This window comes from Myodes glareolus, chromosome 5 (assembly GCF_982192425.1).
Source record: "Myodes glareolus chromosome 5, mMyoGla1.1, whole genome shotgun sequence".
Classification (NCBI taxonomy): domain Eukaryota; kingdom Metazoa; phylum Chordata; class Mammalia; order Rodentia; family Cricetidae; genus Myodes; species Myodes glareolus.
Window position 1 is genome coordinate 71334221 of NC_142030.1, and position 144179 is coordinate 71478399.

Below are 144179 nucleotides of genomic sequence, written 5' to 3' on the forward strand. Positions count from 1 at the left end.
GGGTTGGAGAAGTAGCTCAACAGTGAAAAGCACTTACTGCTTTGCAGAGGAGCTGGGCTCGATTCCCGGCGCCCGCATCTCACAGCCACCTGTAAGTGTGACTCCAGGAGAGTCAACACCTTTCTGACCTCCATAGACTCCTGCACACACACTGTATGTATACACACACTCAGGCACACATACACAGAATTTTTAAAAGATTTCAGCACAGGAAATTTGGAGTCACACATCCATACCACAGCAGTAAGCTTTAGTGATTTATTTATTTATTATGATGGAAAAATTCTGGCAGATAGTTTTTTTTAAAAAAAAAATCAGCATAGTCAATCTCAGAATATCTCAATTACACAGTCTTGTCTGTGGACGCTGGTTTCCATAGTACCAAAGTAGATGCAGAATTGGGTCAGGGTCAAGATGGTTCACCTGACTTTACTGTGTAGGCTCTAAATTCTCCAACACAGCTATCTGAGCCTGTGTTTTGAGCTTGTCATTCATCAAAAAACAAACATGTCTAAAAATGCGGCTGTTTGAAATATATGGCAGACATGGACCTTCCCAGCAGTCCCAGCATTAGCCACACCTCTGACTTCAGTAGTGGTCCATACGGTGACAGCCCAGGCAGTAGTGAGAGTCAGCTGTGAGTTATGATGGGCTCACTGTCAGCTCTTCGCTTTCTCACCGGCACTCCATTCTAAGTTAAGGTAGCCAAGGTTGCCCTCTCCCTAGAAAATGCTTTGTAGTTCTATCTGGCTGAACTCTTTCTTGCTAAGTGGCTTTTGTAAAGCTACGGTGATGTCGTCTTTGCTTATCATTTATGCTTCTACCTTCTTCCAACCCATCATTCTTCTCCAGACCATCTGTTTCTCTTCGCTGTGAAATCACAGCACTAAATTTGTGACAGCACAATCATTGCCATGGCAACAGGACATGGTCCTCACCATTGGATGCTGATTGCACTCTGACCAAAACCAAGCAACAACAGTATGAGTTACTTTTCTCATTGTTGTGACCAAACACATGACAAGCAGCAACTAAAGGGAAGAATTACTGGTTCAGCCTGTAGTCTGAGGGGGATACAGTTCACTGTGGTGGGAGAAGGTGTGGTTCTGGCTGCTCCATGGTGGCAGGACCATGATGTGGGTGACACTGGCTCCCAATTCAAGAAGCAAAGATGGGGCATACGACAAGACTGAGCTGTAAAACCTCCAAGTACACCCCAGTTGCCCACGTCCCCCATCAAAGTTACACCTCCTAAAGTGTAAAGGGGTTCTCAACCTTCCTAATGCTGCAACCCTTTAATTCAGTTGTGGTGACCCTCAACTGTAAAATTTCCCTTGCTACTTCATAACTGTAATTTTGCTACGGTTATGAATCGTAATGTAAATATCTGTGTTTTCTGATGGTCTTAGGCGACCCCTGTGAAAGGGCTGTTTGACCTCCCAAAGGGGTCACGACCCACAGGTCGAGAACCATTGTCCTAAAAGTTCCCCAACTCTAAAACAGCGTAAGCAGCTGAAGACCAAGGGTTCAAATACTTGAGCTGGCGGGGCATATCTCACACTCAGATCACAGCTGAAACTATTATTTTCCAAGGGTCTCTTTTCTAAGTCTGTTTTTTCTTTGCTATTGCTATTGTTCTGGGTTTTGTTTTTGAGGCAGGGTCTCAGGTAGCTGAGGTTGGTCTTGAACCCCTGGTCCTCTTGTGTCAGTCTCACACATACTGGGACTATAGGTGTGTACCATTAGCCTCATTCCTTGTTTTCTTTTCGAAAATTCTCCGACCATTGACTCTGTAATCTTGGACTCAGCCTGAATATATGTTTGAATAATTTAAATGTGAAGTATTTGTTCAGCAAACAATTAGATATGCAGGTCAAAAATAATCACAATTTGGAAAGATCATAGAAAGCTACCCCTTCCCCACTGAGCTATAAAACATGATTGAATGTGCATGACTAGCTCACAGCCTTCTGGCTTGGAGAGAAGACAATGAAGAGTCCATTTAATAGACATGAAACTTCTAAGGCTAAGAAGCAGGCTTTGATGACTGATAAGCAGCGGAAGGCAGCTGACCTAGTTCCTGCTCAATGGTTCTCTTATCATGCTCAGCACAAGAAAGACACAAAGGGCCTTTTCATCTGAGTTCAGACTATCTAACCAGAGGAAGATAGATGGGAAGCTTTGTTCACTTAATTGACCAATACCTGGATATTTTGTTCATTTGCTTTAATCATATATGACTTAATTGCTATTTTGTGGGAAACTCTGAATCCATTTGCTATGCTGTGATATTAAATAGTGGTATGAATTTTTAAAATGAACTGGTTGCAGGAGCGTCAATAAAAATGTCTTATTGCTTCACTAATTTGTCAGTCTTTTAAACGGTGAAAAGAACTGTATAGTAGCGCTCTGCTGAACTTACAACATAACATACAGGTAGTATGTACAGAAGGTAACGTTTTGTATAGGATACATACATACATACATGTATATATTGTATAGCAGTTGTAGGTCAGAGACAAGTGTCCTTATAAGAATTGGCCATCTTCACCCTTCCATTTCTCTCCAGCTTTGTTGAGAATGGAGCACATGGAGCTACGCTCACGAAGGGGGAACGATGGTGCAGCAACAGAAGAGAAGCAAAAGGAGTTTCTGTTACCGAAGAAAAAAGAAAAGGAGGAGGAGGAAGGGCAGGAAGAAGAGAAGGAAGCAGAGGAGGAGGAAGCTAGGCGGGTGACCACACCTGTTATCCCAGCACTGGGGAGGTCGGAAGTTCAGGGGCATCCTCTGCAACCCTTTCTCAAATAAAAAAGAGAGGGGGAAATTACAGTGGAAAAGATCTGAAGAAAGAAGAAAGGGATGGAAAAGGTCAGGAAGTGTGAGGGGAACACAATGACTACAAAGCGGAGCCAGGGTGGGAGGCAGCTCTGCACTGTGGAGCTTCAGGGGAACAAATGGGAAAGAAAGGCTTTAACCGAGTCCTCTTGTTTGTGTCTATGCGCTGTGATTCAGCATCTTATGACTCTTTCCAGAGACAGAAGAAAACAAATTATTTTTCAAACTCTTTACAGACAACTTTGTAATTTTTTTTTAATGAGACAAAATAGTCAGATGAACACTAAGGCTGGAGAAAGCCTAAATTCATATATTCTGCCCACTACACACACACATCCACGCACACATGCATGCACGCACACGCATGCATGAATGCATGTGAACACACAAATATAAGTGCACGCCCTCTTCCTGGTGCAGGTTTTTTGGTTTTTTTTTTTGTCAGTTTGATACAAGCTAAAATTATTTAGTGAGGCACTTCGATTGAGAAAATACCTCTATCAGGCCGGGCAGTGGTGGCGCACGCCTTTAATCCCAGCACTCGGGAGGCAGAGGCAGGTGGATCTCTGTGAGTTCGAGGCCAGCCTGGTCTACAAGAGCTAGTTCCAGGACAGGCACCAAAACCTACAGAGAAACCCTGTCTCAAAAAAAAAAAAAAAAGAAAAAAAAGAAAATACCTCTATCAGGCTGGCTGGCAGGCAAGTCCGTGGGAGTATTGTCTTGGTTAATGGTTGGTGTGGGAGGGCCCAGGTCACAGTGAGTGGTGTCACCCTGGGCAAGTGGTCCTAGGTTGTATAAGAAAGCATTCTGAGCAAACCATGAGTAGCAAACCAGTAGGCAGTATTCCTCCATGGCCTCTACCTCAGTTTCAGTTTCTGGATTCTTGCCTTGAGTTCCCCCTGACTTCCCTTCATGATTGTGGTGGTGGCCCCCATAGATTCATGTGTTTGAATTCTTAGCCCATAGGGAGTTGCACTATGATGAGGTGTGGCTTTATTGGAGTGGGTGTGGCCTTGGTGGAGAAAGTATATCACTGTGGAGGAGGGCTTGAGGTCTTTATGTGACAGTCTCCTTTTGCTGCCTGCGGAAGAAGATGTGGAGCCCTCAGCTCCTTCTCCAGCATCAAGTCTGCCTGCACGCAGCCATTCCCACCATGATGGTAATGGACTAAGCCTCTGAACTGTAAGCCAGCCCCAATTAAATGTTTTCATTTGTAAGAGTTGCTGTGGTTGGTCACGGGGTTCTCTTCACAGTGATAAAAACCTAAGTCAATGATGAATTATAAAGCTATGAGATGAAATGAACCTTCTCTTCCCCAAGTTGTTTCTGGCCATCATACTTTATCATAGCAATAGATAGCAAACTGAGACAACCCCCAGCCTACCCCCACAGACACACGATCAACTTCCATCTCTCACCATTAGAGACTGTTGGTCAGGACTCTCAAATCAGTGTTTGTCTAGAACCTCTAACTCTAGTTAGTTAAATTAATTTAACTAACTAGAAATTTAATTTTAACCGCACCAGAATTTAAAAATTTTAGGTGAATCAAAGAAAATGAGTGAGAAAAAAAACAATATAATTTCCTCAGGGAACCCTAAGGCCAAAATTCATTTCTTAGATCAAAGAAGGGCAAGATATTATTCCAGAGAGCACCGTGGTACCTGAAGGACAGGCTTCCCTGAGCTGCAACATGCAAATCTACTCTCATTTGACACTATTCTGACTCTTGTCATACATTGTAATTGCTTCAGAAGACACAGGACTTAACCAGGTCCAGGTCAGCCTGGACGTACCATGAGATTCTATTCCCTAAATCCTCAGACCACAAGGGAGAGCCTCCTGTTTGAGCCCATGCACTGAGGTGTAGTTAGTGTTAAAAGTGACCTGGTGTGGCAGTTTCCCCGTCATTTCGCATCATCAGTATCTTCCAGCTTGAACCATCCTACAGGGTATGTAGTCATTCGGGGAGAGTAAGGCCAAACAAGGTAAAAGTGATGCTCCAGGGAGAAATGGGAGGTGAGGCCAGAGCAGGAACAGCAGTAAATCCAGGGTCCCCAACTGCAGTCTGAGCTATGTTGTCATGAAACAGAGTTCTGTGGGAAGATACTTTTGGGTACACTGCATATTTTCCCCTGGGGAAGGTCACACTTCTGTGTGGGAGCCCCTGATATGCCACCAAGAGGAGGAAAGCCTACTTGAATCCTAGAACTAACTTACCCGCTCCTGGGAACACACATCATGGCAGCAGCATTGCTCATCCAATATGACACCAGTATTTTGAGATTATACATTGACATATATTTGGAGTAGATGATGTATATAAAAGTTTTATAATTGGCATGCTATTATGACAGCTCCCCATCCCCACACACATCTGAAATACCCAGGAACCTAGGATTCAATCACTGTTAGTTTTGATATTTCTAAGGTTTCAGTGTAGAGCTTCACTTGGCTGTGAGTCTGGGTGTGCTTCATAAATCTGCATATCTGACACCCGGTTTAAATTGTATCCTTTCTTTAATTTCTCCTAAATGTTTAGTGTCCCCATAGTGACCCTTACTACCCAGGAAGTCCTGTGACAGGTATCTAAATATCAACTTCTTTGTAGGGCTACATGAGAGTTTTTCATCTTCCTTCCAACATCCTAACTTTCGCGTACTTCAGAGAACCTGAAAACCTACCCTAATGTTATGAAAGGAGCCATGTTGAATATCTGCAGCAGAACACAGGCTAATGGAATGCTTTTATAATAAAATGAAATGAAATGAAATGAAATGAAATGAAATAAAGCAAGAGCTTCTAGGATTGGTGCAAACAGGAGGAAATATTTTGGGTTAGGTGGTTCCTTGGTAATCCATGAATGGTAACACCTGAAAAATAGCCTTAGTTGATTAATTGGTTGGTTGGTTGATTGGAGATTAGTTTAGTTTTAGCTTTCTGAGACAGGGTCTTGTGTAGCTCAGACTGGCCTTGAATTCTTAATCCTTCCTACCTCCTGCTTATAAGTACTGTGCACAGGACAGGCATGTCTGGCAAGCCTCTTCTCTTCAGATGAAGGAAATTTAGCCTACAGGATAATGTTCTCTTTGAAGGTCTATGCTTGGCTGTGTGGTATATTTCTTCAACTGTCAAAGAATTGCTGTTTCAAAACGAATTTAAGTACTCATGTTTTGGGGAATATTATTTTAAGGTGTGTTATTTTTGTTATGCTGCATTTGTTTAATTTTGTGAAGCTGTGATTCTTTGCCTGTCTAAAACACCTGATGGTCTAATAAAGAGCTGAATGGCCAGCCAAAAGCGAGACAGGGGCAAGGATAGGCGGGGCTGGCAGACAGAGAGGATAAACAGAAAGGGAAAGGAAGAAGGGGAGGAGCAAGAGAACAAGGTGAGGAAGACTTCGGTGTCAGCCACCCAGTTACACAGCAAGCCACGGAGAAAGAAGGAAATTAAGATACCCAGAAATAAGAAAGATAAAAGCCCAGAGGGAAAAGTAAGCAGGATAACTTAAGTAAAGCTGATAAGAAGCAAGCCAAGCTAAGGTCGGGCATTTATAACTAAGAATAAGCCTCCAAGTGTGATTTATTTAGGAGCTGGGTGGTGGGCCTCCCCTAAAACACCAAAGGAATAAAAGAGAAAAAAAACAACAACAACACTCATGTGTGGGCAGGAAATCTATTTGAATTAAATGAATAAGCAAATGGCTATCTCTGACTCCAAGCAGATTTTGCTTTTGAATACATACAAGTCATACACAAACCAAAGGCAGGAAAAAGCACATTAGGAAATGTATTTTTTCTCCCTACTCTGTCCCTCGGCAATTCTTTTTTTCCTCCCCACGTGTAACCTTACTATTACCAGTTCCTCGAGTTTCCCTTTAGCAGAGTTCTAGGTGTTCACAAACATGCATGCCTCCTTTTCCTCTCACAGATAACACAGGGACACACTGCATTGCTGATTTTTCACGTCTTAGATGTCCTCTGCACTAGTAGAGTGCATGCAGAGTGAGGGCTTGGCTGCTTTATCAGCTGCCTGATTCTTACTGAATGCCTGTGGTGTTGTAGTTCACAATTCCATGGGAGGGTACTGCTGCTGTGATATCATATTATTAGCAATAGTTTTGCCAATAAACTCTCACTGGTAGAATTTATGTCCATAGGCACATGTACTTTTAATTTGAAAGATAGTTTCAAATCTTTGTTCATTACCTAGCCATCAACTATATATGGCCATTTCCCTAAACCTGTTATCAAACCGGCATTTTACAAAGAAGTTGACTGTATGAGAATAAGCACGCACACACACACACACACACACAGAGAGAGAGAGAGAGAGAGAGAGAGAGAGACAGAGACAGAGACAGAGACAGAGAGAGAGATAGAGGAGGGGGGAACTGTCTTGGTTAGAATATTAACTATCCCCCACAGGTTCACAAGGGAAACACTTTGTCCCTAGTTGAAGATATTTTAGTAGGTGGTGGGAATTTTAGAAGGCGCCACCTAGCTATAGGAAGTAGGTCCCCAAGGATGTGCTTTTAAAGGCACATGTAGTCCTTAGTCCCCTCCTCTCTCTCTCTGTTCCTTGTGCTCCACGAGGCAAGTTTCTTTCTTCACTCATTTCTAGACACCATGGTGTGCAGTCTTACCTCAAGCCCAAAGTAGCGGAGGCAGTCAATCACAGACAGAAACCTCTGAAAGTATGAGCCAGCCCAAGTGTTCTTCCCTAAGAAGTCCTCTCAGATCTATCGGTCACCACTGAGAAAGCTAACAGGAGCCAAGAATGTGGGACTTTATAATCCAACCGTTAACTATCTTTTCCATTGATATTGAGGGGCAGACTTTGTCATCTGCTGAACTCAAGAGCCTGTACTTGAGGAGAGAATCAGAATTTTAAAAAATTATCAAGGGATTAAAATTAGATGACTTTGAAAAGTTACACTTTCTACATCAAGAGCCCTTGCATACACTCGCTTCTAAGTTTGGCAGTTTGGAAGGGGTGGGGGAGACCATAATTCCATGGGGGTTTTCTAACCTACAGTAAGCAGGACACTTCCATTATCAGTGCACCCATGAGTATAGTGTTCGTAAAATAAACAAAAGCATTTAAAAATTACGAAATATAAATAAGGAAAAAAGATCTCTCCAGAGGAAATCTAGTTTAGTTGTCTTCTCCTCTGGTTCTCTCCAGCCTCCTGCCCTGGGCCATCCTTGGGACTTGATATGAGCTGGAAGCATTGTGTAGCACAGGTTTCATTTTGTTTTTCTCCTCTCTCTTTCCCCTTCCCTCCCCTTTTCCACCTCCCTTTTCTCCCTTCATTTGTTCCTTCTGTTTCTATTATGTGGAATAATTTGAGGAGTATTGGTATTAGTTCTTCTTTGAAGATCTTGTAGAATTCTGAGCTAAAACCATCTGGTCCTAGGCTTTTTTTTTTTTTTGGTTGGGAGATTTTTCATGACTGTTTCTATTTCTTCCGCAGTTATAGTGCTAACTTTTTCTTTAAGTTGCTTTTGGTCATAATATTTTATCACAGTAAATAGAGAAATTGAATTATCAGAGGAATGAGGTTATTGCTGGGAAAAAACTGACTGTGTTATACTTTGGAGGAATATGGACACCTTTGGAAGTCTGGGATAGAAAAAGCATTGAATACTATAGGCAGAACTTAATGAATCATTCTGATAGGATTCTGGGAGACAATAGTGCTGAGAAAAGTGTGGAAAGTAGAGACTAGAGGCTCAGCTCATAATGTTTCATTGAGGAACAAGGACTCTATTAGCAACAGAGTTAGAGGCCATTCACGTGGTAGTTGACTGCTTTCTGTCCATATTCTAAGCACTTACCTGAAGCTAAATTAAAATAGAATGGACTAATTTTTTTGACACAAGAAGTTTCAAGGTAACATAAAATTGAGGCTGTGACATGGTTATTTCTAACTCTCTCTATATATATACATATACATATATATACATATATATATATATATATATATATATATATATATATATATTACAAAGAGTCACAGTTAAAGAGATTGCCTTGAGTCGTCACAGAAGAGACTTTGGAACTTTGAACAATGTGGAGACTTGAATATTATCAGGACTTTTTAATTCAGACTAAATGCATCCTGCATCATGAGATGGCCCTGAAGCTAGAAGGGGCAAAGGTGAAGGTTTGAATGAGAACTATCCACTATGGGAGTGTGTATTTGAACACTAAGTTCCCAGTTAGGGGAGATTATGGAACTTTGAGGAGGTGCAGCCTTGTTGGACAAAGTAGATCATGGGAGTGGGGGGCAGCTTTGAGTGTTTATGGCCTTGCCCCACTTCCTGAACTTTCTGTATATTTCCTGTATACAGATGTAATGTAATCAGCCAGCTTCTTATTCATGCCATGCCTTCTTGGCTATTACAGACACGCTGTGCCTATGGAACCAAAAGCCAAAGTAAACTCTTTCTTCCCTAGGATGATGTTGGTCATGGCGTTTACCACAGCAGCAGAGAAATACTTAATACAACATGTGTGCTAGAATCAACCCCTCTCAGATTGTGGCTTTAATTTTAGACTGATTTTTGAGGTGTTTGGTCAAACAGAAGTACTAAACTTAGGGTGTTCAAACTTTTTTGCCATTCCTTTACAATTTGTGCTATTGATGTCAATTTAGGGGGTCCTTACTTTTCCTAAGGTCATACTGTGTTCTCTTACAATTTATTCTAGTAGTTAACAAAGCTTTGAATTTCTTTCAGGTTTAGACATCTATTTAGCTTTGAATTTGTAGAAGTTGTTTGTTTTTAAAATTGTAATATGGAGAAATTTGGAGTCCCCAAACATTTTTTGCATGGCCAAAGGCATTTTTATGTTACTAAAATACTGTCCCTTCCATTCTGATTTCTTCATGAGCAGTGGAGTCTTTCAGAGGCTGAACAACATGTATGACGTCATCATTCTGATGACTAATGAAGTGTGTTATCTCATCATATGACTTATAAATTTGTTTTCATTTCTAATGTAATAAAGATCAGTGGATATGATTTACATAAGCAAATAGATGTGGGAATTTCAGTTAATTTTTAGTAAAAAAGTATCCTGAAACAGTTTGAAAACTTCTAGATATGAAAACCCAAGTCTCATAAGATTATGAGATATCAATGTAGTTTTTTCTTTTTCCTTTTCTTTTTAGGACAGAAATTTTCTTTTTCCTTTTCTTTTTAGGACAGAAAGTTAATATGCCCTGAACCCACCAGGTTTATGATATACACTTTATCAATTATCCTGTGTCCTACTGTGTTGCTCTTTTTTAATATTGATGCATGGTATCTAATTACCATGATTCTACAATGAACATTCTTCCTCGGGAAAAGGGAGTAAACTGCACTTCATTCTCTTAGACCATTTCTGTAGGTCATGCCTTTAGTGTCAGCTTGTCAAGTCCCACAAAAAAACAAAAACAAACAAACAAAAAACCTTGTTGGAATTTTGAAAACACAGTAAATTATGCAGAATTATAATTCTTACACTATTGATTTTCTAGTCTGACATTAATATTATGTACATTTTATTCTAGTTCCTTTTTTACCTTTTGGAAATCAAAATATTCTTCATGAAGGTTTTGCACATTCTTGGTTAGGTTGCTAAGCATCTAAGATTGTTTCTGTTGTGTCTGTAAAGCTCTTTGGTGCAGAGGTATATGAGTTTCCTGTTACTAGGGAATGAAGAACTGCTATTGATTTTTCATATCGATTCCACATTTAACAATAACGCTAAGATAGTTATCTTATTTTTTCTTGTTGAACCTCTTGTAAGGAATGATATTATCTACATATATTTTCATGTTTCTTTGTTTTTCCTTCAATAGTTTTTTCTCTTACTTACAGAGAGTAGAACTTGAGTTATAATGTTTACACAGCCCACAGCAAGCCTGTGTTCTTGATTCTAGCAGGAATGATTCTATAATCAATTTATGCTTATTTTTAAACTCTTCATACATTGCTATACCAAGTCAGTCAAGAGATTTTATGCTTAATTACGATTCTTAAATCTTTAATGTTTTACTGCTTTAAAAATTTTCTACATGTTTATATTTGATGAAGATGAGGCATGTGTGCCCCAGTGCACAGGTGGGAGCCAGAGGACAACTAAAGGGGACTGATTCTTTTCTTCTGCATGTGGATCCCGTGCAGGGACTGAACTCATGTCATCAGGATTGAAGGCAGGTTTCTTACCCACTGGACAATCCCACCAGCCCATAATTCTTTATTTCTATCCATTGAGAGGAGCTATGGGTCTCTCTTATTTAGACAGTTCTTAAGAATTATAGTCCCATCTTTACATTTGTGGCAAACTATTTGTACTTAATAGATTATTTTATAATCTTCACTGGATATCATAGTTATTTTGTGGCTTTTGTGTTGGGTCTAGGAATGAGCTTAAGAAAGCCTTTTTTTCTTAAACACCAAAACTAGAATGTAGTCTTATATTGGAAAAGAAAGACCAAAGCCCTAGGCACAATTCCTAGCACTAAATATGTTGTGGTGTGGATCTGAGGTCTTAGCACTCACAAGGTGGGGACAGGAGGATCAGCATCATCTTCAGCTGCAGTAATAAGACACTTTCTCAAGGGGGGGTGCACAAGGGGGTGGGGAAGATGTTCACAAGTGAGATTCATTTTTTAAATTGTAGTGTGTGTGTGTGTGTGTGTGTGTGCGCGCGCGCGCGGTGCGCCTTTTTATGGTATTCCTTTTTTTTCTTTTGAGCAAAGATTTCATGCAGCTCAGAGCCTAGGCTGGCCTTGAATTTGCATTTGGTGGCCAACGCCTGTAATCTCAACACTTGGGAAGCTGAGGCAGGAGAACTACCAAAGTCTGAGGCCAGCCTAGGCTACACAGTAAATTCTAGGCCAGCCTAGGCTAGAGTGAGAACCTGACTCAAAAAAAAAAGAGAGTAATAATTGGGGTAGTCATGGTGATTCACACCTTGAATCCCAGTATACTTGGGAGATAGAAGCAAGCCCGATCTACAGAGCAAGCTGCAGGCCAGCCAGGACTACATAGTGGGATCCTATCTTAAGAAAAAGAAAAAGAAAAAAAAAAAGCCAGAATCCCCCATTAAAGACAAGACATAATTTTAAATCATGTCCACAAATTTTCCATCACTATTTCGCTCATAAGTGGCTTTTAGACATAAAGCAAAGAAAACCAGCCTACAATTCACAATCCCAGAGAATCTAGACAACAGTGAGGACCCTAAGAGAAACATACATAGATCTAAACTACATGGGAAGTAGAAAAAGACAATATATTCTGAGTAAATTGGAAACATGAGGACCATGGGAGAGGGTAGAAGGGGAGCAGAAGTGGAGAAAATATATAGCTCAATAAAAAATGTGAAATAAATTTATTGTTTATAATAGTAAAAAAAATTAATACATCAAGCAGCTAAAACATACCTTTTGGAGGTGGGAGGATAGCTGTATTATTTTTTAATTTTTGAAACTGAGGAAAAGAAATAATTAGGTATTTTTATCAGAAATTTGGGGGTATCTTTTAAAACTATAGTCAAAACTTAATCTTCAGGGTCAGTCAGATGACGTGTTGAGTAAAGGGCTGTGTCCTTTTTAACTGAGTTTGATCTGTGATGAAAGGAGAGAATGGGCTTCCATAGGTTGTCCTCTGACCTATGTGGTTTCTCTGCCCACAATAATAAATAAAAATTCAATAAAAAATAGAATCTACAAAGTCCAAATTATCAGAAGAAAGTAAAATGGAATTTTCTAGTTATTAGGCAAAACAGAATTACAAATAAAAAAATAAAAACACACAAAAGGACCAGGCACAGTGGTGCAAATACTTAATTCTATCGCTTAGGAGAGAGAGGCAGGAGAATCTCGTGAGTCTGTGGCCAGCCTGGTCTACACAAAGAATTCCAGGCCAGCCAGGGATGCATAGTAGGTCCCTGTCTCAAGCCAAACAAACAAATAAAAAGTGAATAAACGAATAAACCTAAGTACATGATGGAGAAAACTAGAGACCACCTCAAATTGATTATACTCCTGGGAATTCCAGGTATAAACAGAAGGTGTCAGGATTTAAGTAAAATAAAACCCTAGCTATCTGCTGTTTATAAAAGAGGAGTAAATAAAGAAAATAAAGGGAATAGTTCTAAAAGATCATTCTAAAGGAAAGTGTTGGGAGCACAGCAGAAGGTTCTGGAGCCCACACAGCTCTAGAGAAAGTAGGGATGCTCAGCCTGCAGGGTTGTCTTTCTAAATGAAAAGATGTAGGACCTGTTCTTCCATCCAGAAAGCTGGGAATTAGCTTTTATGTAGGTTCTGGGACTTGAATTCAGGGCCCATTTCATTTTTAAAACTTCAGTCCAGGCTAGAACTTGTACCTTTTCCTAAGTCCCAGCTATACACTTCTGATGATTCAAACTCAGCTCATTTCTACTTCATTCCAAACCCAGGAGACTATCAGAACCTGACTGTAACCCACTAATCCAGGCATGTTGATTGTTTTGTTGTTGTTGTTTTATTTTGTTTTGTTTCTTGGCAGAGTCTCATAGATAAGGTCAACCAGCCTGGAACTCACTACTAGCCAAGTATGATCTTGAACTCCTGGTCCTGCAGTCCCCGCCTCCCACAGACTGGGATTACAGGTGTATGCTGGCCATTACATTGAGTAATTTTTAATTTCTGAAGTTTAGAAATAGAATACCATATTAACGAGTCCAGTGATATTTCTTGACCTTTCACTATTGAAAACCGAGTATTTGGAAACCGAGTGTGGTGGTTCAATCCTGTAGTCCTAGAATCTGCAAGGCTGAAGCAGAAAGACGGCCCTGAGTTCGAGGCAAGCCTAGGCTACAAGCTGAGACCTGGTCTCTGGATGGAAAGAAGGAAGGAAGGGAGACTGGGGGAGAGAGATGAACTGTGGAGAGGGGGGTAGCAATTCCAAGAGCTCACAGCAGTAGCGTTTCTACTGTTTCTTCCTTGCTGCTGTGGATGTAGGAATCTCTGGCTTTACTCAGCATCAAATTCCTTCTACTTTCAGAAGCCAGAAACCTATCAAGAATCTTTGTAAATTTCTCCAGAACATTTCTGGTTTGAGATGGGAGGCAAAATATAAAGCTTTTTGCTGTATGTTTATGTTTTTTCTCTCTGACTTTCTGTATATACCAATCAGAGGAATTTTTAAAAAATGTATTTTGATGCTAAATTGCTTTTATCATTTTTGATCCTAAATTTCTTTAGTACATAAAGTTTTGTAACCATAAAGTTTAAAATCATTCACAAAGAATGCAGGCTCAATAACATTCCAGTAGAATACAACTACAGTTTTATCTATTATCTGTAACATGATGGGCCAGCTTGTTGGGGTTTCTGCCCACCCGGTACCCCACAGCCGGCATACCCCAAAGGAAATCACACAGAGTCTACATTAGGTTATAAACTGATTGGCCCATTAGCTCAGTCTTCTTATTAACTAATTCTTACATCTTATGGTAACCCTAATTCTTGTCTGTGTTAGCCATGTGGCTCAGTACCTTTTCCAGCGGGGCAGGTTACATCTTGCTTCTCTGTGGTCTGGGCAGGAATGGAGGAATGGGCTTCCTCCTTCCTAGCTTTCTCCTGTTCTCATTGTCCCGCCTCTACTTCCTGTCTGGTTGACCCGCCTATACTTCCTGCCTGGCCAATTCAGTGTTTTATTAAAATACATTATTGACAGAATACAGATAATTCTCCCGCACCAATTATCCCACCAGAGATTGCCTTTCTGCACCTGCTGTGTGGCACCCATCTCCCTCATTTTCCTCAGAGGCCTCATTCTTGTCTATGAGTGTCTCCTGTCTCTATTTTTCTGTGTTGGATTGTTTCCTTTGCCTTTTAATAAGACAAAGTCCCTCTTCTCTTTCATTCATTATGTAGACTTTCTCTGGGAAAGTCATTCAAATAATCCTCAATTACAATCTTACATGCTCATGACAATTCCTCTTAAATTTCTCTAGATTCATAAACTCTCTTAATCCAGACAAATGCAGTGAGTGTGATCGAGACAGACAGCTCAGCGGGAAAAGGGTCTTACTGTCTAAGCCTGACATCCGACTTCATCCCAGAACTGACATAAAGGCTAAAGGAGAGAACTGTCTCGGCAGAGTTATCCTCTGACCTTCACGAGTCCCCCACTGAACAACACACACACACACACACACACACACACACACACAAACACACACACATTTTTTTAAAGTTTTAAACACATCCAAAGTGAATTCATCATCTCTAATATTGAATGCCTCCAAATCTTCCTTCTCTTTGCCTCTCAACTTTTATTCAGTTTTCCAAGTAGAAGCCTGGGAATTTATTAAATTTCTTTCCTTCTTTCTCCACAACCAGCAGGTTATTAGTTATTATATTTCATATGACAAATATTTATAATCACAAATTTCGTAAGTACTGTTACACTAAACTAAATTTGGCCTGTGAGAGACTCCATACAGGAGCCCTGACTTATGAGCTTCAACCTTAGCCTATGCTTAACCCAAAGCTAAGCTTTGTATACATTTGCAACAAGTAGCTGAATCTTAGCCAATCACAGTTGCCAAATGCAGTGGCTCACTGCTTAAAACATGCTCAAATAAGGCAAAGGCTGACCTTCAACCCATCCACCTGTCTCTGTACCTCACTTCCACCTTCAGTCCACAAATACTGATGGATTACATTACAGCTCCAGAGTTCTTAAAAGCTGTTCTAGATTAGAGGGTGCCTGTTTCTAGAACCATGAATAAGAGCCAATTAAGATCTTTAACTTCATCATAACTTCCAATAGTACATATTGCACATTCCACATCAGATCTGTAATTCCATTACTCCCGAGGAAGAAGCAGGATTGCTATGAATTCAAGGCCAGCCTGGGCTATTTTGCTTGGGAGAATATCAGTCTTTGTTAGTTTTTCCAGACAGGGTTTCTTTGTGTAATGGTCCTGTCTGTCCTGGAACTCGCTCTGTAGACCATGTTGGGAGAATATTGGTCTTTTAAATGGTGATGCCAACAGCAGTAGGAGAGGGGTAGGGGACACAGCTTCACGCTGCCACCGGTAGCAGCCTGATGTGTTCTGTTCAGAGAAGCCAGGCTGGTGACTTTTCGGTGGAAGAGAACCTCAGGCTGAGTCAGTATGAAGCAGACTTGGTGTTTATTAGAGGAATGTGAATGGAGATTAAATCAGGGGTTGGTAAAATGGGAGGCACCGAGGGAAAGGACAGTACACACCAAGTGTGGACATAGGCTCCTCAAGAGAATCACCCTTAAGTGACCTTACAGTAGCCATTTTTATGATTCTGGTGGCTTCTGAAGTCACACCTCTAAGGGTTCCTGAAGGTGGTTCTTGAGGAACCTTGGGCAAGGTTATGGGATAAGAACAAACCAAGGTCACAAGGATAACACAAGGACATTAAGATACAGTTTTACTGCAAATGAAATTTATAATCTTGTAAAATATCCAGAACACTCCTTTCCTAGATGTGGGCCTGCAGAAAATTATATACAATAAGTACAATAACTATATACAATATATACAGGCAATAAATACATCAACAATGCCTAGTCCATTTGCATTTGACAAATTCAGAGAAAATACTCCATTATCTGTCCTATCTTGGTGAGTTCAAAGTCTTATACCTCATTTACTTTTAGGTAAGACTTCTCTAGAGGCTTAGCTGCTTTGCTTTTCTGGTTTTCAGGTTGAATCCCAATTTCTGTCTCTGGGTTTTTATTACTTGCACTATATGTATATGTGTCTTATTGATCAAAGAATTGGATGACTTGGAAGATCATGACAGAAACACCTCAACCAAAAGTTCAGAGAGCACATGAGAGGAAATGAACAAGGCAGTGGGAGAGCTGGGATGCCTGTGCTAGCCAGGGCCAGCTGGGTTAGCTCCGGGCAAGTTTCCTTGTACTCTTTAGCTTTCGGACAGTTCTTCCTCTCATCTCATCACACAAACAACTAATGAACTGAGACTTCCCCGTCAGTGGATGAAAGCTGGTTTCTGTCTTGGCAGTTTATACTTGGCGATATTACGTAACTGATCTGGGGACAGCGCACTCTACCTCCTCCTTGGATACAGTTCTACATTGTTTCCTGTTTGTTCTTTGTGAAAACAAGAGTATGTCAGCTCTTTTTTTTATTCTGTGTATACACTAAGAGTAGAAGCATCTGTTGAGCTTCTATCAAGTTCTGGTGATGTTCAGATATTACATATGATTGGACAGTTTGCTTCCAGAAATTTAACTATTCCATTTGCTTTGAAATCTGAAGTGATTTTTTAAGAATCTTACATCAATTTATTAACTCTATCCCGTTACAGTAGAAAAATAACGCTAGAAGTTATTAACATTTTCCTGGTGAAAAACAGAGATTCTTGAACTTTTTATCTTAGGCCCTGAGTAACTTTATTTGTGATTACATATATTATTAAAACATTATTGCTGTGTATGTGAATGCATACTGTGTGTGGGTGAACAGGAGGTCAGAGAACAACTTTGCAGAATTGGTTTTCTCTTTCTCTCTTTATGTAGGCTCCAGGGATTAAACTCAAGCCATCAGGCTAGTGTGGCAGGTGCTTTAATCCACTGAGCTATTTTCTTGGCCCTTTGTTTTGATTTCTTTTTTTTTGTTTTTTGTTTCATTTTTATTGAGACATGGTCTTGGTCCATAGCCCAGGCTGACTTGGAGCATATGGTGGCCCTCCTACTTCAGTGCAGTACTGGGATTACATACAAGAGCCACCACTACAGTTCTTTACATCTTAAACCTCAATTTTCTGTACTATTTTTCTCCCATGCTGAGGGCCTTTCCTCTTGCTTTCTAGAAGAAAGTGTGCATCTTTTTCCTGCTATTTAATGAACTGTTTGGACAATTCCAAATTAGAAATAAAGTTAAATTTAAAAATCAAAATTTCAATACTTTTTGTCTATACAGAATGATGGAATTTTGCTGTGAAATAACCTGAATTTTATATGAGTTCTCTTTACTCACTGCCTAAGTAAATTTCATTTAATTAAAATTTTCACTTTGTTAAGTATAAGAGTGGGTTTCGATTATCCACAAGGATTGAGGGCCCAGTAGAGTTCTTTTCTAATTGTTTAGGGATTTCCTCTAGAAATATACCCAATAAAGTGATGAGGACATTTAAGCATGTACTTAAAAGTCATGGTTCAAATTTCTACAAGTTTCTTTTAAGTTAACTGACTTAAGAAGCACTTGTTGAACATGGGTACACCAGTTCAACTGCAGAATGACTGCAATCAGTACAAGAGGAACAGAATCTAGTGATATGTCTTTACAGTCCAAGGTGACCAACCTGAACACAGTGCCAACCAGATGGTCACGAAGGACAGAGCTCTGTGGAGACCCACAATAAACAGTGTAGCTGCTTCCTTGATGCTGCGGGGTGGGAGGCAGTTAAGGCTCCTCCAGGAGAGTTCATCTTGAAGTTTGCTGTGCAAGAAAAGAAGTCTGAAGAGAAATGGTATCGAAATAGAAGACATAATTTGTGTCAAAGACTCTGAAATGAAAAGAGCTCTTATCTTTTCAAAGGATCTAAGAGGTCAAGGTCATGATAGCCAATGTGGTCAGGATCAGATTGGACTGGGATTGTCTAGAGGACAGGTGCTAACAAACAACTGGAGACCAAGAAAGACAGAAGAGCACACCACAGAAAAGAAAAAGAAACAACTTTATACGTTCAGGATTGGTGAAGCCCACGGCTGAAATCTATTAAACAGATGCTGGCTTAGGTATCTTACAGAACCCCAGGGACTGTCCTTTCCCACTATTGGTCCTAGAAACCTACTTTTGAGCCTTCCTCTTCTTTCTCCCCTCTGTGTCTTCTGGGGGCAAGAAACAGCCATCTCAGAGAGCCTACTTTGGGTTTCCTTGTTTGCCAACGTCCCCCATAATTCTGCTTCAAAAATGAGTAGTAGGTAGGGGAGTTAGAGGAAAGGGCCAGAACAGTGGTCACCTAAAGACTGGAAACCTTGCTGTAAGGGTAACAAAAAGAAAGCCAATGGAGATGTTAAGCCATGCAAAAAAATGTTCTCTAAATGCTTCATATGGAGACAATGTGTTTTGAAATGAGCTCATGTCTTATTCCAATAACAATGAGAGTCTTTCACAAGTATGGGACAACCTATCCAAGTTTCTATACCTGGAAGTTTTCTGAGCAAGACTCTGGGGAAATAGGTCAAGTAGGAGAGTGTTTGGGTCCATAACCTTGGTTATGTTTCAAAGTGATTTTTACCACATTTTAACACAAATGGAAATGCTGAATGAAGTACTGATGACAGGAACAGGGGAAAGACACATGTCTGTACGTGTGCATCTACGCATGCTTCCCCATGATTTTAAAGAACAAATGTATGACAATGAGCACCAGTATAATAGTCTTTGTGTTGGGAATAGTATCTACCTTACACTAAGAAAACAGAAAATATTGGTTATGTTCTCATGGTTAGTTAGATGACAGAGGGGAAAGCAACAGTTTTGGTAGTACAGCAGACTAGAATCTAATTCTTTTCAGGTTTGGTATCAGAAGATGCCTTTGGACACCTTCACGTACTTTGTATACTGAAGGGTTTCATGAACCTTAAGGCTCTCTGCCAATAGGGTATGAGAGACTAAGATTTTGCTCTATTCTTCAATACTCTTCCACCTTCTCTGTGAGCATTTATTTATTCCTTTTGGTCTTCTTTATGCTGTCTCTACACTTTTTTTTTGAGACAGGGTCTATCTCTATAGTCCTGCTGTCCTGGAACTCACCATGTAGACCAGGATGGCGTCTTGAACTAACAGATCTGCCTGCCACTGCTTCCCTAAGCTGGAATTAAAGTCATGTGTCACCATGCCTGGCTCTGTTTCTATACTTTAAATTGGTAGATGTTCTAGTATTGTAATTTCTTAGAGGTATTTGCATATTGGTACTTACAAAAAAATTCTTGGAGATTAAAGTTTTCTCCAGCAAACAATAAAATGGTGGACGTGTGCAGGTGCTTGTGTATGCATGTGTGTGTGCACATGTGTGGAGGACAGAGTTTGATGTCTGCCAGCTTCTAAAAAGCATATATTATTATTATCATTATATTAGTGTCAGGGATACAAACTCTGGCCCTCATACTTGTTCAGCAAATGCTTTATCCACTGAGCCATCTCCCCAGGCTCCAAATCCAAAGGATTTCGACATGGACTTTGGACTATAAAGCTTTGCAACTCTTTTTCAGGCTAAATGACGATTGGGAATGAATGGATAGATGCATGCTTGCTAAATCCTTTGAAGAAGGCTGCTGATCCTGATCTAAGTAGGCCTGAGTTTAAATGTCAACTTGTCTCCGACTCACTATTTGAAGAGCATGAATCACTTATTTGACCGAATCAGCTTCATGTGTATTGTAAAGGTGGAAGTGCAATCGATAAACTCAACTCATCAAAGTAAAAATGCATATATCGGTGCCCAATTGTGTGTATATGATTTGGAAGCATTCAGAATATGTAGGCTAAATATTTGAATACATTAGTACTTGTTAAAGTCTCATGCAATGTGTGTGATGTCTATCATTAAAAACAGGGAGGAGGCTTACTATGTGTTAATTGTTGGGTTTTGGAAGCTCTGGATTTTTCCTATGAAACAGGAATACTAAGGGTAGCTTCTTAAGTTCTTAGTGTTTGGTGGAAAAGTCACTTCTGTGTGTGTATAGGTAAATGGTACTCGGCTGTTTGGTAGTAATAAAGGTTTTTGAGGTTTCAAATATCTAAAGAGGGACTCACAGTGCCTTGGTGCCACGTTCTTTTCAGCAATCAGAAGCACGGATAACAAAAATCTATATTCTAGCATTGGATAACAATAGATTTGACAGTGTACTCAGCTCTCTGATTATTACAGACTAAAACTAGGGCAGCGTTTTTAAATTACAAGTAATTTTTATGTTGCAGTGTCTCTAAGTTACTCATATTATCTTGTTATAAAGAAAATGAACATTTCTTAAGGGCCGGTATTGTATATCAGACACTCAGAAAATCACATGTATCATCATTAAAATTTACAGGAAGTCTGTAATGGGCAAAGTCTTCAGCAAAATGAAGTTCAGAGACTGAGACAGCAGAGCCATAGGCACACTTGGGTCTGTTATCTTATAAATTTTCCAAGAGATCACTTTTGGCCAAAAGACAAATGGAATAGCTGTAAGATCAGGTAGGGTCGATGGAATGAGGCAGCTGCTCTTAAACGTTTATTTAGGTTAATGTAATTTATATCTACTAGGGGTCTAAGCAAAAATTCTGCAGAATTGTTCTACAATTCTCTGATTCTTTGAGAATGATTATCAAGGCTATTGATTAAAACAGTAGGAAGAGAAGAAAAAGTGCGCATTATCAATATGTAAATTCAAAGTAGTGTTTTTTTCTGAATCTGCTGGTTTTTGTTTCTGTTGTTCATTTGTATAATTTTTAGACGGGGTCCCCTTATATAGCCCTGCCTTCCCTGGAACTCGTGTAGATAATGTGCTCGCTAGTTTTACGTCAACACGACACAAGCTAGTTACCTGAAAGGAAAGAATTTCAATTGAGAAAAAGCCTCCAAAAGATCCAGCTGTAAGATATTTTGTTAATTAGTGGTTGATGGGAAAGGGTCTAGCCTATTTTTGGTGGTACTATCCCTGAACTGGCGGTCCTAGGCTCTATAAGAAAGCAGGCTGAGCAAGTCATGTGAGCAAGCCAGTAAGCAGCACCCCTCCATGGCCACTGCATCAGCTCCTGCCTCTAGGTTCCAGCCCTGCTTGAGTTTCTGTCCTGACTTTGTTCAGTGGTGGACTATGATGTGGAAGTGTAAGCCAAATAAACCTTTTTCTCCTCAACGTGGTCACGGTTTTTCATTCCAGCAATAGAAAGATCTATCTAAGGCAGCCAGGCTGGCTTCAGATTTGTAATAATCTTCCTTTCAATTTTATCGATTTTTGAAGATAATTTTAAAGATAGAATCAATGTTTTATATTCTGTGAGACATAAATATTACCATTATTTTTATCTACTTAATAGGCATATTGTAAATGGTATTGACGATGGTTATAAAATCCTTAGGAAAGCTGACATAAACACAGAGTTTGTTTCTGACCACATCTCTTTCCATTTTGTCCATATCTCAATGACCACATCCAGCATTTACATTCTTCTCACTTCTTGTACTGCAGTGCCTCTACCAGAAGGTGAGTTATTCTAAGACAAGTACCATCCTTTTTCACTGTGGTAGCCATGGTAACCTGGACAGTTCCTGCAATATAATAATCCTCAGTAAATGTTTATTGAAAATATCAGTCAGCAGTAATAAAGAATTCATCTTTCTTATCTCATTTTCTGTTTCCAAAATGAGAAGATATGAACATTTTTATAGAGTTAGCATCAGAAGTATATGACATGCTTATTATTTACTGGAGATACATGCCGTGGATCTTAAAAGGTTGTTATGGTGAATATTTTATTTAGTATGAAATTGCATTTTTGTTAAAATCTTGAAAGTATCTAACCACTACATTTCAGGAAATAAACAGAATATTTAGCATAGTCTTGAAAATACAGATAGAGCAATAAGACAAGAGAAAGTTGAAAAGTTATGTATAAACAGAAAGAAAAAAATCAATACATTTCCAGCAAAATATTAGGGTACAAAATCTTCACACAATCATCAGTACTACTTATAATGAACTTGCTTATAAAAATTACATTCACAAAAGCTTTAAAAATGTCTTGGAAAAACTCAAGAACTGCAAGACCTCTACAATGAAAACTTTGAGACACTAAAGAAAAACTTCCCCTGATCATGGATTGACCGAATTAAGAGTGTGAAAATGGACATATTACTAAAAGCAATCTACAGAGTCAACACAATCCCAATAAATTCCAATGACTCTCTTCACAAAACACCACCACCAAAACAACAATTTTAAAGTGCATATGGACGCACAAAGGACCTCAAATAGTAAAACCAGCCCTGAGCAGAAAGAATAATGCTGGAGGTATCACAGTACTTGATCCTCAGATTACACCGAAGAGCCATAGTGAGAAAAATTATGTGGTGCTGGCAGAAAAAAAAAATACATAAGCCAATGGAACAGAATAAGGGATCTATAAGCAAACCTACACACCAACAAAACTATCAAAATTATACTCAGGAAAAAGGCTGCTGGAACCATCGATAGAAGAATGAAACTAGAAATGTATTTCTCTACTGTGCAAAAAAAAAAAAAAATGGATCTAAGACCTAAAACTTCAAACAACTAGAGGAAAACATGGAAAACACCTGAAGCTAAAGGCATGGATAAGGGACTTCTGAAAAGGGCTCTGATGACAAAAGGTATAATCCCAAGGTTAACAAATGGGCTTATGTGAAATTTAAAAAGCTTCCCAATAGCAAAGAAAATAGCCACTAGAGTGAAGAGACCGCCTGCAGATGGGGATTTTGCTAACTACACATAAAAGGGATCACTATCTAGCACTGGTTCTCAACCTTCCTAATGCTGCAGCCCTTAATATAGTTCCCCAGGTTGTGACCCCAACCATAAAATTATTTCATTGTTGCTTCATAACTGCAAGTTTGATACTGTTGTGAATTGTAATGTAAATATTTGATATGTGACCCCTGTGAAAGGGTTGTTCACCCCCAAAAGGGGTTGTGACCCATAGGTTGAGAACCCCCAATCTAAATGATTTAAAGAAATACAAAAGGTAAACACCAAAGTACAAATCTTTAGTAAATGGGCCGAGAATAAAGGTTTTCAAAATAAGAAATATTAATATTTGAGAGAATATTCAACATTTTCAGCCATCAGGGAAATTCAAATTAAAACTGCCTTGAGATTCTATCTCACCATTAAGAATGGTTGTCATTAAGAAAACCAATCACCACAAATGCTGGTGAGGATGTGGCAGGGAAAGGAATTCTTATAAACAATAGTGGTAATGTAAGATAGGCCAGCCTCTGTGGAAGTTCCCCAAGAAGCTAAAAATAGAACTACCATGTGATAGCTCCTCCACTCGTGGGTATAGACCCTAAGAACTCTTAAGTCAATATACCACAATGATACTAGCACATCCATGCTTATGGCTGCACTATCCCCTACAGTTAAAAAATGGAACCAGCTTATATATTCATAACAGATGAAAAAATTGTTACATATATACACAATGGGTTTTTCAGCCATAAAAAATGAAATTACTGTATTAAAACTTTTTTTGGAAAAGGCAAGGAACTGGAGATCAAACATTACAGAAAATAAGACTATAAAAAAAACACTACATTTTCTATCATACACAGCATCTAGATTTAAATTGTGCATGTGTCATGAAAGTTCAAAGAGGACCATGAGAGGGGAAGAAAGGTCTTGAGGGAGGGAAGTCGGGGGAGAGGATGGAATTCAAACCACAAGGAAGGCAGAAGGGAGGACTAAGTGGGGGAGGGCATCAGTAAGAGGGAGAGGAAAGGAATGTGGAGAAAGTCACTGGGGTGGGGGTGAATAAAAATATGACATATTCGTAAAAAAGGCCATAATGGAACCCATCACAATGGAACCCATCACTCTGTATACTAACTTAAACAAAAATGACTATTTGAGTGTATATAGTAATAACTTCCATTCGTTGACACTCAAGAGTTAAGAAAAGTAGAATTCTACGCACCGGAGATGTGAACAGTTTCTCACTAGGTGGCTCTCTTTCCCGTGAGTGGGCGGCGCGTTGGTGCTGGTGGAAGATTGGGTCCATTGTGCTTCTGCACTCACCGCACGTCACAGCGCCACAGCGCATCACACTTGGCGCTTGCTTACAGCATGAGGGGGCATAGTTCACTTTCTATTTCGTTAATGACAATCTGTCCTTGAGATTTATTTCCAAGTGGGCTGTACTTTCGTTTCCTGAGAACTCAAACATGTTCCATCCTAGTTTCTAATAGGCATTGGATTCAGGGAAGGATCTGGAAAGCCTTTGTTTAGGTAGCATGAAAAACCAGAAGAAATCAGAGACCCAAACCAAAACCAAGATCCCGTTGAAATACTGATTTGAACTATACAGTGAAGACTATATTCCTGGGGGATTTTATGGCCTTACATAACTCTAAAACATTTTGGGATAGCTGCTTACATAACTTTTCAATATGAATTGAAAATAAAATCTGTAAAATGCCAATAATTACTTCACTTAATCAAAATGACTTCCTCCGTGATAGACTCAACGTCATTGGGAGTCATTGTTTTACCCCTAAACTTGACACAAAAATACATATACGCAAAATTTTTTTTCTCAAAATGGAAAATTATTTTCATAGACTTCCTCATGCTGATAAATTCAGGTACTTCTTTTTATACAATTTTTTTTACTAATTAAAAAAGTGGCAAGTTCGAAAACACTGCAGATTTTTGAGGAGGGACGATTTTGGGGATGAGTCTTCGATGATGAGGTGTGATCCCCACTGGGTGCTTCTGGAATCCTTCCGGATCACCCTTGATTCTAAATGCCTAAGAGCAGCATGTTAGCCTCAGGTCCCAGCTCTCAGCCAGCCTCTGCCGGGAGGGCTCGCAGGTGACACGGAGTAGCAACTAGAGAAGGGGTTGACCTATTAGGAAAAGTCGAACTTTCCCCACTGCCTGTCAGAGCGGCATCACGGTTGCAGTGTGCAGTTCTCCCTTAGGGACCCCCGTCGGGGTATGGGGGGGGGGGTTGCCGCCCGCCGGCCTCAGGCAGTTGTGGGGGAAACTCCTTCCAGGTCCTCGCAGCCTGGCGCTGCAATATCACCGTGGCTTTCCCGCTCCAACCCATCACCCGCCACCTTCAGACCCAGCGTTTTCTTCTCAGGCCCGGCTGTCTCCCCACCGGGCTCTAAGAGGAAACTATGGAGGTGGATTCCACCCGCGGAAGAGTGGAAATACCCTCGGCGAATGCCTTGGAAGGGGTATCCCCGCAATTTTTGCTGGGGGCGGGGGGAGGAGGGAGGAGGAAATGGACTTCACTGTCTGGCGACTATATCTCGATTCCCAGCTTTTAGAGGGCAGGGAATCCAAGCGGGGAATCCTGGGCGGTTTCCCCGGAACCCGTTCCTCTAGGGGAGGGTCACCCTGTCTACACACACCGGTTACTATGACAGTACAACCACAGCCTCCAGTTTCCATGGCAGCGGCCAGCGCAAAGCGATTGGTCTCCTTTCTATTTCTCCCTGGGCTCCGCCCTATCACCCCCCACCCACCCACCCACCACTCTCCAAGCGTGCATGGGGAGGGGCAGCTGAGAAGGAGGCCTTTGCGTCACTCTTGGGCGCGCGAGGGAAGACAAGAGTCGAGGAATTGGCGGGCGGAACTGTAGGAGGAAGGGGTGGCGTTTCCGGTGGGGAAAAGTGGAGGAGTGGAAAAAGGAAGCGAGGAGTGGGCGGGCTGAGGGGAGGAAGGCTTTGAGTGTAACTCTCGGCTGCTTCGGTCTCGATGTTCGCGGGGAGCGTGGGGTGGCCCCCTCGCACGGGGGGAGAGGCGCGGACCATTAGGAAGCCGCCGAGCGCCACCACCAACCCCCTCAGTCAGCGCGCAGGCGCCATACAACTTGCTAATCCCAAAAGGGCGCGGTATAGAGAGGCGGAAATCACCCAGAAGGACCGGCACTGCTAAAGTCTCGCGAGAGCGAATCCGACTTCCTTCCTCTGGTTCTCCCTCCTCTTCCCCCGCCCCCTTCCCTTCTCCCTCCTCTTCCCCCTCCCGAGCCGGAGCGTCCCTGTGTCCCACAGGCCGGAGCCGCAGCTAGAGCAGCTTTCCCTACTCCCTCCCCCCTCGCCTCACTCACTCCCCCCCACCCCGCGCCGAGTGAGGAGGAGTCGGAGGAGAGGAAGATGGCGGCGGCCGCCAGCACCCGCGGGGCTGCGGGGCCGCTCCGAGGAGCCTGAGAGACCCACGAAGGCTTCGCGGAGAGACGCGGCGGCGGAGGATGAGCCTGCAGAGCGCGCAGTATCTCCGGTGAGTGCCGAAGCCCAGCCGAGGCGTTGTGGGGACAGGAGGAGTCTTGGGGGCCAGGCACAGCGGACTCCGAGGTGGTGGGGGAGTTGCAGCGTCCTCCTGTCCCCGGGCCCGGGGGCGCGGACAGCTCCGGGAGGGGGCGGGCACACACTTGGCTACCTGACCCCCCGGGCCGCGGAGCTGAGGTCCCGCGAAGCCAGGCGGTGAGCGGAGGGAGGTTGAGAAGCGTGAAAGAGAACGTGTGTGCGCGCGCGCCTGTGGTCTCAGCCTGCGGGCCAGGGCGGGGAGAGGCACCTTGGGAGCGGGCAGCGACCCGGACTGAAGGTGGGTGTGGAGGGGTCGGCTCCCCACACCAGGGAAAGCGTGGAGTGTAGGCTGGAGCGATGCGTGCCGAAAGTAGAGGCTGGAAGTCAGCGCACCTGGGGGGTTGGGAGGGCACGGACTGGAGGGCAAATTAGAGAAAGGGGAGGAACCGCAGGGAACCGGAGCTTGTTCTTTTTATCGTGGGTTGGGAGTATGAGAAATAATGCCCTCTGTGGTTAGGTGGAGGGGTAGGGGGAGCCCGAAAAGGGAAGAATGGATGGGGGAAATGAGGGAAGAGGGAGGTGCTATGAACAAGGTTATGTTCTCAGAAGAAACTGTAGTTGGAAGATACCATTCTGTGAGTCGTGTGCATCATTAAGTGCGATGTAGGGAACTTGTATGTTGGAGATAGACTGACGCATGGGTATTGGTGTGCTTGTGTGTCGGTGTCTGGGGTGAGGAATTGATTGATGCACGCTTACAGAAGTCACACATGCATGCATTGACACTACCTGACGTCGAGAACATTTTGAATGGAAAGACAGCAGCTGTTACACAGTCTGAATGGTTTCGTGGATTCTGAGTAAAAGCTTGGAGAAAGCTAGAGGGTAAAATGAAGCCTTGCTGGCACAGGAAAATAAGGTTAGTTGCGGACTTGTGAAGACTTAGAAACCTAAAAACTGGTCTTTCAGGAACAACTTTTAAAAAGGCATGTCTTATGGGAAGATGCTTTTTAAAGAGTGATTTCATACCTTGTGGAGAAGGGAGTCGAATGGGTAAATAACTGGGCGATGAACTTACTTTAACTGTTTAGAGATTAGCGAAATGAAAGATCGATGTGTGAGGGTGGACCCACATAGACTTATATTGCAAGAGAAGGTATGTTGTTAGATGATACACGAGGTGACTGTCCTGTCCTTGAAAGTAGTTATTCATTATACTGGAGAGGAGAGGAGAGTGGCACCCATGAAGCTTTGATGCATGAATTCCAGAGTATATGCATGATGCTGTAAGTTAACATTCTTTTTTCTTCTCTGCACCCTTATTATTTACTGTATTAAGGAAACTTTAAATTACGGCTATAGGTGCCGTAGTCAGAAATAGAAACTACCAGGGCAGTTCTTAATCTGAAGGAATTTGCAGCCTAATATCTAGGAGGCGAATAAGTGCACAGCACAGACTAATGTGTCATCACTACAGAGGGTGCCATGATGAGTCCCAAGGCAGAAGATGACCCGAGCAACTGGGGGAATCAGGAAAGGCTTCCTTTGTTCATTTGCTCATTTGTGTGCTTATGATTCATCAGTTGTTTGGTTGATCACCTGTATGGAAGGCATTGTACCAACTGCTAAGAATAGAAAGTAAGAACTCCACCCTCTTACAGAGCCTATGAGTTTGCTGAGCTTTAAAAGAAAAGAGCACTTAAACTCTAAGGACTGGAAGTGAGTCCACAGGAGTTAAGATATTGAGGATCATATATCTGTTGTGTGACAACATTCACATGCTCTTCATCAGCTTCGGGTCAGCTTTCTGTGCTGCTTGTCTGTGCTCATTCTTTCCCCAAGTATGTATTGGTGGCTTTCTACAGTGTGGGAGCTGAGGCTCCACTGGTGAACATGGACACATTTATCTTGATAGAAAATCAGTAAACATGAACAAATAAGCACACTAACGGGTCCTTTCAAGTGGTAGAAAGGAAAATAAAATAAGACCATGAATTTTATATAAACACAGTAGTTAAGGAAAACCTATTCTGTAACCTGATGCTAAAAGGGCTTTGAATTTTATGATCTTTATAGATAAAATGGGTAAACATTAGAAAATTTGTGATGAGGGGTTTGGGATATAGCTTCATTTGTAGAATACTCAGTTAACATGCACTACATAAAACTGGGTGTGATGTTGCCAGTCTGTAATCCTGGCATTCTTTAAGTAGAAGTAGGGCGATCAAAAGTTCAAGGTCATCCACTGTTTGGCAAGGTCAAGACCATCCTGCATTTCGTGAGCCCCTGTGTCAAAGAAAGAAATCTGAGATAACTTGTTTAGAGGCAATCTGTATGTTCATAGCTATGCTTTTGGAAAATTACTGTGTCATAAAATAGTGGATGTTTAAGGGTTAAAATAAGGTCTTGGCAGTCAGGGTGTGATGGCAGATAGATTGGGAAAATGCTGATACTTTTAACGCAAAGAAAGCTGACTTTGAGAAGCTTCTGTAGTTATGTTTCTTCTATTTTATAAATCAGCACGGAGGGAAGGATTATCTTTAGGAATGGAACCAGTGACAGCTCGGTGTGAATTTAGCTCGAGAATAGAGAAAACAGAATGAACAGAATCATTTTAAATGACTGATACTTTTCCAGCCGCAATTGACAGACAAAAGGAGGGCGGCCTGGGTCCTAGAATCCATTCCAATTTCTCAGAGCCAGTTTTAACTTTTGTGGATCTGTCCTACATAAAGAAATCAAGTCACAAGTCTGATACTTAGCAGTACACATAGGAGGAAGCTGGCTAGTAATAAAGATTTGTATTAGCTTCAGTTACCCTCTGAATTTCATTTAAAGACTGCTGAGGGTCTGGGTGGTGGTGGCACATGCTTTTTAATCCTAGCAGTCAGGGGATAGAAGCAGGTGGGTCTCTGTGAGTTCAAGGGCAGCCTGGTCTACAAAGCTAGTTCTAGGACAGCCAGGGCTGTTATACAGAGAAACCCTATGTTGAAGGGAAAAAAAGAAAAGAAAAAGACTGTGAAGGGGAGACTGGAGGGTATCTCCAAGGAAGCATTATGTTGAGTTCCTTTGAAAGTGTTTTGCCTGCATTAATATGCAGTGCCTGTGAAGCCCAGAAGAGGGTGTCAGATTCTTTGGAACTGGGGTTACAAATGGTTGTGAATAGCCGTGTAGATGCTGGGAATCTGAATTGGGACCACTGGAAGAAAAGCCAGTGCTCTTAACTGCTGAGCCATCTCTCAGCCCTCAGAACAGCTGCTTTATTGTAATTTAGGGGAAGCAGCTTCTGACCTGTACTTTAGGAAGAGTTTTGTTGCCTGCCTTTGTCAGTGGGAGAAGACCGTGACTGAACAGTTTTTAGACTGCATAGCTGCAGATTTTCCCTTGTGTAGAATGGAAATTTGTTTCCACTTAGTGGAATTTTAATTTGTTAGAGTAAGTGAGCTGGGGTGTCTAGCATTGAAATGGTGGGGAAGTGGAAATGTAGGGCATAAGGTGGCCGTTTCAAAGGGTGAGAAATAAGATGATGAAGTAAGATGTCTTGGTAAGAACAAGAAAGAGTGAACTTAGCATTAAGGGAACTGAATTCATCTCAAGTTAAAGAAAGAGCAGAGATGAAAAGAAAACCTGTGTAGAGGAAAGAGATGGTACTGTGAACAAGAAAAGACTGCACATTTCTCTCGGCAATATCCTTTCCTCCCCAGAGTAGGCTGGCCTGACTCCTGCTCAAATGGGTGTTGAAAAGACTTAATTTTTGTAAATTAAGAAATGTCCTTAAAATGAATATTCTAGGTAGGAAACATTGGGAGTATATTACCCAAATCAAAGTCGAATCGGTTGTTTTGATTTTTGGCAAAATGAAAGATTTTTAAAAAGACTTTGACACTTCTGTTGTGTAAAAGAGTGGGTTGAATATAGTTTTTCTGTTGGGGGCAGGAGGGTGAGGATAGACCATAGATGAGATTTAAGTAAGGTATAATATACATTAAAAGAATGACTTTTTTTGAAAGAATAGAAATTAATATACCAAACTTGACTTGGGTTTCTATTTCTGTGATAAAAGCCATGATGAAAAAGCAGGTTGGGGAGAAAAGGGTTTGTTTCATCTTACACTTTATAGTCCGCCATCATTCAGGGAAATCAAGGCAGGAACTTTCGAAGAAGTGATGGAGAGGAGTGCTGTTTATTGGCTTGCTCAGCCTGCTTTCTAAACCATGAGGACCGTCTGTCCAGGAGTGACATCATCCCCAATTTGCTGAGCCCTCCCACATCAATTGGTCCAGAAAATGCCCCCACAGACTGTCCTACAGGCAATCTGACGGAGACACTTTCCCACTTGAGGGCCTCTTCCCCGGCGACTTTAATGTGGATCAAGTTAACAAACTAGCCAGGACACACAGAAAAATGGGGATGAAGGAAGCAGGCATTAAAATATAAGACAGAGAAGACACTGAAGTTCTGAAATATGAGAAAGAGGAATAATCATAGCCATAGACAGTACTAGTCAAACAGGTCAAATCTTATTATAAAAGGTGTCAAGAGGTGTTACCAAATAACATCTGCTGCCATTGAGAGAAGTACTATTTCTATTTTGTATAACTTCCTACTTTGCTTTCTTCATTCTTTGTCTTAAATGTTCTATGCTGTGGGTGTTTCAGTGAAAATCAACTTGAAGTTGATTCTCTGGTGTTAGACTCCTTTACAGAAATGGTCCATAAATGCCTGCTTTGTTAGGATTTTCCCCTTGATACCCTCTATTGAAAGGACATTCTAGTGTCATATTCCATGTTAGAAACTTTGGAGCCAGAAATGAAGCAGCAGCCAAAGAATTAATTGTTTTTTGAGGCAACAGCAAAATGATTGTCATTTGAATTGGAAGGAAAATATTTCTTTATTGTTGTAAGGTAAAATGCCTTATGCTAAATCTTGGCTGAGGCTAGATAAAGTAGCAAACATAATCTTAGCTTGGTGAGAGGAGCAGAGAGGATAGAGTATTAGGAGAAATAGATAATTAAGTGGAGTGGGCTCTTCTTTCTAGAACAGTCTGGCAGTGCTGAGTCTGGTGGGACATTAATTTTAATCCTTCTGGTCTATTGTTTCCTCACCCCTTCCCACCTTTTAGCCTTTCTAGGATGTGAAGTAGCCTCAATTCCAGAAAATCAGTCAAACATGGCTGGTTGACTAAATATGGCATTTTTTTCCTAATTAGAGGCTTAGAAGTTTTTCTTATAATAATGTTAACAGTATATTGCCAGCTTCAGTATTGACTAGCTGAATTATCTTGGTTAATTTCTGCTTCCTTTGTGGTTTCAGTTAAATTAAAAATGTATGCATCCTGTCTTAGCTGTGCTTCCTTCTTTGCTTTCTCACAGCTGCTGTCATCTGTCTTTATGGTAGAGGAAGCAATCACTGACTGAGCTTTTTGTTGATGTTTTTATGGATAGGTTAGAGTAAGATCTGAACCCACTCGTATAGCCAGTTTCTCGTGAGGCACTTGGGGTGGGGAATGGTTCACATTGTAAAAGGACTAGTTTGTGCTTCACTATCTTAAGTTGTTTGAGTCTTCAGCTACATCTCTAACCCTGACTAGACTTTTAGATTTTTATTAGTTGTGAGAATTCATGCCTGAAAGTCTAGATGGGTTAGTTTAATTGATCGTCTTGTTTAAAGATGAGCAGATAGATGTCTTGCAGAAAGAGAGTTGTTCATTTGTATGCACGTTACTAGTGGGTGGGTATCACAACTGTCATTGAAGTTTGCCATAAAGGTATATTTCATTGCTGTAGCTAGACTTAGCAAAGGGCCTAGGAGATCAGAATTAAGAAAAACTAATCATCGGTTACAGGGAAATAAGTGATTTGGCAAACATGTCACATAGTGAGAACTTGTAACCAACTTCTTGCTGGTTAAAATGCAATGAATCTGCTCAGGGAAGTTGCTTGCAGCCCAGTTTTTAGGCAGAAGGAAGAAGAGGTGACTCTGAAGAAAGCTTTAGAGATCTCAAGACACACTAAGCAACAATTCTGCTTGTCTGGTTTTTCTTGTTTACTTCATCTTCGAAAGGGATTTTTGCAAAGCTTGGCACTTGGTTGACATAACGGGCTAAATATTCTTAGACATGGTTTGTCTTTTGCACTTTGGGCCGTTAGCAGCCTAGCCTCCCTAGTCTCTATCCATCAGATGCCAATATCATTCTCCTCCAATTTCTTTTCTTATGACAACCAAAAATGTCACCATGTATTGTAAGCTGTTGCCTGGAGTGTAATGGACTGTAAATTCTCTGCCAGTTGAAAATGCTGATTTAAAGACTATATATACATAGTATGTTAGTCAGTTTTACATCATTATAACATACCGACATAATCACTTTACTGAAAGAACAAACTTAGCTGAGTTTCTGGAGGTTTCTGCCCATGGCCAGTTAGCCCTGTTGAGTTTTGGCCTGTGGTGAGGCAGCAGGTATGTCGTGAGTGTGTATTCATGTTATAGTGACTGGGAAACAGAACAAGGGACTCATGCCCCGTCTCCATTGAGGGTACTCATGTGCTCAGTGACCTCAGGCCTCTTCTGAGACCCCTACCTCCTGAGAATTCCATAATCTCCCAATAGTACCAATTCAGGCAGGAACAAAGCATTTAGCTCTTGTACCTTTGGAAGATGCTGTAGTTCCAAATTGTAGACATAGCATGGGTTCCTTCCTCTAAGCTATGTATTATTTCTTAAGCTTTGTCATCAGTTTTCCCTTAGGTAGTACTAAACTAGCTACTGTGTTCCTACTTGTAGACACATGTAAATATTTAAGTTTGGTTTTTTTAAAATTTGAGTTTTGCTCTACTGGTAGTTACTGAATATTATATGAGAACACTGTCACAGCTTTTTTCTGGCAAGTTTAAAGTTACTGGAGGTACATGAGTGCTTCATTTCTGTTTTTTTTTTAATCAGTGAACTAGAAGTAATAATTTTTCTGATGTAGAGTATTAAAGCATAAGGTGCTTAGAATGGTTCTAGTCCATAGTAAGTCCTAGATGTTTTAGGTATATATACAATCTGAAAGTTAGCTTGTAGTACTGACTAAACATCTTGTGCCTCTGCCTTCTGGGCATTTGTCTTTGAGAAATCTTACTGTCTGTTTTTAGTTCATTTCTATTGCTGTAATACAATACCCTGTAAAAGGCAACTTAGGGGGAAAGGGATTTATTTTAGCTCACAGTTCTATACTATAGTCTGTTATTTGTGGGGAAGTCAAGGCAGCAGGAACTTGAAACAACTAGTCACATCATATCCACAGAGAAATGAATGCATAAATGCATGCTTGCTTGTGCTCAACTCATTTTTTCCACTCTTACATAGTTCAGGAACCCCTACCTAGAGAACGGTGCTGTCGGTGATGGACTGGGTCTTTCCACATGAGTTAATGTAGTTGAAAAATCACCTACAGGCCAGCTCTCTTCCCACGTGATTTGTATAGGTTGTGTCAGATTGACAGTTAAAGCGCTCCATCAACTGTCATATTAAACTCAACACGTAAGAGTAAACTCTTTCCACAGTAGTGTGAGTTTGAAACCAGCTTGGGATACATGAGACCTTGTCTTATAAGTAAATAAATAAGCTTTATATAATTCCCTTCTTCCCATACAATTCTTTAAGCTTTCTCATTTTCCTCATTGGAGTTGCTCCTTGTGATTCTGTCCTTCCTTCCACCCACCCAGGTTCAAACTTGCAGTCATCTTTGAGTCGTAGTTTCTTTACCCTCTTGAGTATTTATAGCACTCTGGAAATGTTGCTTTCCTCTTGTCTTTCCTTTTTCCTTACTTGTTCTGTCAATGTTTTACTCCTACTGTGCAAATGGCCTTCCAACTGGTACCTTGTCTGCGGTTCTTCCTGGATCACAAGAAGTGCTGACTGGGCTTTAAATACTGCTCATTACTGTGTTGTTGGGAAAATGGAATGTGAATAGGAAGAGTTGACTTAGTGTAACAAATTCTGGTTCTCCTTCACACTGAATTCTGTGTTTTTTCTTCAGACTCCACACCATCTGTCCCACCACAAATACATATTTTGCATTTATTCCAAATTAATATTCTTGAAAAAGTACTTTATATGGCTTTCCCTTAATTCTACTCCTTAATCTGACATTGTTGACCTCATAAAATAACTCATCTACTTCCGTCAGTGACTTTATAAACAAAAGGATTCAAATGATTTGCTCCTTGTCTCTGAACATGCCATATTTATTTCAGATTAAAACTACAGGAAGTTCTGTCCTCCACTGGCCTAGTTATACTTGACTTTTTAAATGACTTCCTTTTTTATTCTGTTGATTTCTGCTTTCTTTGGATCCAAACTATTTCTTCTTTTTTTGGTACTTGTAGTTCCTTTTTTTTCTTTTTTCCTATTTTCACTTTAATGTTAATCATTCTAGCTAGATTGTGATAGAGAATATGTCTTAACTTTTTAATCTGTCATCCATCCCATTCATGCATCCGTCAACCCACTGCACTCCTGCCTCAGCCTCTTGAGTTCTGGGGTTGCAGGCTAGGGTCTCCACATCTGGTCACATGTATTCACAGACAAGTAGGACCATTTACCCCTTCAGAATGCAGTGAAAGCTTTCCAGCACCAATTTAGGGATCTGTGTCTTGAGTTCTGGGGTTGTGGGTTAGGGTCTCCACACCTGGTCATACGTATTTTACAGTAGGCATGAGTATTCACGGACAAGTAGAACCTTTTACCCCTTCAGGTTGCAGTGAAAGCTTCCCAGCACCATTTTGGGAATCTGTGTATCACATGTATGCAGTGCTTCTTACACAGACCAGAATAAGGCACTGGATCCTCTGAACTGTAATTATATATGGTTGTGAGAACACATAGGTGCTGGGAATTAAACTCAGGTCCTCCGGAAGAGCAGTCAATGCTCTTAACTACTGAGCTGCCTCTTTAGCCTCTGGTGGTAGCATTCTTGAAACAGGGTTGTGATGTGTTGCTTAGACTGATCGCCAACTCTGAGCTCACGTGATCCTTCTGCTTCAGAGGTCTTGTGTACTAGAGGCGTGTGCCATTGTGCAGCCTGAGCATAGTTTTAAAGCAGTAGCAGAAGTAACCAAGTTAAAAGTTAAAAGGAAAGGAATTGAAGAGAATTCAGTTCTTATGCAGTAGTTCTTTGGGACATATGAGACTTGAGTTTTCTCTTCCTTTTAGTAAGCAGTCTCTTCTTAACTATGCTTTACTAGTTATTTGGAACACTTAAATTATTAATAATAATTATTAAATTATACCAAAAGTTTTAGCAAGTTTGTCTAATTCTGAAAGCAAATTTGTATTGTAGGATTTATCTTATTCCTGTGATAAGTAGATAGGGAACAGCAGGAATTATGTATCATTTGGGAAAAGATGATATGCCTTGGTTCTTTAGTTACTGACATTAAGTTAAGCCTCATTGGCTTTAATGCAGATATGCTATAAGAAAAAAAATACTTTGCAGAATCTTTGATAATGGACTTCTGAGTTTTGTTCTCATCAGTGCCTATTCCCCACCCCTTGCTGGGGATGGAACCCTAGAGATTCATGAATTCTGGGCAAGTGCTCAACCACCGAACTACATCTTACCTCCTTATTACAGTTCCCATGGCATTTTGTTTTGTTGTTATCTACCTTATGAGAGTTTTGTTTTGTTTTTGTTTTTCAAGACAGGGTTTCTCTGTAGCTTTGGTGCGTGTCTTTGGTGCTCGGTGGACTAGGCTGGCTTCAAACTCCCAGAGATCCACTTGCCTCTGCCTCCCAAGTGCTAGGATTAAAGGCGTACACCACCACCACCCAGCCTAAAAGTCTGTTGTATTTAAATAGCTGTGATATATATATATATATATATATATATATATATATATATATGAATAATTTGCATTGGTATGGATCCTGGTTTGTTGATACAAATTTAAGGTCAGTTTTGTTATGCTGTGTATATGTATTTCTGATCTTGATTAAGGTGTTGTGTTTGTCCAGCTCATTAAAAAATGTAATGTATAATTAAGAAATAGAGGTTAATAGATAGTCATCTATAATAGTCAAACTTGTAGTCATGTTAGTTAGGTTTTCTAGATATATAGAGATAGGTAGGAATTCTTCAAATCTTTCAGAGACCTTCAGAATATGGCATTAAGATGTTTAAGAACTTAGATCTTTACAGGACAGTGAGACACATCTGTTCCTGGCAGCACCAAGCTACGTCAAAAGGATGATGGGCATTGAACAGGCTCTTTATGGAGTTTGTTAATCATTTAGACAAGAAACTGATCTTCCCTGGACTGCTTGATGCTATGCTGTGTGAACTGGACATGCAGGACCCACAGAGAAATGACTGCTGAACTTGCTTCAAGATGAGATGATCCTTTGAGGTTCCTGCTTCATGAAAGAGACTGCCAGACATTCTGCAGGACACAGAAGAAGGTGACTGACAGACTGACAAACTGCCAAAATAGGTGGAACTGTCTTTGAAATTTCCTGGTTTGGCCTGGTGGTGGTGGTGGTGGTGGTGCACGCCTTTAATCCCTGTGAGTTCAAGGCCAGCCTGGTCTACAACAGCTAGTTCCAGTACAGCTAGGGCTGTTACACAGGGAAACCCTGTCTCAAAAAAACCAAAAAGAAATTTCCTGCTTTATGGAAAAGTCTGCTGGATACTATGGGCCTGTAGGCTGAAGATAGATGCTCCAAAGATACAGAAGAACTTTGGGTGACTGTCCAGGCAGTAAGATGTCTCTGTCAATTCTAGAGTTTTGAAAGTTGCCTACCATGCACTTGCTGTTTACTGAGGTAATATATCCTTCTGGAGTCTTTGATGGAGTTGAAGAATAAATAGTTACAGTTTTCCTTAGATATAATAAAAGATAAAATAGATATAAATATTATAAATGTAATTCTTACTTGATACCTGTTTTGTTCTATGTAATTTTTCTATGTTAAAGTTAAAAACCTTCCTTCTTATTTAAACAAAAAGGGGGAAGTGATGTGGGATTCCCCTCTGTATACTGTGAATACCATTGGTTAATAAAGAAACTGTCTTGGGCCTGTGATAGGGTAGAGTAGAGCTAGGTAGGGAAAACTAAACTAAATGCTGGAAGAATGAAGGCGGGGTCAGGGAAAAGCCATGTAGTCCCTGCCAGGACAGAAAACAGAATTTTACCCCGTAAGCCACAGCCTTGTGGCGATAAATAGATTAATGGAGATGGGTTAGTTTAGGATATAAGAGTTAGCCAGAAATACACATAAGCTATTGGCCAAACAGTATTGCAAATAATATAGTTACTGTGTGATTATTTTGGGAGTCTGGGCGGCCAGGAAATGAACAAGTGGTCTCCTACTACATAGCTGCCATATTAGTGCATCAGTTTCCCCAAGCCCAATGTTTACAGACTACAGAAGTTGTAGTCTCTCTCTCTCTCTCTCTCTCTCTCTCTCTTTCTTCCTCAAGACATAGTGTTTCAGGGCTATCATCAGTCATAATGCTGTATATTAGATTCTACTAATACTTCTTAGGTCATAAATGATTTCATTTCTTATTAGGCTATCACCTAGCTGCATTTTCTTTGATATACTGTACAGCAATGATATATATATAGTGAAATTAAATGAAAAAGTTTGGTCTTTTTTTCCATTCTTTCTTTTTTGGTTTTTTGAGACAGAATTTCTCTGTGTAAAAGTGCTGGTTGTCCTGGAACTTGCTTTGTAGACCAGGATGGCCTCAATCACAGAGCTCCATCCACCTGTCTCTGCCTCCGAGTACTGGGATTAAATGTATGTGCATCACCGCCTGGCTTAATATATAATTCTATGAGATTACATTTCTCAAATTTAAATAACTGTAACAAAAATGTCATTCGTTTTTCTGAACCAGTTCTTTAATGAAAAAAAACAGCATCTTGTGAAACAGTTCAAATGATGAGGCATATTCGTTGTAAATCCTGACTTATAAATGGATAGGAAAAGAAACCAACATATTTATTTTCTAATTTAAAAATAATTTGACTGACTAAATTTGTACACAGGAGTTTTGTTTTGCTTTTTTTTTTTTTTTTTTTTTTTTTTTTTTTTGCTCCTTAGAACAGGAACATGATTTACAAAAATGTCTAAAAAGGTGTTTGAATTAAGACCGCCTTAATTTGTATTTGGGTTGTTCTGAGTTCAGGTCCCTGACCTTATATACTAATGGTGTAACTGTAAGTCTCCCTGTCTCCCTAGCTTTAATTTTGCTGCTAGTAAATGGTAGGTTACTAGAAGAATTTAAAGAGAAGCTGGACTTCCTCATGTAAAGTCCAGTAAGTTTTAGATGGACAAAGAGCCTATTTTCTGTGTCGACTTAATTTTCTGTATTTTTATTATAATCTTTGTTTGTTTTTCAAGACAGGGTTTCTCTGTAGCTTTTGAGCCTGTCCTGAAACTAGCTCTTATAAACCAGGCTGGCCTCAAACTCACAGAGATCCGCCTGTCTCTGGGCTGGGATCAAATGCGTGCGCCACCACTGCCCAGTTTGTCTTCTAATCTTTAAAACCTGTGACTATTCAAGGCCAGCCTGGTCTACAAGAGCTAGTTCCAGGACAGGACAGGCTCCAAAGCCACAGAGAAACCTAATCAATGCTGTAGCATATATTAGAATGTGTTCTGCTGGTCAGCATTCTCTGTTATAGATAGACACGAGGATTATCATTACTACAAGACAAAATAAGTTTAAGAGCACCTGATTAAACGATCTTTTGAGGAGCATACAGGATCTTGGTACATAGCCTTGGTTGACCTGATTCTCACTCTAGCCCATGCTATCCTTAAATTTGTGGCATTCCTTCTATCTCAGCCTTGTCTGTAGGGTTGCAGATAAGCACCACCCCACCTGACTGTAAAACTGGATTCTTACAACTTTTAATGTGCTAATATGTGTTGTAAGCATCCAGGAAGGAAGTGTAGTTGTTTCTCAAGAGTTTCCTATGACTGATGTTTCCTTAGGGAAGAAAATGATGTGATACTATTCTTTAAGGTTTTTGTTTCTTCCTCTCACTTTATATTGCTCTTGCCATGCCACAGCATACATTGCCATTCTTAGAACTCTGCCTCTAAAGTTTTAGATTTGTCTATACCAACCACAACACTCCCCTCCCCCCATTAATCTGCTTCTAGTTTAGACTTCTTATATACTGATTTTTCTTCCTTCCACCTTTATTAGTCTTTTTTCTATTCATCCTCACCCTATCTTGTCTTTTCTTGTCCTTCTTCTGACATTGGTTTACTATCTTAACAGTACCTTCTTTGCCTCATCCCATTGCCCTTGCTTACTTGTCTAAAAACATTCCACACTGAATGATTCTGACAGACAGTCTGCTTCTTCGGGTATCCTGTCATTTAAAAAGTCTTCTTAACTAGCTACTTAGTGCAGTCTTCAATGTGTATTTTCCCTTTCTGGCTTGCCTAACTCTTTATAGTAATTATTTTGCATTTTTACTATTTCTTGAAGCTTTACTGATGGGGAAAAATAGATGATTTTTGAGGTTTAATAATACTGCTATATTGCTGTGTTTTATCAAGCTACACAGAGAAGTTTGAATTCATTTAAACTAAAAAAAAGTTAAAATTCAGTTTCTCTGTCTCATTACTACATCAATCTTTTTTTCTCTTTTTCTCTAGTACTTTGGCATTTCACATATGTTAAAATTTTTCCCTGACAAAACAAGTCATGCAAAATGGACTTTATTAATCTTCACTTTTTGGAGGTAAGGCTAGAATCTCATGTAGCATAGGCTGGCCTCGTACTTACTATGTAGTTTTGTAGCTGAGGATAATTTTGAATTTCCAGTTTTGCCTTTAATCTCTTAAATGGGGAGATTAACAGGCTTAAGACAAACCACACTTGGTTTATTGGTGGGGAGGGGCTTGTGAGTGGGAACATGACTGGGATCAGACTCAGGGTTTTATACATGCTAGGCCAACTATATCTTATGAACTATGTACCTTGGTCCCTGGAACTTAAATTTGTTTAATTTGAACTTGATAAAGATGTGTGCTTAGGTCTCTCAAGCGCTAAGTATGTTAAACAATTTGGGTGTAAAAATCTACTTTTGGGAGGCTGGAGAGATGGATCAGCAGTTGAGAGCACTAGCGGCTCTTCCAGAGGACTCTGGTTTGGTTCCCACAAGACAGCTCACAACAATCTGTAACTCAGATCCCAGGGGATCCAGTATCCACTCTGATTTTTTCAGACACTGCACATATAGAGTGAACAGAAGATGTTCATGCAGACAAAACACTTGTGCACCTAAAAAAGGGGAAAAAAGTTAAATCTTTCAGTAGTATATTTTATGAAATCTAAAAATCAGTCATTGAAAATTAAGGTATTGAATTTAGACAGGGTATATAATTGTGAAATATTAATCAAATTTTGACAGTTTTAAAGCAAAAAGAATTTAAAATCTTTAATTGACTTTATGTTGAGTATATGTTGAAATATTTTGGGCATGTGAGGTTAGACAATAGTATTAAAACCAGTTTCATTGTTTCTTTTCGATTTTCAACATCACTAGAGAACTTGATTATATATTTCTTTCTATTGGGCAGTAGTAATATAGATCATGAAGAGTTTCCAACAAAGGATTTTTATTAAGTGTTTAAAAAGAGCGTTTTGTGTGAAATTACATTTATTACCTTGATATTTAAATGACAATTGTTTGTTTGTTTAGATAGGATTTCTCTTTGTAGCTCTGGTTGTCCTGAACTCTGTATACCAGGCTGGCCTCAAACTCTGAGATCGACCTGCCTCTGCCTCCTAAGGACTGGGATCAAAGGTGTGCACATCCATGCTGGCCATCCAATTGCTATCTTTCATTATAGTTTGTCTTATTTTGCTTTATATCGCTTCGATAACCAACATGACCAAAACCAACATGACCAAAAGCAATGAAGGAAAAGCTTTATTTAGCTTACCTATTATGAGAAGCCAAGGCAGAAACCTGGAAACAGAAACTAAATCTGGTACCATGGCGGAATGTTGCTTACTGGCTTGCTTTACCTGCCCACAATGGGCTGGGCCCTCACTACATCAATCATAATCAAGAAAATGCTCCACAGGCCTACAGACTAACCTAATGCAGGCATATTCTCAATTGAAATTTCTTCCTCCCGGATGACCCTGATTTGTCAAGTTGACAAAAATCTAATCAGGACAGTAGTCATCTAACATCTAACATTTATTCACGAACTATATTAAAAAAAACACACCCTAAAGGAGGAATTTGAGTATGAATTATTCTTTTGACTTGCAAAGAGTCAGAGCATGGAGTTTATGAAGGTAGAAACAGAATTGGAAGGTAAGTTGTTGACATATTGAATGAAAGACTTTATATACTTTAGGTTGTAAATTGATGTGTTTTGAATTGGCCTGGTAAGTTTTGGGAACTCTGCAAATGAAGTTATGACAGAGATGAGAGCCTGTATTAGGATTATTGGGATAATGGGATACATTACTGAGAGATTTTGCAAGGATACAGTCAATGGCTTTTAATAACTGGTTAGATACGAAGAATGAAGGAGAGGAAAAGAGGTAGAAGATAGTAAAGTTGGTTAGGGAAAAAGGACATAGGGAATAAAAGTATGGCTATTGAGTAGATTCAGTTATGGTGAGATACCAAATAGGCAATTCAAAGCGCTGACTGCTCTTCCAGAGGACAGGTTCAACCGCAAAACTCACATGGTGATTCACAGCTGTCTGTAATGTCAGCTCCCGATCACCCTACATTCTGACAACTCAACATTCTCGTCTGACTTCTATGAGCACCAGGAATGCACGTAGTTAGTACACAGATATATATGTAGACAAAACACCCATCCGAGTCACATAAATAAAATATGTAAAATGGGATGATAGCATGGGCTGATTGCAAATAATTTTTGGTTATGTTGTAAGATCTTAGTATACAACAACTGGAAGGAATCACAACCTCTGCCAGCTCCACATCTATGGATTGAGTCAACCCTGCATTGAATATATCCAGGAACAACAAATCAAAACAAAACAAAAGCCCAAAAAACCCTTTGTGCCTTGATAGGGTTCACATACATGAAGCCCACAATTCCCAGTAATAATAGTAAAACTGTACCTGTACTCAATATGCATGGGTTTTTTTTCTCTTGTTGCCATTCTCAAACTATATAGTATCGACTTTTGTTCACTAAGAATCTACATTGTATGAGGTATTAGAAATAATTCAGAGATGATTTATAGTATAAAGATGTGTATAAGTTACATAAATTGTAGCATATTTTTGGTGAGAGGTGAAGCGTCTGTGTATAGGAACTGATCCCTATGAATACCAAGGGATAGCTGTGTAAAGGTATCAGGGCCAGAATGGGCACTAAATATAAAAAGGTTAACTTCAGGTCCCCCCCCCCCTTTTTTTAAGCCAAGTGGGCTGTCTTCAAGCTATGTAACTGAGGTTAACCTTGAATTTTAGATCTTTGCCTTCTGATAGCTGGGGTTGCAGAGAACTGGGATTACAGGCCTCCACTACCTCACCTGGTTTTAGAATTTCTAGGAATTGAACTGAAAGGTTTGTGTATGCTAGACAAGCACCATGCCAACTGAGGAGCATCTCCAGCAACTCCAGCTCAACTTCTATTCTTAGTGACTTTTAGTAATCTATTGTTGCAAGTGTACATGAATTAAATAAAAGTAGAACATCTGGGGGTGGGAACGGTAATAATATGTTGCTACCTCCCAGTCATTTATATAATTTAAGAATTTGCATTTATGAATGTAGTTTGATTCAAATAAGCATTGTTTAGAAACAACACAGACTACTTACTTTCACATTGCAAGATGCCAGCCACTTTGTGTCTTTCAGTTTAATCATTTATAAACAACAGAGGTTTCCTGCTTTGGAGTGTGAAGGCCATTCTGGATGTTGGCATGGGGTCTGAGAGCATGATCACAAAGAGCCCTAGCTAGTTTTCTTTAGCCCCTTTATAAGGCAATAGTCCCTAAGGGAGTAGCCATCATATGGCATTCATGTCCAAGAGTCAGCACCTATTAATATTGTTGCATTGGAGTTTAACTTTCAGCATGCATTTGGGAGGAGACAACATTTAAACCAAAGCTAGTACTTAAAAGTTACTTCTAAATTTTACTTCTAAATTTTTTTTTCATTCTATAGGTTAGGTCTGCCGTCTATTTTGGTTTTGGATCAGTTTTGTGTATGTGGTGATATATTACTTGAGGTCTTCTCTCTCTCTCTCTCTCTCTCTCTCTCTCTCTCTCTCTCTCTCTCTCTTTTCTTGGTTTTTCAAGACAGAGTTTCTCTGTAGCTTTAGAACCTGTCCTGGAACTAGCTCTTGTTGGCTGGGCCCGAACTCACAGAGATCCACCTACCTCTGCCTTCTGAGTGCTGAGATTAAAGGTGTGCACCACTACCAACCGACCAGGTTGTCATCTAGTTAATTTTTTTTAATCCAGTTGTTATAGCATTGCTATAATGTTATAGCATTATTTTTTTCTTCTTCAAGTTCCTTAGTACTTTTGTCAAAATTTGGCTATTTACAAAAACACATACTCACATAGGCGTGTCTGTTGCTGTGAAGAGGCACCATGACCAAAGCAACTCTTAGGCAAAGAATGCACTAATTGGGGCTTGCTTGCAGTTTCAGAGATTAGTCTGTTGTCAGGGTGAGAAACATGGTGGCACACAGACAGCACGCTGGAGAGGTAACTGAGAGTTCTACATCTCATCCGCAGGCAACAGAAAGAGAGAGAGCCACTGGGCCTGACTTGGGCTTCTGAAACCTCAAAGCCCACCCCAAGTGACAAACTAACTCCAATAGCTACCCCACCACGGTCACTCATAACTAATCCTTCTAAGTAGTACCACTCCTGGATGACTAAGCATTCAAATATATAAGCCCCTGGGGCTATTCTTATTCAAACCACCACAGTAAATACACCAGTAGATGTTTATTTTTGGCTCTTGTTCTACAGAATCTCCTCTTACATTCCCTTGCTTACTATAGCTCTTTACTGGGTTTTGGTTTTTTTGTTGTTTGGTTTTTTTGTTTGTTTGTTTATTTATTTCTGAGACAGTGTTTTTCTGTGTAGCCCTAGCAAACCTAGAACTCCATAGACTAGTCTGACCTTAAACTCAGAGATCTGAATGCCTCTGCCTTCTGAGCATGGGATTAAAGTCATGCACCACCACTGTCTGGCTTTAGTAAGTTTTGAAGTCAGATAACATGCACATTCTCAAACTTTATTCATTTGGAAAATTGTTAGTTATAAATACTTGTGTTGCCAGCTAAACATGAAAATGTCTACCAATTCCCATCAAAAACAATATGCTCGGGCTTTTATTGAAATTGTATTATAACTATAGATCATTTGGGGGGTACTTGCAAGTGTTTCCAAAGAAATGACTTTTGGTTCTCACTTTCTGTTTATTTTTACATTGTTTTCTTCATTCCATTTGATTTGAATGGAGTGGGCCCCTTTTTACAGCTTCTTATGATCAGTGCTTTTAGAGCTTTCTCTTCTATATAAACACTCAAAGCTCTGGATGCCTCCCTGCTGCCTTTGCTGCATACTATACATTATGCACATTTCTAGTTTCATTTGCTTTAAAACACTTTCAAATTTCTCTTGGCATTGCTCCTTTGATTTTTGGTTCTTTAGAAATAAATTCTTTGATTTTTTTTTTTAAAGTTATTTGAAGAATTTGGCAAACATTTCTTGATGTGAACACTTAGGTGACTTTCTAAGTTGATTTGTGTTTATATGATTTAGTTCTTTTAAATTTATTAAGACTTGTTTTGTGGTTCAGTTTATTGTCTATCTCATTGACTTCATCTGCACTTGGGAAAAAAGTGTTGTGTTGGGCAAAATTTCTATAGATATTTAGAAATTTAGTAGGTTGGTTGGTAGTGCTGATCTAACCTTACTAGTTTTCTGCCTTGCTTATCCTGTTATTTACAAATAGATGAATTTTGAAGTATTAAATAGTTGTAGATTTTTCTATTTTTCCTTTTTTGTTTTATTTTTACTTGTGTCAAATGCTATAACAATATGCTTTCACTTAGTCCTCCTCCCCCCCCTCTGTGTGTGTGTGTGTGTGTGTGTGTGTGTGTTTGGAGACAGTAGCTCATGTTGCCCATGCTGTCCTCAACGTGCTTCAGCCTCCAAGGTCCCAAGATTAAAACATACACTACCATGTCTGGCCTCATTACACTCCCTTTCTTTTTGGCTTGTACTGTTGTTAAACATCTATATTTGTTTTCATCTCTATGATCTAGTAATTTTTTTGCTTAAAGTAGACCATAAGTTTTAAAAAATTTAAAGCAAAAAGTAAAATGCTACTTTATATTTACTCACAGGTCTATTTTCTGAAATTGTCCCCTTTGCTTATTGTCAACTTTCCATTTGGTATGTTCTTTCATCTTTAAAAACTTGTTTTTTAATACTCTTTGTGTATATCAGTCTGTTGACATGAAAGTCTTTAGTTCTTGAACCTCTGAAAATATTAATTTTTCCTTTGATTTTGAGAGATTTCTTGCTGAATATAAAATGATGGTTGAAGTTTTCTTCTTTTTTCTGTACTTTGAAAATAATGCTTCTCGCTTGCCTTTTTTTCTGTAGGGATCCAACCATGGTTCTTACCTTTATTATTCCTTACAAAATATGGGTTTTTTTTGTTTGCTTTTAAGACTTTCTTCTATTAAAATGATTCCATAGGTTTTCTTCTGTGGTTAAACATTTGCAGTTTATTGAGTATTTTAATCTGTGGGTATCCAGACTCTAGCAAATAACATTTGTCAGCAGACTGATGCTGGAATATGGGAGGTGGACCAAGATGGTTCCATAGATTTCAGTAGGAAAAAACTGGGAGAATTTACCATTTACTGATGGAGAAAACAATAGAAGTAGGTGTTAGAAGGAAAGAGCTCACTGGGGTTCACAATACTTGGCAGGTGATGCTATAGAAAAGCATTTGCTTTTACTTTTGATAATGATAAAATCTGAGATTATTAGATGTGCAGGGGAGTGTTAGTGCCTCTTTTAGGAATCTGGTGCTTGCATACTGTATACTGGTGTGTCAGCAATATACTAATGTGATTTATTTAAAGCCCAGGACAGCACTGCCAGAAGAGTATTAAAAGTTCAGAAGCCTGCGACATTTAGAAACTACACTGAATATAGAAAACTGATAAAATTGTTAAACATGGTTATCCTAGAAGCCAAATAAGGAAAAAAATAAACAGTATCAAGAAGGCAGAATCTCTTTTTAAGTGCTGCTGACAGGTTGAAAAGTAAGATGAGGTCTACAAACTGAGCACTGGATTTAGGTATGTGAAAGTCATTGAGGATCTATCTTATCAAAACAAGCTTTTCTTTGGAAAAGTGGAGCATAATAAGACTGAATTGTCTTCAGCTGTGTCTGAATGGAGACAGGGTCTTGCCCTGTAACTCAGACTGGTTCTGAACTTACGGCAGTCCTCCTGTCTCAGCTACTTCTCCCAGTTTATGAAAGTTTTTTTTAAGATGGACACATAACATTTTTTTATAAGATAGGATAAGATAAAAAACAATAGAAGAAAAGTCCAACAGAGAGGAGGAAAATGGTTAAAAATTATTTCCTGGTAGCCACAGGTTCTTGCCTGCATATTCTGTATGCCTGGGAATGATGGTACAGCAGCAACCTGGGAAGGAACTGGTACAGAAGAGCCAAAAGCTTGAGAGCAGTCTGGACTACAATGCAAGTTCAAGACCAGTTTGTTTAAAATGAAATTATTGAAAAAGGGGTTGGTGATATAGAAATGTATAGTTTAATAACCGAGCATTTGCCTAGTATAAAGAACCTGGGTTCAGTTCCCAGTATCACCAGACATACATAAAATAAGTGTAAAAGGAAAAAAGTTTCTGAACTAAATAAAATTAATGGTGAATTTAGAGAGAATGAATAACTACTACTAATTCCTGGGAGCCTACTATACATCCAGTAAAATACAAAAATAATGCAAGTTAGGAAGTTGGACTTTGTACTTCCCTAATCTAAAGGTACTCGGTACTTTATATTAAATAAAAGGCTATGATTACTTTTTCCAGTGTCAAGGATAGAATCAAAACTCCTGTTCTCATTTTGTTCTCTGTTCCTTTCCTTTATAAATTTAAAAACATTTTTTCAGAGCACTTTTAGGCCTTTGCTAAAGTTATTTCTTTCTCCATAGTTTTCTTTTCAAGTTTGTTTTGCAGTTAAAAACATTTAGCTGTTTCAGATTCACTTCTCTCCCTTAACAATATGTGTTAAGGTTTCTTTTTCCTTTTTCATATACTAAGTGGTTGTTTCCAGGATTTGATAATAATAAATAAAATTGCAGTAAACATCTGTGTGCAGATTTTGTGTAGACGTAAGTTTTCATTTTGTTTGTGTAGGTGCCGGAAGCACAATTTCTGCATTGTGTGGTGAGTATACAGTGAGAGACTTGGACTGTTCCTTTGGCTGCACTAGTTTGTGCTCCTCTAGCAGTCAGGGAGAGTGCCTACGGAGCCACCCACATACTCACCAGTAATTTGGTTTTGTCAGTGTTCTAGATTTGGCCATTTTACTAATACAGAGTGGTCTCATTTTTCTTTTGATTTGCATTAACCATAGTTTCAGTTCTATTTTCTACTCTTTCAAATTTGTACCGTGATTTGATATTCTGTTAATCCTACGCCTGCTATTCACATATACAGATACCCGATTACTTCACTTTTTTAAGGTGCTCTTTTCTGACCATTTTTCTATCATGCTAATTTAATTGAAATTGCTTTCTTTTTAATTTTTCCTCTGTTGTAGGACGTGTTTATTCATTTTAAATGTTTTTTTTTAGCTTGCTTTGTTTGCCTACTTCAAGAAGGTATAGGTGTTATTACAAAGAATCATGTTTTTTAAAAAGCTAACTGAAAACTTGCTCTGGTATATCTCATCCAATATAAACATTGGGATCAGAAGAAACAACTTTCTCATTGTTGATGACCTAATCTAAATTTCTTGTTTAATTATGTACAATATTGAACTGTTTTATTATGGATATCAGATGTTTTAATTTCTGTACAATTATTTACTGTTTGATACATAGTACATAGATTGCACTTAATAAAAGCAGAGTCTGGATTTTAGAAAGACAAGTAAACGCGCATGTGTTTCTTTATATAAAGTGGTATATTTCCTGTATTTAAAAAAAAAAGTCTTCTAGCTTCTCATATTTCTTGTTTGTATTCTTTTTTCTAAAATACCTGGAAACTAGTATTAAATGTTAGGATCCTGGCATTAAATTGAGACATTGTCCACATTGATTTGTATTTATTTGGGTGAATGTCATAGTAAGTACCATGCTAGATGTATATATATACACATAGCTGAATAGATCAGACCTTATTTAGTGGAAAAATATGTAAACAAATGATTTATTTGTATAGTGCTGTAGCAAAACTGCACACACACATACTGGAATAATTGGCCAAACCACAGCTTTCTTACAGGCATTACCTCAGCTTTTACTCGAGCCAGGAATGAGCTGGTCAGATGAGGGAAAAGGGAGTACATTCCAGGTTGAGTGAAAGTGCCAATAAAGAAGTTGAGAGGCAGAATAGCAAGAAACTAAGAGTAACAGAGGCTCTCTGTATCAGAGTCAGAGCATTGCCATCTGATTTACTATATCAAGGAGTTGGAATTGCTTTCTCTCATTTTTTTCCATGAATATATGCTTTGAAAGTATAGCAACAAAGCTCATTTCTGTCATTTTAGTGCTAAAAATTATGAAAAACCTTGTATTTGGTTCTAAAACTGATTGTTATGCAGTTCTAAGTTCAGTTTCCTAATTTGTAGAAGAAAATAGTAGTTACATTTTTTTGACTGGTTGGGGGGTTATAGTTGACTGTAAACGGTAAAGACAAATGCAGTAATGGGTGACTTTTTCAGTGCTTATAGTAATAATAGCTTCTGTTACTCTTCTTCATCCTCAGAACATCTCAGTGAGGTGGTTTATTTAATTATCTCTATCTTGTAACTAAACTGGTACACTTTAGGTTTCATTAATCTGTTTGACTTTAGGTTATAGCTAGCAAATAGCTTCATTTGTTTAAGAAGACACATAGCAGTGTCTCTTATGCTCCCATTTTGTGAGATCACATACATAGAATACTTCAGTATAATGTCTAGCACATAAGAATTATAAATAACGCCAGGTGGTGGTGGTGCATATCTTTAATCCCAGGCAGAGGCAGTCAGATCTCTGTGAGTTCAAGGCCAGCCTGGTCTACAGAGTGAGTTCCAGGACAGCAAGGGCTGTTACACAGAGAAACCCTGTTTTGGAAAACAACAGCAGGACAAAGGGAGTCCATGTGGTTCGATGTTGTTCCAGGGCAGTCTCGCTCTGCAGATCCCCTCTAGGACACTGGTATCACACTGCCCTATAGAGAACATTCAGCTTGTAAGCAGTGAAGCACACATGAGGGCGTCGTTTAGGGTCTACAACCAGAATCTGTTAGAGATATATACGGAATAACATTTAAAGGGGCTTTAAGAAACTAATATAAAAAGAAAAGAAACTTTGTTATTTTTCCTTTGCTTTTTGCATTAAGTCATTTAAAATAAAATTTTAAAAGTTTTTCCCTAGGGGCATTCTCTGTTTTTTGTGTTAACTCATGTTTTCCTCCTCTCCTCTATCTAGAGTGTCTTAAACCATTCTACCTTGTGAGAAATTGGATGCTCTTGCAGATAGTCATTGTGGGAGAAAACGTTTCATTTAAGTCCCAGATGAGGACCGAAAACTTGAAATCAGAGGAGCATCTGAAATCAAGTAATATTAGGTAGGATAAAAATTACAAGGGATTTCTTCATTGTTATTCATTTCCAAGGTGTATATTAAATTTTTCATATTCTGTGGACTTTGTGAAAAGAATTTGAGACTTCCTGAAGGATTGGGAAAGGATATGCTAAAAGTTCTATTTTTACTTATGTGGCTTTGTGAGAAATTAAAGCTAGGTTTACTTTGACATTAACATTGATATCTTGTGGTCCAAGGAAACTTTTTTAAATGTACTGAAATACATTTGTATGTTTAGATACAAAGTTTTCCGAGTATTTATAAGCCTAGGTACATGCAATTCATCTTTTTCATATAAAATTTTTTCTTTATTATGTTTATGGGTGTTTTGCCTGCGTGTATGTGTGCATACCACAAGCGTACAGTATGTGAGCCCAGAAGAGAATATTGGATACCCAGGGACTGGAGTTAGAAATGATTGTGAGCCCATGTCGGTGCTGGGCAATGAACCTGAGTCCACTGGAAGAATAGCCAGCACTTCTGACTACTTCCTGAGATTCATCTTATAAATTTTTCTTCAGAGTTAAAGAAACTGTCTTTTACATATTTGGTGATTTTATTTGACCCCAGGAAACATCAGTTCTGGATTTTACTTGTCAGCATGGATTCAATTAAATGCCACAAAGACCTTGAGAGTTTGGTGGTAATACATTACAGAAGACCTCTTCTGCATGACCAGTTAGTAACTCTTGCTGTAGCATCTTAATGACATAGCATGTCTGATTTGTATCAGAGGTGTGGTTTTACACTTAAAGTTTTATACTCTGTAAATTGATACCACCGTGATTGATGGTGACATATGTAACTACTTCATTTCAGAAAACCCGCTTCATTTTTATAATGCTTATGAGCTCTGGTTCTGGAATTGCATTGCAAGGTAGAATCAGAGCTCTGCTACTTCCTAATCCTGTGACAGTAGAAAAATTATTTCATCCCTCCGTCCATTTTCCTCATCAACAAAATGTCACATTCCTACTTACCTGATAGAAAGACTGAAATTTAAAGTTGTTTGCTTGTTTTTCAGCATTGTGGGTCAAGCATGGGCATGGCTCAGCAAGCATACTACATCTGAACTACATCCCTGTCTACCCCTGTTGTTTGTTGTTTTAAAGTAGAGTCTTCTTATGCAGGCAGGGCTAGCTTTGAACTTACTGTGTTGCCCAGGGGTGACCCAACACTTTCAATCCTATTGCCTCCATCTCAGGACTGCTTGTGTGTTACAGGCATGTACCTCTGTGCTGAGTGGAATGTAAAGATTTTATAATAGGTGAAAGCATGGCAAGAAGACCTAGCAGATAATACATTATTAATTATATTATCAGGCTATTAATTTTTTATTTTATTTATTTTTTTGGTTTTCCGAGACAGGGTTTCTCTCTGTAACAGTCCTAGCTGCCCTGGAACTAGCGCTTGTAGACCAGACTGGCCTTGAACTCATGGAGATTCTCCTGCCTCTGCCTTCCGAGTGCTAGGTTAAAGACATGCACCACCACCACCTTGGCAGGCTATTAATTTCAACTGATGATTTGGACTCTGTTGTCAGCGTGGCATTTCAGTCATTTATTATTTGCTTCATATGTTATCACGTCTCAGGTTTTTAAATGTTACTTTGAAATAATCAGATATAATCATAACTGATATTATAGAGAAAGGACAGAGTTTAAAGAAAAATGGCAAAACATCCTAATTTGGTTCTTTTGTATTCTCTGTGTCTGCCACCGATATTATTTTCTATTCATAAAGAGAATAAACCAAAAAATATATTGGTTTTATCATCTGTTCACATGAGAACATAGTTTTATGGTATCTAAATAACTTATCTTTCTGTCCTTAAACGTTATGTAGAGGTAAGGAACTAGAGTCCTTAAACTGTTGTCTTTATTCCATTATGTTCTTCCAGAAGAGATCCCAGGAAGCAGTAGGGGAAGGGATACCTGACTGCAGTTAGAATTCAGACTAGCAGGTAGTTTGGTCCCAGATTTTCCTTCTTTGAGATGTCATTTAACGTGCTTTGTCTTACGTAGTCTTCATAGCAACCGTCATCTCCGAATGCCTGCCTCTTCACTTATTTCAGCTTTCTCAAGTACCTATACTGTCCAAGTTGCCTGAACTGATGTTGGATTCTTTGCTCTATATTGTCTCCTCTTTCCTAATTTAACTTTGGAGATTTCTTGGAAAGGAGTTTTTCTAGTTAGTATTATCACTATCTCATTTCCAGTTAGATTTTTAATCTATGCTTCATACATCTAGTGTCATTTCCCCTGTGTGTATGTTCCCTATGTGCATGCAGTGCCCACAGATGTAAAGGAACCTAATAGTGTTTCTATACTCTTACTTTGAGTGTACTCTTACTCTGTTTCTTAAATACAGCATGCAAGTCTTATCATACATAATCTGCTGCCTTCCTTGGTTCTCCAACCTCATATGTAGCTTTTGACTTTGCACTTTATCTGTTACTGTCTCAGTTTTGTCTTTGACTCTCATTCTTGAGATTCCTAGATCAGAATGGAATATATACATATACTCACAGACTGTAGGTAGGTCATGTAGTGCATGTATGGTATAGAGCAGTGGTTCTCAACTTCCTAATGTTGCAACCCTTTAATACAGTTCCTCATGTTACCGTCACCCCACATAACATTATTTTATTACTACTTTATAACTGTACTTCTCCTACTGTTATGAATTGTAAGTCTCTGATGTGCAGGATAGCTGATATTTGACCCCTGTGAAAGGTCGTTCATCCCAAAAGGGGTCATGACCCTCACGTTGAGAAATGCTGGTGTAGAGCATTGGCATGTACGAAGCTTTTATACACTGACAGAAAGCAAATCCATATTTTTGTTAACCTTAACTGAGGAAAGCTCTGAGTAACAGCACCTTCCCTAGAGTTCCTTCTAAATGACAGTAGTACAGCATTTTTATTTTTCTATAGTTAAAACTATAGTTCTAAGTTAGAAAACTTGCTATCTAGAGAACTACATATTTTTGTTTCTCTGTGTTCATAGGATATTCACCTTACAGTATTTGGCTTACTATTTGGCATAATTAGGTTGTCATTTGATTCTTATGTTTATGACTATAATGGGTGAATATTGTAGTTATCTCAAATTGTTCCTTAGAACTATATGTTGAACAAGTGAACAAAGTAAGTTAAAAACCCACCTTGGCTCTTCCTACAAGGGAAGAAAAAAGAAAACCAACTACCCTAGCCACTTATCCCAAAATAAGTGGGCTTAGCATTTGTGTGTTTTATTTTGATAGCTGTGAGTTTAGAATGGTTTCTGATTTTTTTTTAAACAGGGAAAATAGATCTGAACTTCAAGAAGAAAAATCTTTTATGTGTCCCAATGCTATGGACTATTACTACTATTTGTTTGAGTTTTATTTTCTTAGACTGAGACGTGCTTAGCTGTAGTGATTAGGAACTAAACTTTGAAGCCAAAGTACTATTTCCAAGTCTGTGACCATGGGCTTGTTACTTAGGCCCTCTCTATATGCTTATGTTTTCTTGAGGTATAAAATGGAGACAGTAATAGTTTACATTAAATGATTTACTTTCACAAGGCCCTTAGAACAGTGTTACAGTGCTAGCTTTTGTAGTAGCTAGTGCTTGGAATGCATTAAATATATTTATAGATCTTGATTATGTTATCTCCGTGTGAATTGTTTCAGATTATAGTTTCCAATGTATTATCACTGAACCAGCCTTTTTTCAGCTCTTTATTTTACTTTTTTCTTTTTTATTGTTTGACAGGCGTAGTTTATTTCTCCTAATGTGTAACTAAGAGCTCTGAGTGTAGTAGCACACCTGTAGTTCCAGCCCTTGGGGAGACTAAGGGATGGTCATGGAAGTTCAAGGCTGGCTGGTACTGTATAGCAAAAGAAAACAAACAAAAATCCCAAAGACAATGTATATAATATTTTGAAAGCTTATATTTTTAACTAACTGTGCTGTTTTATTACGAAGAGTATGGTGGTTTAATTTTGGGATTCTTGGTATTTTTCCTTTCTTTCAGTATTCCTTTAGTTTAAAATAAGAACAGACACACCTCACCATTGCTCATATTCTTCTGAGAAGGACATCTTGACTTGTATCCAGACAGGTGGGACTGTAGGGGCAGGTATCCTGTAAATGTAAAGACAGCCTGTTCCACAGCAAATTCCAGCCCTGCCAAGGCTATGTTTATAGCTAGGTCCTGGGCTTTTGTTGTTTTTGTTTTAAGATGCTTGTATCTATATGAGCACTGACTAACTAAACTAATGTTAATTTGTTGAAGTTCTTTATCAAGAATTGCTGAAATATAGTTTGGTTTTTTTTGTTTGTTTGTTTTTTCTTTACACAAGAGAGTATTCCATTTTGTGGAAAAAAGACAGGAAAGCTGTGACTGGTAGGGGAGGGTATGTGTTTTCTCAGGTTGTGTGACCTTGGATTTTTAAGATCATATGCTGGCAGCCTTGTAAAGATTTTTTTCAGTGGTGAAAGTTAAGACCTAAAGTGATGAGGAAGATGGACTATATATGGATGATGAATTTGGTATATAATGTTCAGTACTTAGCACAATTATCTGGTGAGCATTGTGCATTTGTATTGATAGGTTTTTTTATGTTAAACCCCATTGTAATTCTCTTCAAAAGATATATAGATATATATATAGATCTATATATATATATATACACACACACATACACGTATATGTAAGCAGTGGATATCTTTAAAGACTACAAGAAACAAAAGTATTTGTTTTATATTTTACTGAAGTTAAAATTTACAATCATGGGTGCTGGAGTGGTAAGAACACTGGCTTCTCTTCTCTTTAGTTCAGAGGATGCTTGTTTCATTCCCACCTATGTGACAGCTCATGACCCTCTGTAGCTGAGTTCTCGGAATCTTCTGGTCTCTGCTGGTGCCAGGCATACAAGTAATGCACAGATGTCCACACAAACTGTCTTAAGTTAGGGTTTCTGTTACTGAGATAAACACCATGACCAAAAGCAACTACGGAAGGAAGTTTATTTCACTTGGACTTCCAGGAATAGTCCATCAAGAAGGGCATTGTCTTGCTTTCTTAGTCAGCTCACTTTCTTCTACAACTCAGGACCACTGGCTGTGCTGGGACACCTCCCCCAGAGAGCCAGGCCCTCCCACAGAATTAATCAGTCAAGAAATTGCCCTGCAGGCTTGTCCACAGGCTAGTCTGGTGAGGTCATTTTCTCAGTTGTGGTTCCTTCTCAAATGACTCCAACTTGTGTCAAGTTGACAAAAACCAGGACACAGGCAAAACACCGATTTACATGAAATAACAGTTTTAAAAATTTAGTTACTATAAAATATGTAAAATAGTGCTTTCCCTAAAATGTTTAGTACCTTTATATTCTTCTAGTTTTTGTTCCAGTTTAGTTCTTTTGAAATGGAAATCTCATGGTGTAATAACTTTTTTTTGTTAGTTGACATGTGGTCACACATATACAGAGGGTACAGTGTAATGTTTGAGTGCTTGTATTCATAATGATCCAGCCTCAGGATGTTTGGCATATCCTTCACCCGGTGTATTTATCACTTTGTGGAGATAACATTCAAAATCTACTTCTCTGGTTGTTAAGATTAGATGATCAGCATGTGTTGTTAGCTATAATCATTCTTCTATGCAAGAGAATACCAGAACCTGTGGGAGAGCATGTTTCAGAGTTCCTGATAAGCAGAATGCTAGTCAAAAGGGATTCTGATGTTACGTATTTTTAAAAGCTGTATTGCTATAAAGCAACTTTGGTAGACAAAGAATTTCCTTACCCCAGATGTGTTTCACAAAGAAATGTAGTGCTCTGACTCCTACACAAAGCAGGAGTGATGATTGTTAGCCAGTAAATGGGGGTGGTGTTCTTAGCCCAGGGACAGATCGACCGCTAGATTAAGACTTCAGAGACTTTGTCACTAAAGACTTTGTAGTGGAAAACACTAAGTTCAGGTGGTTTGTTGGCAAGATCAAGTGTGCTTTCAAAAATACCTTTTGCAGTAGTTCAGATAAGGAATGGGTATAATGCAGTGAAGGTATAATTGCTATTTAGAGGATAGCATTTCTCAGGAATTGCTAGATAGTACAACTTTGGAAGAAGGCGGGCATAAAGAACTTTTTGGGTTGCCTTCCACAGCTCGAAAGCTTTGATAAAACTACCACAAAAAAAGATTGCTAAGAGAATGAAATAATGAAGTTAAGGTTAGACCATGAGGTCAGTTTAGAGCCTTTCCTATACAGACTGTTCTTGACTTTCAGAGGGGGAAATACTTGGGTTTTTTTTTCTTTTTTTTTTTTTTTTAAAAAAAAGAAGAATGTATGGGGAACTTGAACATGTTTTTATGCCAAAGAGATGGAATTCTCAAGATTGTCAAAAAGGAAAGAACAATCAAGTCCTAATGAAATGCTAGAAAGAGCATTCCATTGAAATGAACTTTGATCTCATAAGGAGAGGATTCTGAATGCCAGAGCAGAGCTATGCAGCTGTCATTGCCAGTGGGGAAGGGACAGGAACAGGCAGCTTGAGAAGAGGAGAAACTTGTAATGTTTATGGTAACCAGCAAGGTGTTGGGGGAAACCTAGTAATACCTTTATAGTCAGATTTGAGGAAGTTACCAGTAATTTGTAAGTTATGACATCAATTTCCCCAGACCCAGTGTTATACTGCATGTTAAACGAAGGTTTAGACTTCCCAGCCATCTAGCCTTATTATAATGCATTGTTTTACTTGATAATTAAATATAATTATATTAATTTGACTTGGTTTGTTTTTAACTAATGTTCTTTTTTCTTCTCTAGGCAGGCAGAAGTCCTGAAGGCTGAAATGACAGGTATTGACTATCTTAATTCTTTATTAGTACCTATTTTGTTCTATTAAGTTAATGGAAGAAAATTCCCTTTTGGGGGGTATAGTACCAAATCCTGTGCTAGTTGCCAAGAACAATAATAACTTTGCTTTAAATGTTTATTAGTCTTGTATTTTGGGTTCTCTCTTCAATACTTCTCAGGCGATTACTGTAGTATATGCTACATTTGAATTGCTCTTAATTGCATGATGGTTTAATTTTATGAATCTTTTATTAATAATATATAAATTAATCACACTCCACTGTAGCTATATAAAGCTTTGTTTGATTAATATTTTCCCAGGAAATGCTCTTTTCAGTTTGTAGTGACTCAAACCTGAGCAGTAAGTAAGCCTTCAGGAAAATTGCTTATATAGAAACTGCACTGAAAGTCTGAAATTCAATGAGCTGCCTTTTCTCATACATCTTTTCTGCTCGGAATAATAGCTCAAGTCCATTGGGAAGAATTTTGGACTTAACTGCTGAAATAAAAAGATAATTCAAAGCTAGTGATCAGCATTTCATTGATAATAGCATGTGCTATCCTAACCTATCAAAGAGAGACGTGATAATAGATAGTATTCTAGTCTGGGAAGAATTTAGTTGTGTGGTTAACACATGAACAATTCAGCTAATGTTGATTGATAACCAGCATTCTGACCAAGATTTATAATTGAAAAGGGACTATACTAACTACTAGGGAGATAGTGTTTCTTCAGCTTTGACAGGGTATACTGTTTATGAGGAGCCTGATTATTGTATCATAAAGAATAAGACAAAAGAGGAACAAGGGTTGTTCACTGCTATTCTTCCTATTAGCACATTTGTGGTCATCATCCACATTGTGTGATGCCAGTGTTAGAATTAGAGCGTGGATTAGCCTTAGAAATACTATCTGCATCATGTGTATGGAACAGCATCAAGCTGCACGTACAATACGCTTTTTCCCAAAGCATCAAACATTTGTTTAAATTTACTCATTTGAATGACTTCTGCAAGCCCCTAAAGCCCATTGTAGTGGCACACACCTGTAATCCCAGCACACATGGAGAGTGAAGGTGGGAGGAGCACAAGCTCAAGGCTAGCCTGCTCTGGGCAGTGAGATCCTGTCTCCAAACAAATGAACAGAAAACACTTTATAAGACTCAATTCTTACTAGCCAGCAAACCTGTGTATTAACTCAAATATCCAGGGCACTCCTTGCCGAATAGGATTATAGTGAATTATAGATACTAATGGCCAACCTAAAAAGGAGTGGAAATTGTGACAATGTATAGCAGCAAACTCCTAGAAGAAATTAAATTGCTTAACTAGATATTGGAAATTTATAATTGAAAAGTTTGTTAAGTAGTTCTGCTGAGGAAGCTTACTATCAGCATTCAAACTATTCAACCCCCTACAGGACTTTGGCAGAAAATGTGACTCCATTTCTTAAATACATAATCAGAGCCTGACTTCCTAATTTTCCTAGTTACTCTTCTGACCTTTTGAGCAGTTAAATACCAGGCCTAGGCCTTGGTTCACATTTAAGTTATAATATGGACTGATCACAGAAGTGCCTTGGATGGCCATGTCCCGTTCATTAAAATAATTTTCATTGTTATACTAGGATAGTATAATAGAGTAGTAATAATTCAGGCATCTGCTGGTTAGTGAACTTATAGAAAAATTTTGTGAGGATCCTTGTAGGAATGATTCAAAATCAAAGGGAACCATGGCTTGAATGAAGATACAGTTACGGGGGTAAACAATTTGATAGACATCATTATTTCAAATGGAGTGACTTATGAGATATATGGCCTGCTGTGACATGAACAGGCAGAAATCCAAACCAGCAGCAAAGAATGAATCGTTTTTCAATTCACTCTTTTAATTTTAATTTCATAATATTATTTTAAAGCTGAAAGATGGGTGGAGCAAATGGCTCAGCACACAGGAGTTTTTGCAGTGTACAAGCATGGAAACTGGAGTTCAGATTCCAGCAACCATGTAAAGTCATGCTGGGCATACCTGCAACCCCAGCGCTAAGGAGTAAGGAAAGTAGAGACAGGAAAGATCCCTGGGACTGTGTGGCTGACACCCTCACTGAAAAACTTGTAGCTGCAGACTCACAAGAACAGGTAAAGAGTGATAGAAGGGTGCCTGATGCTCTCTTTTGCTCTACTCACACACACTCACATAAACTCCATACACTTACACTTTGTACACATGCACATGGTTTTAAAAAATAGCTAGAACAACAAACAAAAACTTTTTAAATCAAATTTAGCTATTAGCCGAAAGGCAGAAGGTGAGAGTCCTTTGAAATACAGTAACATGGAACTTGTGCGGCAGTGAATGGGGAGAGAAGGAGTCATTGGTGTGACTCATGGATTAAGTGACTTAACAATATGGTGGTGTTTTGTTTGCTTTGTTACACAGATTCTAAGCTGGGTCCAGCTGAGGTCTGGACATCCAGGCAAGCTCTGCAGGACTTGTACCAGAAAATGCTAGTTACTGATCTGGAGTATGCTTTAGACAAGAAAGTAGAACAGGATCTGTAAGTATTGTCATTTGAGATGTTCCTGTGCAGTCAGGAATCTTCAAGACTTTGAAACATTAATGCTTAATTGGTAATTTTTCAACCTGCCCTAGTGTAAACTTTTTAAAAGAAATTCTACTACTTGTGATTTAAAAAAAAAATTTAACAATTAGTGTTTTTTTCAGGTGCAGTCTTAGAGTGTGAGAGAAGGACTGTTTAGGTTTGAATTTTACCAAAGACAGTTCTTAGAGCATACTGGAGTGGACAAATTTAAACATATGTATGATACTTCAAATTTTAAGTGTATCTGTATTGAGTCTTAGAAAAGTCTGTCTTTACTATCATGGTTTAGATAGTAAAGATAGACTTTTCTTTGATAGTGGGATTTTACATTTGGTCTTAGCCCAAAAGCCAAGAAACTATGGTCAATATCATACTGTTTGTTCAACAGGAAAGTGTATTTGATTGTAAGTAAGGTTCATTTAATCAAATCCATGGCTATATCTTCCTGCTCACCAGAAAACTAAAGAAAGATTTTGTGTGTTTAGGCAATTCCACTTGTTCTTTCTAGGAAGGATGAAATGACAGATAATCAGTGAGTGAATAAAGGTCTTTGGTAGAAGATCTTGTCTTATAAATTGAAACAGGGACAGTAAATTTGATGGAAAATTAAGCAGCAGTTAAGAACATTCTGTCTTTAATCCCAGCTCTCAGGAGGCAGAGGCAGGCAGGTCTCTGAGTTTGAGGTCGGCCAGGGCTACATAGTGAAGCACTGTCCTGAAAAAACTAAAAAGAAAACATTCTGTCTAGTAAGGCCTAATAGCCCAAGTTGTGATGATGTTGGTTTTTCCTTTTTTCTCTGCTTTTTGTGCCCTGTGTTTTTAGAAAGTCTAGTTGTTTAACTTAATAACTAATCAGAACTCATGTCTGTAATATTTGAGTTCATGATGAGAAAGCATCACTAATATTAAAGGAGTATTGATGTCCTAAACTATTTTTTTAAAACCCTAAAGTTCTAGAGCCTCAAAAATAAGAGATTGACATTACTTTAGTTCACTAATATTGAATTTAAGCTGATAATGTAATGATTAATGTCATTTTGGTATACTAAATTTTAGCGTTGTGTTGTTTAAATAAAAATTTGAAATGTGGCTTCTAATCATATTGTAAAGAAAGTATTAAGCCTTAAACTGTAAGATAAATAAACAAAATCATTAAATAGAAGTAAATGTTATGTATAATTAGCTGGGAAAAGTAAAGAATAGAATTTGATATGTACAAACCCCCCCCCAAGTGTGTCACTTTGAGTAGCATATAATTATTTTTGGCCCAGTGTGTTAAAAGTGTTAATAGCTTATTTTACTTTGATCTTGCCACTCTGGTTTTGGTTTTTATCCTGGGATTCTTAATTAGTTCTTACTGTAATAGCTCTAAAGGGTCATAGTAGAAGCCACAATCTGCTTACTGGAGCATTTGGTAAGTATCCACTAAAGTCAGTTGTATTCTACTGCATGTATAGTCTTGTTCAAAGACAAGCATGAAGTTATTTAATTAAATAACTTTGATGCTGGTTTGCTGTTTGGTGTGCTGTATAACAAACAGTTCTTTCTTGTTCTCAGGGGGACCAGTGTCTGCCCAGTGAGTTACTACTATACCAAATAGAATTATGTTTTGTTTTCAGCTGGAATCATGCCTTTAAGAATCAGATCACAACACTACAAGGCCAAGCAAAGAATCGAGCAAACCCAAATCGGAGTGAAGTTCAGGCAAACCTTTCTCTGTTCCTAGAGGCAGCTAGTGGCTTCTATACTCAGGTGAGTTCTGCCTTGTGTATGAATTCTCATAGCTTTAGTGGTACTCTGTTCTTTGTACATTATTTTTGTATATGTGAGTACTATTAACTACCTTATAAGATATCGAAAAGTTGATCACATACAGTTTCACATCATCTAGATGTCTGAAATTATTCGTACTACCTATTTTAAAGATACAGACTTAAGTTTAGGAATGTAGTAGTATGAGGTCTTGGGTCAAATCCCAGTATTGCCTTAGAGAGGGAGAAAGATATGTGCTTAGGATGGAGGTTTAATTATATGAATAAAAAGAGGTTTAATGAGAGCCAAGCATGGCAGTAGTCATATAATCAAACCAAGTGTAGTCATTATGAAAGTAGTGGCTACTTTGTGCCAGGTAAGCTGTTGCAGTGTTGGGCTAGAGAGATGGCACAGCCATTAAGAGCACTGGCCGCTCTTCCAGAGGTATTGAGTTCAGTTCCCAACAACCACATGGTGGCTCACAACCATCGATAATAGGACTTGTGATGCCCTCTTTGGCATGCAGTTATAAGTGCGGTGCACTCATATAAAATACAAATTTAAAAATCTTTTCAAAAAGTTGCGATGTCAGGTGAATTTTTGTACTATGATATACATAGTAGAATTTATGTGGATCATAAAATGATTTTAAATTACCTAGAAAATTGAGTAATCTTTATTACTCAGATTGAAAACTAAGCTATATTATTTTCACATATTTCCTTTTTACTTAGTCACATCCTGATGCAATTTACAAAGAAATAAATGTTCATGGACTTTTCTTTAAGCGTAATGATTTGGAAAAACTGCTATTTTGGGCTGGACAGATGGCTCGGTAGTTGAGAGCACTTGACTCTTACACAGAACTGGAGTGCTCACTCACATAACAGCTCTCAACTCTCTGCAATTCGAGTCCCAGAGGACCTTCTCATATCCATGGACTTTTAACACACGTGGTATATATACGAATACTTGCACATTGAGTAAATAAATAGACATTCTTTCTCTTTTTCTTCATTCAATGAAATGGTTAAACCAAAATAAAGCCAGTATATAGGTGTAGACAAGCAGCACAGGAAGAACTGGCCAAAGATTTTTTTTCAGTGCATAGTCTTTAAAATCCTACCATTACAAGGGCTGATGACCTGAGTTTGATCCCTGGAGCCCATGAGATAGAATGAACTGACTCCTGCAAATTGTCCTGGCTTCTGCCCATGTGCCGTGTAACAACGTGGCACACCCCCCCCCCCACACACACACACAAAATCAATTTTAAAATATTTTATTATCCATTTAATTACAAATAGATGAAATAGCAATGTACACACAAGTGGTACATATACAAATACTTGAACATTGAGTAAGTAAATATTTTTAATTTTATCTATTTGTAATTAAATGGATAATAAAATACTTTTAACTTGATTTGTTTTGTGTGTTGGTTTTTTAAAAATGCTTTACCTGAAAATTTGAGAATCAACCAATCAAAGATTTAAATTTAACCCGCATACAATTTGTATGATAGTCTCAGCAGTATGTGATACCTAGATGCATATGTTCTATGTAAACTTTACTGTTAGAATATTCTGACTTTACTAAATTTTGCTTGTGTTTTTTTTCTTCAGTTATTACAGGAACTGTGTACGGTGTTTAATGTAGATTTGCCATGCCGTGTGAAGTCTTCCCAGTTGGGAATTATTAGCAATAAACAGACGCACACCAGCGCCATAGTGAAGCCACAGTCCAGCTCCTGTTCCTATATTTGCCAGCACTGCCTCGTCCACCTTGGAGACATTGGTGAGCCTTTGAAAATGTTAACTAATATACATTAATAACACATTCATCCTTTTCTTTGGAATAGTCAGAGGAAGAAGCCTGTTATATACATGTGTGGTTTAGATTGATATACGAAGAAATTATAAAATCCCCTTTAAGAATTTACATTTTTCTACGTTTTGAGATTGGAGAAGAATTTTGAAAAAATCTCACTAAAATTTAAATTCTTTTCAGATTTGATCCAGGTATAGGCAAATAGTAAACACTAAAAATGTAGTCAAAGGTAAATCATCAAAGTGATGCTGTATTTTCTAAATTAGAAACTTGAACTCCTTTGGAATAAAGTTTGTAAATTAACCTCTTTGAGAACTAGATTGTCTGTTACTTCTTCCTGCTGATGCACTGAAAACTCATTTCATGTTGCTTCCTTTCAAAGGTCGAATTTGTATTTCCGTTATACATATATTTTATCTGGGTTATTATTATATAACTTATCTTTCTGTTCATTGCTTTAAGGTGACCTAAAAAGGTTATAAAATAAATTAACTATAGGATTATGTTTTGTCCTGAAATAACAAGGAATGGAAACATTAGTGTGTTTAAATTAGTAGATTTTAGATTTCTTCATGCCATAAATGAGTGACATTATGAGAGGTCACATCAGAGATAATCTGAGCTCTGCAAGGAGGTGCAGCGACAGTGTGTTTAGGATGGTTTTGCTTTAAATGTCTTCTTTGAACACACCTTCTTAATATTGCAGTAGATGCGAGGCATTTTTCAAAAATCACTTTATAAGATATTGAAGAAATATTTAATTTTCAGATCATATTGTATAGTGTTTTTTTTGTTTTGTTTTGTTTTTAAGTGCCATATAACTCACCCCTTCTTGTGGGCCGGCTCCAGGTCACCAGCATAGTCCATAGTGGGAGCTGGTGATGCATGACACTGGAGGACCTGAAAATGGGGGCTAGGTAAGCTTTAAAATTGGTTACATGCTGAATGTCTCAAATAGAGAAGGCTGGATGGACACGTCACACATAATCCTATAGTTAATTTGTTTTAAATTTTTCTATCTGTCAATGGCCTTTAAAGTAATTTTATTGTCTTTGTTGTCTTTAGAATTTAAAGCTCTAGCTGTTTTGGACATGGCCTCCTGGTAGTTTTTGTGTATATTTGTGTATATCTATCTGGTTTTAAACTGAGTTTTCTTTTTCTTCTTAGCTCGATACAGAAACCAGACCAGCCAGGCAGAGTCCTACTATAGGCATGCAGCTCAGCTTGTCCCCTCCAATGGTGAGTGGGCCTGCCACCTTAAGGGTGACAATGTCACTTTGTTCATTATAGCACTATAGCAGATAGACTCTACTTTTGAAGTGTCTTGAAGCAGTAGATGTTGAATTTCAAGATCGAGTTTCATGGCTTCCATTTTCACTTTTATACTCGTAAAATGAATTTCTCTTTAAGTTACTTTGTTAGAAAGCCAGTATAAGTGGAATTAATGTGATCTGATAATGTTTCTACAACTCTAGCATTCTTAATTGTCCAATAGAGTAATGATCTTTCAGGATAACCATTTCCCCTTAGAAAACCTATCAGTCACCTAAAAGATAATATTTTTGATGATCCCAAAATTGGCATTCTTGAATTAAAGAGCTTAACAGCAGATATATAATGTCACAAATCATTCATGCAAAACTGTTAGAATTTCTTTAAATTCTAGAAAATATCTCAAGTAGAGCAGAGCTGAGTGGTTGTGATGAGTCCTCATCACCCACAGAGCCAAGGAGATTTACTAGCTAACCCTTTAGAATCCATGAGTGCTTATTGTATTGATCCTATTGTACAGGATTTGAAAGTTTTGTTTTAAAAGTTTAGTTTTGTAGCCCAATATGCCTTTGAACTCTGATCCTCCTATCTGAGCATGAGTGTTTGGATTACAGTGTATGCTACCATACTCAATATTTGTGTGACTTTTTCACCTGCCCTTGATAGGATGTGCCATCACTAATGTATACAGTTTCACATTATACCCAACTGTAATTGATAGTCATGAGATTCGCCTTAAACAGTACTTTGTATTAGTCATTCAAGGATTTAACTGAGCATTTCTATCTTGATGGCAGGATTGGTTCTTGGAGACTTTATAATCTTAACTTTCTCCTTTAGGTCAGCCTTACAATCAATTGGCTATCTTAGCTTCTTCCAAAGGAGACCACCTGACCACCATTTTCTACTACTGCAGAAGCATTGCTGTGAAGTTCCCTTTCCCAGCTGCCTCCACTAATCTACAGAAAGCACTTTCTAAAGCACTGGAAAGGTAGGGCTGACTTTTTCTCCAAGAGAATTTTGTAACCTGGAATCTTAATCTCTCAAATTTTAGTGTCCAGGAAATACTGGCCAGTGATGTATTTATCTTTCATCTCTAAACCTATAATCAAATACCAAAATTATTTTGTGTGCTGTTACTGAATTGTACCCAGCATGTGATTTATTGCAGTCAAGTGCTGACTCATCTAAGTTGTAAGCTATGAAGCTAGACTTAGGACCCTTTTCCTGTCTATTGGGTGCTCAGGTAACTTGCAAGCTAAATCCAGTTGTCGGGGTTTTGCTAATTGTGCTGATTAAGATTCATGCAGGTTTTTCTTTCATTTCAGCCGGGATGAGTTGAAAACCAAGTGGGGTGTTTCCGACTTCATCAAGGCGTTTATTAAATTCCACGGCCATGTATACCTGAGTAAGAGTTTGGAAAAGTTGAGCCCTCTTCGAGAGAAGTTGGAAGAACAGTTTAAGGTTGGAGTTAAAAACAAAAAAATGTTTGTCTTCTCTAAATCAGAAACCTTTAGATTTGGAGAGAATTAACTTAGACTTTTTGTATTTTTGTGGTATTGAGGATGGAACTGAGGGCCTAGCATAAGCTTCTTAACAAATGCTTTCCCACTAAAATACACCCAGAGGACCAGACTCCTAGTTCCTGTGTAGTTACTTAATTGTGAACTTGTAATAAAAGTTAAATCTGGACTATATGAAATCCATGCATCTGGCTTCCCTCTTTTTAGCTGAGCTGTGCTATCCAGACATGCTGTAGCAACCTTCTCATTGACCCCCCATTCCAACCCCCGCCAGCTGACAAAATAGGTCAAAGTGGAATGTATTACTATACATTATTTTAAATGTATTGAAATATTTGACTATTCGGTATTAATGTTTAGGGCACTGGAATCAGCAGTGAACCAGATACTCTGAATCTTGTATTTCTGGGCTATTCCTTTGTATAGGAAAGCTGTCTATAACTAAATGTTGAGAAGTCTTGCGTTTAAGGGGTTTGAATACTTGGGTAGACTGCATGGTACATACTTTTAATGTAATCCCAGGACTTGGGAGGCAGAGGCAGGTAGATCTTTATGAGTTTGAGGACAGCCTGATCTTCATGGCATCCAAACCAGCCAGGGCTACATAGTGATAAACTGTCCAAAACAAACAGTAACACAAAACTTGGACAGTGAAAGCATAAATTAGACAAATATAGTCAAAGTAAAGTAATTACAGATAACCATTTGAGTTGATCATTTATAAGATATATTATATTTGCAATATAAATAGTGTATTGCAAAATAATCTTTCCTGGTCTTCTTCTGTTTCCTTCCTTCCTGTTTGAACTTATGCCATGGTATTTATAGGATTGAGTGTGTAAAAGAAACCCTGACTTGAGTGTTCTCAACTACTTAGACTAGAAAAGAATATTGGAATCTGAATAGACGTGTTGGATTAAAAGTATAACCAACATAAGTGGTTAGCTTGTTTAGAAGGGTAGGTGTATAAATTGAAGGAGACATTTTATTGGAAAATTCTATCAGAGATTAAGGAATTAAGTAATGTTTGTCTTTGGAAAGGGACTTAACATTATCAACAAATACAGTGGCATGGCATATCACATGGAGATTGAGTTATCAAAAACAAATCCGAATTTTTCTCCAAAGTAATATAGAAGACTTTGCTTATATAACTCACAGTGGCTATTTTAGACTCTGCCTCTCTCGATAGATAGGTAGATAGGTAGGTAGATATATATAAATGGAAATCTCAGAATGCAGTAAAGGCGACTGACATGTTGGATGCAGCAGGAACCCCAGGCACTGGTCCTCAACTGCAGGAAAGATCTTGTCTGGACCGTCAGTTCTGGTTTTATTATTTGAGGTTTTTGTTTTGTTTAGATATGGTCTCACTCTAGCCTTTGTTGACCTCAAAATTGCTGTAGTCATTACAATCATGCCAAACTCTCTGTCTCAACTTACCAAGTACTGAGATTATAGGTATAAGCTACTACATCTGGTGTATTGTCAGTTCTTACCAGAAGACTAGTAACACTTGAGTCTGCTATCTTCCAGAATGTTCCCCTGGGAGAAATGCAGAAAGGCTGGCTACAGCTAAAAATATCCATCCTAGTAGCTGTCAACTTTATTAGGAACTTAGGTTTGCATCACAGATGTTAAAACAGAAGTATAACTACATTGAGACCACCAGCTTTTCGAATTTGCATGGTAACGTTCTATACTGCTTAGCAGGTTACATAGTTGTTACTAGGTAAATAAAACTTGGTAAAAATCATATGAGTGAAAAGTTCAGGACAAATCTTGTCACACTTCGTGTATCAAGGGTTCAAAAGAATACTTGAATCTTATTTTTGGAATTCTTTCACTGCATAGATCTGCTTTCAATCATTTGTCCTTTTAAAGCTTGTTTTGTTATGGTTTTTTTAGACAAGGTTTCTCTGTATAGCTTTGGAGCCTATCTGGGAACTCACTTTCTAGATGAAGCTGGCCTTAAACTCAAAGATCCGCCTGCCTCTGTCTCCCAGTGCTGGGTTTACAGTCATGCGCTACCACTGCCCAACTAAAACATTTTATTCAATATGTATGTCTCTTACAAGGCAACCTCTAATGGATTAAAATATCTAAATATATGTATAACTCCAAGTATTATCATTATCTATTAGATCATATTAAAAGTATATATTGTTTCTGGAGCTAGAGAGATTACTCAGGAGTTAGGATTGCTGGTTGCTCTTCCAGAAAACCCAAGTTCTATCCCTGGTACCCACATGGGAGCTCACACTTATCCATAACTCCACTTCCAAGGAATCCAACACCATCTTTTTGGTCTCTTCAGATACCAGGCATGCATATGGTGCACAGGCTAATACTAATATTGGTGTTTATGAAAAAAACAGTATTCATAAAATAAAAGTAGATAAATCTTTTTCAATACGTGGACAGTTTCTTAGGGCAAAAATGTTTGTTCGGTAGTGCCTAAATTTTTTTAGAGAAGAGTTTTCTGAGTAGACATTAGATACATATAAAATACTGGAATTAGGAGTGGAATAGTTTACTCATCCCGTAATCTTATTACACTACTCTGTGATTCTAAATCTATTTAATTACTAATTCTTGTGTGTAAAACACATCCTGCTCTTGATAATATATGCAGTATTTTTGTCTCCTGTTACAGAAGCTGCTGTTCCAAAAAGCTTTCAACTCTCAGCAGTTAGTTCATGTCACTGTCATTAACCTGTTTCAACTTCATCATCTTCGTGACTTTAGCAATGAAACAGAGCAGCATAGTTATAGCCAAGATGAACAGCTGTGCTGGACCCAGTTGCTGTCCCTCTTTAGTGAGTATTATATCATTTAACTTTGAAAGATGAAGTTTGTATAATTAGACATTGTTATAGATATAACCAAATGAGTCCTGTATTCTCTTTTTGGGTTTTTTGTTGTTTAGTTGGTTTGTTTGTTTGTTTGGTTACTTGGATATTTTTTTGTTTTTATGTTTGCTTTTGAGACAGGATTTCTCTGTGTAACAGGCCTGGCTGTCTTAGAACTCACTCTGTAGACCAGGCTGGCCTTGAACTCTTAGTGATTTGCCTGAATCTGCCTCCAAAGTACTGGGGTTAAAGGCATGCACCACCACCACCTGTCAAAGTCCTGTATTTCTTGCTGTTGGATCAGGAGACTTAAACATCAAATTCTATCCTTTTGTCTGCTTATATAATATTAACACTCATTTGCTTTATATAATATTTGAACACAGAAAAGAAAATGTTTCCTCTCTGCTTTTCTAGTTTTTGATATAATCTTACTATGTATTCCCAGGCTGATCTTAAACTCATGGTCCTCCTATTTTTAGCCTCAAGTATTGGGAGTATAACTGTGGGCTACCATGCCTAGCTGAAAATTTATTTAGAAAGAAACTAAGATGCATGAGTGTTTAATATAGCAGAAAGCTCGTAGTTGATATTTTGAACTGGTGTGCTGTTTAAAATCTGAACCTTTTTCTCTACCCTGCTCCCCAAGTGTCTTTTCTTGGCATCCTGTGCAAATGTCCTCTCCAGAACGATTCTCAGGAGTCCTGCAATGCCTATCCCCTTCCTGCAGTCAAGGTCTCCATGGACTGGCTAAGACTTCGACCTCGAATCTTTCAGGAAGCAGTGGTGGATGAAAGGCAGTAGTAAGTGTTATGAAGTTTTAAGGTAGTTTCATTTGATGTTCATAGACATAGGAGAACTGCATTCTGAAACAATATTGAACAAATGAAGAGTGTGTTTTCTGCCTACTCTAAGGAAATTGAAATGAAAACTTCTAAGCATGCTTTCATTTATTTTTGAATTCTTCATGTGAGACACACAAATCTTAGATAGAAATTTGTGACTCCTATATTCCCCTGTTGCTATATTATGAAGAGATATATTTTACATTTTAGAATGAACTTGGCATAAAAATCTTTTGGGTATTTTTTGAGACAGGGTTTCTCTATGTTGCTTTGGAGCCTGTCTTGAAACCCACTCTGTATACCAGGCTGGCCTCAAACTCACAGAGATCTGCCTGCCTTTACCTCCCGAGTGCTGGGATTAAAGATCTGTGCCACCGCTACCCGGCAACATTTGATACAGTTCTTAAAAACTTTTTATTTTAGTGATGAATGACATTTTCAGTGTACTTTTGATTGTAGAAATAATGTTTCAAAAAGATTTTGCAGTGGTAATGTTGGACCCTAGAGTCCAGTCACTGAGGAGGAATCGCCCCAAGAGACCATCTCTCACACCACAGCTGATGTAAAAGCATGAGGATTTTATTAATTCTGTCATGACAGGGTCCCTCAGCGGTCGGGAAGCTGAAAGACCCCAAATGGCTGGTACAGGCTATTTTTAAAGGAAAAAGCCACAGAAGAAAGGGGGTGTCTGGGGATTGTTCTTTAACTGTTATGATTGGCTTATTCAAAAGGGCTATTACCAATAATTGGCTGGAGAGTAGTTGCCAGATCAGATGAAGTAAGGGGGAAACATCTGAGGGTCACTTTGCCCCTTTCCCAGGGCCAGAGTCAAAACATCAGTAACTGAATCAACGCCTAAGGGTTGGTTATCTTGCCCCTATTCAATAACTGAGTTCTATTTGGAAAATATTCATAAGGACTCAGGGAGATGATGGAAAGTTTCCAACATTTCAGTACGTGTGTGGGCAATTGTTAGGTCCTTGGTTCCCAGGGGAGGGGGAGAGCATTACTGCCAAGGGGCCTCAGAGTTGTCAGAAATGGCTTCAGAGTTCTACAGTAGAAAGTTCCTCTCCTGCATATCTTAGTTGTTTAAGTCTCTGAGTTTTCTGCTTTAGCCTGGTATGAACACAGAAGTGACTGTCTAATAAACAATGGGACCTCATTAAGACCCCTGATCTCATTAGTTTCAAATTCTTTCTCTTTTCATAAGTGCCATCCTATTTTATATTGTCATGAATGGATACGTAGTTTTCCTTTTGATATTAATGTAGGTTTTGTAGTACAGGTTTTTAGATACTGCTATTTTTGACATAAAATTTTTATGTGTACTCTAAAACTTCGGTTTTGTTTAATAAATTAGGCCAGGAACTCTAAATAGATGCCATTTTTATAATTTATTAATGTTCTGGTTTCTCATATAAAAATAAAATACAAATTTTTTAATTTGCAGCATTTGGCCCTGGCTAATATCTCTTCTAAATAGTTTCCATCCCCATGAAGATGATCTCTCAAGTACTAATGGTAAGAGCTGCCTAAATTGTGTACTATGCTGTGGTTCTCCATCATACTGGGTAGGTTGAAAGCCAGGGAGCCTGGGCTTTTGGTGAAGTGTGTTTGTTTTACTTGAATTCAGTGTTTCAAAGAGGCTCTGACTTCTGGTACTGATGAAGTGGGTAGATGTGGCTAATTCTCCTGAATTCCCACAGCATATATCTTCTCTGATAGACCTTACAGTAATTTAAATTCTATCCTTTTCCTCCCCATCTCTTTATCATTGCAAGTTGTCCTGGGTTTTTGTTTGTTTTAAGATTTATATATTTTATATGTATGAGTATTTTGCCTGCATATATCTATTCATGCCATGTATTGTCTGGTGCCTGCAGCAGTCATCAGAAGTGTTTGGATTCCTTGAAATTAAGAGTTTGCAGACATTTGGGAGCCACCATGTGGGTGCTAGAAATCAAACTCGGGTCCTCTGTGAGAACAGCAAGTGCTCTTTAACTGTTGAGCTGCTTCCCCAGCCTCAGTCGTCATTTTGTTTTATTTTAAGGAAATGATGTGAACACCATTCTCCCATATACCTACACATCACACAGAATTTAGTACCTAAAACATAAAAGACACAAATTGCCAATATTTCTCCCATAGTATAATGTTTGTACTGTCCATGTGATAGTGTGTGATCTTTGTGCTTTTTCCTATGTACAAACATTTGCGTCACATACAACTTTAAAATTGCTTTTAAGCCAGGCATTGGTGATGCACGCCTTTAATCCTATCAGAGGCCGTCAGATCTCTGAGAGTTCAAGGCCAGCCTGGTTTATAAGAGCTAGTTCCATGACAGGCTCCAAAGCTACAGAGAAACCCTAATTCAAAAAAACCAAAGGGGAAAAAAAAAAGAATGCTTTTCAACTTTACAGTGTAATATTAACATTTTCATTTGCTGCTAAGCAGTTTTACTGGCTTTATAATACTTTATATGTGTGTCATAGTCTATTTATTAACCCTGTCTTTAAAATTTTCCTCAAGGGCCTGAGGAGATAACTCAGTAAAATGCTTCACCTTTCAAGCATGAGGGCCTGAATTCAGTACCTATACCTAAAACCCACATGAATAGTTCCCAGCATACCTGAAATCTCAGAACCAGCAAGCCAAAAACAAGAGGACTCCTAGGGCTCCAAGTCTTGGATTTCTGTTAGCCATAGGAATAAAACTTGCCAGCCAGTCTAACCTAATTGATGAGCTCCATCCCAATAAGAGACCCTTTCTCAGAAGATATGGGCAGCATTCCTGAAGGTGACACCTGAGGTTGTCCTCTGGCCTCCACTATAGCACAAATACATGTGTGCACATGCATGTACTTTCATAGTTTTAATTTTCTGCATATATAGTGCTGCACTGAGCAACATAGAGCTTCACTCTCTTCTCTATTAGTAATTTGCATTGAGTCACCTGGATCTTTTTTTTAGGATTTAAAAGGTTTGGGATAATGCCCAAGGCTATTTCTTATAAGCTCTCAATGACGTTAGTATTGTCACTGGATAACTGGTCATGTGTAGCCTGAACATTGGGTTAGTAGATCTGATGTGAAGCTCTGTATTCTAATTTTGGCTTGTTAATTTGTTTTCTCCCTTCCTCCCTCCCTCCAAGACAGGGTTTCTCTGTGTAGCCCTGGCTGACCTGAAACTCGCTCTATAGAGCAGGCTGGCCTCAAACTCAGAATCTACCTGCCTCTGCCTCCTGAGTTCTGAGGTTAAAGGCATGCACTACCACACCCAACTGAAGTTCCATTTCCTGAGACAGCTGATGAGGAAGCTCCTTGAGTGTTTCCTATTTGAATTTTAGGGGATTATCTAGGTACCAAAGCTGTCACGCAGGCTTTTGTTGGATGACTTGTCTTTAGCAGGGTGTGAGGTAGGAAAGCAGAGAATGGACATTACACATTCTTTTGTTGTCTTTTTTCATTCACTATTTTCATATTGTCAATGTTACTCTTCCAAATAATGGGATTTTAATTGAAATGTTTACAAATTTTGTTGTCTTCCTTTCTTTAGCCACACCTCTTCCAGAAGAGTTTGAATTACAAGGATTTTTGGCTTTAAGGCCTTCTTTCAGGTAAATAGCTGTGAAGTTGTTGCAGTGTTAAAATTTGTAGGAATCTGGCCTACGTGGTGAACCTTTGATTTGACCTTAGTGTGTTGTCGTTTGTTTTTAACATTTATTGGGGGGGGTTCATGGACCGTGGCATGCACGCACACACACCCTCTACTATGTTTTTTACACATGTGCACATATACACATATACATGCACATTAGTGTGAAGTGTTTTTAAGAAATACAGAACAAAAGAATGGAGTAGAAAATTGCTTTCCCTGGTGATACTTAAATTCTGCTTTTTAAACTTACCTTAAGAGATGTCTGAAAGAGGAAAATTTCTGTTATTCATTCATTCTTGTACTTTGAGACAGGATCCCACAATGAAGCCCCAACTGTGCTGGAACTCACACCATAGACCAGAACTGGCCTCAGGCTCACAGTGCTCTGCCTGCCTGTGCTTGCTGAGTGCTGGAATTACAGGTCTATGCCACCAGACCAAACTATTTTATTTTTTGAGGCAGTCTCCATAGTCATTGCTAGGCTGAAGCTTCTACATAGACCCCATTGATGTTGAATGTGCAGCGGCCCTGCTGCCTCTGCCTGCCGTGTGCCAGTATTGTAGTCATGTGCTGCACCAAGCCATTCTCAGCAAATTCTGCATTTTAACTAAAAGTTAATACTTTCTTTTTTTCCAAATTAGTAATAGTGATAGGATGGTGTGGGCATGACTGTGAGTAAGAACACTTATGCAAGCATGAGAGTTAATCCCAGCATCCATATAAAAAGCCAAGCATGACTGAATGTACCTGTAACCCCAGTGTGTAACTGGAAACAAAATAAAAATGTCAAACTCAAGTTCAGTGAGAGACCATCTCAAGGGAATAAGGCAAGAGCGATAGAAAAAGATACCTGTAGTTGTGTGTATACAACTGTGTGTGCGCATTATCTCCTTCTGCATTAAACACACCAATTTTACAAGAACATTCTAAAAAAGACTTATCAATGGCAAAGGGATCCTATTTTCCAATCATCCTTGGTCTCCCCTGCATCTTGTTCTTTCCTTCTTACTTTCTCATCCTCCATCTTTTACTCTGTTTACATTGTTTTTTCAGTATATTCCCCACTGCTGTTTTCCCCTTCTCTTCCCAAATAGCTATCTTCCTTTAGTCTACTAACATTTAATTTGTTCTTTTTTTAGTCTATTAAATAAAATAAAATTCACAATCTCCATCTTTCTCTGTTGCTGCTTTCTTTACTATAAATTTCTTAAGAGCAGTGTTGGCTATCCTTACTGATTTCACTGTTTAGTCATTTCTCAGCCTGCTACAACTGAAAGCTGTTGTTGTCTGTCATCTTAGTTACCAAACTCTAATGACGTTTGGATTTTACCAAAATCATGCATTTTTGTTAGCTACTACATACATAGTCTATGGAGGGTATTTAACTAGTAGAAAGTTAAATCAAAGACAGTTTAGTCACAGATACTCTATTTGACATCTTTGCAACAGTTTATTATTCCTGGTATATTCATTTTTAAGCAGAGTTTTTTTTTATTTTACCTTTTTAAATTCTTGTAACATAGAATCTGTTGACACGCATTCTAGAAATCAGAAAATCCTTTACACTAAAACTATAACATCTCTAATATTCAGCATTTTCAAGTGAGTGCTAACAACATCTCATGACAAAGACAAAAACTCAGGTTTGTCTGTCTGTAGTCACTCTGGGGCCTCCTTGGCTTGATGTCAAATCTTAGTGCTGTCCAACTCTCAGCCCCTCAACCCTATTTTCTACCTCCTCTTTCCCCAGCCCCATTTATACATATGTACTCAGCGTGTCCTTTTGAATGGCTCTATATTTTCCTCTGTACTAGGACATTCCCGTCTGCTCCTCTACCTTCCTTTTACCATCATGGTCTGCAGTCGTCCTGCCTGGGAAGGCCAGCTCAGCTGTCACTCTGAAACCTTCCCAGGGTTTTTTGGAAGGAACTCCATTCTTCTTTCACTTTGCTTTTTTATAAGGCTTATCAGGTTTAATCCTGAAGGTAGGGACTATTTCTCACTTTGTGTGCCCTTCAGCTGTTAGCTTCCTTCATGGCTTTGGATTCAGAGATATGCATGGCTTTACTTTGTAGCCCAGCTGTCTTCAAAGCTGCTGTCCTCCTTCCTCCATCTCCCAAATGCCAAAATTCTAGGCATGGCCCGTCACCCCTGACTTAAATAATTTTTTTCTTTTAGAATTACTGACAAGAGATCTTAGGAACTCTTTTTTTTTCACATTGGTTTAGACATCTATCTATATAATTTATGACGTTTGCACATTTTTGTGATTTAGGAAATTTTTCAACATAGGAAGAGGGCACCAGATCTCATTAGAGTTGATTGAGAGCCACCATGTGGTTGCTGGGACTTGAACTCAGGACCTCTAGAAGAGCAGCCAGTGCTCTTAACCACTGAGCCATCTCTCCAGCCCAGAGTAGAATGTCTTAAAGTATAATGACACTGTTTTTAGCAGGCATCTCAGGAGTAGAATAAATGGGTAAGAGCAGTTCTTTGTTCTTGCACAGGACCCATGTTTGATTCCTACAAGGTACCTGCAAGGCAACTGAAAACCTCTTAAGGCACCTCTAGTCCTAGGAGATCTGATGTTCTCTTCTGATCTCTGGGAATATCTGGCATACATGTGGTGCATGTACATCGAGGCAAAACACACACATAAAAATAATGTGCTTCAGAGACCTTTAGCATTATGATTATTTTTTTAGTCAAATTATTTAGAAAACAGGTGTTTATAAAACTGCTTGGTCTTCATACAGTGATAGAGCATCTGTCCGGCATGGACAAGGACCTAGGTTTAATCTTAGGACCCAAATCAAGCAACAAAAAATAGTTTATTATTATAATAAAAGAATCATTAATAAGAAAAACTTAGATTATTTTAGTTTCTTACCTAGAAGGTAGAAATACTACATTAATATAATAAACTTTGATATTTGGTTTTTGCTTTGTTTGTATTTGAAATCTTTGGAAGTATAAATTCAAGCAAACACCACTGATTATATGTGGTCTATGTCCTGTGTGGGAAACATCTTGAAGTTTTTGCATTTGGTTGTCTTGAAAATTTCTTTAAGTATTTAATCTTCTTTAATGTACTCTGTCATTTCTAGGAACTTGGATTTTTCCAAAGGCCATCAGGGTATTACAGGAGACAAAGAGGGTCAACAGAGACGAATACGACAGCAGCGTTTGATCTCTATAGGGAAATGGATTGCTGACAATCAGCCACGGTATGCCATGGCCTTCTCCTACATTCCTTTTTATTGTTTTGTCAGCACACACAGACATGTGCCTCATGTATATTTTTTACTTCGGTGTAAATATTATTGATGATGAATTAAGTCGATATTTGTAATGTATCACCCTGGTGATCATAGTTTATTTAAATGTCTCTCTTCTCACTATTACACTACCTGTTATCTGTGATAAGAAGAATTAGTTTTGTCTTATTTATTGTGTGCTGCTTCAGCTTACAGGCCATCTGTGTTATTTGAATTGAATTGGACAGTCTCAGGTTCAGTGAGTGATTTGTATGGCAAGGATGTGCTGATCAGTTTCAGTCAGGGCAGAGAGGATGATAGAGACGAAGCAGGGGGTGGTGCTGGTGTAGGGAAAGAATACAAGTTTTGGAGTTAGGTTCAAGTTATTTCTAGGTCTGTGTTCCTTGCATCTTCCTGGTGGATTGTGTGCTTTTCAGAGACAGTTATTATTATTTCATGCTTGTATTCAAATTTCTGCTATGCTCGGTACGTTTGAGTGCTTGCATGCTTAAATTTCTGAACTTCAATTTCCCTTTCTTTAAAATAAGTAAAATAACCTTATAGGCTATGTCAAGAACTTAGACTAGTATCATAAGTCATGCTTTGTAAATTTAACCAGTTATTAGAAACATGGAAAGGGCAGGAGAATAATGAATGAAGTGTGGTGATGTGAAATGTAGTCATTAGAGTCTTGGTTACTGAATAATATTGATCTCTTTCCATCACATCATTTTTTTTGCCTAAAAATATATTCACCTGTTGAAGTTAGTTTTTCATAATAAATCCATAATATGGATTTATTAATAATTAATTGATTATTAATATGGATTTATTCTTGCTTTTTTTTTTAGGTTGATCCAGTGTGAAAATGAGGTAGGGAAATTGTTATTTATCACAGAAATTCCAGAATTAATATTAGAAGACCCCAGTGAAACCAAAGAGAACCTCATCCTACAAGAAACATCTGTGATAGAGTCACTAGCTACCGATGGGAGCCCAGGACTGAAGTCAGTGCTGTCTACAGGCCGAAATCCAAGCAACAACTGTGACCCAGGAGAAAAACCAGTGGTCACCTTCAAAGAGAATGTTAAACCACGAGAAGTGAACAGAGACCAAGGAAGAAGCTTTCCTCCCAAAGAGGTGAGCAGGGCCTGTAGCAAAGGAATAGCTGTAACTAAGGATGATGGAAAGAAGGACAGCACCAAGAGGAGAGCTGAGACCAAGAGATGCACCTTAGGAAAGTTACAGGAAACAGGAAAACAGAGTGTGGCAGTGCAGGTAAGCTGTATTTGAACTATAAAACAGGTAGAGGAAGGCTCACACAAAAGGCAAGGTTTCTCGTTTTGTTCATAAAGATGGGTACATTGACCGTTCTGAAGTTTAAGTGCACTCTTTGACTGCATAGGAAGGTATGTAAAGAGCTGTGGTTGATGGCTAGTTTATCAACTTGAGGGAATTCCTGAGACCAGGGAGTTCTCGTTAAGTGCTCCACACAAAATTTTATTTTTCTTTGGAAAGTATAATTAGCACATACTAATCTTTCAGAAGAGTTTTCAGGTTTCATAGCATCCAGTAGAATCAGGTTTATTACAGCTTTATAGCTTTTTTTGTCTTTTTTTTTCTTAAGAGTCACTATTTTATATATATACCTTTAAACCCAACACAGAGGATGGTGGTTCTTTGAGGTAAAGACCAGCCTGATCTAAATAGTAAGTTCCAGGCTAGCCAGGGCTACATAGTCAATCAATCAATCAATCAAAGAATCACTGTACAAAGTAAAACTTTTTTGTAGAAGACTGAAGCACCTTTTCTTGGCATTATACCTGCTTGAGCCAGTGGTGTTGTATGGAGTAATATCAAGTCTTGCTGAGAAAACCATTTCCCAGCTATTTTGTAGCCTTTTTTATGCCTTTCCAAAGAGATACCAGTAATTGTATATAGTGTAAAAGGATCTTGACTGTTTTATTAATACCGTTAATGTTTTGGTGACTACTTAAATAGTTGTGGGAAATGTAGGTGGCTGCTTGTAATTAAGAATATATACCTCTAGTTTACTTGCCTGATAGAAGGGGGGCAAGTAAAATGTGGTTCCCTTCTTTTTTAGTGTTTGTGTCAGCACACTTTGTATGGGTTTATATATGCGTATACATGTGGACGTATCTGAAGGTGAGAGAACAACCGCAGGTATCAGCCTCAGGAAGGCCATCTGCTTTCTTTGAGACAGTCTCATGTTGACCTAGTTCTCACCAGTTAGGCTAGACTAACTAGCAAGTGAGCCTTCTCCCTGGTGAGACTGTAAGTGCACGCCACTACTCCTGGCATGTTTATGTGGGTTTGGAGGTTGAATTCTAGTTCTCATGTTTGCAGGCATTCTACTGATGAAGCCATCTTCCAAGTCACATACATATAGGGACTGACCTGAACAGAGGGTACAAAGGAAAGGCAAAGAAACAATAAAGCAAAATCCCATCTGTTGAAGGGAGACGGCTTGTTGTTCCCTGTCGCTTAGCCCTAAAATAATCACATAGAAACTGTATTATTTAAAGCACTAGCTCTAACTTTTTATTGGCCAACCCTTAAATATTAATTTAACCCATCTCCATTAATCTGTGCATTACCACAAGGTCATTTTAGCACATCTGTCTCCACAGCGGCTCCATGGCTTCTCCTTTACTCTGCCTCCTTTCTCCTAGCATTCAGCTTAGTTTTCCCCGCCTAGCTCTGTTCTTTCCCATCAGGCCAAGCCAGTTTCTTGATTCATTAACCAATAAAAGCAACACATAGACAGAAGGACCTCCCACACCACCCATCAAGTTAACTAGACTTAAGTTTAGCTCCCAGTAAGAGCCATGCTGATAATAAAATCTCCTTTTCTGTCCTCTATCCATTTCAAATCTACTAATAGATAACAAAATAAGTCTGGCATATAGGCATGGCAGTACATGCCTGTAATCCCAGCACTTACAAGATAGGCAGGAGGATTGCTACAAGTATGAGGCCAGCCTGGGTTACATAGCAACTTCTAAGCTAGCCAAGGCTAACCAGACCTGTCTCAGCAATACAAAATAAGAACAAAAATTTGGCATACAATTCACATGACATAATATTATCAGCTCTTTTTCGATTAACTACTGTCTATTTTTTCTTTTCCTTCCCCTTCCCATCCTTTCCTTTCCCCCCCTTCCCCTTTTCTTTCCCTTCTCTTTCCCTTTTTGTTTTTTCAAGACATGGTTTCTCTGTATAGCCCTAACTGTCCTAGAACTCTGTAGACTAGGCCTCAAATTCACAGAGATCTGCCTGCCTCTGCCTCCCAAGTGCTAGGATTAAAGGCGTGCCCATCACCACTGCCTGGCCACTGCTGCCTATTTTCTTGCCTTTTGCTCAACCTTGAACACTGCACATGGCATTTCTTTATTGGCTTGGTGTTTAGAACCTTGGGCCTGTGTGAGCGAGCGCCCCTAGTTATATGTCGCCTGTGAAATAATAGCATGAAGAGACCCTTACCAAATGGCTGAAGATCTTAGGCAAGGTTTTTAGCCTGTTGACATGAGGTATCTTATACAGCAAATGGTTTGTATTCTCATTTTTCTTACTTAGTTTTTCTGTGGTTATAAGAAAGCAAAATAACCCTACTAGTAAATCTAAGCCCTTGTTTCTTTTACTAGTAATTTATCTTGACTTTCCTATATTTAACTTCAATGACTTTAAGTTTCTTCAGCATACTTTGTACATAATGAGATTTTAAATTTTTTTCTTTGAGTGGGTGGTTTTTCCTAACACATGGGAACCAGGTTTTTATAATTAGTTTTGCTTCTGTTGATTATAGGTAAAATCCCAGACGGAACTAAGAAAGACTCCAGTGTCTGAAGCCAGGAAAACACCTGTCACTCAAACTCCAAGTCAAGCGAATAATTCTCAGTTCATCCCCATTCATCACCCCGGAGCTTTCCCTCCTCTTCCCAGCCGACCAGGTAGGTATACATTCTCTATCTAATTCATCTGTACAGAGTTTCTGTTCAGTCCTTGCATGCTTTATATCCTTAGTGTCGTGTTACTAAGCTATAATGTATAGGAGAAAGAAGTTTAAGTTCTCTAATACAGGATTCTTGTTGAACCAAAATTTTTTATAGTTTACATATAAATACTGGTTAGTTACCATGAAGGAATTGTTATCATTAAACATGAGAAGCATCTTTAGGAGAGTCTGATTAATGTATAAAGGAAAAGTCATAGTCTATTTCTTAATTTGAGTTAAACCATGCGTGGTTGACTGTTGCTTTTATAATGTGTTAGAAGCACTCTCCCCTCAAATCTTGTCCCTTTCTTTTGTTAAGTTTCTTAGAACTAAAGCTGTGTTCTTCTGTTTTGAAGGGTTCCCGCCCCCAACATATGTTATCCCCCCTCCTGTGGCATTCTCTATGGGCTCAGGTTACACCTTCCCAGCTGGTGTTTCTGTCCCTGGAACCTTTCTTCAGTCTACAGCTCACTCTCCAGCAGGAAACCAGGTGCAAGCTGGGAAACAGTCCCACATTCCTTACAGCCAGCAACGGCCCTCTGGACCAGGGCCAATGAACCAGGGACCTCAACAATCACAGCCACCTTCCCAGACACCCCTTACATCTTTACCAGCTCAGCCAACAGCACAGTCTACAAGCCAGTTGCAGGTTCAAGCTCTAGCTCAGCAACAGCAATCCCCTACAAAAGTCATGCCAGCTTTGGGGAAAAGCCCACCTCATCACTCTGGATTCCAGCAGGTAGGCAACAGTTGTGTGTACAGCCAGCTAGAATAGTGAGAAATGCCGAGAGAATTCAGTGTTTGGCCATTAATAAATACTAGTTAGATTTTAAGGTTGTTCCTGCTTAGGCTTACCGTGATTGTGTGAATACAAGAGTATTCTTTGTGTTGTTAGGAGGTTTAAACGTTTACCTTCTTGCTTTATTTGTAAAGGGTGGTGTATTAGATCTTCACTATCATTTTTACATGCTACTTAATTGCTCATTCTATTAAAGATTTTTCTGTATATCTTATTTTCATAATGTGAATGTGTGAGTGTATAGGAGTGTAGGTGGATGCATATACATGAGTGTCTGTGCTGGAGGACAGCCGTAGTGTCGTCCTTAAAAATGCCCTTCACGTCCTTTGACCAGGGTCTCTCACTGACTGGAGCTCACCAATTAGGATAGTCTAGCTGGCCCTAGGTCCTCCTATCTCCACCTCTCTAGGACAGAGATTATAAGCTTGTGCCATCATGACCAGCATTTTTGCATGGGTTCTAGGTACAGAACTCAGATTCTTGTTTTACCAGCTTTCATCCTCCCCATCCCCTACGCCATAATATTTCTTACTTGGTCATAACAGAATTGAAATAGAATTGTTATCTTGAAGTGGTGGTGAGATGAATGTGATGCCAATCTTACATTTATGTCCTTACAGCACAAGAAACAGAAGGGTGAAGCAGATTCTGTCTCACATACACATTCATTGAACTTCTTAAATAATTGAACTGAATAAAGATGGAGATTCAAGGTCCTTCTCAGAATTGCTGAGTGTTGAAAAATCTTAAGGACTAAGGAAACTGTTTTTGTCTAGGGTCTTAGTTATAAAATATCATAAACTTACTCTCTGAATCCTGAGTATTGTCTATCAGTAAGATTGCAGTTTATCTTCAACTTGTTGACAGGCATCTCTTTTTTCAGTATCAACAGGCAGATGCCTCCAAACAGCTGTGGAATCCCCCTCAGGTTCAAGGCCCACTAGGGAAAATTATGCCTGTGAAACAGCCCTACTACCTTCAGACCCAAGACCCTATAAAACTGTTTGAGCCGTCATTGCAACCTCCTGTAATACAGCAGCAGCCTCTAGAGAAAAAAATGAAGCCTTTCCCCATGGAGCCATATAACCACAATCCCTCAGAAGTCAAGGTCCCAGAGTTCTACTGGGATTCTTCCTACAGCATGGCTGATAACCGAGCAGTAATGGCACAGCAACCAAATATGGACCGCAGAAGCAAACGGTCCCCAGGAGTCTTCCGTCCAGAGCAGGACCCTGTGCCCAGGATGCCATTTGAGGTGTGTGTTCTTTCCTATCACCATGTTGCATGAAGATGGGTTTAGGGTTGCAGAGCTTTAGAATTTCTCCAGTTGATACACTGAAGTTTATCAAAAATGGGCATTATTGAGGACTTGACCTCTTCAGAGTCATACATGTTTAATTTAGGGAACTGAAGAGTTCAATAGTTGATTAGTGAACTGTACTGGTGTGACAGAAAAATAATCTAATGGCATGATAGATAATTCTGAGAAGAGCTCCTTACTTAGGATGTGTCGTCTAAGTTTAAAAATAGGTTTCATGGATATTTAAACAAGTTGCTTTCTTAAGTGGAACAAAGTCAGTTATCTCCTTGCTCTTGTTATGTAGGAGAAGCAGGTGTGTAACTGAAAGAGTGCTTTCTGTGGTAGGTTACTCACCGGCTGCCTCACCGCCTGTCCTGCTCTAGTCACGGCTTACTCTTCTAGGACTTGGTCTTCTCTGTTGGCTGTCACTTTGTGTTTATATTTCAGCTTTTTGGTCTGTATGCTACATCACAATTAATTACGCCTTTACTCTTGGCTTTAGCTGTATTATCCAACTAATCATGCTACTATTCTTATGTGCTTTTGTCCCTAATTGCATCTCACAGTGATCCTTTCTGTCACTAGGATCCCAAGAGCTCCCCTCTGCTTCCTCCGGACCTGTTAAAGAGTCTGGCTGCCTTGGAGGAAGAGGAAGAGCTGATCTTTTCTAACCCTCCTGATCTTTACCCAGCTCTGCTGGGTCCTCTCGCCTCTCTTCCTGGACGAAGCCTCTTTGTATGTATTTGACATAACTCTGCTGCTTTCTCTAACAGCTTCTTTTCTGAGGCTTTTATAATACTTAGTGTAGGTGAACTCTTCTTTTCTGCGGCTTTCCTCTTTATGGGAATATAACGTATGTTTCCGTAGTGCCTGAAACTAACCTGGTAATGTAGTAGAGCACAGCCAGTGGTACTGACTCCAGTTCCCCCAGATTATAGTCATAGCCCAGATATGGGTTAGCCAGAAAGCATCTTGTACTGGTCTGTGTGATGCTGGCCAGTTAACTCCTTTTGTAGGTAATATGTATACTTGAACTCACAAGTCAAGTGTATTCTAAATATTAAAGGAAATACCTTCCACGTTTTACAACTGATTGATGGCTCTTTCTTGCTCAACTCACCGAACCATAAAAGAGCCCTAATCTAAATTCAAAGTTGGAATCATAAAACAGAATGGGTAAAAATGAAACTCTCTGAGAACAGAGTACTAGAAGTGAGTGAATTAGAATACAAATGATTAGAATAATATAGAATAAAATGTAAGAATTGGTTACTGATACCTGTTTTAAAACAGTCTTCTAGAACTCAGCCTGCAGAATGTCATTCTTTATGCCCACTAGTATTTACATCATATTTTAATTGAGGGTGTGGGGTATAAATAATGGAAGGAAGGTGTACATCATGAAATCCCTTCCCCTTCGCTACATCTTAATACAGCATAAAAAGATTTTGAACTTTTTTTTCCTAACTTTTTCTTTCCCTTAAAATAGAGGGCAATAAAATACTTAGAGGATTGAATTATATTAATCATAGAACCGGGAGAAATAAAAATAGCTTTATGATAGTTTCTCCCTTCCCTGGGGATAGAGCATAGAAGCTCCAGCGACTCGGCTGCTGCACTGTTGCCTCACACGTGTGTCTGTCTTCTGTCTTGTACCTTTCTGCTGGTGTGTTTGAGACTGCAGGTGCCTGTGTCCACTGTTCCTTGTCCGTGAATTCTTCTTGTTCCTGCCCATTTGGTTGGAAATAGAGCTGATGCTAGAACAAGTGGGACCTTGAAATGTTTCTCCTTTTTTGCATGTTTAAAAAAAATGGAAAACAAGAGCCCTTCTGGTTCTTAACATAGTTGATAATGTAATATTTGTGTAATAACGTGATATATAAAATGCTTTACATGTAATGAGTGTTGAGCACATTATTAATCTGCTATCTAATGATAACATGCATTTAGAGAAACCAGCTTGCTCTCCCCTACCCCAGTAACTTCCCTAGGGCCACTAAATAAAATCTCAACTTAGTAGTTTAATGTATCTGCTTTAGGAAGCATGAAAACAAAACCAGCTATCAAAATGGTTTTGAAAGACTTTTTTAAAGTCATTAATATTCTTAACATTTTAGGGAGTAAAACGTGCCAGGATAATTTATCATCTTTTACTGAGGGAATTCCTGAGGGTCATACCTAAAAAAACACTCCTGGTTTCTGCCTGCATCTCTGCACTGGACCAGATAAACCTAGGAAAGAAGGTTCTGCCTCATCTGTGGCAACTGGCACATAGCTGGTATTATTATATTGACAGATATGAATTTAATCTTTCCCAAGTCTTACACTGTACTCACGGGACTGATAGACGTGTGCTTACGTGGTAATCTTTTTTGCTTTGATAGTTCGTTTACTTTAAAATGGAAAGAATCACTGTTTGTTTGTTTTGGGTTTTTTTCTGGGACTAAAGAAATCCTTACTGGAGAAGCCTTCAGAACTCATGTCGCATTCATCTTCTTTCCTGTCCCTCACTGGATTCTCTGTCAATCAGGTAAGTAAAGTTAAGAATCTTGCTTTGTGTTTTTAGTATAGATTATTCTCTTCTTTTCAGTGTAGTATTATTTTTTGAGTCTTAATTTTACCTCCTTTGTCTGATTGGGGCAGACTGACGACCTGTATATCATGAATTTGAGCCTTTTAAATTTCTTATGCTGAATTTCTTAGAGCTTAGTTGTTCAGTCAAATAAATAACCCGCCCTTTTTTGGCTCAGATAGTTTACATGGAAAGCAAAATACAGAATGAAAGAAAGGTAAAGGGGAAGACAAAAGTGAAGGAAGTTAGTCTTTGGGAGTTTGTCTTACTAAGAAATAAGAAGGCTTTGGGTCTGCTGAGCACCCGTGGGTGTGGTGCTGCCTTTCTTCATCTCTGTCTGCACTGCTAACTTACATCTTTCAGGAACGATACCCAAACAGCAGTGTGTTCAATGAAGTGTATGGGAAAAACCTGACAACCAGCTCCAAGACAGAACTGAACCCCTCAGTTGCCTCCCAGGAAACATCACTGTACTCCCTTTTTGAAGGGACCCCTTGGTCTCCATCACTTCCTGCCAGTTCAGGTATCAACTAGTCCTTAAATTATAAAATTTACCTTTTCTTTTCATTCATATTGAGTAAGAATTAGTCAGATTCTATATATAATTAGAAGGGTTTTATTATCATATTTCTTTTTTTAAAAAAACGTTTTGGGGATTTATTTTTATTTTATGTGTATAAGCATTTGCCTGCACGTTTGTCTTTGTACCACATGTGTGCAGTGCCCATGGAGACCCTAAGAGGGTATTGGAACCCCTAGAACTAGAGTTATAGATGGTTTTGATTTTGGGTGCTGGAAATCAAACCCTGGTTCTATAGAAGAGCACCCAGTGCTCTTAACTGCCAAGATGCCCCTTTTGTTTCAGTTTCATAAAGTCTAATTTATAATAGTTCTTGAGATCAAGATATTATGACTCTGATGGATAAATATTGTAAATATTTCAGTGAAACAGGTCAGAACTGCATGTCTGATAAATTTTCCTGCAATTTGTTTTCTTTGTAAGGTGTACTTGGCTGTGTGCACTCCGACATGTTATCTGGCAGGTTGCCTCTTTGGCCTTTTCTCCAGAGCTTTATTGTAATGCTCTCATTCACATTTGAATGACCACATCTGAAGGAAACAACTCTTGGTTTGGTTTGTGAAACACTTATTAATGTCCATATATTGTTATTATTATTTTACAGATCATTCAACACCAGCCAGCCAGTCTCCTCATTCCTCTAACCCAAGCAGTCTGCCCAGTTCTCCTCCAACACATAACCATAATTCTGCTCCATTCTCTAATTTTGGACCCATTGGGACGCCAGATAACAGGGATAGGCGGCCTGCAGATCGGTGGAAAACTGATAAACCAGGTAGATCCACATTTCTTTCTCTATCAGGCAGAAAGGATATGACTTGCTCTAACTTTGCCTGGAGCTTGATATTTGCCACTGATAAAACATTTTGAATTCTTCCCCATTTTCATCCCTTAGCCATGGGTGGCTTTGGCGTTGATTATCTCTCAGCAACATCATCATCTGAGAGCAGTTGGCATCAGGCTAGCACTCCAAGTGGCACCTGGACAGGCCACGGCCCCTCCATGGAGGATTCCTCCGCTGTCCTCATGGAAAACTTAAAGGTGAGTAGATTTCATGAGGCTCCTGCTGTGGAAGTTGCTCTGCTTTCCTCCATGAGGGTTAACTCAGTGTAGTGTCAGAGTGTCCAGAATGGTAAAGGGTTTAGTTTTATGCTTTTCTGAAAATTTTGGTTTATCTTGGTGTGATTGGTTTAACCAATTAAGAGTATATAATTATTTGACCAGTTAAGAGTATATAATTTTAAATGCTTTGTTTGCCTAAAACATTTATAGTAGACTTACTCTGTTATGCCATATGAATTTTAGTAGAAAAACTTAAAACATGATTTCATCTGGTCATAGTGGTACTTGCTGTAATCAGAATGGTATAGCTAGAAGGGATAATCTTTCCAGGCCAGTCTAGGGTACTTATGGAGACTCTGTCTTGGGGTTAAAAACTGTACTTTCACTGTTTGAAGTTTTAAAATACTCTTAGGAATGAGTCTCTTGGTGACTTTTTCTTAGAACTGAATTGTTTGGGATTTCGAGGATATACTTGCCTTTAGGACTAGCTAGAATTTAAAATAAATCCCTGTCAGACTGCCAAGACATTTGACCGCTGCTGACAACTTTCTGGGTTATTTTTCAGTCTATCTGGTCCAGTTCCATGATGCATCCTGGACCCTCCGCTCTGGAGCAGTTGTTAATGCAGCAGAAGCAGAAACAACAGCGGGGACAAGGTGCCATGAACCCTCCACACTGAGGCCACAGTAGCGACCCAGGGAATGAAGGCTCCATAAACCATGGCATGTTGGGTTTGCAGGACTGACCCACACAGTCCCTGCAGGTGGCAGCCCTCTTGTCTGTTTCTTGCTGTCGAGAGGGTGTAAGTGTTCCACCAGCCCGCTGAGTGTGCACGAAATGTTCGCAGTGCAACAAAAAGAAAAAACCCATCAGGAACTCTGGTTCCCCGGGGCTTTCCGGAGGAGAGAGGAGCTGCTGTTGGTTTCACTCCGTTACTAATAGCACGCCTCTCACCTTCTCCACCGCGCATGTCCCCAACACGTGGGAAGTGGAAGCTGAGAAGGGAAGGCAGATGGGAGAAGCCAATAGGAACTTCTCAGTCCTTTTTTCCTCTTTGGGGAATAAAATAGGAATCCATTATGAGTGCTTTGCTGACTGAGAATGTAGTTGAAATTACTCGTAAACATCTTTTATTGTTATTACTCTCAGTAGCAAAATAACACACTGAATTCTTCCATACACAGGTGTACTTCTAGTCAGTGTGGAGCAAAGACAGTCCCGTTTGTGCTCCCATGAGAGGTCGGTGGTGACAGGACAGGGAACTGACCTCTTAAGCCAGTGGGAGTGTTCCATAAGGGAGAGTACAGGCCTCTTAGAAGGTTCTGGAAGGCCTTCCTCCAGCCTGGAAACTCCAGCAGGAAATGCCCTTCACTCTGTAGGTGCTCGAGCCCTAATCGAGGATGCAGTGTGGGTGGTGCTGCTGGGCTAGACCAGCAGGTGGCTGCTGTAAGATTTCAAATTAATGTTTTTGATTCCTCACTTTTGCAGTAGCGTAGCGAGCAGTCTCACAGAAGGCAGGCTAGTCCATTCATAGCCTGAAACACATTTTAATAGGTGGATGCTTTCAGTGTGGTTATTTTTTGTTAAGTTGGTTTTGTGTCCCCATCCTGCTTACCAGCCTCTTGCACCAGTCTCCACCCCTTTAGCCATATGCTGTATCCTAGTAATTGTTTTATCCCGAACGTGTGCAACATCTCGCCAAGAAGCAGCAGCATGGGGCCAGCACTTGGGGCCCAAAAGACAGTCTGAAGAGGAGGAAGCAGTAGTGCCTGCATCGCTGCAGAGGAGCCAGGCCTCTGCCCATCGCAGGCTCCCAGCCTTCATTCACCTCAAGAACAAAATTGAAGGCAACAGGGACAAATGCACACTGTGCACAGAAGAAATCACAACAAACGCCGCTTTGAAAAGGGCGAAAGAAAGGAATAAACTCTTTATTTGATATTTATTGGGAGGAAAGAGGACTGAACATGTTCTGTGTAGGAACAGAAGGACAGCATTTCTGTTAGTCATTTCCTGGAAAAATAATATTTTAAGGGGAAATTATGGAAACAATCTAAATGTCCAATTGCTGTGCTAGGATAGGGATTATTTTCTGGGAGATAGGTGTGTGTATGTGTGTGCGTGTGTGTATGTGTGCCTGCGTGCGTGCGTGCGTGTGTCCCCACACATGGCTGTCTACTCTCCCAGAGGGCATGGGTTGAGTGGGAGTTAGATGGACCTAAGCTGGAAGACAGCTGTAGAGCAAAGCACATCAGGAGCCCGGGTGTCATGGAATCTGGGTGGCCCCAGCAATGAGAAGGGGTGAGGTAGTGCTCATTGCTCGTCAGAAAGAGTGCTTGGAGCCCCAGGCTTATGCTATTGCTCTTTTAGTTTGACATGGTGTTTGGGTTTTCTTGGTTTTGTTTTGTTTTGTTTTTGAAAGGTCTAGAAGTGAACCCCCCAACACCCAATGGCAAATGAAACCCTCTGTGCTGCTCCAGTCCTCTCCATTTGTCCACCTTTGTCCTCTTCCCTGTTCCTTCCCTGCTGCCTTCACCCAGTTTGTGTATGTAAGCTCTGCATTCAGACAGCTGCAACATTCCGATGTTGGAAATGTCCCTGATTCTTGCACCTTAGACCAGCCAACAGGTTTACCAGCTCCCTCCCAGTAGTACCCACTTCCCATCTACAGCCCCAGTCTGCATGAGAATTTGGTGTTTGGAATGTTTTATGACTCTTGGCGGGCTTCCTTGCCTTGCCATCCTCACTATGGGGTAATGAGGAAGAGGAGGAGAATCTTCAACTGGTTTTGTGTAATAAACTTTCCTTTGTGTTTTGTTTTGATTTGATTTGATTTGTTTTTTTTTCCTGTCTGTCTGTGCAAGATCTGCAGCTGCTGAAATCAGCTTTGCCTTTAATTAAACCGTGTTCTCTCCAACCAGATCTGTGTATGGAGTGTTTATTCTGCCTTAAAGGATACAGAAGTCAAAACACCTCTTAGAACTTTAACTACTTACCCATCTGCAGGAGCAAGCAAAGATGGCTACAACTCGGTATGCTTTGGGGTTTCTTGTGCTTTTCTTAGCATTCCAGTGAATTGTTCTGGAAAATGAAAGTTAGAAATAGGCTGCCACAGCTCTTTAAGAGAGTGGCTTCTGTAAAGGTAGGAGCTGTCTGTTTTGTAGCTCATCACTCGGCTTCTGTCTGACCTTTAAACTCTTCTGACTCTGACAAACACCACATAACTGTTAGCCTTGCTGCAGTTTCTCTTCAGTTTGTCTAAAGTTTCCAAAGGCAACTCCAACAGCTGCTAGGGACCAGAGCTCACACTGACTAGTCTCTCTCCTCGATTGTGATTCCATGTAAAACTCACTGCTAGGCAGTGGTGGCACACACCTCATCCCAGCACTCAATCTCTGAGTTTGAGGCCAGCCAGGGCTATAAAGAGAAACTCTGGCTTAAAAAACAAGCAAACAAAAAAATGTCATTCCTACCCACTTTTCGCTTGTACTTACAAACTTGAAAAATAGTTAGCAAAACTTTATGTGCTGCAAGGAGTGGGCAGGGCAGTAAAGTCCCGTGCTCTAATGCTTAGGGGTCCCTGTCCCCAGTTAACCTGAGGACCACCAAAATGTGCTTTATTGTGTGAGTTAGTCTTGAATAGTACATGTAAAGCAGCAGAATTTCTCTCTTAATGGGCAGCAGACTGCCTCCTGAACACAGCTTGTCATCATTCAAGTGCTAGTGGCATATGTTCACTATTGAACTCTTAATAAATGTCCATCTGACAAGGCATAAAGAACTATTATTCTAAGAGCTTGATTCTCATGGGACTGAATGTTCTATTTCATGGGTGCCCAATTCAGCCTAGCTTCTCTTTACAATGTGTATGTCTTCTAAATTACATGTAAATTTGCTTTTAGCTTCTGGAATCCAAACTCTTAAGGTACAGGAAGAATAATATTCCCACTCAGCCATTGGATCCTGGTCTGTTTCATAACAGAAAGGTGCGCCCACTGACATGCAGCTCCAGGAATTCTTTTAAAGTTCAACACATTTGGCTAGCCAGCACCCAATAAGACGTCTTCATTCCCCTTCCAGAATATGCATCTGCCCCTTCTCATCTACAAGAAAATATTTATCTCAAAATCTCATTTCTGTGTGACAGGTTCAGTTTTAATAGGGAATGTTAAGTTAGAGAACATTTCCAAACATGTCTGAATAGTACACGGCAGAGATGGGTAAATCTTGCAAAAATAGCACTCCTTTTCTTCAGCTTCATAGGTTATAGAGCATCCTAGACTTCTCTGGGAGTGCCTTCCAAATCCTTGGCTGCACATTCTTCAACAAAAGCCTTAGGGAAAATGCCAACTTTCCCTTTACACTCCCCTTCTAGCCATTCTTCATTCACTGATAAAAGACAGAGTATACATTGATTACTGAAACCATACAGGGAAAATTGCACCGTCGTGAGTGGCTGGCGCATACACCCAGCTAGTCGTCTTCCCTGTTCCCGTTTGTGCTACAAAAAAAATACTGGAAAGTAATTTGAGGTTAAAGTGAACATACAGTAGATGTGATAAACACACACTAAAATGTAGGAAGGATGAATTTTGCCATAAATATACAAAGACTGAACATGAGTCCTCAGGTGAGTTTTGTTTGTTTTTGTTACTGTTTTTGAGAAGCCGTTTATCTAGGCTTTGCTAGGATTCATTTTGATAACACGAAAGGGCATGCTGTTAAATGCCATAGTGAGTGATTAATCAATACCTTAAAAGTTGGAGCTAGTTGAATTTAGTACATTTGTAAAAATAAGCATTGTAAGAGATGTTGTCATAGTCTTGTGCCTAATAGAGTAATTGACAGGAGAAAGCCACACACACTTATACTGGTTCCCTTTTACCAAAAACTGGGAAGTCAGTTGAAACTATTGACTAAGAGTTGCTGTTTTGTTCTGTCTGCCCTTGGCCTTGTTTTTGCTAATCTGAGAGTCTGGTCTATGAACTTGGGCAAGCACTTACCATGTGATAGCACCAGGATTACATCTCCTTCCACAAATTCCAGGTCTTCTGGCTGAATGGCCTCATAACTGAAGATTGCTACCACTTGGCTTCCTTCCCTAGGCTGAGGCTTTGCTGTCCCGGTATCAGCTTCAGAGGTTTCACTTTCCTTGGGTTCATCTACAAAACCTTGATCACCCTAAAATAGAAGGGAGGGACCTATTAAATTTGTTAATTTGTTGGCCAGTGAATTCTGAAAATGACTAACAGAAACAGCTGATGCTCAGTACTTACCATAGGACTAAATCATTTTATGAGCACTCTGGTTAATTAAGCGAACCTGAAAGGTTTACAGAACCCTGTGTAGGCCCTAAGTTGCCTTACTATAGTCCCAGGGTAATGTATGTGTTGTACTTTCAGATTGGGAAATCATTTGAGCAACAAGTAAATGAGTATTTAGCTAGTTTTTATACTGATTGTATGTGAGCCATGGTGTGTATGTGGAGATCAAAGGACAACTTGGAATCAGGTGGTGGTGGCGCATGCCTTTAATTCTGGCACTCGGAAGGTGGAGGCAAGTGGATCTCTATAAATTCGAGGCCAGCCTGGTCTACAGAGTTCCGGGACAACTTGAGAAAGTTAGTTCTCTCCTACCATGTGGGTCCTGGGAATTGAGACTTTACCTACTGAGCTATCCTGCTGTCCCTAGGATTCTTGGCACTGGATTCATCCTCTTTCCCTAGCCCAAACACTGAGGATCTTGTTAGGAATTCGGCTTTTGCACCCTATCTCAAACCTGCTACATACACCAGCCTTCCTCAGAGCTAGCTCTAGGTAATTCTCATATTTTCCAAAGCTTCAGAACCATGACTTGTAAAACCATTTCTTAGGCAGGGTCTCAGCACAGTGCTGCCTGGAAGTCATTTTCTTGCTTCAACCTCCTCAGTGCCAAGATTGGATGTGTGGTACCATGCCTGGCTGCATGTCCTTCTTAGACAGTGCAGAGAGGTGGGAATAGCCCCCACCAAATCCACAGACCTAGGTTTTTGTTTTGTTTTTTATGTGTTTTGCTTACACGTATGTGTGTATGCCACAAGCATGCCTGGTGCCCATGGAGGCCAGACGAGGGCAATAGATTCCCTGGAACTAAAATAACAGGTGGTTGTGAGCTGCCATGCGGGTGTTGGGAATTGAACCTAGGTCTTCTGCAAGAGCAATGCTATCAACTGCTGAGACATCTCTATAGCCCAATGCTCGGTTTGTATACTAGCTCCCATGTGCTGGCTGTGGGTCCCTGAGTAGCAGCATAGCCTCTCTGCTGGTTTCCATACCTGATGTTGAAACTAGGGGATGACATGTGGAAGTGTGGCAGCCTAGCAGTTGGCCCTTCCTGAACACTTCCCCTGGGGAAGTACTTGAATGTGGCTGGTGTGTGCACTGAGTGTGTGCACAGTTAACGGCAGTCTGCTCGGCTTTGCCTGATTAGTGCTGAGAACAACTTACAGCCTCCACAGACAGCAGTGGCAGAGAACTCCAGCAGTGATGAGCCTGGGTGGAATTCTAAAAAGACTTTTGGGAGTTCAGGGGAGATCTGTGCATATAGCTGCAAATAGATTGGCCTCGGAGGAAAAAGTAGTCATTTTTAAGAACATTTTAAGAGAGATTATTTACATTTAGAGTAGAATTCTTTCTAGGCAAATATTCCCTGACCCACAAAAAAATGCAATTATTACAGCATACACCATTTAACAATCAAAAAGAAAGGGCAACCCATGTGTAAAATCCACTCATAGGCTGACAGACTTGGAGTGTCCCTTAGGAGACAGAATAAGAAGTGACAATAAGAGCTCTCTATTCACCCATCACTGTCACTGCCAGCCTCTAACTTTGCTCCTGACTCATGAATCTCACTCTCAAGTCAGGTGGCTCCTGTCTAGACTTCATGGCTAGTAAGACAGCTTGGCCTTGTCACTACAGCGTGGTGACTGACAACAGACGTGAAGCCAGGTCCTTTGCCCTGAGCAGCTCCGTCCCTTGACCTTTCTCTTGCTTCCTAAACGTGATATACCTACCTGTATAGGAGCACTGGGGACTTTTAAGAATTCCTTCCCAGAGTGTACTTGGCACAGGGCAAGTTCACAGTAGATAACCAAGTCTCAGGAGAAGGCTGTTTCCACCTTTGCAAAATAAATGCTCATTGTTTTGTCACCCTTAAATGTTCCTCATAGAGACCTAAGGTGAAGCAAGTGTGAGCTCAGCTTAGCCATGGCATGGCATCAATCCTGCCCTTGATGAAATTGATGGCCATGATCCTTGAGCCACCAAACTAGGGGAGGTAGCTTGGGTCTGTTGTCTGTCCACTTCTGGGTCTACTCACGCAACCCTCTCCCTGCTGTGAGTGAGCCTGGAAGCCAGTGTCCCCATCACCGAGCCTATTGCCTGGCATGAAGGAGATGTAGGGTAAATGCTGAATTCAGCTGGTGGAAATGGCCTGGGTGTCCCGGCTCCCTCCGCTCACCACTGTGTGCTCACACCAGAGAGTCAGGCAGTGGTTCTTCACTTGGCTCCAGGCATCCTTCATGGTTTCTTCTGACAGGAGCACAAGCTCCGTGCTGTCCCGAGGCCGGTAACTAGTAGGGATGATGGGGAAAGAGCAAGGCAGAAACTATCAGCTCAGAAAGCACCATAGTCAGTCCTCTGCATCAGCACAAGACCCCCGCTCTACCCTGAACTGCCACCTTCATGAGGCTCACCTCAGTTTAGTGTGTCCTGGCAAGAGCTCCAGTTTCTTAGACACCGTGTCCCGAAGCTGGCTGTAGGGGAGGCCAAGCTCAGTCTCCATGGCCACAGTGTATTTGTAATGCACCTTGAGCATGTAAGGCATGGGCACACTGAGCTTCACTTCCTGCCGGAGGAGGAGCAAAGGACACCTTAATGCTGGAGGTTTTCTGCAACATCCTGAATTACCACAGCCTCCTGCCACTTTGCGTATGGGGCCCCAGGAGAGCCTCGGGGAGCAGGGGACAGCCAAATAACTGTTTTTCACACTCCCCTGAGAGGCCTTCAGAGGGCTCCAGTCCAACTCATTGGGATGGGAGTTTCTACTGAGCTCTGCTCAGCTGGGGGCCAGTGTGACATGTAGAGCCCCCTGTCCTGTTGATGCTGTGTCGGGTGGCAACTGGTTCAACCCTTTTCACTGATATTCCACAGTCCTAAGAGGCATCCCCATCCCAAGCCATATACTCATCCATTCTTCCCTTGGAAACAGAAGGAAAACATTACCTTGGGCTCTTTTTGCTTGTGACCTAAATGGAAAAGGAAATGGTAAATGAATAGTCATGGTGGCACCTTCCATCCACAGTGTCCAGCTTCCAACCCTTTAACGTCTAAAAACCTCTGAAGAAGCATGGAGACCACCAGCATGGGAGCAAAGTCAGTCTCTGTGTCTCAGTAGCTACCCGTGGGTATCAGAGGACTGGCCTAAGGCCAGTGAAGCAGTACAGCCCACGACAGAGAAAGTCAGGTGACTTGAGCCCAAGTCCCAGGCAGAAACATCAGAACCGCTACCATCTCATGGTCCTGGGATTTTGAGTATGTTTGTGATTTAAAAGGCACATTGTGTTAACACATATTAGGTGTGTTAGCTTCTTAGAGAAGCTGTTTACCACCGAAGATGTAAGAACTGTTGATCACAAACCCAGCTGCTTATTAGAATTGCTTGGGAGGTTTTGCCAACATCAGCCAAAGGCGTAGGAATCTGGCAGTTCGATCTCTCCAGTGTTGTGTCCTTTCATGAACCTCTGGACAGAAAAGGTAAGAACTGTACAGGGCCCCTGAGGCATTTATATGTGAAATAGGCAGTATCCTAGATGAGAAATGTACTCCTTAGGCAGGAGCTGTGCTTGTTCATAGGGCAGTTAGATCCAAGTAGATTGTGTCTTGGTTCTGTAATTTATATTTAAGTGACTCACAGGGGCAAAGAGGTACTGATATGTTGTTTACACTTAAAATTTTTGTTTTAGCCTGTGTGCATGATGGGAGGGCACATACCCTGATATGCAACTTTGTGGAGTAATTGCAGTCATCAACAGGTTTATGCAGCAAGTACATTTAACTATAGAGCCATCTTGCTGGTGTATTTAAGTGAAAAACGTAGTATTCATTTTACCCTACTTCCGACTTTTCTGTAGGTCTGCAATTTTCAAATAAATATATAGAGGAGGGGCATCAAAGCAGTTCTGATCTCCATCAGAATCTGCTTAAACTCACCAGTAACAAAAAGTCATTGCTTTCCCACACAGCCCCGCCCAGCTGTTTCCCATCCACACCTTGCAGTGAGTGGTCCCTTGTTCAAGCTGGGCAGAGAGCATACAACTCAGTGGTTTGAAAAGAGCTGAAGTGAGAAGATGCAGTTACTGCCACCTTTCTTCTTGGACCTGGTTTAGGTCATTTGGTGACCGCTCTCTGGATGGGCACTTACTGCCCCTTCATCTGTGCTCATTTCTAAGCAGGTGGGGGTGGAGCATGGCTGTCACATCCCAGGGGATGATGGTGCAAGCAAGACAGGGCTCTGAGGAAATGTAGTCATCAAACCATAATCTCCTAGATGACTAGGGAAGCAGCTCTTCTTCATGAAGCATCCCAGAGAGCTGCTCCTCTGGGGCCACTAACCTGGTGACAACTGGGATCGTCCTGGGGCACTGGAATTAGGAGGAGGTGGAATATCAGATTCCGGGGAAGTGTCCTCCTGGCAGTGACAAGAAGAGACAGACAAAAACATGAGGTCTTCCCTGGAGAGAACCCAGATGCAAATGACTTCTTAAAAGTTGGGGTGCTATGTTGGAGATGACTAAGGAAAGGAGGACTAATTCGTAGAAGCAACAAGAAACCTGATACCCACCTACCAGACCCTTTGCTATCTTATCAGCCATGTTGAAACCCCACCAAAGTGGGGTGCTTTGTCTCAAATGCTTCTGTCTCAAGTGCAGAGTATCCTGAGAACGGGGAAAGTCCACGTCCCATCTGCAGGGCATTTGAACCTTGAAAGCACTTCCGTTTCATAACTGACCAGGGAGGACTCTGCACGTGTGCACCTTGTTACACAGTATGAAGGGACAGGCCACGTACCGTCCTCAGTGTGCCATAGAGTTAAGCATGAGAAACTCTTCTGATCCTCCTGCCTCCACTTTCCAAGTGTTAGGAGCATATGCCATCAAGCCTGATTGATTCAGTGCTGAGGATTGAGCCCCAGGCTTCATGCATGCTACGCAAGCACTTTGCCAACTAAGCTACATTCCCAGCCCTTATTTTGTTTTTAATGGCATTGTACCAAACAGCACATTAACCATTCTCCCTAGTGAAAAGACATGCCTGGAACACCTAGCTCTAATGGTTGGGCTTTGCTTTCTAAGGCTCTCTGACCAGGAAGACTCACGGGGTAGAGCAAGTCCCGTGGATTCTTAACAGTTGCCTCCCCTAAGCATGGCTGGTATTTTCCTCTCGTGCCCAGGTTCAGCTCTAGGTATCTGATACCAGTTCAAGTGACCCAGAGCTAGTGAGTCTTCCATGACAGAGACGACCACTTTCAGACTTTCTTCCCTCTAGAGAGTGGAGGGTGAGAGGGGTGACCTTGGCCTTGGCACTACATTACCTGGGGCTGCGACTGAGGATGAATCCGAAGTTCAACTGGCTCCAGGTAGTTGCAAGGGACAAGCCCCTTCTGCAGGGTCACATCCCAGAACCCAGAAGGGAGAACAAAGATTCATCAGTACCCAAAACACAAAACAGTCTGCAGCCACGCACAGGGACGGCACACGGATGATGACCCTCGGCAGGTCTGCAAATACTGCAGCAGATACTGTCCCATGGGAAAGCTCTGCCCTTTGCTGCTGGGACTCTATGCCCTAGCACCAACCCCTGACCCGCCAAATACCTGTCCATTGAACATGACCGTGGCCCAGTTATCACTGCCCTTCTTCAAGACAAAAACGATGTTCCCTGGCATGACCTGTAGTTCTTCTGGCGTCTCAGGCACAAAGCCAAACAGCACTCGATGTGCCTCGCCTTCCAGAGCCCTGAAGGGGGCACAGAAGACTCAGCCCATCGTTCAGCTCAGGTTTCGTCCGCTCACTGCAGGAGAAGCACTTGAGGCCAGAGACTTAGCTTGGCGCTCACTCTGACTCCTCACCCTACTGTGAGACCAGTGCAGGGTACTGGCCTGCATAGGATCCTGAGAGACTAGGTGAGAAATGGCATGTGTGTTCCGTAACCACACTGGCATTCACCTTGCCTTCTGGGAACATGATCTAAGAACCCAAGAGATGAATGAACCCATATATGTTACCAAACCCTTGTATGTCCTATGCTTCTCCTATACCTACATAGACAAATGTGACAGCTTTCACTTCTGAACACACCCACCACGTGGCTGCAACTTTTATAGTCTGGCATGCTGGCAGAGGTAGCACATATTCCTTTCCCTTAATAGCTAATCAATAGAACACCCTGTGTACAGCACCCCGCCTCCCCCATCACTTGTCCGTTTATTTTTTCTTTGTTTTTTGAGACAGGATATCACTCTGTAACTCAGGCTGGCCTGAGCTTTCAGCAATCCTCCTGCCTCTCAAAGGCAGGGGTGAGAAGTATGAGCCTCCATACCCTGCCCTTTTCCCCAGTGAGTCAACTTCCACTTTTTAACATAAAAGATATCCTCACAGCATCGGCATAAACAAAGTGCTGGTCTCGGTACTGCTCTTGTGTTCTGGGTCCGCAATTATTCAACACATGGGGCGCTTGAGCAAGAACCATAATACCATGGCAGTCCTTTTCAAGAAATATGGTTCTTTGCTTTGATTTATTGAACTTATTTCATTTCTATTTTTCTTTTCTTATTATTGTGTTGGGGGGACATATGTGCCACACTGCACAGTGGAGGTCAGAGTACCAACCTATGAAGTTAGTTCTCTCCTTCTGCCTTTGTGAGTTTGAGAATGCAACTCAGGTCACCAACTGCAGAGAAAGTACTGCTGCCCTCTGAGCATCTTCCCGGCCACATTTTTGTTTTGGTTTTGTTTTCATTAACATGCATGGTATTAGGTTTCGTTATGGCATTTTTCAAATAAATATTTATTTTGTTGATTTTCCTCCCTCCTTTTCTCTCAAACCCAAAGTTCACCCTTTGCCCTTACACACACACACACACACACACACACACACACCCCAGCCTCCTGCTTTTTCATGTCCCAGGTGTCCGGTTAGACTGTCCCACCCCTTTTAACTCCCCCCCTTTACACCCTCCTGGCGTGACAGACGGGTGAGTAGAGGACAGGGGGCATATACAGCGTGATGTACATGCCCACTCTAGATGGAGAGGATTTCCTCACACAGTTCAAAGTGGAAAGCAATTTAACACTTCTTGTAGTTATTTCTTTGCTTGTTTTTCAGACTGGGAGGGTCTTGTGACTTAGCTCTGGCTGACCTCTAACTCCCTAAATATATATACCAGACTGGTCTCATAGTGGTGGCAGTCCACCTACGTGCTAGGATTAAGGATAGTGCTGCCACACCTAATATGAAACTAGTGATTTATTCCTGGAATTTTCTATGTTGGGGTCATGGTAGGCCACAGGTAACTGAAATGGCAGGCAGCAAGTCTGTTTATAGAGGGAGACCCTGAAGGAGATAGTGGGACAGGAGCACCGGAACAAGTACTAGACGGTGAGGGCTGGCAGTCCTCATTCTCCTGTCCCGACACGGGTAGAAGTTAGGGAATGCCGGGAAGGGATCACCTAGGCCAGCCTTGTGGGAAGGGGATGGAGAGCCAGGGTCTGAGAGAGGCACAGTGGGGGAGCTGCAGCTGCTTCGCTCTGTTAGGCCACGCCCTTTCCCCCCTTCACTGACATCCCCCACCCCTGCAAGGCCCTGGGTACCCAACACCTGGAGAGTCTCTGTTACATGGTACATGGAATGTAAGTATAAGGTTGCCTTGGAAACTGCCCATGCGTGGGGTGTCAGGTTCCACCTATTAACGCCCACTGGGCCTGGGGGATTCATCCTTTTCCGTCCAAAGAGCTTGGGAAGGAGCCCCTTCAGCCCCTCACTCTGGAGTCACCTGTAGTACCCCCCCCCCGCATACACTTTTTTTGACCCCCTTTTCGGAGGAGGAACTAAGCTTGCTTTGTTCCTTAGAAGGAGCGCTTAAGAAAGCTGAGGTGAGGCCATTCTGTGTCTCAGTGTAGAGTGACTTCCTTTTCTTGATCCTTTCCCCTTTTGCAGAAAACACGTATCAATAGTGCGTAACAGCGCCCACACAGGAAGAAAGATAGCTGTGATAACTTCCAGAATCTTGGGAGCTTCCGAGGGACAAAACCGGCCTCTCACCTCCGACCTGCGCCCTGTTCCTTCACGCCAATGAGCTCCCATTCTACGGGTGACCACGCCCATTGGGACCCCAGGTTACCGAAGCCAGGCCCCAGTGGCCACCCCACCACACAAGGCTCCCATCCCAACTGCATCATTTGGTTCTAACCTTGCGAACAGGAGAGGGCTAATGTCCTAGAAAAGGACACAGTTCAGACCTGACCAGCTTTATTTCCTCACATCCTTACCGAGGGCATAGGCATTCTGCATCCAGGTCTAAATCCAACTTACCTGAAGATCTCTGGGGTTTTGGGTCTGGGTGGAGGCTCGGCTGTCTGTGGAACGTTCCGGGAAAAAAAGCAAAGAAGGAGAGAATGGCAAGAGAAAGAGAGAACAGATTGTTAATGTCATCTGAGCATTATTTCAGATCCAAAACCAAAGACTTCATTTCTGGGTGCTCTCTGGGAAGTCAGCAGCCTGCCAGCTTGCCTGGGGGTGAGCTTCATCAGCACAGCCACGCCCCAGAGCTGGAGTCTGGAAAAGGGGTTCTTGCTGGAGGGCTTCTGACCTCAAGCCTTGTTCCTTTCCAGTATTGTCCAAAAGATCTGATCTCTAATTAATTTTGTCACAGTGTGTGACATTTTTGGATATTTAAAATCATCAATTCAGCAGCCACTGGCCAGACAGGAGTCTCCCTTTAACGTGTGTCCCCTGTGCTGCGCTGAATGCCATTGAGTCCGTTATCTGGGACTTCCTTCGTTGTCCTCTAGCTGGGCTGAAGCTCAAGGGGCCTCAGTCAGGTGTTCTTCAACTTTCCCATGCCAAAGGAGATAAGGAATCTAGATTTGGCCCTCATTATGCCCCTGTGTTCATCCTGTCCCCATGGCCCAAGCATGAGTCACATGGTCAGGCAGTGACCCTCCTGCCCCATACTTGAGGTAGAGGTCAGAAAGTGCACATGGCAGGGAGGTGACCAGGGTCAAGGCCCTTTCCTCTGCTAGGTTAGTGCTGACCACTGCTCTTACCCATCACTGTGTTGTGCAACCAAGCTTAGGGCTTCCTTAATCTGCTTTGCCGTCTTCCTGTTGCAAGGGACCCACTGTCACTAGGGACCACCTCTGAGCCCAGCTTGGGCTGGTACCCTGCCTTGTGTCCCCAAAGGAATCTCTGGCACATGAGATAACAGAGCCAAGAGAACCAAAACCTAAAGCTTTGTGTCCTGGCACACAAACCCCCTCACCCCTGAGCCCACAAAGAGGCTTTATCACAAAACTTCCAGGGTGTGCATTTCAGTGTTCTGAGAGAATGGTCAAAGTCTCCCAAGGTGACCAACAGATCTCTTGAAAAGAGAGGATTGGGATTCGGAAGAGCTGGTGAGTTGGCCTCAGAAGATGTAAGACAGAGAGCTGAGGTGGCCATACTTCTGAGCAGCCATGCAAACCAGGACTGAGACTAGAGAGCAGCCGCCTCAGCTCTGCTGAGAGATGGCTGAAGATGACCTATGAACAGTACGGCAGCCTCGCTCCTCTCACTGGGGGCAGCCTCGCTCCTCTCACTGGGGGCTGCGTCCCAGGTAGATCTGGCCTCACCTGTGGCTGCAGAGGGGCGAAGCCAGAAAAGTTGTCTTGATGAACCACGGATGCTACAACCTGAAACACAGGGCAAAGAGGGTGAGCGCGCTGCTGCTGGCTCTGCTCGCCCAGCTGTGTCTTTCCCTAAGACCTCCTCCTTCCTAATGCCACAGAACCAATGCCTCTTCTGCAGGCTCCAGAGGGATGCAGCAGGTAAGGATTAACATGCCCCTCTTCTGGATTAGAACTATCTCTCAAAAACAAAGTATTGCTGGTATTCAGCATCAAATATAACATCAAATTAACCATTTTAAGTAAAAATAATTTTGTGGTATCTCCTACACCCATGAGACTTTGCAATGCTATCTGGTGCCAAACATTTTAACCACCCCAAAAGGAAATGTTGGACCTATTAAATGGTTTAGTCTCCTCTCCTAGCTGGCAACACACGTTTGTAAATCTCAGTGGGTTACACTGATTAAAGATTTTATAGAGAATTGTATTGAATGTGCCTTTTTTCCCCCATTTCTCGTGTGTGTGTGTGTGTGTGTGTGTGTGTGTGTGTGTCTTTTATGCCTAAGGGGCAGATTTGTGTATATGAGTATGCAGAAGGCCCCGAGGTTAATGTGAGAATCATCCTCAATTGCTCTTCCACCTAATTCATAGAAGCAGGGTCTCTCAGCCAAACTCAGAGCTAACCAATGTGGCTAGTCTTGCCCCTGTCTCCACCTTCGCAGTCTGGAATTACAGGCAGGAGTCCATGGCTGCCTGCAATTAAATGGGTTCTGGGGACCTGTAATCTGCTCCTCATGCTTACGCAGAAAGCACTTTAACAACTGAGCCATCTCCCCAGTCCTAGCGCGTGACATTCGTATTTGTCTTCTTTTAGACAGCATACATTTTCACCCATGTTGTAGCTTGCTTTAGTATTTTAGTGGGTGAGTAGTATTCCGCTGTCTGGACATACTACATTGTGTGTGTGTGTGTGTGTGTGTGTGTGTGTGTGTGTGTGTGTATTCATGTACTGAGAGGGCGCTTTGGGGTATTTCCATTAGCCATGTTCGGCTGGTCTCTGTGATCCTGCCAGCTCCAACTACTCAGCCACTGGACAACTTCCATTTCCGAACTGTCAAAGTCAAACGCAGTATGGAAGATACCGCTGCTTCCATCCAAATTATGACTGAAGGAATTTAAGATCTGGGTTCAGAAGAAATCCTGCTGGAGAAGGAATCCAGCTGTAGGGCTGTGGAAATGGGAGTGACTCCCCAGAATTCTGAGCGGTGAATTACAGCAGCCCAGAGTCAAGGGCATCTTCCGCTGGCCCTCGCCCCTTTCCCCCTAGCTGTGTGAGCCCTGGCTGTGTCTTTTACCCTTTGCTTCAGTCCTGAGACTCAGCATCCCGAGAGAAACCTCAGGAGTTACTGAGGGCTGGGATGATGGAAAAAAACTGAAAGCGTTCGTTTCTTACTGTCAGCAAGATCCTCATTGCTATCCCTGAACGCCACGGGCGGGGGCAGGACAGGGGCGGGACAGGTCTTCTTGAATCCCTTTCACCTGGCCCCACACCGTCCAGGGCACAGGAGAGGGGAAATGAGCAGTCCCACCTACCGTAGCCTTGCCCAGATAGTCCTTCTTGGCCAGCTGAGCCACCTGCCTCTCATTTGGCCGGAACAGCCTCCCCACAGGGATCACCACGGGCTCGAACAGTTTCTGCTTCTGTAAAAGAATAAACAGTCATGTGTCACTCAGCAATACTAGGTTCACTCTGAGCAACGTGCTGTGAGGTGTTGTGTAAGCATTGTAGAGTGTGCTTATACAACCTTGGCTGTTCAGCCCTTGTGAAACGTGGTCCCTTGGCTGACTAGAATATCTTCACATCTCTTATGACTGTATCTCCTCATTTGAAAACGGGAGTGATGAAACCATTCCTGCCGTCCTCATCAAATGGACCACTGGAAAAAACATCTTTTTCAAACCGTAGAGGTTTGTTATTCTAGAGGGCTAGCAGGAGCGGTTTTGGTTTATTGATTCTTTGAGAATTTCATACAACATGTTTTGATCATATTCGCTCAACCCCTCCCCCTGATTCCTACCAGATCCACACTCACCTCCTTACTCCCTGTAACTTCGTGTCCTTTATTTATTTGTTTGAAATAGAGTCTCACTGTATAGCCTTAGCTGTCTTGGAACTCACTATGTAGACCACTATGTAGAATTAATTCATAGAGATCTGTCTGTCCTTGCCTCTGGAATGGTAGGATTAAAAGTCTGTGCTGCTATGTTCCCCCCCCTTTTTTTTAAATAACCCTTCAATTCCAATTGTGTGCTATTCATATACTTCTGTGTACGGTTCTCAACTGGAGTATGGCTGACCTACCGGGAGCCACACCCTTAAATAAAACTTGACTCTTTGTCCCCTAAAGCCACCAACTGTCCATAGCTCTTCAGTTAGGGGTGGGGACCATGAACCCCTTTCTACTCCGTGCTACAGTACTGACTGGCTTGATCTGCAGGCAGCCACACCTGTGAGTTCAGTACAGTGATCCTGTCATGGCGGTAAGACACTGTTTTGTTCTGACCCTCCATGACCTCTGGATCTTACTATTTTTCTGTTCACCCCTTCTGTTATGGCCACGAGCCTTGGAATGTTTGTCCTGTTTGTGGGTGAGCCCTACTCAGCCATTGGTTCTCTGCACTTGGACCAGTTGTGTTATTGTCTGTGTTAACACCATCCTCCACTCCACTGCAAAGAGCCTTCTGTGATGAGAACTGAGAGCTGCAGTGAACTATGGGTATAGGGGTACAAGTGTAGAGGGCAGTGTGACTGTGGTGGTTTGAAAGCAACTGGCCCGCTAAGACCATAGGAAGTGGCACTAGTAGGTGTGGCTTTGTTGGAATAGGTACAGCCTTGTTGGAGTAGGTATAGCCTTGTTGGAGGAAGCATGCCACTGTGGGGGTGGGCTTTGAGGTCTCCTCTGCTCAAGCTATGCTCAATGTAGCAATAGTTCACTTCCTGTTGCCTGTGGACCAAGATGTGGAGCTCTCAATTCCTTCTCCAGCACCATGTCTGCCTGTGTACAGCCATGCTTCCCACCATAATGATAATGGACTAAACCAATTAAGTGTTTTCCTTTATAAGAGTTGCTGTGACCATGATGTCTCCTCACCACGAAAGAACACCGACTAAGACAGTGGCACTATGCCCATTTAGCAGAATAATAGTGGTCTTTTCGCTTTTGGCCTCTGTGAGGTCCTCAACAATGGGTCTTTGGTCAGATTCACAGTGGTTGCCCCCTAGCATCCGTGCCACTGTTGCACCTGTTGGCATATCCTACCAACACTGATCATGACTTCAGCTCACCAGGCTCACAGCTGTGTAAAACTATGGATGACTCTTTTTCTCCCAGATGCCTGCATAGAATCTTCTAGTACTATTAGAGCTAGCCATCATGGAGGAATCTTCTGGGTCAGTACCATCTTTGTTTCTCCATGTCCTGTGACCAATGTGTGTGCCGTCTTAAACAACAGAGTCTTGTCGGAGCTATCCCACATAGATCATGTTCATCCCAGAAGTCAGAGGTTGCCAGATAAAAAGACCAGCGACAAGCGTGAGATACTTCCCCCTGGACCGTCAGTCGGGGGTGTCCAAGAGACCTCCAAAACAGGGCAGACTCTTTCTATTGCTCCTGGTTCCCCACTGGAAGCACTTGGCTTACACTGATGTTACTTACCCAACACTCTTTTTTAGAGCACTGCCCCTCTCCCCTCACTGTGGTACCTTGAATTTCTCTCCCAGCATAGAAGGCACCATTACGAGGGTGGCTGAAGAGCCAAGCAAGGGTTGTGACAGCAGTCTCTTGGGACTAGTATTGCTCATGTACACACGAGCACACACAATCTTGAGCCCCCTTCTTGGTGTTTAAATACAGCTTGTTTAAAACTAACTTTTGGGGTCAGGAAAGTGACTCAGAAGTTAAGAGCGCATTCTGCTCTTCCAGAGAACTAGAGTTTGCTTCTCAGCACCCACATCAGCTGGCTCACAACTGCATATAACTCCAGCTCCAGGGACTCCGGCACCCTTCTGGTTGCTATGGCCACCTACCCACACATGCACATTCTCACACATAGACACATCATTTAAAATAAAATATCGCCAAAGAAAGAAAAAACAACTTTTGCTCCCAAGTAAAATCAAACTATGAAAAATAATTTTTCATAATTACTTCATAGAACTGGAATGTTTTGTGGGAGCCACGCTGAGCCTGGCACTGTGCCAGACAATAAAAATACAAAGGCCCGGGCTCCCACTATGAGCAATCCAGGGGCTGTGCCGATCCGTTCTCTAGGATGGGGCTTCTCAGCTCAGATGTTGAAAGAGCGTTTATGAGCCAGAACCAACAAAGAAGATGTTCCCCATCGTGGTGTCCTAGGAGACGAATGGGACCCCAAAGGTACCCTCTCTGTCACTGCACTCACCCAGATGCTTTCCATGGCCTTGTCAATTTTGGAGTGCCTGGGTTCAGATTTCATGTTTGTTGCCAGCGCTAACTGTTCTTCTGCCTTTTTCCACTCCTCTTTCTTGGCATGCATGAGAGCGATATTATACAGCACCTGAAAGAGCAGAGGCCACGTGAAACTCGAAACTCCAAAGTCAGGTCCCAGGAAGGATTCACATGCACACACAGGGAATGCCGTCTGGGGACATAGTTCCCTCCCCAGCATTCAGGGGCTAGCCAACAATTAACCTAGCTACTGAGTTCTGTCAGACATAATGGCTGTGTTAAGAAAACATTTTATAGTGGGGGGTGGTGGTGGTGCACGCCTTTAATCCCAGTGCTCGGGAGGCAGAGGCAGGTGGATCTCTGTGAATTCAAGGTCAGCCTGGCCTACAGAGCTAGTTCCAGGACAGGCTCTGAAGCTACAGAGAAACCCTGTCTCGAAAACAAAACAAAACAAAACAAATAAATAAACATTTTTTAAAAATGAAAGAGAAGAAAACAAAAACATTTTATAATGTCTAAAGCCAGTATCACGTACATTCTTCTAACAGCCCACTAGGTCAGGAGGGGCCGAGAACTAGTGTATTGTCCTAATACAGGGAAGACGAGCTTTCCCAGGGGCCCTTGGGAGGCAGAGGCAGAGTTGGGAAGAAAAGTGAGGGTGTGTGATCTAATTCCCACTGTTGCCATTGAACCTGGGCTCATGGGCCAGGTTCAGGGTGGGCAAAGGGCCCAGATGCATTGTTCTGTACCTGAGCCAACAGAACCTGGCTGGGATTGCATAGGTAACAAGACCGCTGCACAGCAGCGTGCCTGAGCCAACTCATGGTCCTGGTCCAGCAGAGCTGGAGAAAGAGGTGGCACACACACACAGAGCCCTGGGAACACTCTAGCTGCGGTGGCGAGGGAACGGCAGAACTTTCCAGGTCTTTAATTGGATTGTAGGGCCGTCAGACTGTGTTTTATTACAACACTGCACAATTGACACAGAACCAATTACACTTTTGGATACACTAGTAAGACAAAGTTATGGAAACGAGGGTGTGACTCTTGAGGCTCAGTTCTGGAGGACCCTGAGGCGCTATCTTTCCTCTCTTAGATCGTGTGCCCTGTCCTGAGCAAGAATGGAGGCCTCCTAGCAACAAATGATTCTACCCTCCCAGACACACCTGGGTGACGAGATTGGCATTTCCGTGGAGTTATTAGCTGGTGCAGGTGCTGGGAGCAGGATTAGCCTCCAGGAGTGGAGCTGTAGACGCCTTTCCCACCCATTCCTGAGGACCAATGAGCCGGTGCCTTCTGCATAGGACTTTGACTTAGAATGGTTAAAATAAGAATTTTTTTTCACGCTTATTTTGTGTGTGTGTGTGTGTGTGTGTGTGTGTGTGTGTGTGTCTTGGCACATGTATGGGACTCAGAAGCCAACTTGTAGGAGTCAGTTCTTTGCTTCTACCATGTGGGTCCGGGGGTTTGAACTAAGGTCATTAGCCTTAACAACAAGCAACTCTTACCCACTGAGCCATCCTGCCAGCCCCAAGGACTCAGGATTTGAACTCATAATATGTTTTTAACTTAACAATAGTACAAAAGAGAAATACATTCAGTAGGAAGAGCACTTCAAAGTTCTAATTTTGATCTTCCCCCAGAGCTAGTGACACACACTACAATACTCTCTTGCAATTTGGTTAGTGTCATAGAACCTTGCCTACTGGTCAGCCAGGCAACCACAAAGGAAGGCAAGTGGCACACTGTAGGAGGCATGGGGGTCTCAAGGGGTAGGGATGGGGTGTCTCTGTCACCACCACAGCAAGCAGAATACAAATCCATGGGGGGGGGACAAGAAAGTAGTTTGGTTCAGCAATACTAAGTAGCCTCTGCTGGTTCAAATTTTGAGAGTCAGACCCTGCGGGGTTTATTTCAGGCATATTTAAGCACAGCACAGTTTGGTGGAAACTTTCCCGGGGGTAATTAACTCAACCCTGTGTGCACACAAAAGCACAAAGTTAGCTAAATAAAGACCGATGTGACTACACTGCAGCCCTTTGTAAAGTGTATGTGACACCTTCCGTACAGATGGTGGTCTATAGATTGACTGAGAAAAAAACGGACTCATGATAAGGGTCTAGGGAAGGATCCAGTGGGGTGTGGGCCACAGCACTAGGGTCACCAGGCTGTTAACCATGTCCACCCCCAGCCTTCTTGATGGGTAACAGTTTATGCATTCTTTACTTAGAAGGAACAACCCTGTGTGTTTAACAATTCAGGTTTCCCTAGTGGATTATCTGTGGACACAAGGACCTCTGTGCTTCCTGCAACACACTAGTATGCTATGCCATAGAATAGTCACGTACATGGTATAGGTGTGTTAGATGCAGTTTTTACTTAAAATGGTTGTTATCCTAAGTGGGACTGAGGATGTAGCTCCATTGCGCCCGCTTAGCATGTGCAAAGCCCTGGATGTCCTGCCTAGTACTACATAAACCCTACTGGAGGTGTGTACCTGTGTTCTGAGCACTCTTGATGGGGAGACAGGAAGATCAAAAGTTCAAAGGCATCCTTGGTTACATACCAAGTTTAAGGCTAGCCTGGGCTATAAGAGTCCTATTCAGAAAGAGGGAGGGAGGGAGGGAAAGAGACAGAGACCGACAGACACACACACAGAGAGACAGAGAGACAGAGAGAAAGAGAAAAGACACAGAGAAGAGGCAGAGAAGGGGGCGATTATCTGGACAGAACCTGTCATCGTAAGTTGAGAAGCATCTGCCCTAACCTTTCCACAATGTGAGGACAGAGAAGAGATCACAAGAGCTTCGAAGTTGTTCTCATTTTTCTCTCAGTTACCTTCTCTTGAGGCCTTTTGCTATAACCAGTGTTTCTGACTAGAAGAGCCTTAGGGGCCTTCCCAAGAAACGGCAGAAGTAGGGAAAAGACTGATTTCCTGCTTCCTGGGTCATTTCAACCCCAACCACAGTAGAGACTCCCTGCTTGAGGCTCTGCTTGCCACCACAGAACACATTTCTTTCTAGAGCTGTTTGCCCCCGACCCATATGTGGAAGTGGAAAGTGGCCCTCAGCAGGATGATTGGCAATGTTTGAAGACACAAGGTGAGCACCACAAGATGAGGCGGGACGCTCCTGGCATCTGGTGGGAAGAGGTCAGAGAAAGGGCCAAAAATCCCATAAGGTCAGCTCTGTAACGAAGCGTCTGCTCCAATCCATCCATCGAGAGCCAAGGTCCTTGGGAGCTGGTTTCGTGCCAGCCAATTCCCAGAGCCAAGCCCCCATCTTCCCTTGTGAGCCATGGCACAGCTGTGCTTCTGCTGCAGGGCAGGATGGACCACAAGTCCCCAGGGACTCGGGCAATGGTAGAATCTATTTTTGTTTGTGAGCTCTGAGCAACCCTCGGGACACTTCACTTCTTGTGCCTGCGAGACCGAAACCAGAGAGATGCTGTTTGTTCGGTCGTGCTTCTAAATAAAGGTCCGTGACATTGGCGGGGGTTTTCATTTTTAAAGCTAGTGGTTTATATTTGGAAGTTTGATGGGGAAGGTTATTCGGGGAAGAAAAGTTCATAAACTCACAAGTCAAAGCCAGCCATGCCTGTCCTTTTTGGTACTACAGGAAAGAGATTGTCCTTGTTTGGAGAACTTCACACCGTGTACTTTGTACTGTTCACTGGCAGACTTGTACCAAATGACCCACAGTTTCTCTCTGAGTGTTAAGTACCCAGATGGGTTACCATGGGTTCCTCAGACAGAGAACCCGTGATTTTAGGTCTGTTAGTAAAATGCTGAACAAATAGTTTGCCAGCTTGAGCTGCTAAACAAAATATGCAAATTCCTGCAAATCAATATTCTCACAGGCTGGCACACTTCTGTCTGGTCTCCCTTCCAGAGCACACGATGACCTTGTTTTTGCACAGGCTTTTGAGCCTGAAATTAAGAAAATGCTCTCTCTCAGGTAACTAATTACTCTATGAGGAACCTGAAGTTATTGGTCTCCCTCCCCTCCCCTCTCTTCCCTCCCCTCTCATTTTCTTTCCTTTCCTCCCCTTGCCAAGGTTGGGATCAGGTCCTGGGCCTCACACAGACTAGGCAAGCACCTTATCTCAGGGTGTTTCCTTCACAGGGCACAGGAGTCAGCAGGACTTCGCAGGCCTCCGCAGGTGCTGATACCACTGTGTTCCTGAAATGTCCTCTCCAGGCCGTCCTGTCCCTGCCCTCCTTACCTCACAGGCAAACAGCTTGAACTGCAGCCCCAGGATCTTGTAGTCTATCAGCTGGTTCCCTCGAAGCTGAGTCAAGGCCTCTTTAAGGTCTTTAATAGCTAAGTCATATCTGCAGGATGGGAGAGGGGGTAGGGAGGAGTAAGTCAGTCTGTCCAGGTCACAGAGGAAGAAATGCAGAATCCACGTCTCTCTGCTTCTCCCTTCTGCATCCATCCCACTGGAAGAAACCTCTTTCGCTTGACCAGCTCGACCTTTCCACCAACCCTGAGACCAAAGATTCTACAGATGAACTGTAATTGTGCACCCTGGAAGCCCTCAATCTATGGCAGTCATGGGCCTTTTCTTCTCTATGGGCTGTGTACACAATTTCCAGTTTCTGATGACCCCGGTGACCTTCAAACACAGCTCTCATTCTCCGTGGAGAGCTCCAAGCAGTACCACCCCTGCCCAACCTGCTTCTCTTTAGAAGTTTCTCAGGGCAGATTCAAAGCAGACCTCACCACCCTCACTCAGGTCAGAGCTGCCTGGCACAGCTGCTGGCACTCCCTGTCACAGCCATAGCTGCGGGCACCCTCCTCCTGACTGCCACCTTTTTCTGTGTCTTCTGCTAAGTTCACATTAGCTTTGAGGTTGTAGCTAGCCTTCTGCTTCCTATTCCCACTCTGGGAAAGAGGGAAAAGTTACTCCCACACGTATCCTGTGGAGGAGGAGAGCCTAGGCTTCCTGGCCCCCTCTCTGTGAATGCACAGGCCCTGTGTGGCTGTTTCCCTGACGCCAGGAGGGGCCAGGTGGAGGCACAGGTGTCCTGTTCCCCGAGCAGGTGCGATTTCCACTGTTCCACAGCCCGTCGGGGAGCAGGGGAATCTCAGAGGGCACACTTGAAAGTGTCAGCAGCACTAACAAATGTGCCGTGCTCCCCGGGGAGCTGGCTGAGCAGGTGGACTTCAGCTGTGGAGATGCCCTGAATCCACCTAGCACTGTAGGAACTCAGCAAAGCCCTCTGCACTGTTTTCTGTCTCATCAAGATGTCCACAGTGTGAAGAAGAAAGGACACGTGCGTTACCCAGAGTGCTTGTTTTGTGTGAAAAAGCTGGGTGGGGTTAACCCCGCTAATGTCCACTGTTGCTATTGTTCATCTTTTGAAATGGGGTCTTATGTATCCAAGGCTTGTCTTGAACTCAACCTTCAATGACCTTGAACTTCTGATCCTCCTGCCGCCACCTCCTGAAAGCTGGACTGTTCCCAGGTTATGTTGGAGACCAAGTGACCTAGGGCTTCTTGCATGCTAGGTGAACACTCCACCAGCTGAGCTACAGTCCCAGCCCGAATGCCCATTGTTAAACTTGTCTTTGCACAAAGCATCTGCTTGGCAGCCCCCTCCTCCCCTGCTGCAGCTTCTCTCCTCACTCCAGTACTTGTGGACCTCAGCTGTACCCATGGCGAGGAGCTCAGCTTTCTCACAGCCCTGGACCCCACTGCACAGGGTCAGTACTAAGGAGAAGCCCGAAAGGGCTCAGCTCTGGCTCCTGCTGGCCTTCTTCAGAGTTCTCTTCTGTGCCACCTGGAAGCTTCCTCAGAAGCAGCCACACCCCCAGGGTGGGCAGGCTCTGCTCCAGAGGACTTTTTCGTGCCATTTCTGTAGCAGGCCCTGCAGAGACGCCTTAGTAACCGCTGAAGCTGCTGCTTGCTTCTGCTACCAGCACACACACGGTCAAGCATTCCAGAGCTCATACGCACACTCTCCAGGATAGCAGAGTCTCAGGATGCTGCCCATGCATCTCCAACAGGTAGACAGGCCCAATCCTCCCACCTTCTGCCCAGCAGAAGGCCTGCTCCTCTTTCTAAGCCAGTTCCGCCGTATTCTGAAAGGTCTCACCACGCTTTCATCTCCACAGCCCTAAGGTCCAGAAGGTCCATGGTGTGGAGGACAGACTACAGAGCCTACCTCTTTGGGATGGCAAAGTTGGGGACAGAGAAGTTTGATGGGAGGGAGGGAGTCACCCTGAGCTACCATCTGCTGCTTGGGAAATGCCTCTGAGTTTGTTCTGCTAGAATTTAAGACAAGAAAGCAACGCAACCCTGAAGTCAGGTGAGGGGAAAGAACCTTACTTGGTGCAACCCTTATTAAAAACAAACCCCACTGCCGTGGGAAGGAATACCCAACACACTCAGCACTAAGTCACCCCTCTAGGTCACCTAGAGGCCAGCCCAGCCTTGCTCTGTACCACCATCATAGCCCTGGTCTCTCCCTTTAATCTATACCTTCCTCGAAGCAGAAACTTGCTTATATTCACTTAACTAATCCAACAAGTATGGGTTTGTAAAGATTTCCGGACATAGTGTATACCTGTAATCCCAGAGTTTGGGAGGTGGAGGCAGGAGGACCAAGAAATCAAGGCCAACCTCAGCTAAAGAAACACTGTCATGAAGAGAAGAGAAAAAATAAAAGAAGAGAAAAAGAAAAGAGGGAACCGGGGAGGCACTCGATTGTAAAGCGTTTATCCCTCAAGCACGAGGACCTGAGTTCAGATCCCAAGGACTCACGGAAACAAAGTCAAGCACAGGACTAGAGAAATGGTTCGGTGGTTAGGAGCACTAGCTGCTCTTGCTGAGGACTGGGGTTTCCCACCAAGCACTCACACGGCAGCTCATAAGCATCTATAACTTCAGCCACAGAGGACCTGATGCAAGCGTGGACCTCCATGGCATGCATGGGATACTCTGATGCAAGCGTGGGCCTCCATGGCATGCATGGGATACTCTGATGCAAGCGTGGGCCTCCATGGCATGCATGGGATACTCTGATGCAAGCGTGGGCCTCCATGGCATGCACAGGATACACATACACACCTGCACGCAAAACACTCGAACACAGAAAATCATAATAATAAAAGCCAATGGGGCTGGAGAAATGACTCAGAGGTTAAGAGCATTGCTTGCTCTTCCAAAGGTCTTGAGTTCAATTCCCAGCAACCACATGGTGGCTCACAACCATCTGTCATAAGGTCTGGTGCTCTCTTCTGGCTTGCAGGCATATATACAGACAGAATATTATATACATAATAAATAAATAAATATTAAAAAAAAAAGTCAAGTGTGGCAGAATGTCCTGTAATCCCAGGTCTGGAGAGACAGAGACAGGCTTATAGACAGGCCATGGGGACTTACTAGTCAGCCAGATGAGCAAAGTGTTCAAATCCATGTTCGGTGAGTGAGTTCTGGCCTTGGGCCACATTGGAAGGCTTTGCTCTGAGGGTGTTGTCAGCCCAAAAAGTTGAGTGCTCAGTTGTTGCTAAGAGCAGCCACGGGTGTGCTCAGTGACCTGATTGAGTACGAGTAAAACCAAAGTCTTCTAGGAAGCAAAGTAACAGACACGGAGCCCCTCCTGAGAGAAAGGGCCCTGGGGGAGGGGAGAGGCAGAGGCAGCTGCCTCTGTAGACAGTGTGGTCGCTCACTTCTCAATATTCCCTTCTCATCCCTGCTTCCTGTATCCAGTATCCTCTCCAGAAGTCTAGACTACATACCTAGGCCAGCCACAGCCCAGCCCACCCCCAGCCTACATAACCTCAGAGGATAAACTCCACGGCCTTCCGTTTCATTAGCTCTAATAACCGATGATGCAACGGCAACAGAAGGAATTTCTACGCGAAAATATCTGAAAGTCTCAGAGCCAGGAAGGCTAAGATTTTGAATGACTTCAGGGGAAAAAAAATCTAGAACTAAAAAAGTCAGACATTGTGGCTTATAATCCCAGAATTTGAGAATTAAAAGCAAGGAGTCAGGAATTCAAGGCCATTCTCGGCTAACATAAAACCCTGTCTCCAAAGCAAACAGGGGTAGAGAGGTTGAAGAGAAGGAAGGAAAGAGAAAAGGGAAATGGTGGGGAAGACCCAGAAATAAGATGCAGGATGCCATCTGAATAATCACAGTTAAATCTGAGAGAAATAATCTACCTGATTTAATCTTCAGTTCTGCAGCTCTCTAATGAGGAAACGACGGTAAGTCGGGCATGTTCTCAAGCCCGACCTAGCTCCTTTCCCTTGCTCCATCCTTTGGTAGTGTCTTCACTGACTAATACCTGGTTTTAGGGGACTTGCACATGGAAATCCATTTGTGAACCTTAAGGTCCACCCTCCCTCAAAGGACTCACGGCCACCCATAGCCAGCCAGCAGCTGTGTGTAGTGAGCATGCCTGCCCCCGACCTTGTCAGGGTGGCCACCTCCGAAGTCCCCTTCCTTCTAATCCTCTTCGCCAGTGCCACCCCGATTCAGGCCCTCGTTTGTAGCGAGGACAGTCGTGTTCACTTCCAAATCAATTTGCCGGGTACCTGTCTTGTTCCCTTTGTTCATATTCTAGAGTGACTTCAAAATCCCTATCTCCACCATCTGCTTGAATCTTTTCAGGGACTGAGCATCCTCTACTGCCTCCCCTGTCCCCCTCTATGCCCTGTGTCCCGCCCACACCATGCCCAGGCCAGTTTCCCTGTTGGAAAGTTTCTTCCTTCCTCTCAGCCAGTTTCCTCTTCCCTAGAGCCCTGTGCACAGGCGAACACTTTCCAGTGTCAGTTTCTCTTTGACTTTGTCCAGAGTATCTAATATTCACCCTCAGATATTATCCCTTTGTTATTTATATACTTGGTCTTTGGGCATTTGAGGGGAGAATAGGGGGTTAAGGTTAAATTCATTTTGTGTATTTGTTTTCCACTGTTTTGTTTGTTTGTTTGTTTGTTTGTTTTTCAAGACAGGCTTCTCTGTTCAAGACAGCTCTGGCTGTTCTGGCCCTCACTCTGTAGACCAGGCTGGGCTCAAACTCAGAGATCCGCCTGCCTCTGCCTCCCAAGTGCCTGGGACTAAAAGTCTGAGCCACCAAGTCCGGCTTTTCCCTTTTCTCTTCTCTTCTCTTCTCTTCTCTTCTCTTCTCTTCTCTTCTCTTCTCTTCTCTTCTCTTCTCTTCTCTTCTCTTCTCTTCTCCTCTCCTCTCCTCTCCTCTCCTCTCCTCTCCTCTCCTCTCCTCTCCTCTCCTCTTCCTTCCTTCTCCCTCCTTCCCTCCCTCCCTCCCTCCCTTCCTTCCTTTTTGTGTGTACGTGTCTTTTTTCTGTCTTAGTGACTGTAAATACCCAGAACATGTACCGTGTGATAGAGGGAAGGTACTCCACTACGCCTACCATCCCGAACCTACTGGATGATGCACTGACCGATGCCTTCCAGTCTATAGTCTATACAACAAATGGGTTTTGTCCTAACACATGTTTTGAAACCACTTTTTGAAATTTGCCATGCACTGTGAACTTTTTCTGCTAGAATATATACACTATTTGTCTGTATTAACTTATACACACACTGCTAATAGTCTGTATTCTTATTTTTGTGATTGGGTCATCTCCCCTACCTCTACCCAATAATTTAAACTGGGCTTTGCAGACACACGCAGCAGGGATGAAGTCAGCCGATGAAATCATGATAAGTTCCTGATTTCACAAGGACCCTTGTTTGGGGACTGCTGAGTCCCCCACAGAGAGGCACAGTGGACGTCCTCATTAAGGACATTGGTGGGAGGCCCAGCCGCTCACAGCCAGCTCACTGTGGTTGTGCCTCAGATGACCTCCACTGAGGTCAGGCTTGCCTCCCTTCCCTAGTAAAGTCTCTTGCATGCTATTTCTTGCATTACTGCCCAGAAAAAGCTAGCCACTGGGGCTGGAGAGTACCTACTGAATACTAGGTATACCAGCTCAAAGACCCACAGAGCTTGTACACACACACACACACACACACACACACACACACACACACACACACCCCACAGATAGGTAACTCTGGACCACTCACTTCTCCATGCTGTAGTAGAGCATTCCTCGCTGGAAGTAGGCCACTGCCAGGTGCTTGTCTCTGTTGATGCTTTTGGTGAAGGCCTGCAGGAAGAAGGGTCCACACTCGTCACAGAGCCCCCCAGAGAGGAAGTATAAGAGTATCCCCAGGGAGAGGCAGGCAGGTGTGTGTCACAATGATTCAGCAACTCAAGGTGACAAAAATGGCCTGGTGTACAGACAACATGCCCTGGGGTGTTGCTTCCTCATTTGTGTGTGTGTGTGTGTGTGGTTTTTATTTTTTTGGGTTTTTTTTTCAGCCTGTGGTAAATTACCTAATCTCTCTGAACCTCAATTTTTTTCCCTCTGTGAAATAAGTGATAGGGCTAGATATCTCAGCAGTTAAGAGTGCTTGTTGCTCTTCCCAAGGACCCAGGTCCAATTCCCAGCACCCATGTTAGCTCACAATGTCTGTAATTCTAGTTTTAGGGGCCTCCTTGAGAATCAGGTATGTACATGGTATCAAAACATACATGCTCTCAAAATGCCCACTCCCATCAAAAAATAGTAATAAAAATAAAATGAAAGTTATATAGTTAAAATATATATTGTATTTGTTTGACATAAATTTATTGTATAAGTATTTATATCACTAAAATAATAATAAGAATACATATATTATATTAATAAGAGATCAGGAAAACAGGGGCAGAGGGGATGAGAGAACTAGCAATAGAAGAATGGGAGAAAAAATCTCGGCCAGTAAGGGTAGAAGGCAGTGATCTGAGCGTGTGTGAGGTGGCCTGTGGTATAGGTTAGCCAAGAGCCCCAGGCCCAGGTCTAGGTACGAGTACCCAGGGCTGGCCGGGAAAGCTTCATCCAGGATCACCGCCTTCTTTCTCCACAGTGAGCTTTGTCTCCACAGCTCTCAGGCTGCAGCCGGCCCCTGAGAGGAGGTGGAGGGGCAATTCTCCCTCCAGGCAGAGGCTGGGCCGGCACACGCTCGGTCCCACCCGCTTGTTGACTGAGAGTTTGAGCATAGAGTTGCTATTTCTCTTCCTGCCCGGATATGGACGTGTGGACAGTGTTCCTTCACTCATTCATCTGCCGGTCAGGGGACGACGGACAAGAACTGCTTCTTTAGAAGTGTTGGGGGTTGGGGAGATGGTTCAGTAGGTAAAAGGCATGCAGCGTGACGGCCTGAGTGTGACCTCGGCCACGTGTGCTGAGGCCGCATCCTTTAATCTCAGTGCTGGGAAATGGAGACAGGATCTCCAGCAAGCCTAGCCTAATAGGCAACTTCTGGGTCAATAAGAGACCCTACCTCAAAATAATAATAATAATAATAACACCTACTGTGCCATCTTGTAGATTTGGGTTGATCACTAGAACTAGGTAAAGATGGAAAGAGAGAACTCCACAAAGGTGTTCTTTGACCTTAACAGGTGCGCCACTCCACACACATACACTCATACATATGTACATACATACATGCATATGCAATGAATCAATCAGTAAAGAAGGAAGCTGGGTGGTCGCGTCAAATATCTTTAATCAATCCCAGCACTCGGGAGACAGAGGTAGGCAGATCTCTGTGAGTTTGAGTTGTAACCCTGTTTGTAGAGTGAGTTCCAGGATAGCCAGGGCTGTTACACAGAGAAATCTTGTCTCAATTAAAAAAAAAAAAAAAAAAAAAAAAAAAGGGAATTAAAAAAAAATACTAAAATGCCCCATACCCTAGATGGACTTCGTGACTCAATTCCAGTGTGATTTCCTTCAGCCAGCCTCAAAACCCTTAGAGGAGCACCCTGCATTGTTGTCAGAATTGCTTGAGCCGAACTGATGGGATGCTAAGTGCCTGGAAACCTTAAGAGGCCCCTTACAATCGGGTGCAAAGTAGTAAAGACAGAGAAAGCACACGTCCCCTAGACAGTGTAACAAGACGCCTTCACGAAGTGGTTAAAGAGAGACCTTGGGGACTGTGAAGTTCTTTGAAAAAGCAGAGCCCCACCCATCTGGTGGCTCAGAAAACCTGTCCCGGGAGTTTTTAAAACTGTCTGCCTGGCCAGGGGCAGTTAGAAGGGGCTTCCCGGGGTAGTTCTGGGGAGCTTTTGTTTTCTGTTTAGGGTTTTGGGAAGTGAGGTTTCAGAGGGCAGAAAGGCTCTGTTTCCAGGGGCCCCTCACTCACCTGCTCGGCTGCCGGCATGTTCTCCAGGATGGTATGCATGCAACCTATGTTGAAGCAGATCCTCGAGTGGGGGTCCTGCACTTCGCTGAAGGCCTCCAGAGCACCCTTCCAGTCCTTCTTGTCGGCTGCCAGCACCCCTTCATTCCAGAGTCTGATGACCTCAGCCAGGGACATGGTGAGCTGTGTACCAGTAGGCAGGGAAGTAGGTGAAGGTATCTCTCAGCCTAACTGCAGGGCACTCCAGGCTTCAGAGTACCAACCTAGCTCTCAGAATGGGGTCTAGCTTCCCTCTGGGTGACTTCATAGTGTCAGGAAGTTTCCCCACCTTTCAGGAACTGACGCATAAGCTAACATGAGAGAGAAAAGGAAAGAGGAGAGGGCTGGAGGAGGCGGGCTGGAAAAGGGGAAGTATACTAGATGCTGCCTGCCGAGGACCAGTCAGTTCCTCTAAGTGCTTCTGCTAGATCCTGGGCACCTCCCATTCATCTCTGCCTCCCACGCCCTCTGTGGCAGCTTCAGGTCATGGGGACCTCAGCAGGTCTGGCCAGGCATGCCCCTGTTATTGCTTCTTTCATCCTTGAATGAATTCCTTGCTCTGGTCCTCTGGGTCTCGGGCTGTTGACAGGCTTCTTTGTGGTCTATGGACACATCTGTTGATACAACCCATCTTCTGGCCTGAACTCCCTCCCCATCTTCTGGCCTCAGATTCCCAGGTTCTGGAGTTAGAGGTGTGTAAGTACCACTGTTCTGTTTTAACTTCAAAATATTGGGGAAAAAATAAATATGCTACGCATTTCTGAGACAGGATGGGATGCCTTGAGTGTCCATCCAGGTCTGAAAAAACTTTAAGAAAATCCAGGTGGGTTTGGTTTCTTGAAAATTCTCCAACTGGGAGGCAGACATGACAGGAATTATCACCTGCCGGTGAAAACTGAAGCCACGGCTTCTGTATGATGAATGATGAGTTCACTAGTCTCTGGAAACACAGATTTGGGATTCCTTTACGTACTGCCCTGGTAAAGTCAGTTAATACAAAAACAAGCAGGAACAACAACCCAAACAAAAACCTTTCCTGAGGAAAAGCAAGGTAATGTGTCTACATGATGAAGTCTGCCCACGTCTGGACTTCTTGGCAGGCAAAACGCATGTTAATGAGGGTCAAATACGTGGATATTTCTGAGTCTTGTTTTGTGGTACTGGAAAGAAGTCAACACAGGGTTTGTAGGATGAAGAAAGATAAAGACGAATGTGTCATTGCATAGACTCGTCCCTGCCTTTGGTGGGCCTTCCTATCTCATCTCTGGTAATCTCAAACTTCCAGGCTCATCCATCGAGACTCTTTCCAATGTCCCCACCTCTGTGACAGCCAGCACCCCACTCTAGGTTACAGAGAGAATATTTTTTCTTTGTCTTCTCTCCTCCTAAATACAGACTGTCTTATTGTGGAATATTCCTTTACACTCTGTGAAGATATGTCACTGTGACTGATTTAATAAAAAGCTAAACGCCAATAGCTAGGCAGGATTTTCAGGGCAGAGAGAACACTGGGAAGAAAAGGGAGGAGTCTCAGGGAGACTTGATGGAAGCATGGCATGTAGGAAATGAGATAACAAACCATGAACCACATGACAGCACATAAATTAATAGAAATGGGCTAATTTAAGTTATAAGAGCTAGTTAGAAACAAGCCTAAGCTATTGGTCAAGCTTTCATAGTTAATAATAAGTCTCTGTGTGGGTATTTGGGAGCTGGCTGCCAGGACAGAGAAACATACACTACATATGGCGTCCAATGCCTGGTCATGTATATCCACATAAGGTCTGAGAAAGCTTAAAAAAAGTTCAGGGGGCTGGAGAGATGGCTCAATGGTTAAGAGCTTTGCCTGTTCTTCCAAAGGTCCTGAGTTCAATTCCCAGCAATCACATAGTGGCTCACAACCATCTGTAATGAGATTTGGTGCCCTCTTCTGGCAGAACACATGCAGGCAGAACACTGAAAACATAATAAATGAATCTTTTTTTAAAAAAAAAGTTCAAAACATGAAGTCAAACATGACTTCCTGGTGACTGAGGTCTCTCAGGTAGGCTCTGTGGCATACAAAGACTGCATGAAGGCTGGAGCAGCTGCCAGCGCCATGTGCCAGCACCACACACTAAGCTGAGTCGCATTGGCAGCTGACATAGTAGTTTACGATTTGTCTCACGTGATCAGAGAATATTGCAGACACTCAGTAAGGACAGGTCCAGACAGAAAAAACTCTAAACAGGTTACAACATGATTTAAAAAACATGTATAGGCTTTAAAAAGAAAAGAGAATGTTTATAGGCAGTTTTAGAAATAAAATAGCTTATAAATAATAAAATAAAGTCTTTAAAGAGAAAATAAAATAATATAAAAAGGATAGGTCATGTAGAGATGAAAATACACAGAGTATGAATCTCAGATGGTGTCTGTTGGCTTTCATTTTTTTTATTTTTTATTTTTATTTATTTATTTTTTGGCTTTCATTTTTTTTGATTGCTGCTGAACAAACAATAGCTGCTAGAGATATTGGATTATGGAAACTGCTAAATTAAACCAACCTATATATTTTTAAAATGTCTTAATTTCAAAGTGGTGTAAATGGAGACTGCTTTTTCATTTCCTGGCCGCCAGACCCAAATAACCACACAGAAACTATATTAATTACAACACTGTTTGGCTGATGGCTCAGGCATATTTCTAGTTAGCTCTTACATCTTAAATAAACTCATTTCTATTAATCTGTGTATTGCTATGAGGCTAAGGTTTATAAAACAGGTTCTGGCGTCTTTCTCCTTTGGCAGCTACATGGCATCTGCCTGACTCTGCTTTCTTTCCTCTTCTATCTCTGCTTGGATTTTCTACCTTGCTATATTCTGCCCTGCCATAGGCTAAAACAACTTCTTTATTAACCAATGCTAATAAAACATTCACAACATGTAGAGAGGAATCCCACATCAAAATGGAAGCTGGAAAAATATGTTGCTTTGGGGAAGAGACTATGCTTTTGTTTCTACAGAAAATTAAATTCTGTGGCTTCATTCAAGGTTAATAGAGATCAGATTTGATAGGGGAGGAGACTCCCTGAAAATCCTGGCTATAGACATAAAGAAATAAACCTAGAAAACTACAAGACAGGTAATGTATATGTTACCTGATCAAACATAAAACAAAAAGATCATCTTTGGCTGACTTGTGTACAGCACACGTTCCATACTTGTGTTAATGCATATATATATATATATTTGTTACCCTTGGACATTCATGTGTTTTCAGAACAAGGGGCCCAGACACCTAGGAAAATGGGTGGCCCAGGTGATCCAGCATCTCAGAGTGACTCTGTTGCAGTTTCCTCAGAGTTCTGCATCCAGAACAACTTTGAGACTGCTGACTGAGATGGTCCAGACTCACAGACTATTCTAGTCAGGGTTTGACCATTATCCTAATTTTCTCAGGGCCCTGCAAAGATGCCAGTGCCTCCAGACAACAGGAAGCAGTCTAGAGAACATAATGCCTATATTCCCAAAAGTTAAGGTGGGTGATTTTTGTTTATTTGGTGGGTTATAAATGTTTGTCATTGTTTAGGAGGATTAGTTAAAAATTGTTATTGGTCATGGTCAGAAAAAAAAACAGAACAAAAAAGATTAGATTCAGAGACCTCTTTCTGAAGAGAAAAAAGGGGATATAGTATAGAAATAATAGTGTAAAAGAGTAGATTATTATATCTACTTTCAAATTAAAAGAAACTATTAATTTCTCATATTTTACATTGGTTTGGATTTTTATATATTGAAACAAATTTAAGATTATTTTTTCTAGCACATACTCTATATTTCCACTCTTCTTTGAGGTATTTTTTATATATTGATACAAATTTAAAGTTATTTTTGTTATACTGTATATATGCTTCTACTCTTGTTTATTGTACTGTGTCATATCTATGCAGCTAATTTAACAATGTAATATAAATTTATAGTCCTTGAAAGCTATGATTACAAACTATCTAAAATAATTAAGAAATACAAGTTAGTAGTTAGTCATTTAACAATCAAATTTGTGGCCATGTTAGCGATGTTTTTAAGATTGAACAGAGATATGTTTTAGATAAATAAGAAGATAGATAGGATCTTCAAATACCTATAGAATATGACATTTAAAATGTTATAATAACATAGCAATAAGACACATCTGCTCCTGACAGCAGCAGTCTACTTCAAAAAGGATGATGGGCATTAAAGAACTTCCATATGGAGTTTGCTTTCTTTGTGGTAAAAGTTAGCCTTGCCTTGAATGCTGACACTATGCTGTCCAAACTGAACAAGCAGGACATAAAAGAAACTGACTCCCAAATTTTGCCAAGACAGGGTATAACAGTACTTCAAAAATTTCTGCTTCACACAAAAATTTGTTAGATATTCTAGGCCCATATGCCAAAGATGGATACACCAACATTACAGAGGGACCTTGGGGTGACTGTCCAGGCAGCCAGATGTTTCTATCATTTCATAGTCTTAGAAGTTGCTTTGCTCTGTACCTCCTATTTCCAGGTAATAATATGTTCTTCTTGGGTCTCTAATGAATGGAATTGAGAACTAGATAGTTATAGTTACAGTTTCCTTTAGTCATGATAGAATGTGAATTAGGTACTTATCAAGAGAGGATAGATAATGGAATATTTTCTCTAAATTTGCCAAATACAAAATGGTCTAGATATTATAAATATAATTATTACTTGAGAATTGTTCTTATTGTTTATAATTTTATTATATTAGAGTTAAAACCTTTCCTTTCTATTTAGACAAAAATGAGGAAATGTTATGGAATATTACCTTACACGATGTGAAAATATATTACTGTGACTGGTTTAATAAAAAGCTAAGTGGTCAATAGCTAGGCAGGAATTTGGGGGCAGAGATAACCCTGGAAAGAAGAAGGAGGAGTTGTGGGGAGACATGGAGGAAGCACAACATAGAGCTAAGGTAACAAGCCGTGACCGTGTGGCAGCATGTAAATTGATAGAAACGGGTTAATTTAAGTTATAAGAGTTAGTTAGAAACAAGCCTAAGCTATTGGTCAAGCTTTCATAGTTAATAATAAGTGTCTGTGTGGCTCTTTGGAAGCTGGCTGGTGGAACAGAGAAAGATTCACTACACTGTATTTCCTTTCTACCTGTTTAGCTCTTCAGTCCCTTGAAAGTTGGGACACTGCCTTTTATTCTCAGATCTTTGACACTTACTCTTAAAAAATGATGGAAGGAGTTAGAGCCAGGCCTGGTGGCAAAGACCTGCCACCCTAGCTATTTGAGAGTCTGAGACAGAAGAATCCCAAATTCAAGGCCTGCCTGGGCAATCTAGAAAGATCCTGTCTCAGCATATAAACTGAAAAGTAGTTTAGTGCTAGAGTTCTTACCCAGCATGCATGAGTGTAACTGGAGGTTTCTCTTCCACCCACCAGTTCCAGAATAACCACTCCAAGACTTAACATTAATTACAAACTCTTCGGCCTATTAGCTCAGGCTTGTTATTAACTAGCTCTTACAACTTAAATTAACCCATTTCTATCATTCCATATTTTACCACAAGGCTCATGGCTTATTACCTCACATCTTGATTCCCCAGCAGCTGCTGGTATCTCCCAGATTCTGCCTTCCTCTTCCCTTTATCTTTGCTTGGATTTTATATCTGGCTATATTCTGCTTGGCTATTGGCCAAATCAACCTCTTTATTACCAATATTCACAGCATACAGAAAGGCATCCTACATCATGTGAAAGGAAATGACATTCAGGTCATAGCCACACCTGTGGCTCTGCCCAGTGCATGATCAGAACTTGACCATCACAGAGATTATTCTCGGGAAAATCAAGTGGACTTGTAGCTAAACTAGGTTTTCATAAGCAGTGTTTTGGTCATCATCATCATTATCATCTTAGCCTGACATTAGAACCTCCAAGTGATCTCTCAGGGCTTAGGTTCTCGTTTTCTTCTTCTCTGCAGGCGTCTATGGCTAGTTCCTCTTCTCAGCTGCCCTTTCAAATCTGTGCATGAAATTCACCCAGCCCAGCCTTCAAGGCAAGCTCATGCATCTTCTTTCTAGCTGCAGCCCACGCTCTAGTCTTCTTCCCCAACTTCTACACTATCAGCCTCACCTCCCACATGACAGCCATTCTTCACTCATGGGGTTTCATATGCTCTGATGTTTTTACCCCATCACAGACCTCAAACTTCTGGGCAGAAGTTGGGGTTGGAGATAACTCACCCTTCTGTTCTCAGGGTATAAGTGATTGGGTTGGGATCCAATCTCACAGGCTAAGCTATCATCAGTCCCAAGTTCACATAGTCTCCAGACCATCTCTGATACTACTCCCTTCTCTATGCAGCTTTCAAACTGTTTCTAAAATCCTCCTGTCTTAGTTAGGGTTTCTATTGCTGTGAAGAGACACCATGAGCACATCAATGCTTATAAAGGAAAACATTTAATTGGGGCTGACTTACAGTTGGGAGATTTAGTCCATTGTCATCACGTCAGGAAGCATGGAAGCCTACAGGCAGACATGGTGCTGGAGAAGTAGCTGAGAGTTATACATCCAGATCTGAAAGGCAGAAAAACTTGTCCTGGCTTGAGAATCTGAGACCTCAAAGCCTGCCCCTAGTGACGTAATCCTCCAAGGCCCCACCTACTCCAACAAGGCTATACCTCCCTATAGTGTCACTCCTTATGAGCCTATGGGAGGCATTTTTTTTTTCAAGTTTCAGTGAATTTTATTAGAGAAGACTGGTCCCACTGTAGTGTCAGCAAGGGTGATGTAAACACAGTCCAGGACTCTACACATAGAGATGTCAATTGTTAATGGAAAATTAACCAAGTGACCGCTGACCCAACCTCCGTTCAGTCTGTGAATATAGCATTATTAATGCGAGGATGTGTTTCTTTTCACTCTAAGTCATAGACTCAATTATTAAGTTGTTAAGGTTCCATTTGCAGTAGCTGCCTCCTTCTTCCTTCATGATCACTCCCATCAGTCACCAGGGGCCACCTTTGATGTCATAATTCTCTCCGTAGCTGTGTTATCTCTAGGTCAACATTGATCAACATCCGCCACACTGACTTGAGTGTGCCTTCTCTTTCCTCCACACCGGTGGTTCTCAACCATCTTAATGCTGTGCCCTTTCATATAATTCTTCGTGTTGTGGTGATCACCGCCCCCCCCCCCCAGCCATAAATGCAGTAAATTTACTACTGTTACAAATTGGGATGTAAATATCTGATTTGCAGGGTATCTGATATGCGACCCTATGGGGGCTCTCAGCTCTCAGTTTGAGAACCACTGCTCTAAGCCAGTGTCTACGGGAGGCCCTTTTATTTAACAGTGTACCACTGTATCGCCTCAAACAGGTAATACCACATTTGAAAAAAGAAACAAAAAACAAAAAACCACTTTCCAAACTCCTTGTTGGGCAGGCACCCTGAGATTCCCATCCCTCCCTGGGTCCCAACTGCAAGGGTGACTCCCTCCCTCCAGTGTCCCCCACCCAGTTCTGCACAGTCTTTCACGTGCCCAGCTGGCCTCCGTGTCCCCTGCCATTCTTCCTTCCCCAAGCATCCTCTGTCAGAACCCAAGTTCTGTTCCAGTACCCGTCTCCTGAGTCAATGTGAGGTACCACATTTCCCACACTGCCCCAGGGAGCATGTTATGATGGGTTCCGGCACAAATGCTGAATTTTATTTTGTTTTGTTTTTCTGAAACAAAGTTTTGCTCTGCAGCTGTGGCTAGCTTGGAATTTTCAGTGATCCTCCTGCCGCTGACCCCCAAGTGCTAGGATAACGGGTATAAGCTACCATACCTGAATTTTAATATTTACTCATTTATTCTGTGTCTGTGTACATGTGGAAGCATGTGTGTGGCACCGCACACATGTGATGTTTCAAGTACAACTGCCTGAGACATTGTTTATCCCTATGTTAGTCTCCCACCTAAACTGTATGCTTCGGGAGTGCAGGATCCAGGTCTGGTTTCATCTGGCTTCCCACTGCATCTTTCATGGCTATCATTTGTTTGATTATTAAATTCTGTGTTAAATATTGATCAATGCATAGCACCTTTTGAAGGGCTTTCCTAGGCCCAAGAGAGCATGGCAAGCACAGGCCCGAGCATGGCAAACATGGTGCTCACAGGTTTTGCCCTTTTGCCCCTTTCTTTTCCTCTCCCTTCCTGAAAGCCATTATATCCAAAAGCTAAACCCCAAGGGCCATTCCCTTGTTTGGCCACTGGCTCATTCCTGAGACAAAAACACCAAGATCTAACAATCAAAATTTATTATTTGGCTAACACGTCCAATTAGGACTTACCAACTCATTTTAGAACAGACCCCCCCCTTTCTCTCCTTAAAAACCCACTCCTATAGAAACACCAGTCCTTTCGGGCCCTTTATTTGCTTTTCCTACTTTCCTTCTTGCTGCTGTTACTGCTTGCTATCTGCCTTTGTAGGTCCCTTCTGTTGTTATAAAATAATATGTTGGCGGGTGACCGAGGCAGGCTAGTCCAGGCAGAGGCTGCCGCCAGAACGGGTGCAGGTTCCACACGAGTGGCAGAGCTGGCGGGTGGAGTTGGCGGATAAAAGGTGTACAGGACATAATAAATAGACATAAGGGTAAACATAAAGCTGAATATTTATTACTTAAAGAAGAGGGAGACAGAGAGACATGGAGACAGACATAGAGAGAGACAGAGACACGTGTGCACATGCCAGGAGAGAGGGACAGAAGAGAAAGGGTTAAGATGGCGACAAGGGAGGTCAGAAGTGGCTGGGAGTGGGCGTGACTTGCCCTTAAAGGGACCAGAACATAAGAATAGCATCTTCCCACTTGCCCCTCCTAAGAATTTGGTGTCTGGGTATGTCCTGTACTGACTTAGGGAAAGGGGGTGTGGCACTCCAGAACTTACTAAACACAGCCCTGGTCAAAACATATTCTCTTTCTCTTTTAATTTTTAATTTTATTTTGTGTGTCTGTGTGCGTATATGTATGTGCACCATATCTGTGCAGAAGCCTGTAGAGGTCAGAGAAGTATCAGAGCCCTTGGAACTGGATGTGTTGTGAGCCATGTGATGTGATGTGATGTGATGGTTGTTCTGAACTGAATCAGGGTCCTCGGCAAGATTATAGCATTCTTTACCACGGAGCCATCTCTCCAGTCTCTTTCTTTTTTGAAAGGACATTTGTGGGAGATAATTCAGGAAAGTGTGTAAATATTGCTAATTATTACTGATAATTGGGTCAGATATCCCTTAGACAAGACAAGATTGGTTTAGAATGCTTTGAGGCTAAATATTATGCCGTCTTCTTAACACTAATGTCACCTTACATCTTTAGTTTGTTTTTTTTTTCCCCACAAACTGTAAACAACCTGAAGCCTGGAGCAAGGACATCAGCACCAGAAATAATGTAAGGCACACCCTGACTCGGGACTAGCAGGACCTTCAGGTTAAAGTTTGGTAGGAAGAAAAAAAACCTGTCCTCCCAAGCTTTAGTCCTCACAGGTGCAAACCCAGGAAGCAGAGGGCTCCCAGGACAGGACGCTGGAAGAAGCTCTACCGCGTGAGCCAGCTGCAAGCCTGCCTGAGCAGCGAAACCAAACCACGTGATTGCACAGAGCGGGCAGCCTCAGGCTGTGTCAACAACAACACAACCAAGTTTGGGGTTTAGGGCTGCTGACTCGACCACCCATGCAGAGGTCTGGAAGTCTATCTTTGGACCAGTTTGGGAGACTGGAGGCACACCCGATTCTCACATCCTTTCCCGCCAGCAGCTGCTCTTCTACGTCATCCAGAGCTCCCAGCCTGGCCCTTTCCCTGGAACCTGAACTCAAGGTCCTGCGAAGCTCCCGCTTCCTCCTTTTCCCCATCTGCTCATAGTTCAGTTGGCAACGCAGACATAGATGTTGCCTACACAAAGACACTCATCCTTCTTGAAGCGGAGCTTCTTCTCTGGGAGCTCATCAGTAAGTGGCCTACAGGGCATCCTTCCACAACACAGGTCCTCCATTCCCTTCCCTGCACTAGTGTTAAATCTGTTATCCTGTCTGAGGCAGAGTTTGAGGGTGCATACCAAGGCTATTCACCCCATTCCTGTGACCACCAGAGTGACACATCTCCCAGAAGGGGCGTAAACTATTATCAGCTTACAAGATGATTTTAATATGTGGATAAATATTTTTTCCATATATTGGCAGTATTATTTTAATTTATTTAATCTTGGACAAAGTATATATTTACATAGCTCAAAAATTAAATATGGAAGAATTTTATGTTCTGTAGAGGCCTGTTGATAGAGATTTAGTCAGGCAGTGGTGTGTGGGCTGGCGTGTGGGTTGCAAGCCAGGGAGCGCTGAGCAGCAGCCTGCTGCATCTGAGGGCCGGCTAAAGCTACAAGTGGGAGAGTCAGTGCCCAATGCACCACAGGGCTGGCGAACCGATCCCAAAAAGTATGGACTGGTCTCCATGTTTGGGTGCCGGAGGCCCAAAAATGTGAGCCTGTTTCCGTGTTGACCAAAGGTCAAAAAGTTAGAACTTGCTTCTAGTTCCTTCAAGGTTATTGTGCTTCTACCTCAAAGGTCCCACCTAGGTGTTGAGCAGAGTTCTGCTCGCTCAAGGTTATTGTCAACAGGTGTAGCTAATTACCAGACCTTGTGCTCCAAGAATAGAGAAGTAGATCTCTTCCCACCTCAAACAAAAGTCTAAGGATCCAACTAAGTTCCAGCTCGCTTTATGGAGACACTGGATTCTACCCAGGGAATGGTTTGCCTATAGAATGTTTTGGTCTAGGGTGTGAGTGTGACTTGGTGACTTGCTTTGTTCTAGAAACAGAAAGTTTAACTAGGAATGTAGTTAACTAGGACTTTCAACTGGTCTGTTCATTTCCTTGTATCATGTTAATGTATTCTTTTGTCTTACTCCTACCTTTTGGGGTCAGGGTTATTTTAAGCAGTTGGAAATTAAATGCGGGCGAATTTTCAGTACTCGCTGAAATTATCTCCCAAAACTATCCTATATGTTTCTCCGTTTTATTATTTTTGTTCGCATCTTCATATTCTTTACTATATTTCTAAATCCCCACGCCTTTACCCTGACGAGAGGTATTTTTGCCGAGGCTGGTCCCCGACACTGTCCGCACTGTCAAATGTTTCCTGAACATGGGAAATAATCTGTTAATTTACTGCCACTCTTCCAGAGGATAGACTTCACTGGCCCCTCCCCTTTTACACATGTAAGGCGTGGAACACCGTTCTGTACCTAACCCTTTTCTTTTGGCTCTACCGCCTCATCAGAAGACAGCTTCCTCGTTTTTTCTTTATGGTTATGTTACTTTCCATTGTATAGCCAGTCCAGGCCCGGGGTGACAGTCAGGTTGTTTTGAATTGCACACTACCATATTAACTTTGAGACAAGCATATGTATGCCATCCACATATCTGTGCACATAATTCTAGGATAAATTCACAAAAACTGAATATCTGGGTCCAAGTGTGTGTCAAGAAAAACAAATGTAGGTTGAGTGGTGGTGTGTGCCTCCACTCCTAAAATTCAGGGCATAGAGGCAGGAGGATTATGAGTTTGAGGTCAGCCTGACGTTTAGACTAAGACCCTGTCTCAAAAAAGAAAAAAAAAGCAAACAAAAACATATAGTCAGTGTACCAAATTTCCAGGAGCATAATTAGTTTTTATTTTAATTTTTATAAATGAGGTAAGTTTTTAAAAGGTGAATCAATGAAAGAAAAAATACTAACTATGCTGGCTAGATTTCTGTCAAGTTGACACAAGCTAGAGTCATTTGGGAAGAAGAAACCTCAACTGAGAAAATGTTTCTATAAGACCGGCCTGTGGCTAGGCCGCGGTGGTGCACAGTTTAAATCCCACTCTGGAGGCAGAGGAAGGTAGATCTTGAGTTCAAGGACCGAGCAAGTTCAAAGATAGGGCTACACAGAGAAACCCTGTTTGGAGGGAAAAAAAAAGAAAGAAAAGAAAAAGACTGGCCTGTGGGCAAGCCTGGGGTGCATTTTCTTAATTAGCGAATGGTGTGGGAAGGCTCAGGCCGCTGTGGATAGTGCCACACTTGTGCTGGCGGTCCTGGGTGCTCTAAGAAAGCAGACTGAGCTAGCCATGGGGAGCCAGGCAGTGAGCGGCTCCCACCCGTGGCCTCTGCATCAGCTGTGGAGTGTGAGCTGAGAAGTCTAATGGAAGTGAACCCTTTCCTCTGTGAGTTGTTTTTGATCACTGTGTTTTAGCACAGCAATAGAAATCTAGTAACCAAGACAAGAGTAAACAGCAGCATTGAGCATTTGGATAAAATTAAAAAGTAATATATGGAAAAAAGTAATATGTGAAGACGTCCGTAAAGCTATAGCTTCCCACAGTGCTTAAGTAAAGAGAGAGCTTCAGATCCAGAGGCCTGGCCAGGGACTTGGTTTTTCTCCAAATGCGTGTAGGGCTTGCCATAGGTAGCCTTGCTTTTCTGGATAGCAGTGCTAAGATGTCGGGAAAATGCTGTGTACTTGATAGACCATAGCTCTTGTCATTCAGGTGTTCACAGTGAATGGGGGAGGGGAGGCTCAGAATCTGTGTTTACCTTTCCAACACACTCCTAATGGCAGCTGGAAGCTGAAGCAGACAGATGCATATGGTGGCCGGGTAAGACAATGCAAAAGTTCCTCTATCTTGTATTCTTGCTGAGGCCGTTTCAGGGTTAGTTAGAACTTGATCCCCTTGATGGAGAATCCTGTGGAAAACTACGCAACTCTATTCTAGGAACCGACAGTCAGGATGTCCTAGCTACTTTATCTTAGCATCTGCTAAGCTGCCCATTTGTGCAGAACCCCCTCCAGCTAGCCACTTTTCTCAGCTTCTGTTACAACTGCGTGCTTCAGATAGCTTACTCTGCAAAGCCCCCCTGCAGCTACCAAGTGAGATGCCAAGATGTGGTTTCTGCCTTGAAAAAACAATATGTTCTGGACACTCAGAGCCACACCCAGGTCCTGAGCACTTGGGTGTGGTCCCAGCCAGCTGGAATAAAGACTTTCAGTTGGCTATAAACTGTATTTAAGTGGCCATCTTTGTGGACTCCCTGTAACACATAATAGGTGTATGACCTGTGCAGTCCCACAGAGCCACACGCTTAGGAGGTCCCAGCCTTCCTCTGTTGTCACCATCTTGCCATTTTTAATGATTCTGAAGAAGGGGCTGTATTTGGACCTGCAGGAGGCTGCTCCCTCCACCCCACCCCACCCCACAGGCCACCTCCTACAGCTCCTAAAGGTCACTGAGTGGAACGCTGCCCAACAGGCCACCCACCCAATCAGGCAAACTTTGGTCCCTTCTGCTGATTCCAAGGTTGACACCGTCTGTCCTATCAGAGCTTCCTCCAGAGGACACGCCAGTCACCCCGAGTAGAGAGGCCAGTTTTCCTGTCCCCCAGGCTTTCCAGGGAGCCTTCGTTGGCCAGATCCTGGGTCTGGAGGCCCCTGAGCTCTGCAGAGGCTTTCACACCTGTGGCTCTCTCTCTCGGAGGAGTTTCACCCAAGAAAGCATTGCACTGGGGGCCAGAGATCCTGGACTCAGCTCCTGAGTTTGTCATTTGCCACCTAAGGGAATTTTCCCTGACTCCTATTCCTGAGTCTTAACCTCACCGCTTGCTAAATGGCTATAAGAAGAATATCTATCCTGCTGCTTTCTTGCCAGACTGAAATAATACCCTTCTGACGGAAACCGAACAAGCGGTTGTTTTTCCTGTGCTGTTACTCTGCCCTGACATTCCCTTCCTCCTACCCTGTGCTGGCTTGAGCAAAGGGCTCACAGTGCGCTGGTCACCGCCCACTCAGCTGGTCCCAGGGACTCTCAATCGCACCTCTGTCCAAACAACAGGCCTTTTCTCTGCAGGACGCGGAAGCTCAGCCGTCAGCTGCGTAGCCATTTCCCTTTTGGAGTGCTTAAACAACAAACACTTAGCAAAAAGTTACACTGCAATACAATTAAAGTCAGAAAATGACAATACTCCGTCTAGGGTCCTAACGTGCTACCCTTTTTTAAAACACGAAACTCTGGAATGTATTCGTTAGGATCAAGTTTTCCTACTTCCTTCCTTTCTTTGGATTGTTTGTTTATGAGCAGTAGGAGGAGAATCACCCATTTCTCCCAAAACGGTTCTTCTGTCCTCTGTCCCCATCTCCCTTCCAATCCACATTCACTAGGACATAAAATACTGGAAGGAAGATGAGGGGAATAAAACATATTTTTAATTTTTTTTACATTTATTTATTTGGTGTGGAGGTAAGGGGGGTACATGTAGAAGTCTGAGGACAGTTTGTGGGAGCAAGTTGGTTCTGGCAGTTAAATTTAGATCATTAGGCTTGGTAGCTCCTCTACCTGCTTCTTACCAGCCTGGAATGAAGTATTTTAAGTCTGGTCCCTAGCAGAGCAAAGATGGATATAAACAAACTACTGTAGGGTCCCGGAGAGTTGGCTCAACTGCTGAGAGACTCGCTCTTGCAGAGGACCTGGGTTCAGCTCCCAGCATCCACACGGTGATTCACAATTCTTGCTCCAGTTCCACGAAATCCAACGCCCTCTTCTGACCTTCTCAGGCTGTGCAGTGGTGCACAGGCTTGCCTGCAGGTAAAATAGTCACATAAATATAAAGAGATCCTATAAAAGAAGCCGGTGTAGTGTCTCAGGTAAGGATAACGATGCTGGAATAGTGCAATTAGAGAAACTGGGCGTGGCTCAGCATCAACAGAGCAAGAGGGGGGGATGTCGACCCCCAGCTGCTCCAGTAAGTGCCATGGTGATCTCATCTACCCTTGCATTTTCATTTACTAAAGTCATGCTTCTGGCTATACTGTTGTTCCATAGATCTGAGATTAGCTGCCATGACCTTTATTATTATTATTATTATCATCAATTATGTTACGAAAATGTATATGGGTATTTTGTCTGTGAGATAAAGTCACCGAGGACAGCGAGAGTAACACAGTCATTAGTCATCATTTTTGGGTCACAACTCTTCAGAGACAGAGGCGAGGAGACAAAGACTTCGGTGAGGTCGCTGCCAGAGCTAGGCAATGCACTGGGAGTCGAGTGGGAGGCAGCGGGTTGGAACATGTTGAGGCGCCAGTGGGAGCTAAGGAAACAAATGGGGGGCTGCTTCCCAGATGGAAAGAGGTGATCCCCACATCTTGGGGAGCTTGATGTTCCAAACAGGGGAGATCAGCACATTATCCCCTACCCCAGGTCTCCCTCACTGTGGGGCAGGCAGGTGCAAGAGTTTGAAACACTGGCCAGTCTGTGGCAACCGCCCCACTGTGTGAGCCTCAGCTGTCTTCCTCCTAGGGAGAGTGAAGTAGCTACTCTAATTGGAGGAAAGGTCGTTTCCACGGGGATCCCTACACAAGTTCGGGAGTGCCGCCGGAAATTGCAGAGCGACTGTCTAGAACAGAGACCCCAGGAAATCCTTTCTTCCGAGGAGGGATGTGATACCCCTTTGAGAGCCAGCGACCTGCGTGCCTCAGAGGCCGTGGGGGCAGTGTGATAATGTGAGGAGATGTAATAGCCACCTAGGCAGCCAAGTGCTCCCCCGGGAAGGTTTGCAGGGGAAGGAAGGGCACAGACCCACCTCTCTTCCCCTGCATCTCAGAGAAGAGTCAGGAATGACTGGAAACCACTGAGGAAGCAGGGGAAAAGCTTCCCTTCCTTCAAGCTTGAGCTGCACATGCCCAGTTGCTTCCACGGCAGACTCCCCAACCCCCCAATTGGCGTTGTTCCCAGTTTGTGACCCTAGCTCCCCCAAACTGAGTCTGAGTTACAGCTACAAGCTTTGCCCTGGGGAGAGTTAGGGATGTTATTGCCATAGCGGCTCAGCACCCCCCCCCCCAGGGACAGCAGGGCACTGGGATCACCCCAACAATACCAGTTCCTCTCTGTAGGCTAATGTGTTCTGTGCGCATCATTTATTTGTCCCTTATGAAAAAAAATGCTGTTAGCAAAAGGCATTGAGTCTTAGATTCAGTAACTTGTTTAAGGTTTATTGACCTCATATAATAGGGATGAAAGCCACACCTGTTGGCCTCCAAAACTGGCTGGTATTCTGTGGAAAAGAGAGGAGAGAGCTGGGTGCAATGACAGAATACTTTTAATCCCAGCACTCAGGAGGCAGAGGCAGGCAGATCTCTGTGAGTTCGAGGCCAACCTGGTCTATAGAGTGAGTTCCAGGACAGCCAGGGCTGCACAGAGAACCCTGTCTCAATAAACAAACAAACAAACAAACAAAACCAACAACAACAAAAAGCAAAAGAGAGAAAAAAGACCACTTCCAAAGCACTGTACCCAGTCACAATATGTTTTTGTTTTTCGTAGAATTCAAATTTGTCAAAGGGAATTCAGCTGTAAACCTGTTTTATGTCGTCTAATTAAAAAACAAAAACAAAATAAAAATAAAAAACAAAACGAAACCGAACACAGGGCTGGAAGATGGCTTGGTAGTTAACATCACTTGCTGTGCTATAGCAGAGGACCTGGTTTCTGTTTCTAGCACCAACATGGTGGCTCACAATAGTCTGTAACTCCATTTCCTGGGGATCTGATGCCCTCTTCTGGTCTCCTTGGGAACAGCATGCATGTGGCATACGTATATACAAACGGACAGGACAAACACTCATGTACATAAAATTGAAAAAAAAAAACTTAAAAACAGACCTAAACAGTAAACACTGGACTATGGAGAATTCTTAGGGTTTAAAGTACTTTCCACACAAGCATAAGGACATGAGTTCAAATCCCCAGAAGTCTTATAAAACACTGGATGTGGGAACACTTGTCTGGAATCCCAGGAGAATTCCCAGAAGCTTGCAGGCCTGCTAACCTGACATATAGTGCCACAAGCAGGAGACCCTGTCTCCAGCAAGGTGGAAGGTGAAGACCGGCACTCAAGACTAGCCTCTGATTTCCATACAGAATAGTATACTCACTCTCCACCCCACCCCCACCCCACCTCACCCCTGCCACACACTCACTGATTAAAACAACAACCCAGCTACCAACCAGCCTACATACACCAGCAAAAAAACATAAGGGAAGCTTTCCGTCATGGATAAGGTTATTGTATCAACGGAAGGATATATGATGTGTGGTGAGGTGTCCTAAGATCCTGTCCCATGACCTAGATGACTTATGAACTTCCTCTGACACCGTGCAGAGGCTATCGCTGGGAGCTGGCATGACCTCTGCTACTAGAATAAGAAAGGCTGGGAGCTCCTGGGTCAAGGATGGGGGGTGGGGGTGGGGAGCGAGGAATGGGGAGGATGGGGGGTGCTGACGCACACCCGATCTCGAGAGACCTCGGGCTTGATTCCCAGCCTGCGGACTGTCTAAAGTTTAGATAAACTAGCACTGTTCCTTAAACCTGTGATCTCGAACAAGGCTCTACAAAGGCAAATGAATGTAAAAAATAACAGAAAACAGCCAGATTTGTGTGTGTGTGTGTGGGGGGGACCTGGAGCCTTTTGGAGTTTGGAACCCCTGTTTCCTGTTTCAACTGCGGGTAGTTCAGCCTCCGCAGTACCTCATTCCCTTAGCCTTTGCTTTACACTGTTTTAATAGAAGAAAGTTGGGTCTGTAGCTCCCAACTATCCCTCACTGGGTTGGTGACAGGCCTTCTCCAGGGCCACAGGTCCATTTGAAGGGTTTTAGAATTCTTTGGTTTGGATTGAGGACTGTGGCAAACACAGGTAGCAGGACCCTATCCTGGCTGGCGGGACTAGGGTTCCGTTCCTCCTCCCTTCCCCAATGATCCGGGAATCTGGAAACTCCTCTGCAGAGGCCCTTTGCCGAAGCCAGTTGGAACAAATTCTTTACTCCTCAGGCGCTCTGTGCTTGAGCGGAAAGCAAGCAGCAGATCTCTGGTCCCTGAGGCTTAAAAAAAAAAACTCTCCAGACCTCTCTGCTAGCAGCTGCTGCCTGTGGTTCCCAGACAAATGCTCACTCTGGCTTCTGGTCCTGCATAGCAACCTGGGTACCAGCAGCTGGAGAGCCGGGAACGCAGTGGGATCTGGACTCCTGGGGTCCAGGAATAGTTCTGCACCAGCCACCAGCAGGGAATGCCAGGTACAGAGGGTTCTGTTTGTCCCCGAGGTTAGTAGCTCTGAGGAATGAACGGTGTTCAACTGGCCATGAACCTGCGAAAACGAACAGGCTGGTTACAGCTGCTTCCCGGCTAATGATTAACAGAACGGCTCTTGGTTGTGTCTTTACATCTAATGCTCGCGCTTTGATTTGAGCAGCTCAGGATGCAGCTTTCCCTTCTGTTCAGGCAGAATGTCACAGTGCGGCGCCTCTGAATTAGCTATCTCCTAAGGCTCCCAGGAATCGTTCTGATCAAGCCTGTCTTGCTGTTGTTTTAACGGAGCGAAGGAACTGGGGGACAGAAACCCACAGTGGACATCCTTCCATCTCCCCACCCCACGGCTCCCCATCCCTGCCCTTTTCATCACTGCCTCAAGCATACTCTCGGTTTACCAGCATCAGTAGTCTCATGCGCAAGGCTAGGGAATGATCCTTGCCCCGAGGAAACGTAAGTGTGACGTGACTCGCTAGGAGAGTAACCGATGTCCTTCTCTGCCATCATTACCTGTGACTTGAAATGATCAAACAAAGCCACCTGGAAACAATACGATATTGTCCAGGCTAGTGCTGGCTCCCATTTCCTGAATCTATGAACGTCTTGTGTTTATTTGTGCATAAATACAATCAAAGTAGTTCTGCCTTCTGGCCAAATGCCAGCAGGGTGGGTGCTGTGATGTGCCACCGTTCACAAATCAGGATTCCCCTTCCCTTCCCAGAGCCCCAGCAGCCGTCCAGGCTTTCTGTGCCTTTGGGAAGGTGTGGAGCTAGCGACCGGCGCAGGCGTCAGAACTTCCTACAGCTCCTTCAAGTCCAAGGTTCCGAGGTTCACCACCGCGGCCTCATCTGTCGGTCCCTAAGGCTGCTCGCTCTGGCTTTTGATGTTGTTTCCCAAGTACTCTTGAGCATCCAGGCTGGGTTTCTGCACTTCAGCGGGTTGCCCCACACTTCCTTCACCCAGCACAGCACCTTAGTTTCTCTGGCTGTATATAAACTTTTGTGGGCGGAACATATTGCGGCTTGGTAAATGACCACTCATTTCATGGAACTAACTGATCACCACATCAAGTGGGTGGGGGTGGGTGAAGGGCTTCTGTCCAGCCTGAGCACAGCAAACCTGGTTCTGGCAGGCCTTGCCCCATCTCCACTCCCTCTCCCTTGCCAAACTTCTAGATTACTTTCCTAAAGCTAACCACCAAGGTCTGTTCCCTTGTTTGGCCCCTTCCTTCTCCCGAGACTGACCACCAAGGTCGTCTATCAAAGTATTGAAGTTCAGCAGTCCAAAGCCCACTTTGGCTGTCCTAATTAACACGCCCAATTAAAATGAAACATCTCATCCTAACACGGGCTTTTCCCTTTTACCTGTATAAACCGCCATTTGCCTATGGGCCTTGTCTGCCTCTCCTCGATCCAGAGGCAATCCTTTGTCCCTCTGGGGCAAATATCCCTTCCCCCTTTCCCTTGTTCTCTTCCCTTTCGCCCTCATCTTCTAGCTGCTGTCTTTGTCTCTTATTCCCTGCCCTTTGTCCCTCTGGGGCAAACAAATCTCCTTTGTGCTGAGAACTTGGTCTTGGACTGTCTTGTGCCAGGTCCTTTGGGTGGGGTGGATGGGTGGATGGGGACAAGAAAAGGCCACCACTTCTGAGGAAGCCCCAGGTTCTGAGGCCTGGGAAGAGGGGAAAGAGACTGGGGCTCAAGTGTCTGTGGTGAGCCCAGGTTTAAGGGACTCTTGGCTGAACCATTGCGGTCATCAGGCAGAGTCTGCTAAGCAGCTGTAGCCTGTCACCCACCCTTTTCCCGTTCCTGGGTGTCCCATGAGTCCATTCAGGGATGCGGAAGTAAAGAGAGCTGTGGGACAGGCCTTGTGGTTGTGTAGTTTCCTGATTTGGTCTGGCCAGCCTGGAGCAGTCGATTCTTGGCTGGGGGCTAGGGGAACTCTACCCTCGTCAAGACTGTCACCCAGCCTCCAGAGGGCTGTGGCTGTGGCCTAGCTGGTGGCTTTTCTTTCTTTCTTTCTTTCTTTCTTTCTTTCTTTCTTTCTTTCTTTCTTTCTTTTTTTTTTAACCGCTTTGATTTCTAGGCTTGAACATGCATCTTCACAATGAAGGGGACACAAAGCAAAAGCAAAGAGCTCAGGGGGACTGCCCTTCTTTTTGGTGGTTGTTGTGGTGAGTTATACGCAATTTGCCACTATAATGTAGAAATGCCAAAAATAAGAATCCCTAGTTTTCCAAACCCTCTATTTTTAGTTCTCTCTCCTGGAGGCAGAAAATGTTCCTTTAACCAATTCTAGGAATCCTCAGACCTTTCTGTCTAAAACCCACTCAGTTTGCTCTGTTCTGAAGTCTGCCAACTTTTCCCCCGCAGCCTGTCATTTTATTATTTGATGTTGGTTACTCTGGGAAGGGGATAGCTTCCAGGCCACTACTGCGAGCCCTGTTCAGGAGCTGACATACACACACTTTCTCAGTATTTTGTATGTGCAGGTGTGTGTGTGAACACATTGCACATGTGGCGGTCAGAGATCAACCTTTGGGAGTCAGCTTTCTCTTTCCACCTTATGCAGACAGGCTCTCTCTAGTTTCTACTGCTGTGCTGTGTGTGTGTGTGTAGGTATGTGTGTGTGTGTATAAGCATGCACACGTGTGTGTTTGACACATTGCACATGTGGCGGTCAGAGATCAACCTTTGGGAGTCAGCTTTCTCTTTCCACCGTATGCAGACAGGCTCTCTCTAGTTTCTACTGCTGGGCTGTGTGTGTGTGTGTGTGTGTGTGTGTGTGTGTGTGTAGGTATGTGTGTGTGTGTGTATAAGCATGCACATGTGTGTGTTTGACACATTGCACATGTGGCGGTCAGAGATCAACCTTTGGGAGTCAGCTTTCTCTTTCCATCTTATGCAGACAGGCTCTCTCTAGTTTCTACTGCTGTGCTGTGTGTGTGTCTGTGTGTGTGTGTGTGTGTATAAGCATGCACACGTGTGTGTTTGACACATTGCACATGTGGCGGTCAGAGGTCAACCTTTGGAAGTCAGTTCTCTCTTTCCACCGTATGCAGGCAGGCTCTCTCTAGTTTCTGCTGCCGTGTTGTGTGGACTCCAGACCAACCGAACCACAAGCCCTGGGGCAGGTCTCCTGTCTCTGTCTTCCATTGTGCTGTAGCAGGGTTGGGATTCCAGATGTTTGCCATCGCACCCAGGTTTTTGTCTTGCTTTTATTGAGTTATATATTTTTCTCTGCTCCCCTCCCCTTCTACCCTCTCCCATGATCCCCACACTCCCAATTTACTCCTATCTTGTCTTTCTCTACGTCCCATGTAGATTAGATCCATGTTTGTCTCTCTTAGGGTCCTCTTTGTTGTCTAGGTTGCACCCAGGCTTTTTAAGAGGGTTCTGGGAATGGGGCTCAGGTTGTCAGACCTGGGACTTAACTCTTGATTCTCTTCTAGCTTGTGGTTCTCCTGTCTGGAACTTCTCAGGTATGGGCAGGGTGGAGCAGGGGGGCGGGGTGGAGCAGGGGGGCGGGGTGGAGCAGGGTGAAGCAGGGGGGGGGGGTGGAGCAGGGGGCAGGTGGAGCAGGGGGCGGGAGGGGAGGGTGTGGTTGGGAGAGGAGGCGACAGAGGAGAGTGAGGGAGACCACGCAACAGACCTTCCCCTTCCTGTCACTTACTGTGATGATTTGCATGAGACCCCTGCCTCCCCCTATATTTGAACTTTTGGCCCCCGTTGGTGCTACTGTTTGGGTATGCTGAGGAACTTTCAGGCTGTGGAGCCTTTCTGGAGGAAGTCTGTCTCTGGGGGTGGGCTTATAGTCTCATAGAGTTTATAGTCTTGCCCCACTTCCAGTTCATACTCTGTTTCCTGTGTGTGGTCGGATGACCTTTCAGCTTCTTGTTTCTGCTCCCATGCCTTCTCTGCTTAAGATAACATGTTTATTTTTCAGTCAGGAGCCTGGCATGACTAAGGGATCCTCAAGGCTGCAAACACAGAACTTATACCAATGTGTATAAAAGTGTCAGAATGAAACTTACTACATTGTATAGCCAATTGTGGCAGTTTGATTCTAATTGGCGCCCATAATCTCATAAGGAGTGGCACTATTAGGAGGTGTGACTTTGTTGGAGTAGGTATGGACTTATTGGAGAAAGTGTGTCGCTATGGGGTGGGCTTTGAGGTTTCCAATGCTGAGCTACTTCCCAGTGTCTCAGTCGACTTTCTGTTGCCTGCAAGCCAAGATGTAGCCAGCACCACATCTGCCTGCACACTGCCATGCTCCCCATCATGATGATAATGGACTGGACCTCTGAAACTGTAAGCCAGCCCCAATTACATGGTCATGGTGTCTCTTCACAGCAATAAAATCCTAGCTAAGATACCAATAGATGCCACTAATAATAAGACACAACCAGTGGGAGTGGGGAGGGAGAGAAGCTTTTACCATACTGTTAACATTGGTTATCTGGAGCAGGACAGAAGGCCAGACCTTTCATTTAGAATGTTAATATTTTTATTTGAATTGGGTAATGGTATTAGTTTTGAAAGGAGAAAAACTTTGCAGTCACTGATTGTACCCCCGGAAACCTCTCGGCTAGGCTTGCAGCAGGTTTTGCTGGCTCTGAAGTGTAGAGAAACAGTAAAACGGAATGGGATGGAAAATGGAGGCCTCTATGGAATGGAGGGGTGTTCCTTGCTACAGGGTGCTGCATGAAGGTGGTGGGCAGTCCATGATCCCTGGGAATCCCTGGTCCCTAGTCCTCACGCTGTAGAGTTCCTTCCTTTGACTGTGGGCTGGACATGTGCTTTGCTCCAAAGAGAGAGCCTCCAGCAGAAGTGTGGGGACGCCACTTCCAAGGTTAGCTGACAGAAGCCACACTCCCCTTCCAGTTAGCGCGCGCTCTCTCTCTCACTTGCTAACTCTGATGAAACCAGATGCCATGTTGAGAGTCACACTGTTGACAGGTCTGTGTAGCCCACAGGAAAATCTGTGGGGCACAGCCAAAAAGGCACTGAGTCCAAGTCCTTTGTCCAGCAGCCTATGGTCACTTCTGTTCCCGGAACTTGAGAAAAAGTAGTTCCCAGATCCGTTCTGCTTGTGGCCTCAAGCACCCTTTAGTCAGGGCTCAGCTAACTTCTGACTCTTGGGAACTATAGAAAACAAACATGTTGTCTTAAGCCTCTAAGTCTCGCGCGCGCGCGCGCGCGTGTGTGTGTGTGTGTGTGTGTGTGTGTGTGTGTTATTGAATAGGTGATAAAGAAGGTCACCTCGGACTTTTCATTTTCTGAGGTTGAAGCTTGCAGGAGGGGTAGGATGCTGTGGCTCCCTTGTGTACATGTCTCATACGTAAAGGGTCTTAACATAGGAGTGCTAAACAGAGATTTCTGTGGTAGCCAAGATGGCGCCGAGCACCTGTTTCCTAGATTTACACTCTTGTGTGGTCTTCTTCCACAACGATCAGAGCTGACCTGGGTGATGATGAATACTGTGGACTTGATGGCATGTAACTTCTAAGGTTGGGTCACAATGGCACTGCAGCTCCTGCCTTGTGCTGTCGGAAGCCAGCTGTCACACGGTGAAGACAATGAGACAGCCCTGTGGAGAGGTCCACATGGAGAATGGGACTTATGGACGACAGCCAACAAGAACCTGCCAGCCATGCGAGTCCCTGTGGAAGTTGTGTCCAGCCTCAAACAAGACTTTTGAGTATGGCCCACACTGCCATCCAACCACAAGCTCATGAAAAACTTAAAGCAAACAATACTCAGGAAGCCACTAGCAAATTCCTGATCCACACAACATAACTACCATTAGTCTGGTAAGCTACTGGGTTTTGGAGGGATTAGTTACATGGTGCTAAGTAAGATATATTCTTTGTTGTTTTTGTTTTTCAGTGCTTATTTAAGCAATGACATTTTCTGCATACTTCCTATGCAGTGACTGGACTTGGTAACTTTACCTGGTAAAAGATAATTAGCTTGGATTGAGTGCTAGGCAGGGCGAATTACAGTATGCAAAAATAGAGTGTCCATTTTCATGAAGCAGTATAGTGTATCAATGACCAAATAACCACACAGAAGAGTATAGACAAGTGCTACACAAGGGTTATTGTCATCCAAAGTTACAAGGGCATTCGTTTATATCAGATGGGAATGGAAATGGTTTTCCTGAGCAAGTAAACAGAATAAGAATGTAGTCATGCTAGTTGGAAGTCATGTTAATAGAATGAAGGGCATTTCTGGCAGAGGAGGCATCTGAGCAAAGGCCCATGGGCTGGAGTGGAGGAAGTACTCAGAGAGAAAGCCACCGTAGCTGTGGATCAGAGATTAAAGATGAGCAATGAGTTTTGGAGAAAGAGATATGACATATTGATTTAAGTCACACCAATGAGTTTGTAGTTTATGCCAAGGGCGATGGGAAAGCCTTTGAGGTGTTTATGTTTTCCTTTGAGGAAACAAACAGGTGACTTTGACTTTTAAAGCTTAGGTCTAAACAAAATCTCAGGCTGTAGAGATGACTCAGTGGGTAAAACACTCGCTATACAAGCATGGGGAGCTGGGCTGGAATCCCAGGAGCCCATGGAAAGATGAGTGTGATAGTGTGCAGCAGGAATCCAGCGCTCCTACGATGAGATGGGAGAATTCCCGGGAGTCTGCAGGCCGGCTAGCCTAGCGCAGGTAGCAGCAGACAACAGAGTCTGTCTCAAACAAGGAAGAAAGGAAGACCCTCCGCTGAGGTTGTTCTCTGAGTGCCACATGTCCACCATGGCACGCATGCACCTGCATTCACACACATGAATGCATGCGCGAACATACACACGTGCATATCACTGCACACACACACACTACCAC

At 42.0% G+C, this 144179-nt stretch overlaps 2 protein-coding genes and 1 long non-coding RNA gene across 7 annotated transcripts; 1 reads left to right on the forward strand and 2 right to left on the reverse strand.

Moving 5' to 3' along the window:
• Positions 1-21799: 21799 nt before the first annotated feature.
• LOC125398345 (uncharacterized) lies at positions 21800-26055 on the reverse strand. Its single transcript, XR_007231365.3, has 2 exons — positions 24550-26055; positions 21800-22147 (listed from the first exon to the last, which is right to left on the reverse strand). It is a non-coding gene; the product is annotated as an uncharacterized LOC125398345 (long non-coding RNA).
• Positions 26056-26612: 557 nt separating this feature from the next.
• On the forward strand, positions 26613-90444 carry Smg7 (SMG7 nonsense mediated mRNA decay factor). Of its 5 annotated transcripts, none has more exons than XM_087906425.1 (24): positions 26728-26861; positions 50612-50750; positions 57580-57611; positions 60048-60165; positions 61829-61961; positions 63587-63758; positions 64959-65030; positions 65904-66054; positions 66392-66527; positions 69243-69405; positions 70088-70241; positions 71734-71804; positions 73838-73898; positions 77047-77166; positions 78048-78336; positions 81023-81167; positions 81568-81950; positions 82894-83265; positions 83896-84045; positions 85760-85840; positions 86246-86405; positions 87067-87237; positions 87358-87503; positions 88090-90444. In XM_087906425.1, the coding sequence occupies exons 2-24, from the start codon at positions 50647-50649 to the stop codon at positions 88201-88203; spliced, it is 3498 nt and encodes a 1165-aa protein (XP_087762551.1). In that variant the 5' UTR covers positions 26728-26861; positions 50612-50646; the 3' UTR covers positions 88204-90444. The 5 variants fall into 5 exon arrangements, with proteins under 5 accessions (XP_087762554.1, XP_087762552.1, XP_087762551.1 ...); XM_048431074.3 differs by lacking the exon at positions 26728-26861 and adding an exon at positions 40565-40638; XM_087906428.1 differs by lacking the exon at positions 50612-50750 and having other exon boundaries at positions 26613-26861; positions 57584-57611.
• Positions 90445-91657: 1213 nt separating this feature from the next.
• Ncf2 (neutrophil cytosolic factor 2) lies at positions 91658-119556 on the reverse strand. Its single transcript, XM_048431080.3, has 15 exons — positions 119154-119556; positions 116988-117070; positions 111162-111270; positions 106912-107046; positions 104044-104151; positions 102454-102513; positions 101156-101199; positions 98439-98580; positions 98157-98225; positions 97178-97253; positions 95789-95811; positions 95260-95411; positions 95025-95136; positions 92528-92705; positions 91658-91913 (listed from the first exon to the last, which is right to left on the reverse strand). The coding sequence occupies exons 1-15, from the start codon at positions 119325-119327 to the stop codon at positions 91801-91803; spliced, it is 1578 nt and encodes a 525-aa protein (XP_048287037.1). The 5' UTR covers positions 119328-119556; the 3' UTR covers positions 91658-91800.
• Between the last annotated feature and the right edge of the window lie 24623 nt (positions 119557-144179).

What these genes read in the sequence shown, in the direction of transcription:
- Smg7 (XM_087906425.1), top strand. Translation starts at nt 50,647, where the DNA reads ATGCTCTTGCAGATAGTCATTGTGGGAGAAAACGTTTCATTTAAGTCC. An exon ending in GAAGCTTTCCTCCCAAAGAG is followed by an intron (nt 78,337 to 81,022) that starts GTGAGCAGGGCC and finishes TGTTGATTATAG; the next exon opens with GTAAAATCCCAGACGGAACT. An exon ending in TCCTCTTCCCAGCCGACCAG is followed by an intron (nt 81,168 to 81,567) that starts GTAGGTATACAT and finishes TCTGTTTTGAAG; the next exon opens with GGTTCCCGCCCCCAACATAT.
- Ncf2 (XM_048431080.3), bottom strand. Translation starts at nt 119,327, where the DNA reads ATGTCCCTGGCTGAGGTCATCAGACTCTGGAATGAAGGGGTGCTGGCA. An exon ending in CGGTCATGTTCAATGGACAG is followed by an intron (nt 98,226 to 98,438) that starts GTATTTGGCGGG and finishes GTGACCCTGCAG; the next exon opens with AAGGGGCTTGTCCCTTGCAA. An exon ending in ACAAGCAAAAAGAGCCCAAG is followed by an intron (nt 95,412 to 95,788) that starts GTAATGTTTTCC and finishes CTCCTCCGGCAG; the next exon opens with GAAGTGAAGCTCAGTGTGCC.